Raw genomic sequence first — 144,179 nt, 5'->3', positions numbered from 1 at the left:
ACAGAACACAAAGAAGTTTCTCAGAAAGCTTCTTTCTCTTTGTTATCGGAGGATATTTCCTTTGGCCCTATCGTCTTCAATCGGATCCGAAATATCTGTTCTTAGACTCCACAGAAATAAGGCTAGCAAAGAGATCCACGAAATGCAGATGTAACTCTGTGAGATGAATTCACAGAACACTAAGCAGTTTCTCAGAAAGCTTCTTTCCAGGTTTCATCTGAGGATATTTCCTTTTTCACCATAGCCCTCCATGGGCTTACAAATATCACTTTGCCAATTCCACAAGAACTGTCTTAGTGAAAGGCTTCTTGAGAGGAAAGCTGTAACTCTGTGAGATTATTTCACAGAACACAAAGAAGTTTCTCAGAAAGCTGCTTTCTCTTTGTTATCGGAGGATATTTCCTTTGGACCTATCGTCTTCAAAGGGATCCGAAATATCTGTTCTCAGGTTCCACAGAAATAAGGCTAGCAAAGAGATCCACGAAATACAGATGTAACTCTGTGAGATGAATTAACAGAACACTAAGCAGTTTCTCAGAAAGCTTCTTTCCAGATTTCATCTGAGAATATTTCCTTTTTCACCATAGCCCTCTATGGGCTTCCAGATATCACTTTGCCAATTCCACAAGAACTGTCTCAGCGAAAGGCTTCTTGAGGGGAAAGCTGTAACTCTGTGAGATGATTTCACAGAACACAAAGAAGTTTCTCAGAAAGCTTCTTTCTCTTTGTTATCGGAGGATATTTCCTTTGGCCCTATAGTCTTCAAAGTGATCCGAAATATCTGTTCTCAGATTCCACAGAAATAAGGCTAGCAAAGAGATCCACGAAATACAGATGTAACACCGTGATATCAATTAACAGAACACTAAGAAGTTTCTCAGAAAGCTTCTTCACAGATTTCATCTGGCGATATTTCCTTTTTCACCGTAGCCCTCTATGGGCTTCTAAATATCACTTTGCCAATTCCACAAGAACTGTCTTAGCGAAAGGCTTCTTGAGGGGAAAGCTGTAACTCTGTGAGATGATTTCACAGAACACAAAGAAGTTTCTCAGAAAGCTTCTTTCTCTTTGTTATCGGAGGATATTTCCTTTGGCCCTATAGTCTTCCAAGGGATCCGAAATATCTGTTCTCAGATTCCACAGAAATAAGGCTAGCAAAGAGATCCACGAAATACAGATGTAACTCTGTGAGATGAATTAACAGAACAATAAGCAGTTTCTCAGAAAGCTTCTTTACAGATTTCTTCTGACGATATTTCCATTTTCACCATAGCCCTCTATGGGCTTCCAAATATCACTTTGCCAATTCCACAAGAACTGCCTTAGCGAAAGGTTTCCTGTGGGGAAAGCTGTAACTCTGTGAGATGATTTCACAGAACACAAAGAAGTTTCTCAGAAAGCTTCTTTCTCTTTGTTATCGTAGGATATTTCCTTTGGTCCTGTTGTCTTCAAAGGGATCCGAAATATGTGTCTCAGATTCCACAGAAATAAGGCTAGCAAAGAGATCCACGAAATACAGATGTAACTCTCTGAGATGAATTAACAGAACACTAGGCTGTTTCTCACAAAGCTTCTTTCCAGATTTCATCTGAGGATATTTCCTTTTTCAACATAGCCCTCTATGGGCTTCCAAATATCACTTTGCCAATTCCATAAGAACTGTCTTAGAGAAAGGCTTCCTGAGGGGAAAGCTGTAACTCTGTGAGATGATTTCACAGAACACAAAGAAGTTTCTCAGAAAGCTTCTTTCTCTTTGTTATCGGAGGATATTTCCTTTGGCCCTATAGTCTTCAAAGGGAACAGAAATATCTGTTCTCAGATTCCACAGAAATTATGCTAGCGAAGAGATCCACGAAATACAGATGTAACTCTGTGAGATGAATTAACAGAAAACTAAGCACTTTCTCAGAAAGCTTCTTTACAGATTTCTTCTGACGATATTTCCTTTTTCACCATAGCCCTCTATGGGCTTCAAATATCACTTTGCCAATTCCACAAGAACTGTCTTAGCGAAAGGCTTCTTGAGGGGAAAGCTGTAACTCTTGAGATGATTTCACAGAACACAAAGAAGTTTCTCAGAAAGCTTCTTTCTCTTTGTTATCGTAGGATATTTCCTTTGGTCCTGTTGTCTTCAAAGGGATCCGAAATATGTGTCTCAGATTCCACAGAAATAAGGCTAGCAAAGAGATCCACGAAATACAGATGTAACTCTCTGAGATGAATTAACAGAACACTAGGCAGTTTCTCACAAAGCTTCTTTACAGATTTCATTTGAGGATATTTCCTTTTTCACCATAGCCCTCTATGGGCTTCCAATATCACTTTGCCAATTCCACAAGAACTGTCTTAGCGAAAGGCTTCCTGAGGGGAAAGCTGTAACTCTGTGAGATGATTTCACAGAACACAAAGAAGTTTCTCAGAAAGCTTCTTTCTCTTTGTTATCGGAGGATATTTCCTTTGGCCCTATAGTCTTCAAAGTTATCCGATATATCTGTTCTCAGATTCCACAGAAATTATGTTAGCAAAGAGATCCACGAAATACAGATGTAACTCTGTGAGATGAATTAACAGAAAACTAAGCACTTTCTCAGAAGGCTTCTTTACAGATTTCTTCTGACGATATTTCCTTTTTCACCATAGCCCTCTATGGGCTTCCAAATATCACTTTGCCAATTCCACAAGAACTGTCTTAGCGAAAGGATTCTGGAGGGGAAAGCTGTAACTCTGAGAGATGATTTCACAGAACACAAAGAAGTTTCTCAGAAAGCTTCTTTCTCTTTGTTATCGGAGGTTATTTCCGTTGGCCCTATAGTCTTCAAAGGGATCCGAAATATCTCTTCTCAGATTCCACAGAAATAAGGCTACCAAAGAGATCCAAGAAATACAGATGTAACTCTGTGAGATGAATTAACACAACACTAAGCGCTTTCTCAGAAAGCTTCTTTACAGATTTCTTCTGACGATATTTCCTTTTTCACCATAGCCCTCTGTGGGCTTCCAAATATCACTTTGCCAATTCCACAAGAACTGTCTTAGCGAAAGGATTCTGGAGGGGAAAGCTGTAACTCTGTGAGATGATTTCACAGAACACAAAGAAGTTCCTCAGAAAGCTTCTTTCTCTTTGTTATCGCAGGATATTTCCTTTGGCCCTACAGTCTTCAAAGGGATCCGAAATATCTGTTCTCAACTTCCACAGAAATAAGGCTAGCAAAGAGATTCACGAAATGCAGATGTAACTCTTTGAGATGAATTCACAGAACACTAAGCACTTTCTCAGAAAGCTTCTTTCCAGATTTCATCTGAGGATATTTCCTTTTTCACAGTAGCCCTCTGTGGGCTTCCAAATATCACTTTGCCAATTCCACAAGAACTGTCTTAGCGAAAGGTTTCTTGAGGGGAAAGCTGTAACTCTGTGAGATGATTTCACAGAACACAAAGAAGTTTCTCAGAAAGCTTCTTTCTCTTTGTTATCGGAAGATATTTCCTTTGGCCCCATCGTCTTCAAAGGGATCCGAAATATCTGTTCTTAGATTCCACAGAAATAAGGCTAGCAAAGAGATCCACGAAATGCAGATGTAACTCTGTGAGATGAATTAACAGAACACTAAGCAGTTTCTCAGAAAGCTTCTTTCCAGGTTTCATCTGAGGATATTTCCTTTTTCACCATAGCCCTCTATGGGCTTCCAAATATCACTTTGCCAATTCCACAAGAACTGTCTTAGTGAAAGGCTTCTTGAGGGGAAAGCTGTAACTCTGTGAGATGATTTCAGAGAACACAAAGAAGTTTCTCAGAAAGCTTCTTTGTCTTTGTTATCGGAAGATATTTCCTTTGTCCCTATAGTCTTCAAAGGGATCCGAAATATCTGTTCTCAGATTCCATAGAAATAAGGCTAGCAAAGAGATCCACGAAATACTGATGTAACTCTGTGAGATGAAATAACAGAACACTAAGCAGTTTCTCAGAAAGCTTCTTTCCAGATTTCATCTCAGGATATTTCCTTTTTCACCATAGCCCTCTATGGGCTTCCAAATATCACTTTGCCAATTCCACAAGAACTGTCTTAGCGAAAAGCTTCTTGAGGGGAAAGCTGTAACTCTGTGAGATGATTTCACAGAACACAAAGAAGTTTCTCAGAAAGCTGCTTTCTCTTTGTTATCGGAGGATATTTCCTTTGGACCTATCGTCTTCAAAGGGATCCGAAATATCTGCTCTCAGGTTCCACAGAAATAAGGCTAGCAAAGAGATCCACGAATTGCAGATGTAACTCTGTGAGATGAATTAACAGAACACTAAGCAGTTTCTCAGAAAGCTTCTTTCCAGGTTTCATCTGAGGATATTTCCTTTTTCACCATAGCCCTCTATGGGCTTCCAAATATCACTTTGCCAATTCCACAAGAACTGTCTTAGTGAAAGGCTTCTTGAGGGGAAAGCTGTAACTCTGTGAGATGATTTCAGAGAACACAAAGAAGTTTCTCAGAAAGCTTCTTTGTCTTTGTTATCGGAAGATATTTCCTTTGTCCCTATAGTCTTCAAAGGGATCCGAAATATCTGTTCTCAGATTCCATAGAAATAAGGCTAGCAAAGAGATCCACGAAATACTGATGTAACTCTGTGAGATGAAATAACAGAACACTAAGCAGTTTCTCAGAAAGCTTCTTTCCAGATTTCATCTCAGGATATTTCCTTTTTCACCATAGCCCTCTATGGGCTTCCAAATATCACTTTGCCAATTCCACAAGAACTGTCTTAGCGAAAAGCTTCTTGAGGGGAAAGCTGTAACTCTGTGAGATTATTTCACAGAACACAAAGAAGTTTCTCAGAAAGCTGCTTTCTCTTTGTTATCGGAGGATATTTCCTTTGGACCTATCGTCTTCAAAGGGATCCGAAATATCTGTTCTCAGTTTCCACAGAAATAAGGCTAGCAAAGAGATCCACGAAATACAGATGTAACTCTGTGAGATGAATTAACAGAACACTAAGCAGTTTCTCAGAAAGCTTCTTTCCAGATTTCATCTGAGAATATTTCCTTTTTCACCATAGCCCTCTATGGGCTTCCAAATATCACTTTGCCAATTCCACAAGAACTGTCTCAGCGAAAGGCTTCTTGAGGGGAAAGCTGTAACTCTGTGAGATGATTTCACAGAACACAAAGAAGTTTCTCAGAAAGCTTCTTTCTCTTTGTTATCGGAGGATATTTCCTTTGGCCCTATAGTCTTCAAAGGGATCTGAAATATCTGTTCTCAGATTCCACAGAAATTATGCTAGCAAAGAGATCCACGAAATACAGATGTAACTCTGTGAGATGAATTAACAGAAAACTAAGCACTTTCTCAGAAAGCTTCTTTACAGATTTCTTCTGACGATATTTCCATTTCACCATAGCCCTCTATTGGCTTCCAAATATCACTTTACCAATTCCACAAGAACTGTCTTAGCGAAAGGATTCTGGAGGGGAAAGCTGTAACTCTGTGAGATGATTTCACAGAACACAAAGAAGTTTCTCAGAAAGCTTCTTTCTCTTTGTTATCGGAGGATATTTCCGTTGGCCCTATAGTCTTCAAAGGGATCCGAAATATCTCTTCTCAGATTCCACAGAAATAAGGCTACCAAAGAGATCCAAGAAATACAGATGTAACTCTGTGAGATGAATTAACAGAACACTAAGCACTTTCTCAGAAAGCTTCTTTACAGATTTCTTCTGACGATATTTCCTTTTTCACCATAGCCCTCAGTGGGCTTCCAAATATCACTTTGCCAATTCCACAAGAACTGTCTTAGCGAAAGGCTTCTTGAGGGGAAAGCTGTAAGTCTGTGAGATGATTTCACAGAACACAAAGAAGTTTCTCAGAAAGCTTCTTTCTCTTTGTTATCGGAGGATAGTTCCTTTGGCCCTATAGTCTTCAAAGGGATCCGAAATATATATTCTGAGATTCCACAGCAAAAAGGCTAGCAAAGAGATCCACGAAAACAGATGTAACTCTGTGAGATGAGTTAGTAGAACACTAAGCAGTTTCTCAGAAAGCTTCTTTCCAGATTTCATCTGAGGATATTTCCTTTTTCACCATAGCCCTCTATGGGCTTCAAATATCACTTTGCCAATTCCACAAGAACTGTCTTAGCGAAAGGCTTCTTGAGGGGAAAGCTGTAACTCTTGAGATGATTTCCCAGAACACAAAGAAGTTTCTCAGAAAGCTTCTTTCTCTTTGTTATCGTAGGATATTTCCTTTGGTCCTGTTGTCTTCAAAGGGATCCGAAATATGTGTCTCAGATTCCACAGAAATAAGGCTAGCAAAGAGATCCACGAAATACAGATGTAACTCTCTGAGATGAATTAACAGAACACTAGGCAGTTTCTCACAAAGCTTCTTTCCAGATTTCATCTGAGGATATTTCCTTTTTCACCATAGCCCTCTATGGGCTTCAAAATATCACTTTGCCAATTCCACAAGAACTGTCTTAGCGAAAGGATTCTTTAGGGGAAAGCTGTAACTCTGTGAGATGATTTCACAGAACACAAAGAAGTTTCTCAGAAAGCTTCTTACTCTTTGTTATCGGAGGATATTTCCGTTGGCCCTATAGTCTTCAAAGGGATCCGAAATATCTCTTCTCAGATTCCACAGAAATAAGGCTACCAAAGAGATCCAAGAAATACAGATGTAACTCTGTGAGATGAATTAACAGAACACTAAGCACTTTCTCAGAAAGCTTCTTTACAGATTTCTTCTGACGATATTTCCTTTTTCACCATAGCCCTCTGTGGGCTTCCAAATATCACTTTGCCAATTCCACAAGAACTGTCTTAGCGAAAGGCTTCTTGAGGGGAAAGCTGTAACTCTGTGAGATGATTTCACAGAACACAAAGAAGTTTCTCGGAAAACTTCTTTCTCTTTGTTATCGGAGGATAGTTCCTTTGGCCCTATAGTCTTCAAAGGGATCCGAAATATATGTTCTGAGATTCCACAGCAAAAAGGCTAGCAAAGAGATCCACGAAAACAGATGTAACTCTGTGAGATGAATTAGTAGAACACTAAGCACTTTCTCAGAAAGCTTCTTTCCAGATTTCATCTGAGGATATTTCCTTTTTCACCATAGCCCTCTATGGGCTTCAAATATCACTTTGCCAATTCCACAAGAACTGTCTTAGCGAAAGGCGTGTTGAGGGGAAAGCTGTAACTCTTGAGATGATTTCCTAGAACACAAAGAAGTTTCTCAGAAAGCTTCTTTCTCTTTGTTATCGTAGGATATTTCCTTTGGTCCTGTTGTCTTCAAAGGGATCCGAAATATGTGTCTCAGATTCCACAGAAATAAGGCTAGCAAAGAGATCCACGAAATACAGACGTAACTCTCTGAGATGAATTAACAGAACACTAGGCAGTTTCTCACAAAGCTTCTTTCCAGATTTCATCTGAGGATATTTCCTTTTTCACCATAGCCCTCTATGGGCTTCCAAATATCACTTTGCCAATTCCACAAGAACTGTCTTAGCGAAAGGCTTCCTGAGGGGAAAGCTGTAACTCTGTGAGATGATTTCACAGAACACAAAGAAGTTTCTCAGAAAGCTTCTTTCTCTTTGTTATCGGAGGATATTTCCTTTGGCCCTATAGTCTTCAAAGTTATCCGAAATATCTGTTCTCAGATTCCACAGAAATTATGCTAGCAAAGAGATCCACGAAATACAGATGTAACTCTGTGAGATGAATTAACAGAAAACTAAGCACTTTCTCAGAAGTCTTCTTTACAGATTTCTTCTGACGATATTTCCTTTTTCACCATAGCCCTCTATGGGCTTCCAAATATCACTTTGCCAATTCCACAAGAACTGTCTTAGCGAAAGGATTCTGGAGGGGAAAGCTGTAACTCTGAGAGATGATTTCACAGAACACAAAGAAGTTTCTCAGAAAGCTTCTTTCTCTTTGTTATCGGAGGATATTTCCGTTGGCCCTATAGTCTTCAAAGGGATCCGAAATATCTCTTCTCAGATTCCACAGAAATAAGGCTACCAAAGAGATCCAAGAAATACAGATGTAACTCTGTGAGATGAAATAACAGAACACTAAGCCCTTTCTCAGAAAGCTTCTTTACAGATTTCTTCTGACGATATTTCCTTTTTCACCATAGCCCTCTGTGGGCTTCCAAATATCACTTTGCCAATTTCACAAGAACTGTCTTAGCGAAAGGATTCTGGAGGGGAAAGCTGTAACTCTGTGAGATGATTTCACAGAACACAAAGAAGTTCCTCAGAAAGCTTCTTTCTCTTTGTTATCGCAGAATATTTCCTTTGGCCCTACAGTCTTCAAAGGGATCCGAAATATCTGTTCTCAAATTCCACAGAAATAAGGCTAGCAAAGAGATCCACGAAATGCAGATGTAACTCTGTGAGATGAATTCACAGAACACTAAGCACTTTCTCAGAAAGCTTCTTTCCAGATTTCATCTGAGGATATTTCCTTTTTCACAGTAGCCCTCTGTGGGCTTCCAAATATCACTTTGCCAATTCCACAAGAACTGTCTTAGCGAAAGGTTTCTTGAGGGGAAATCTGTAACTCTGTGAGATGATTTCACAGAACACAAAGAAGTTTCTCAGAAAGCTTCTTTCTCTTTGTTATCGGAGGATATTTCCTTTGGCCCTATAATCTTCAAAGGGATCCGTAATATCTGTTCTCAGATTCCACAGAAATTATGCTAGCAAAGAGATACACGAAATACAGATGTAACTCTGTGAGATGAATTAACAGAAAACTAAGCACTTTCTCAGAAAGCTTCTTTACAGATTTCTTCTGACGATATTTCCATTTCACCACAGCCCTCTTTGGGCTTACAAATATCACTTTGCCAATTCCACAAGAACTGTCTTAGCGAAAGGATTCTGGAGGGGAAAGCTGTAACTCTGTGAGATGATTTCACAGAACACAAAGAAGTTTCTCAGAAAGCTTCTTTCTCTTTGTTATCGGAGGATATTTCCGTTGGCCCTATAGTCTTCAAAGGGATCCGAAATATCTCTTCTCAGATTCCACAGAAATAAGGCTACCAAAGAGATCCAAGAAATACAGATGTAACTCTGTGAGATGAATTAACAGAACACTAAGCGCTTTCTCAGAAAGCTTCTTTACAGATTTCTTCTGACGATATTTCCTTTTTCACCATAGCCCTCTGTGGGCTTCCAAATATCACTTTGCCAATTCCACAAGAACTGTCTTAGTGAAAGGATTCTGGAGGGGAAAGCTGTAACTCTGTGAGATGATTTCACAGAACACAAAGAAGTTCCTCAGAAAGCTTCTTTCTCTTTGTTATCGCAGGATATTTCCTTTGGCCCTACAGTCTTCAAAGGGATCCGAAATATCTGTTCTCAAATTCCACAGAAATAAGGCTAGCAAAGAGATCCACGAAATGCAGATGTAACTCTGTGAGATGAATTCACAGAACACTAAGCAGTTTCTCAGAAAGCTTCTTTCCAGGTTTCATCTGAGGATATTTCCTTTTTCACCATAGCCCTCTATGGGCTTACAAATATCACTTTGCCAATTCCACAAGAACTGTCTTAGTGAAAGGCTTCTTGAGGGGAAAGCTGTAACTCTGTGAGATGATTTCAGAGAACACAAAGAAGTTTCTCAGAAAGCTTCTTTGTCTTTGTTATCGGAAGATATTTCCTTTGGCCCTATAGTCTTCAAAGGGATCCGAAATATCTGTTCTCAGATTCCATAGAAATAAGGCTAGCAAAGAGATCCACGAAATACTGATGTAACTCTGTGAGATGAATTAACAGAACACTAAGCACTTTCTCAGAAAGCTTATTTCCAGATTTCATATCAGGATATTTCCTTTTTCACCATAGCCCTCTAAGGGCTTCCAAATATCACTTTGCCAATTCCACAAGAACTGTCTTAGCGAAAAGCTTCTTGAGGGGAAAGCTGTAACTCTGTGAGATTATTTCACAGAACACAAAGAAGTTTCTCAGAAAGCTTCTTTCTCTTTGTTATCGGAGGATATTTCCTTTGGCCCTATAGTCTTCAAAGGGATCCGAAATATCTGTTCTCAGATTCCACAAAAATAAGGCTAGCAAAGAGATCCACGAAATACAGATGCAACTCTGTGAGATGAATTAACAGAACACTAAGCAGTTTCTCAGAAAGCTTCTTTCCAGATTTCATCTGAGGATATTTCCTTTTTCACCATAGCCCTTTATGGGCGTCCAAATATCACTGTGCCAATTCCACAAGAACTGTCTTAGTGAAAGGCTTCTTGAGGGGAAAGCTGTAACTCAGTGAGATGATTTCACAGAACACAAAGAAGTTTCTCAGAAAGCTTCTTTCTCTTTGTTATCGGAGGATATTTCCTTTGGCCCTATCGTCTTCAAAGGGATCCGAAATATCTGTTCTCAGATTCCACAGAAATAAGGCTAGCAAAGAGATCCACGAAATACAGATGTAACTCTGTGATATCAATTAACAGAACACTAAGAAGTTTCTCAGAAAGCTTCTTTACAGATTTCATCTGGCGATATTTCCTTTTTCACCGTAGCCCTCTATGGGCTTCCAAATATCACTTTGCCAATTCCACAAGAACTGTCTTAGCGAAAGGCTTCTTGAGGGGAAAGCTGTAACTCTGTGAGATGATTTCACAGAACACAAAGAAGTTTCTCAGAAAGCTTCTTTCTCTTTGTTATCGGAGGATATTTCCTTTGGCCCTATAGTCTTCCAAGGGATCCGAAATATCTGTTCTCAGATTCCACAGAAATAAGGCTAGCAAAGAGATCCACGAAATACAGATGTAACTCTGTGAGATGAATTAACAGAACAATAAGCAGTTTCTCAGAAAGCTTCTTTACAGATTTCTTCTGACGATATTTCCATTTTCACCATAGCCCTCTATGGGCTTCCAAATATCACTTTGCCAATTCCACAAGAACTGTCTTAGCGAAAGGCTTCTTGAGGGGAAAGCTGTAACTCTGTGAGATGATTTCACAGAACTCAAAGAAGTTTCTCAGAATGCTTCTTTCTCTTTTTTATCGGAGGATAGTTCCTTTGGCCCTATAGTCTTCAATGGGGTCCGAAATATCTGTTCTCAGATTCCACAGCAATAAGGCTAGCAAAGAGATCCACGAAATACAGATGTAACTCTGTGAGATATATTAATAGAACACTAAGCAGTTTCTCAGAAAGCTTCTTTACAGATTTCATCTGAGGATATTTCTTTTTTCACGGTAGCCCTCTACGGGCTTCCAAATATCACTTTGCCAATTCCACAAGAACTGTCTTAGCGAAAGGTTTCTTGTGGGGAAAGCTGTAACTCTGTGAGATGATTTCCCAGAACACAAAGAAGTTTCTCAGAAAGCTTCTTTCTCTTTGTTATCGTAGGATATTTCCTTTGGTCCTGTTGTCTTCAAAGGGATCCGAAATATGTGTCTCAGATTCCACAGAAATAAGGCTAGCAAAGAGATCCACGAAATACAGATGTAACTCTCTGAGATGAATTAACAGAACACTAGGCAGTTTCTCACAAAGCTTCTTTCCAGATTTCATCTGAGGATATTTCCTTTTTCACCATAGCCCTCTATGGGCTTCCAAATATCACTTTGCCAATTCCATAAGAACTGTCTTAGCGAAAGGCTTCCTGAGGGGAAAGCTGTAACTCTGTGAAATGATTTCACAGAACACAAAGAAGTTTCTCAGAAAGCTTCTTTCTCTTTGTTATCGGAGGATATTTCCTTTGGCCCTATAGTCTTCAAAGGGAACCGAAATATCTGTTCTCAGATTCTACAGAAATTATGCTAGCAAGGAGATCCACGAAATACAGATGTAACTCTGTGAGATGAATTAACAGAAAACTAAGCACTTTCTCAGAAAGCTTCTTTACAGATTTCTTCTGACGATATTTCCTTTTTCACCATAGCCCTCTAAGGGCTTCCAAATATCACTTTGCCAATTCCACAAGAACTGTCTTAGCGAAAGGCTTCTTGAGGGGAAAGCTGTAACTCTGTGAGATGATTTCACAGAACACAAAGAAGTTTCTCAGAAAGCTTCTTTCTCTTTGTTATCGGAGGATAGTTCCTTTGGCCCTATAGTCTTCAAAGGGATCCGAAATATATGTTCTGAGATTCCACAGCAAAAAGGCTAATAAAGAGATCCACGAAAACAGATGTAACTCTGTGAGATGAATTAGTAGAACACTAAGCACTTTCTCAGAAAGCTTCTTTCCAGATTTCATCTGAGGATATTTCCTTTTTCACCATAGCCCTCTATGGGCTTCAAATATCACTTTGCCAATTCCACAAGAACTGTCTTAGCGAAAGGCGTGTTGAGGGGAAAGCTGTAACTCTTGAGATGATTTCCCAGAACACAAAGAAGTTTCTCAGAAAGCTTCTTTCTCTTTGATATCGTAGGATATTTCCTTTGGTCCTGTTGTCTTCAAAGGGATCCGAAATATGTGTCTCAGATTCCACAGAAATAAGGCTAGCAAAGAGATCCACGAAATACAGATGTAACTCTGTGAGATGAATTAACAGAAAACTAAGCACTTTCTCAGAAGGCTTCTTTACAGAATTCTTCTGACGATATTTCCTTTTTCACCACAGCCCTCTATGGGCTTCCAAATATCACTTTGCCAATTCCACAAGAACTGTCTTAGCGAAAGGATTCTGGAGGGGAAAGCTGTAACTCTGAGGGATGATTTCACAGAACACAAAGAAGTTTCTCAGAAAGCTTCTTTCTCTTTGTTATCGGAGGATATTTCCGTTGGCCCTATAGTCTTCAAAGGGATCCGAAATATCTCTTCTCAGATTCCACAGAAATAAGGCTACCAAAGAGATCCAAGAAATACAGATGTAACTCTGTGAGATGAATTAACAGAACACTAAGCGCTTTCTCAGAAAGCTTCTTTACAGATTTCTTCTGACGATATTTCCTTTTTCACCATAGCCCTCTGTGGGCTTCCAAATATCACTTTGCCAATTCCACAAGAACTGTCTTAGCGAAAGGATTCTGGAGGGGAAAGCTGTAACTCTGTGAGATGATTTCACAGAACACAAAGAAGTTCCTCAGAAAGCTTCTTTCTCTTTGTTATCGCAGGATATTTCCTTTGGCCCTACAGTCTTCAAAGGGATCCGAAATATCTGTTCTCAAATTCCACAGAAATAAGGCTAGCAAAGAGATCCACGAAAAGCAGATGTAACTCTGTGAGATGAATTCACAGAACACTAAGCAGTTTCTCAGAAAGCTTCTTTCCAGGTTTCATCTGAGGATATTTCCTTTTTCACCATAGCCCTCTATGGGCTTACAAATATCACTTTGCCAATTCCACAAGAACTGTCTTAGTGAAAGGCTTCTTGAGGGGAAAGCTGTAACTCTGTGAGATGATTTCACAGAACACAAAGAAGTTTCTCAGAAAGCTTCTTTGTCTTTGTTATCGGAAGATATTTCCTTTGTCCCTATAGTCTTCAAAGGGATCCGAAATATCTGTTCTCAGATTCCATAGAAATAAGGCTAGCAAAGAGATCCACGAAATACTGATGTAACTCTGTGAGATGAATTAACAGAACACTAAGCAGTTTCTCAGAAAGCTTCTTTCCAGATTTCATCTCAGGATACTTCCTTTTTCACCATAGCCCTCTATGGGCTTCCAAATATCACTTTGCCAATTCCACAAGAACTGTCTTAGCGAAAAGCTTCTTGAGGGGAAAGCTGTAACTCTGTGAGATTATTTCACAGAACACAAAGAAGTTTCTCAGAAAGCTGCTTTGTCTTTGTTATCGGAGGATATTTCCTTTGGACCTATCGTCTTCAAAGGGATCCGAAATATCTGTTCTCTGGTTCCACAGAAATAAGGCTAGCAAAGAGATCCACGAAATACAGATGTAACTCTGTGAGATGAATTAACAGAACACTAAGCAGTTTCTCAGAAAGCTTCTTTCCAGATTTCATCTGAGAATATTTCCTTTTTCACCATAGCCCTCTATGGGCTTCCAAATATCACTTTGCCAATTCCACAAGAACTGTCTCAGCGAAAGGCTTCTTGAGGGGAAAGCTGTAACTCTGTGAGATGATTTCACAGAACACAAAGAAGTTTCTCAGAAAGCTTCTTTCTCTTTGTTATCGGAGGATATTTCCTTTGGCCCTATAGTCTTCAAAGGGATCCGAAATATCTGTTCTCAGATTCCACAGAAATAAGGCTAGCAAAGAGATCCACGAAATACAGATGCAACTCTGTGAGATGAATTAACAGAACACTAAGCAGTTTCTCAGAAAGCTTCTTTCCAGATTTCATCTGAGGATATTTCCTTTTTCACCATAGCCCTTTATGGGCGTCCAAATATCACTGTGCCAATTCCACAAGAACTGTCTTAGTGAAAGGCTTCTTGAGGGGAAAGCTGTAACTCAGTGAGATGATTTCACAGAACACAAAGAAGTTTCTCAGAAAGCTTCTTTCTCTTTGTTATCGGAGGATATTTCCTTTGGCCCTATCGTCTTCAAAGGGATCCGAAATATCTGTTCTCAGATTCCACAGAAATAAGGCTAGCAAAGAGATCCACGAAATACAGATGTAACTCTGTGATATCAATTAACAGAACACTAAGAAGTTTCTCAGAAAGCTTCTTTACACATTTCATCTGGCGATATTTCCTTTTTCACCGGAGCCCTCTATGGGCTTCCAAATATCACTTTGCCAATTCCACAAGAACTGTCTTAGCGAAAGGCTTCTTGAGGGGAAAGCTGTAACTCTGTGAGATGATTTCACAGAACACAAAGAAGTTTCTCAGAAAGCTTCTTTCTCTTTGTTATCGGAGGATATTTCCTTTGGCCCTATAGTCTTCCAAGGGATCCGAAATATCTGTTCTCAGATTCCACAGAAGTAAGGCTAGCAAAGAGATCCACGAAATACAGATGTAACTCTGTGAGATGAATTAACAGAACACTAAGCAGTTTCTCAGAAAGCTTCTTTACAGATTTCTTCTGACGATATTTCCATTTTCACCTTAGCCCTCTATGGGCTTCAAAATATCACTTTGCAAATTCCACAAGAACTGTCTTAGCGAAAGGCTTCTTGAGGGGAAAGCTGTAACTCTGTGAGATGATTTCACAGAACACAAAGAAGTTTCTCAGAATGCTTCTTTCTCTTTTTTATCGGAGGATAGTTCCTTTGGCCCTATAGTCTTCAATGGGGTCCGAAATATCTGTTCTCAGATTCCACAGCAATAAGGCTAGCAAAGAGATCCACGAAATACAGATGTAACTCTGTGAGATATATTAATAGAACACTAAGCAGTTTCTCAGAAAGCTTCTTTGCAGATTTCATCTGAGGATATTTCTTTTTTCACGGTAGCCCTCTATGGGCTTCCAAATATCACTTTGCCAATTCCACAAGAACTGTCTTAGCGAAAGGTTTCTTGTGGGGAAAGCTGTAACTCTGTGAGATGATTTCACAGAACACAAAGAAGTTTCTCAGAAAGCTTCTTTCTCTTTGTTATCGTAGGATATTTCCTTTGGTCCTGCTGTCTTCAAAGGGATCCGAAATATGTGTCTCAGATTCCACAGAAATAAGGCTAGCAAAGAGATCCACGAAATACAGATGTAACTCTCTGAGATGAATTAACAGAACACTAGGCAGTTTCTCACAAAGCTTCTTTCCAGATTTCATCTGAGGATATTTCCTTTTTCAACATAGCCCTCTATGGGCTTCCAAATATCACTTTGCCAATTCCATAAGAACTGTCTTAGCGAAAGGCTTCCTGAGGGGAAAGCTGTAACTCTGTGAGATGATTTCACAGAACACAAAGAAGTTTCTCAGAAAGCTTCTTTCTCTTTGTTATCGGAGGATATTTCCTTTGGCCCTATAGTCTTCAAAGGGAACCGAAATATCTGTTCTCAGATTCCACAGAAATTATGCTAGCAAGGAGATCCACGAAATACAGATGTAACTCTGTGAGATGAATTAACAGAAAACTAAAAACTTTCTCAGAAAGCTTCTTTACAGATTTCTTCTGACGATATTTCCTTTTTCACCATAGCCCTCTAAGGGCTTCAAAATATCACTTTGCCAATTCCACAAGAACTGTCTTAGCGAAAGGCTTCTTGAGGGGAAAGCTGTAACTCTGTGAGATGATTTCACAGAACACAAAGAAGTTTCTCAGAAAGCTTCTTTCTCTTTGTTATCGGAGGATAGTTCCTTTGACCCTATCGTCACAAAGGGATCCGAAATATATGTTCTGAGATTCCACAGCAAAAAGGCTAGCAAAGAGATCCACGAAATACAGATGTAACTCTGTGAGATGAATTAGGAGAACACTAAGCACTTTCTCAGAAAGCGTCTTTCCAGATTTCATCTGAGGATTTTTCCTTTTTCACCATAGCCCTCTATGGGCTTCAAATATCACTTTGCCAATTGCACAAGAACTGTCTTAGCGAAAGGCTTCTTGAGGGGAAAGCTGTAACTCTTGAGATGATTTCCCAAAACACAAAGAAGTTTCTCAGAAAGCTTCTTTCTCTTTGTTATCGTAGGATATTTCCTTTGGTCCTGTTGTCTTCAAAGGGATCCGAAATATGTGTCTCAGATTCCACAGAAATAAGGCTAGCAAAGAGATCCACGAAATACAGATGTAACTCTCTGAGATGAATTAACAGAACACTAGGCAGTTTCTCACAAAGCTTCTTTCCAGATTTCATCTGAGGATATTTCCTTTTTCACCATAGCCCTCTATGGGCTTCCAAATATCACTTTGCCAATTCCACAAGAACTGTCTTAGCGAAAGGCTTCCTGAGGGGAAAGCTGTAACTCTGTGAGATGATTTCACAGAACACAAAGAAGTTTCTCAGAAAGCTTCTTTCTCTTTGTTATCGGAGGATATTTCCTTTGGCCCTATAGTCTTCAAAGGGATCCGAATTATCTGTTCTCAGATTCCACAGAAATTATGCTAGCAAAGAGATCCACGAAATACAGATGTAACTCTGTGAGATGAATTAACAGAAAACTAAGCACTTTCTCAGAAAACTTCTTTACAGATTTCTTCTGACGATATTTCCATTTCACCATAGCCCTCTATGGGTTTCCAAATATCACTTTACCAATTCCACAAGAACTGTCTTAGCGAAAGGATTCTGGAGGGGAAAGCTGTAACTCTGTGAGATGATTTCACAGAACAGAAAGAATTTCTCAGAAAGCTTCTTTCTCTATGTTATCGGAGGGTATTTCCGTTGGCCCTATAGTCTTCAAAGGGATCCGAAATATCTCTTCTCAGATTCCACAGAAATAAGGCTACCAAAGAGATCCAAGAAATACAGATGTAACTCTGTGAGATGAATTAACAGAACACTAAGCACTTTCTCAGAAAGCTTCTTTACAGATTTCTTCTGACGATATTTCCTTTTTCACCATAGCCCTCTATGGGCTTCCAAATATCACTTTGCCAATTCCACAAGAACTGTCTTAGCGAAAGGCTTCTTGAGGGGAAAGCTGTAACTCTGTGAGATGATTTCACAGAACACAAAGAAGTTTCTCAGAAAGCTTCTTTCTCTTTGTTTTCGGAGGATAGTTCCTTTGGCCCTATCGTCATCAAAGGGATCCGAAATATATGTTCTGAGATTCCACAGCAAAAAGGCTAGCAAAGAGATCCACGAAATACAGATGTAACTCTGTGAGATGAATTAACAGAAAACTAAGCACTTTCTCAGAAGGCTTCTTTACAGATTTCTTCTGACGATATTTCCTTTTTCACCATAGCCCTCTATGGGCTTCGAAATATCACTTTGCCAATTCCACAAGAACTGTCTTAGCGAAAGGCTTCCTGAGGGGAAAGCTGTAACTCTGTGAGATGATTTCACAGAACACAAAGAAGTTTCTCAGAAAGCTTCTTTCTCTTTGTTATCGGAGGATATTTCCGTTGGCCCTATAGTCTTCAAAGGGATCCGAAATATCTCTTCTCAGATTCCACAGAAATAAGGCTAGCAAAGAGATCCAAGAAATACAGATATAACTCTGTGAGATGAATTAACAGAACACTAAGCGCTTTCTCAGAAAGCTTCTTTACAGATTTCTTCTGACGATATTTCCTTTTTCACCATAGCCCTCTGTGGGCTTCCAAATATCACTTTACCAATTCTACAAGAACTGTCTTAGCGAAAGGATTCTGGAGGGGAAAGCTGTAACTCTGTGAGATGATTTCACAGAACACAAAGAAGTTCCCCAGAAAGCTTCTTTCTCTTTGTTATCGCAGGATATTTCCTTTGGCCCTACAGTCTTCAAAGGGATCCGAAATATCTGTTCTCAAATTCCACAGAAATAAGGCTAGCAAAGAGATCCACGAAATGCAGATGTAACTCTGTGAGATGAATTCACAGAACACTAAGCAGTTTCTCAGAAAGCTTCTTTACAGATTTCATCTGGCGATATTTCCTTTTTCACCGTAGCCCTCTATGGGCTTCCAAATATCACTTTGCCAATTCCACAAGAACTGTCTTAGCGAAAGGCTTCTTGAGGGGAAAGCTGTAACTCTGTGAGATGATTTCACAGAACACAGAGAAGTTTCTCAGAAAGCTTCTTTCTCTTTGTTATCGGAGGATATTTCCTTTGGCCCTATAGTCTTCCAAGGGATCCGAAATATCTGTTCTCAGATTCCACAGAAATAAGGCTAGCAAAGAGATCCACGAAATACAGATGTAACTCTGTGAGATGAATTAACAGAACAATAAGCAGTTTCTCAGAAAGCTTCTTTACAGATTTCTTCTGACGATATTTCCATTTTCACCATAGCCCTCTATGGGCTTCCAAATATCACTTTGCAAATTCCACAAGAACTGTCTTAGCGAAAGGCTTCTTGAGGGGAAAGCTGTAACTCTGTGAGATGATTTCACAGAACACAAAGAAGTTTCTCAGAATGCTTCTTTCTCTTTTTTATCGGAGGATAGTTCCTTTGGCCCTATAGTCTTCAAAGGGGTCCGAAATATCTGTTCTCAGATTCCACAGCAATAAGGCTAGCAAAGAGATCCACGAAATACAGATGTAACTCTGTGAGATATATTAATAGAACACTAAGCAGTTTCTCAGAAAGCTTCTTTACAGATTTCATCTGAGGATATTTCTTTTTTCACGGTAGCCCTCTATGGGCTTCCAAATATCACTTTGTCAATTCCACAAGAACTGTCTTAGCGAAAGGTTTCTTGTGGGGAAAGCTGTAACTCTGTGAGATGATTTCACAGAACACAAAGAAGTTTCTCAGAAAGCTTCTTTCTCTTTGTTATCGTAGGATATTTCCTTTGGTCCTGTTGTCTTCAAAGGGATCCGAAATACGTGTCTCAGATTCCACAGAAATAAGGCTAGCTAAGAGATCCACGAAATACAGATGTAACTCTCTGAGATGAATTAACAGAACACTAGGCAGTTTCTCACAAAGCTTCTTTCCAGATTTCATCTGAGGATATTTCCTTTTTCAACATAGCCCTCTATGGGCTTCCAAATATCACTTTGCCAATTCCATAAGAACTGTCTTAGCGAAAGGCTTCCTGAGGGGAAAGCTGTAACTCTGTGAGATGATTTCACAGAACACAAAGAAGTTTCTCAGAAAGCTTCTTTCTCTTTGTTATCGGAGGATATATCCTTTGGCCCTATAGTCTTCAAAGGGAACCGAAATATCTGTTCTCAGATTCCACAGAAATTATGCTAGCAAGGAGATCCACGAAATACAGATTTAACTCTGTGAGATGAATTAACAGAAAACTAAGCACTTTCTCAGAAAGCTTCTTTACAGATTTCTTCTGACGATATTTCCTTTTTCACCATAGCCCTCTAAGGGCTTCCAAATATCACTTTGCCAATTCCACAAGAACTGTCTTAGCGAAAGGCTTCTTGAGGGGAAAGCTGTAACTCTGTGAGATGATTTCACAGAACACAAAGAAGTTTCTCAGAAAGCTTCTTTCTCTTTGTTATCGGAGGATAGTTCCTTTGACCCTATCGTCATCAAAGGGATCCGAAATATATGTTCTGAGATTCCACAGCAAAAAGGCTAGCAAAGAGATCCACGAAATACAGATGTAACTCTGTGAGATGAATTAGGAGAACACTAAGCACTTTCTCAGAAAGCTTCTTTCCAGATTTCATCTGAGGATATTTCCTTTTTCACCATAGCCCTCTAAGGGCTTCAAATATCACTTTGCCAATTGCACAAGAACTGTCTTAGCGAAAGGCTTCTTGAGGGGAAAGCTGTAACTCTTGAGATGATTTCCCAGAACACAAAGAAGTTTCTCAGAAAGCTTCTTTCTCTTTGTTATCGTAGGATATTTCCTTTGGTCCTGTTGTCTTCAAAGGGATCCGAAATTTGTGTCTCAGATTCCACAGAAATAAGGCTAGCAAAGAGATCCACGAAATACAGATGTAACTCTCTGAGATGAATTAACAGAACACTAGGCAGTTTCTCACAAAGCTTCTTTCCAGATTTCATCTGAGGATATTTCCTTTTTCACCATAGCCCTCTATGGGCTTCCAAATATCACTTTGCCAATTCCACAAGAACTGTCTTAGAGAAAGGCTTCCTGAGGGGAAAGCTGTAACTCTGTGAGATGATTTCACAGAACACAAAGAAGTTTCTCAGAAAGCTTCTTTCTCTTTGTTATCGGAGGATATTTCCTTTGGCCCTATAGTCTTCAAAGGGATCCGAAATATCTGTTCTCAGATTCCACAGAAATTATGCTAGCAAAGAGATCCACGAAATACAGATGTAACTCTGTGAGATGAATTAACAGAAAACTAAGCACTTTCTCAGAAAGCTTCTTTACAGATTTCTTCTGACGATATTTCCATTTCACCATAGCCCTCTATGGGTTTCCAAATATCACTTTACCAATTCCACAAGAACTGTCTTAGCGAAAGGATTCTGGAGGGGAAAGCTGTAACTCTGTGAGATGATTTCGCAGAACACAAAGAATTTCTCAGAAAGCTTCTTTCTCTTTGTTATCGGAGGATATTTCCGTTGGCCCTATAGTCTTCAAAGGGATCCGAAATATCTCTTCTCAGATTCCACAGAAATAAGGCTACCAAAGAGATCCAAGAAATACAGATGTAACTCTGTGAGATGAATTAACAGAACACTAAGCACTTTCTCAGAAAGCTTCTTTACAGATTTCTTCTGACGATATTTCCTTTTTCACCATAGCCCTCTATGGGCTTCCAAATATCACTTTGCCAATTCCATAAGAACTGTCTTAGCGAAAGGCTTCTTGAGGGGAAAGCTGTAACTCTGTGAGATGATTTCACAGAACACAAAGAAGTTTCTCAGAAAGCTTCTTTCTCTTTGTTATCGGAGGATAGTTCCTTTGACCCTATCGTCATCAAAGGGATCCGAAATATATGTTCTGAGATTCCACAGCAAAAAGGCTAGCAAAGAGATCCACGAAATACAGATGTAACTCTGTGAGATGAATTAGGAGAACACTAAGCACTTTCTCAGAAAGCGTCTTTCCAGATTTCATCTGAGGATTTTTCCTTTTTCACCATAGCCCTCTATGGGCTTCAAATATCACTTTGCCAATTGCACAAGAACTGTCGTAGCGAAAGGCTTCTTGAGGGGAAAGCTGTAACTCTTGAGATGATTTCCCAGAACACAAAGAAGTTTCTCAGAAAGCTTCTTTCTCTTTGTTATCGTAGGATATTTCCTTTGGTCCTGTTGTCTTCAAAGGGATCCGAAATATGTGTCTCAGATTCCACAGAAATAAGGCTAGCAAAGAGATCCACGAAATACAGATGTAACTCTCTGAGATGAATTAACAGAACACTAGGCAGTTTCTCACAAAGCTTCTTTCCAGATTTCATCTGAGGATATTTCCTTTTTCACCATAGCCCTCTATGGGCTTCCAAATATCACTTTGCCAATTCCACAAGAACTGTCTTAGCGAAAGGCTTCCTGAGGGGAAAGCTGTAACTCTGTGAGATGATTTCACAGAACACAAAGAAGTTTCTCAGAAAGCTTCTTTCTCTTTGTTATCGGAGGGTATTTCCTTTGGCCCTATAGTCTTCAAAGGGATCCGAAATATCTGTTCTCAGATTCCACAGAAATTATGCTAGCAAAGAGATCCACGAAATACAGATGTAACTCTGTGAGATGAATTAACAGAAAACTAAGCACTTTCTCAGAAAACTTCTTTACAGATTTCTTCTGACGATATTTCCATTTCACCATAGCCCTCTGTGGGCTTCCAAATATCACTTTACCAATTCCACAAGAATTGTCTTAGCGAAAGGATTCTGGAGGGGAAAGCTGTAACTCTGTGAGATGATTTCACAGAACACAAAGAAGTTTCTCAGAAAGCTGCTTTCTCTTTGTTATCGGAGGATATTTCCTTTGGACCTATCGTCTTCAAAGGGATCCGAAATATCCGTTCTCAGGTTCCACAGAAATAAGGCTAGCAAAGAGATCCACGAAATACAGATGTAACACTGTGAGATGAATTAACAGAACACTAAGCAGTTTCTCAGAAAGCTTCTTTCCAGATTTCATCTGAGAATATTTCCTTTTTCACCATAGCCCTCTATGGGCTTCCAAATATCACTTTGACAATTCCACAAGAACTGTCTCAGCGAAAGGCTTCTTGAGGGGAAAGCTGGAACTCTGTGAGATGATTTCACAGAACACAAAGAAGTTTCTCAGAAAGCTTCTTTCTCTTTGTTATCGGAGGATAATTCCTTTGGCCCTATACTCTTCAAAGGGATCCGAAATATCTGTTCTCAGATTCCACAGAAATAAGGCTAGCAAAGAGACCCACGAAATACAGATGCAACTCTGTGAGATGAATTAACAGAACACTAAGCAGTTTCTCAGAAAGCTTCTTTCCAGATTTCATCTGAGGATATTTCCTTTTTCACCATAGCCCTCTATGGGCGTCCAAATATCACTTTGCCAATTCCATAAGAACTGTCTTAGTGAAAGGCTTCTTGAGGGGAAAGCTGTAACTCAGTGAGATGATTTCACAGAACACAAAGAAGTTTCTCAGAAAGCTTCTTTCTCTTTGTTATCGGAGGATATTTCCTTTGGCCCTATCGTCTTCAAAGGGATCCGAAATATCTGTTCTCAGATTCCACAGAAATAAGGCTAGCAAAGAGATCCACGAAATACAGATGTAACTCTGTGAGATGAATTCACAGAACACTAAGCAGTTTCTCAGAAAGCTTCTTTCCAGATTTCATCTCAGGATATTTCCTTTTTCACCATAGCCCTCTAGGGGCTTCCAAATATCACTCTGCCAATTCCACAAGAACTGTCTTAGCGAAAGGATTCTGGAGGGGAAAGCTGTAACTCTGTGAGATGATTTCACAGAACACAAAGAAGTTCCTCAGAAAGCTTCTTTCTCTTTGTTATCGCAGGATATTTCCTTTGGCCCTACAGTCTTCAAAGGGATCCGAAATATCTGTTCTCAAATTCCACAGAAATAAGGCTAGCAAAGAGATCCACGAAATGCAAATGTAACTCTGTGAGATGAATTCACAGAACACTAAGCACTTTCTCAGAAAGCTTCTTTCCAGATTTCATCTGAGGATATTTCCTTTTTCACCATAGCCCTCTATGGGCTTCAAATATCACTTTGCCAATACCACAAGAACTGTCTTAGCGAAAAGCTTCTTGAGCGGAAATCTGTAACTCTGTGAGATGATTTCACAGAATACAAAGAAGTTTCTCAGAAAGCTTCTTTCTCTTTGTTATCGGAGGATATTTCCTTTGGTCCTATAGTCTTCAAAGGGATCCGAAATATCTGTCTCAGATTCCACAGAAATAAGGCTAGCAAAGAGATCCACGAAATACAGATGTAACTCTGTCAGATGAATTAACAGAAAACTAAGCAGTTTCTCAGAAACCTTCTTTCCAGATTTCATCTGACGATATTTCCTTTTTCACCATAGCCCTCTATGGGCTTCCAAATATCACTTTGCCAATTCCACGAGAACTGTCTTAGCGAAAGGCTTCTTGAGGGGAAAGCTGTAACTCTGTGAGATGATTTCACAGAACACAAAGAAGTTTCTCAGAAAGCTTCTTTCTCTTTGTTATCCGAGGATAGTTCCTTTGGCCCTATCGTCTTCAAAGGGATTCGAAATATATGTTCTGATATTCCACAGCAAAAAGGCTAGCAAAGAGATCCACGAAATACAGATGTAACTCTGTGAGATGAATTAGTAGAACACTAAGCACTTTCTCAGAAAGCTTCTTTCCAGATTTCATCTGAGGATATTTCCTTTTTCACCATAGCCTTCTATGGGCTTCAAATATCACTTTGCCAATTGCACAAGAACTGTCTTAGCGAAAGGCTTCTTGAGGGGAAAGCTGTAACTCTTGAGATGATTTCCCAGAACACAAAGAAGTTTCTCAGAAAGCTTCTTTCTCTTTGTTATCGTAGGATATTTCCTTTGGTCCTGTTGTCTTCAAAGGGATCCGAAATATGTGTCTCAGATTCCACAGAAATAAGGCTAGCAAAGAGATCCACGAAATACAGATGTAACTCTGTCAGATGAATTAACAGAACAATAAGCAGTTTCTCAGAAAGCTTCTTTCCAGATTTCATCTGACGATATTTCCTTTTTCACCATAGCCCTCTATGGGCTTCCAAATATCACTTTGCCAATTCCACGAGAACTGTCTTAGCGAAAGGCTTCTTGAGGGGAAAGCTGTAACTCTGTGAGATGATTTCACAGAACACGAAGAAGTTTCTCAGAAAGCTTCTTTCTCTTTGTTATCGGAGGATATTTCCTTTGGCCCTATAGTCTTCAAAGGGATCGGAAATACCTGTTCTCAGATTCCACAGAAATAAGGCTAGCAAAGAGATCCACGAAATACAGATGTAACTCTGTGAGATGAATTAACAGAACACTAAGCACTTTCTCAGAAAGCTTCTTTACAGATTTCTTCTGACGATATTTCCATTTTCACCATATCCCTCTCTGGGCTTCCAAATATCACTTTGCCAATTCCACAAGAACTGTCTTAGCGAAAGGATTGTGCAGGGGAAAGCTGTAACTCTGTGAGATGATTTCACAGAACACAAAGAAGTTTCTCAGAAAGCTTCTTTCTCTTTGTTATCGTAGGATATTTCCTTTGGTGCTACAGTCTTCAAAGGGATCCGAAATATCTGTCTCAGATTCCACAGAAATAAGGCTAGCAAAGAGATCCACGAAATACAGATGTAACTCTGTGAGATGAATTAACAGAACACTAAGCACTTTCTCAGAAACTTCTTTCCAGATTTCATCTGACGATATTTCCTTTTTCACCACAGCCCTCTATGGGCTTCCAAATATCACTTTGCCAATTCCACAAGAACTGTCTTAGCAAAAGGCTTCCTGAGGGGAAAGCTGTTACTCTGTGTGATGATTTCACAGAACACAAAGAAGTTTCTCAGAAAGCTTCTTTCTCTTTGTTATCGGAGGATATTTCCTTGGGCCCTATAGTCTTCAAAGGGATCCGAAATATCTCTTCTCAGATTCCACAGAAATAAGGCTAGCAAAGAGATCCACGAAATACAGAGGTAACTCTGTGAGATGAATTAACAGAACACTAAGCAGTTTCTCAGAAAGCTTCTTTCCAGATTTCATCTGAGGATATTTCCTTTTTCACCATAGCCCTCTATGGGCTTCAAATATCACTTTGCCAATTCCACAAGAACTGTCTTAGCGAAAGACTTCTTGAGGGGAAAGCTGTAACTCTTGAGATGATTTCCCAGAACACAAAGAAGTTTCTCAGAAAGCTTCTTTCTCTTTGTTATCGTAGGATATTTCCTTTGGTCCTGTTGTCTTCAAAGGGATCCGAAATATGTGTCTCAGATTCCACAGAAATAAGGCTAGCAAAGAGATCCACGAAATACAGATGTAACTCTCTGAGAAGAATTAACAGAACACTAGGCAGTTTCTCACAATGCTTCTTTCCAGATTTCATCTGAGGATATTTCCTTTTTCACCATAGCCCTCTATGGGCTTCCAAATATCACTTTGCCAATTCCACAAGAACTGTCTTAGCGAAAGGCTTCCTGAGGGGAAAGCTGTAACTCTGTGAGATGATTTCACAGAAAACAAAGAAGTTTCTCAGAAAGCTTCTTTCTCTTTGTTATCGGAGGATATTTCCTTTGGCCCTATACTCTTCAAAGTTATCCGAAATATCTGTTCTCAGTTTCCACAGAAATAAGGCTAGCAAAGAGATCCACGAAATACAGATGTAACTCTGTGAGATGAATTAACAGAAAACTAAGCACTTTCTCAGAAGGCTTCTTTACAGATTTCTTCCGACGATATTTCCTTTTTCACCATAGCCCTCTATGGGCTTCCAAATATCACTTTGCCAATTCCACAAGAACTGTCTTAGCGAAAGGATTCTGGAGGGGAAAGCTGTAAATCTGAGAGATGATTTCACAGAACACAAAGAAGTTTCTCAGAAAGCTTCTTTCTCTTTGTTATCGGAGGATATTTCCGTTGGCCCTATAGTCTTCAAAGGGATCCGAAATATCTCTTCTCAGATTCCACAGAAATAAGGCTACCAAAGAGATCCAAGAAATACAGATGTAACTCTGTGAGATGAATTAACAGAACACTAAGCACTTTCTCAGAAAGCTTCTTTACAGATTTCTTTTGACGATATTTCCTTTTTCACCATAGCCCTCTGTGGGCTTCCAAATATCACTTTGCCAATTCCACAAGAACTGTCTTAGCGAAAGGATTCTGGAGGGGAAAGCTGTAACTCTGTGAGATGATTTCACAGAACACAAAGAAGTTCCTCAGAAAGCTTCTTTCTCTTTGTTATCGCAGGATATTTCCTTTGGCCCTACAGTCTTCAAAGGGATCCGAAATATCTGTTCTCAAATTCCACAGAAATAAGGCTAGCAAAGAGATCCACGAAATGCAGATGTAACTCTGTGAGATGAATTCACAGAACACTAAGCACTTTCTCAGAAAGCTTCTTTCCAGATTTCATCTGAGGATATTTCCTTTTTCACCATAGCCCTCTATGGGCTTCAAATATCACTTTGCCAATACCACAAGAACTGTCTTAGCGAACAGCTTCTTGAGGGGAAAGCTGTAACTCTGTGAGATGATTTCACAGAACACAAAGAAGTTTCTCAGAAAGCTTCTTTCTCTTTGTTATCGGAGGATATTTCCTTTGGTCCTATAGTCTTCAAAGGGATCCGAAATATCTGTCTCAGATTCCACAGAAATAAGGCTAGCAAAGAGATCCACGAAATACAGATGTAACTCTGTCAGATGAATTAACAGAACACTAAGCACTTTCTCAGAAAGCTTCTTTCCAGATTTCTTCTGAGGATATTTCCATTTTCACCGTATCCCTCTCTGGGCTTCCAAATATCACTTTGCCAATTCCACAAGAACTGTCTTAGCGAAAGGATTGTGCATGGGAAAGCTGTAACTCTGTGAGATGATTTCACAGAACACAAAGAAGTTTCTCAGAAAGCTTCTTTCTCTTTGTTATCGTAGGATGTTTCCTTTGGTCCTACAGTCTTCAAAGGGATCCGAAATATCTGTCTCAGATTCCACAGAAATAAGGCTAGCAAAGAGATCCAGGAAATACAGATGTAACTCTGTGAGATGAATTAACAGAACACTAAGCACTTTCTCAGAAACTTCTTTCCAGATTTCATCTGACGATATTTCCTTTTTCACCATAGCCCTCTATGGGCTTCCAAATATCACTTTGCCAATTCCACAAGAACTGTCTTAGCAAAAGGCTTCCTGAGGGGAAAGCTGTTACTCTGTGTGATGATTTCACAGAACACAAAGAAGTTTCTCAGAAAGCTTCTTTCTCTTTGTTATCGGAGGATATTTCCTTTGGCCCTATAGTCTTCAAAGGGATCCGAAATATCTGTTCTCAGATTCCACAGAAATAAGGCTAGCAAAGAGATCCACGAAATACAGAGGTAACTCTGTGAGATGAATTAACAGAACACTAAGCAGTTTCTCAGAAAGCTTCTTTCCAGATTTCATCAGAGGATATTTCCTTTTTCACCATAGCCCTCTATGGGCTTCCAAATATCTCTTTTCAAATTCCACAAGAACTGTCTTAGCGAAAGGATTCTGGAGGGGAAAGCTGTAACTCTGTGAGATGATTTCACAGAACACAAAGAAGTTCCTCAGAAAGCTTCTTTCTCTTTGTTATCGGAGGATATTTCCTTTGGTCCTATAGTCTTCAAAGGGATCCGAAATATCTGTCTCAGATTCCACAGAAATAAGGCTAGCAAAGAGATCCACGAAATACAGATGTAACTCTGTGAGATGAATTAACAGAACACTAAGCAGTTTCTCAGAAACTTCTTTCCAGATTTCATCTGACGATATTTCCTTTTTCACCATAGCCCTCTATGGGCTTCCAAATTTCACTTTGCCAATTCCACAAGAACTGTCTTAGCGAAAGTTTTCTTGAGGTGAAAGCTGTAACTCTGTGTGATGATTTCACAGAATACAAAGAAGTTTCTCAGAAAGCTTCTTTCTCTTTGTTATCGGAGGTTATTTTCTTTGGCCCTATAATCTTCAAAGGGATCCGAAATATCTGTTCTCAGTTTCCACAGAAATAAGGCTAGCAAAGAGATCCACGAAATACAGATGTAACTCTGTGAGATGAATTAACAGAACACTAAGCAGTTTCTCAGAAAGCTTCTTTCCAGATTTCATCTGAGGATATTTCCTTTTTCACCATAGCCCTCTACGGACTTCCAAATATCACTTTGCCAATTCCACAAGAACTGTCTTAGCGAAAGGCTTCTTGAGGGGAAAGCTGTAACTCTGTGAGATGATTTCACAGAACAGAAAGAAGTTTCTCAGATTCTTCTTTCTCTTTGTTATCGGAGGATATTTCCTTTGGCCCTATAGTCTTCAAAGAGATCCGAAATATCTGTTCCCAGATTCCACAGAAATAAGGCTAGCCAAGAGATCCACGAAATACAGTTGTAAATCTCTGAGATGAATTAATAGAACACTAAGCATTTTCTCAGAAAGCTTCTTTCCAGATTTCATCTGAGGATATTTCCTTTTTCACTGTAGCCCTCTAAGGGCTTCCAAATATCACTTTGCCAATTCCACAAGAACTGTCTTAGCGAAAGTCTTCTTGAGGGGAAAGCTGGAACTCTGTGAGATGATTTCACAGAACACAAAGAAGTTTCTCAGAAAGCTTCTTTCTCTTTTTTATCGGAGGATATTTCCTTTGGCCCTGTAGTCTTCAAACGGATCCGAAATATCTGTTCTCAGATTCCACAGAAATAAGGCTAGCAAACAGATCCACGAAATACAGATGTAACTCTGTGAGATGAATTCACAGAACACTAAGCACTTTCTCAGAAAGCTTCTTTCCTGATTTCATCTGAGGATATTTCCTTTTTCACCATAGCTCTCTATGGGCTTCCAAATATCACTTTGCCAATTCCACAAGAACTGTCTTAGCGAAAGGCTTCTTGAGGGGAAAGCTGTAACTCTGTGAGATGATTTCACAGAACACAAAGAAGTTTCTCAGAAAGCTTCTTTCTCTTTGTTATCCGAGGATAGTTCCTTTGGCCCTATCGTCTTCAAAGGGATTCGAAATATATGTTCTGAGATTCCACAGCAAAAAGGCTAGCAAAGAGATCCACGAAATACAGATGTAACTCTGTGAGATGAATTAGTAGAACACTAAGCACTTTCTCAGAAAGCTTCTTTCCAGATTTCATCTGAGGATATTTCCTTTTTCACCATAGCCTTCTATGGGCTTCAAATATCACTTTGCCAATTGCACAAGAACTGTCTTAGCGAAAGTCTTCTTGAGGGGAAAGCTGTAACTCTTGAGATGATTTCCCAGAACACAAAGAAGTTTCTCAGAAAGCTTCTTTCTCTTTGTTATCGTAGGATATTTCCTTTGGTCCTGTTGTCTTCAAAGGGATCCGAAACATGTGTCTCAGATTCCACAGAAATAAGGCTAGCAAAGAGATCCACGAAATACAGATGTAACTCTCTGAGATGAATTAACAGAACACTAGGCAGTTTCTCAGAAAGCTTCTTTCCAGATTTCATCTGAGGATATTTCCTTTTTCACCATAGCCCTCTATGGGCTTCCAAATATCACTTTGCCAATTCCACAAGAACTGTCTTAGCGAAAGGCTTCCTGAGGGGAAAGCTGTTACTCTGTGTGATGATTTCACAGAACACAAAGAAGTTTCTCAGAAAGCTTCTTTCTCTTTGTTATCGGAGGATATTTCCTTTGGCCCTATAGTCTTCAAAGGGATCCGAAATATCTGTTCTCAGATTCCACAGAAATAAGGCTAGCAAAGAGATCCACGAAATACAGAGGTAACTCTGTGAGATGAATTAACAGAACACTAAGCAGTTTCTCAGAAAGCTTCTTTCCAGATTTCATCAGAGGATATTTCCTTTTTCACCATAGCCCTCTATGGGCTTCCAAATATCTCTTTTCAAATTCCACAAGAACTGTCTTAGCGAAAGGATTCTGGAGGGGAAAGCTGTAACTCTGTGAGATGATTTCACAGAACACAAAGAAGTTCCTCAGAAAGCTTCTTTCTCTTTGTTATCGGAGGATATTTCCTTTGGTCCTATAGTCTTCAAAGGGATCCGAAATATCTGTCTCAGATTCCACAGAAATAAGGCTAGCAAAGAGATCCACGAAATACAGATGTAACTCTGTGAGATGAATTAACAGAACACTAAGCAGTTTCTCAGAAACTTCTTTCCAGATTTCATCTGACGATATTTCCTTTTTCACCATAGCCCTCTATGGGCTTCCAAATTTCACTTTGCCAATTCCACAAGAACTGTCTTAGCGAAAGTTTTCTTGAGGTGAAAGCTGTAACTCTGTGTGATGATTTCACAGAATACAAAGAAGTTTCTCAGAAAGCTTCTTTCTCTTTGTTATCGGAGGTTATTTTCTTTGGCCCTATAATCTTCAAAGGGATCCGAAATATCTGTTCTCAGTTTCCACAGAAATAAGGCTAGCAAAGAGATCCACGAAATACAGATGTAACTCTGTGAGATGAATTAACAGAACACTAAGCAGTTTCTCAGAAAGCTTCTTTCCAGATTTCATCTGAGGATATTTCCTTTTTCACCATAGCCCTCTACGGACTTCCAAATATCACTTTGCCAATTCCAAAAGAACTGTCTTAGCGAAAGGCTTCTTGAGGGGAAAGCTGTAACTCTGTGAGATGATTTCACAGAACAGAAAGAAGTTTCTCATATTCTTCTTTCTCTTTGTTATCGGAGGATATTTCCTTTGGCCCTATAGTCTTCAAAGAGATCCGAAATATCTGTTCCCAGATTCCACAGAAATAAGGCTAGCCAAGAGATCCACGAAATACAGTTGTAAATCTCTGAGATGAATTAATAGAACACTAAGCATTTTCTCAGAAAGCTTCTTTCCAGATTTCATCTGAGGATATTTCCTTTTTCACTGTAGCCCTCTAAGGGCTTCCAAATATCACTTTGCCAATTCCACAAGAACTGTCTTAGCGAAAGTCTTCTTGAGGGGAAAGCTGGAACTCTGTGAGATGATTTCACAGAACACAAAGAAGTTTCTCAGAAAGCTTCTTTCTCTTTTTTATCGGAGGATATTTCCTTTGGCCCTGTAGTCTTCAAACGGATCCGAAATATCTGTTCTCAGATTCCACAGAAATAAGGCTAGCAAACAGATCCACGAAATACAGATGTAACTCTGTGAGATGAATTCACAGAACACTAAGCACTTTCTCAGAAAGCTTCTTTCCTGATTTCATCTGAGGATATTTCCTTTTTCACCATAGCTCTCTATGGGCTTCCAAATATCACTTTGCCAATTCCACAAGAACTGTCTTAGCGAAAGGCTTCTTGAGGGGAAAGCTGTAACTCTGTGAGATGATTTCACAGAACACAAAGAAGTTTCTCAGAAAGCTTCTTTCTCTTTGTTATCCGAGGATAGTTCCTTTGGCCCTATCGTCTTCAAAGGGATTCGAAATATATGTTCTGAGATTCCACAGCAAAAAGGCTAGCAAAGAGATCCACGAAATACAGATGTAACTCTGTGAGATGAATTAGTAGAACACTAAGCACTTTCTCAGAAAGCTTCTTTCCAGATTTCATCTGAGGATATTTCCTTTTTCACCATAGCCTTCTATGGGCTTCAAATATCACTTTGCCAATTGCACAAGAACTGTCTTAGCGAAAGTCTTCTTGAGGGGAAAGCTGTAACTCTTGAGATGATTTCCCAGAACACAAAGAAGTTTCTCAGAAAGCTTCTTTCTCTTTGTTATCGTAGGATATTTCCTTTGGTCCTGTTGTCTTCAAAGGGATCCGAAACATGTGTCTCAGATTCCACAGAAATAAGGCTAGCAAAGAGATCCACGAAATACAGATGTAACTCTCTGAGATGAATTAACAGAACACTAGGCAGTTTCTCAGAAAGCTTCTTTCCAGATTTCATCTGAGGATATTTCCTTTTTCACCATAGCCCTCTATGGGCTTCCAAATATCACTTTGCCAATTCCACAAGAACTGTCTTAGCGAAAGGCTTCCTGAGGGGAAAGCTGTAACTCTGTGAGATGATTTCACAGAACACAAAGAAGTTTCTCAGAAAGCTTCTTTCTCTTTGTTATCGGAGGATATTTCCTTTGGCCCTCTAGTCTTCAAAGGGATCCGAAATATCTGTTCTCAGATTCCACAGAAATTATGCTAGCAAAGAGATCCACGAAACACAGATGTAACTCTGTGAGATGAATTAACAGAAAACTAAGCACTTTCTCAGAAAGCTTCTTTACAGATTTCTTCTGACGATATTTCCTTTTTCACCATAGCCCTCTATGGGCTTCCAAATATCACTTTGCCAATTCCACAAGAACTGTCTTAGCGAAAGGCTTCTTGAGGGGAAAGCTGTAACTCTGTGAGATGATTTCCCAGAACACAAAGAAGTTTCTCAGAAAGCTTCTTTCTCTTTGTTATCGGAGGATATTTCCGTTGGCCCTATTGTCTTCAAAGGGATCCGAAATATCTCTTCTCAGATTCCACGGAAATAAGGCTACCAAAGAGATCCAAGAAATACAGATGTAACTCTGTGAGATGAATTAACAGAACACTAAGCACTTTCTCAGAAAGCTTCTTTACAGATTTCTTCTGACGATATTTCCTTTTTCACCATAGCCCTCTGTGGGCTTCCAAATATCACTTTGCCAATTCCACAAGAACTGTCTTAGCGAAAAGCTTCTTGAGGGGAAAGCTGTAACTCTGTGAGATGATTTCACAGAACACAAAGAAGTTTCTCAGAAAGCTTCTTTCTCTTTGTTATCGGAGGATAGTTCCTTTGGCCCTGTAGTATTCAAAGGGATCCGAAATATATGTTCTGAGATTCCACAGCAAAAAGGCTAGCAAAGAGATCCACGAAATACAGATGTAACTCTGTGAGATGAATTAGTAGAACACTAAGCACTTTCTCAGAAAGCTTCTTTCCAGATTTCATCTGAGGATATTTCCTTTTTCACCATAGCCCTCTATGGGCTTCAAATATCACTTTGCCAATTCCACAAGAACTGTCTTAGCGAAAGGCTTCTTGAGGGGAAAGCTGTAACTCTGTGAGATGATTTCACAGAACACAAAGAAGTTTCTCAGAAAGCTTCTTTCTCTTTGTTATCGGAGGATATTTCCGTTGGCCCTATAGTCTTCAAAGGGATCCGAAATATCTCTTCTCAGATTCCACAGAAATAAGGCTACCAAAGAGATCCAAGAAATACAGATGTAACTCTGTTAGATGAATTAACAGAACACTAAGCACTTTCTCAGAAAGCTTCTTTACAGATTTCTTCTGACGATATTTCCTTTTTCACCATAGCCCTCTGTGGGCTTCCAAATATCACTTTGCCAATTCCACAAGAACTGTCTTAGCGAAAGGCTTCTTGAGGGGAAAGCTGTAACTCTGTGAGATGATTTCACAGAACACAAAGAAGTTTCTCAGAAAGCTTCTTTCTCTTTGTTATCGGAGGATAGTTCCTTTGGCCCTGTAGTCTTCAAAGGGATCCGAAATATATGTTCTGAGATTCCACAGCAAAAATGCTAGCAAAGAGATCCACGAAATACAGATGTAACTCTGTGAGATGAATTAGTAGAACACTAAGCACTTTCTCAGAAAGCTTCTTTCCAGATTTCATCTGAGGATATTTCCTTTTTCACCATAGCCCTCTATGGGCTTCAAATATCACTTTGCCAATTCCACAAGAACTGTCTTAGCGAAAGGCTTCTTGATGGGAAAGCTGTAACTCTTGAGATGATTTCCCAGAACACAAAGAAGTTTCTCAGAAAGCTTCTTTCTCTTTGTTATCGTAGGATATTTCCTTTGGTCCTGTTGTCTTCAAAGGGATCCGAAATATGTGTCTCAGATTCCATAGAAATAAGGCTAGCAAAGAGATCCACGAAATACAGATGTAACTCCCTGAGATGAATTAACAGAACACTAGGCAGTTTCTCACAAAGCTTCTTTCCAGATTTCATCTGAGGATATTTCCTTTTTCACCATAGCCCTCTATGGGCTTCCAAATATCACTTTGCCAATTCCACAAGAACTGTCTTAGCGAAAGGCTTCCTGAGGGGAAAGCTGTAACTCTGTGAGATGATTTCACAGAACACAAAGAAGTTTCTCAGAAAGCTTCTTTCTCTTTGTTATCGGAGGATATTTCCTTTGGCCCTATAGTCTTCAAAGTTATCCGAAATATCTGTTCTCAGTTTCCACAGAAATAAGGCTAGCAAAGAGATCCACGAAATACAGATGTAACTCTGTGAGATGAATTAACAGAAAACTAAGCACTTTCTCAGAAGGCTTCTTTACAGATTTCTTCCGACGATATTTCCTTTTTCACCATAGCCCTCTATGGGCTTACAAATATCACTTTGCCAATTCCACAAGAACTGTCTTAGCGAAAGGCTTCTTGAGGGGAAAGCTGTAACTCTGTGAGATGATTTCACAGAACACAAAGAAGTTTCTCAGAAAGCTTCTTTCTCTTTGTTATCGGAGGATATTTCCGTTGGCCCTATAGTCTTCAAAGGGATCCGAAATATCTCTTCTCAGATTCCACAGAAATAAGGCTACCAAAGAGATCCAAGAAATACAGATGTAACTCTGTGAGATGAATTAACAGAACACTAAGCACTTTCTCAGAAAGCTTCTTTACAGATTTCTTTTGACGATATTTCCTTTTTCACCATAGCCCTCTGAGGGCTTCCAAATATCACTTTGCCAATTCCACAAGAACTGTCTTAGCGAAAGGATTCTGGAGGGGAAAGCTGTAACTCTGTGAGATGATTTCACAGAACACAAAGAAGTTCCTCAGAAAGCTTCTTTCTCTTTGTTATCGCAGGATATTTCCTTTGGCCCTACAGTCTTCAAAGGGATCCGAAATATCTGTTCTCAAATTCCACAGAAATAAGGCTAGCAAAGAGATCCACGAAATGCAGATGTAACTCTGTGAGATGAATTCACAGAACACTAAGCACTTTCTCAGAAAGCTTCTTTCCAGATTTCATCTGAGGATATTTCCTTTTTCACCATAGCCCTCTATGGGCTTCAAATATCACTTTGCCAATACCACAAGAACTGTCTTAGCGAACAGCTTCTTGAGGTGAAAGCTGTAACTCTGTGAGATGATTTCACAGAACACAAAGAAGTTTCTCAGAAAGCTTCTTTCTCTTTGTTATCGGAGGATATTTCCTTTGGTCCTATAGTCTTCAAAGGGATCCGAAATATCTGTCTCAGATTCCACAGAAATAAGGCTAGCAAAGAGATCCACGAAATACAGATGTAACTCTGTCAGATGAATTAACAGAACACTAAGCAGTTTCTCAGAAAGCTTCTTTCCAGATTTCATCTGACGATATTTCCTTTTTCACCATAGCCCTCTATGGGCTTCCAAATATCACTTTGCCAATTCCACGAGAACTGTCTTAGCGAAAGGCTTCTTGAGGGGAAAGCTGTAACTCTGTGAGATGATTTCACAGAACACAAAGAAGTTTCTCAGAAAGCTTCTTTCTCTTTGTTATCGGAGGATATTTCCTTTGGCCCTATAGTCTTCAAAGGGATCGGAAATACCTGTTCTCAGATTCCACAGAAATAAGGCTAGCAAAGAGATCCACGAAATACAGATGTAACTCTGTGAGATGAATTAACAGAACACTAAGCACTTTCTCAGAAAGCTTCTTTACAGATTTCTTCTGACGATATTTCCATTTTCACCATATCCCTCTCTGGGCTTCCAAATATCACTTTGCCAATTCCACAAGAACTGTCTTAGCGAAAGGATTGTGCAGGGGAAAGCTGTAACTCTGTGAGATGATTTCACAGAACACAAAGAAGTTTCTCAGAAAGCTTCTTTCTCTTTGTTATCGTAGGATATTTCCTTTGGTCCTACAGTCTTCAAAGGGATCCGAAATATCTGTCTCAGATTCCACAGAAATAAGGCTAGCAAAGAGATCCACGAAATACAGATGTAACTCTGTGAGATGAATTAACAGAACACTAAGCAATTTCTCAGAAACTTCTTTCCAGATTTCATCTGACGATATTTCCTTTTTCACCATAGCCCTCTATGGGCTTCCAAATATCTCTTTTCCAATTCCACAAGAACTGTCTTAGCGAAAGGATTCTGGAGGGGAAAGCTGTAACTCTGTGAGATGATTTCACAGAACACAAAGAAGTTTCTCAGAAAGCTTCTTTCTCTTTGTTATCGGAGGATATTTCCTTTGGCCCTATAGTCTTCAAAGTTATCCGAAATATCTGTCCTCAGTTTCCACAGAAATAAGGCTAGCAAAGAGATCCACGAAATACAGATGTAACTCTGTGAGATGAATTAACAGAAAACTAAGCACTTTCTCAGAAGGCTTCTTTACAGATTTCTTCTGACGATATTTCCATTTTCACCATAGCCCTCTCTGGGCTTCCAAATATCACTTTGCCAATTCCACAAGAACTGTCTTAGCGAAAGGATTCTGCAGGGGAAAGCTGTAACTCTGTGAGATGATTTCACAGAACACAAAGAAGTTCGTCAGAAAGCTTCTTTCTCTTTGTTATCGGAGGATATTTCCTTTGGTCCTATAGTCTTCAAAGGGATCCGAAATATCTGTCTCAGATTCCACAGAAATAAGGCTAACAAAGAGATCCACGAAATACAGATGTAACTCTGTGAGATGAATTAACAGAACACTAAGCAGTTTCTCAGAAACTTCTTTCCAGATTTCATCTGACGATATTTCCTTTTTCACCATAGCCCTCTATGGGCTTCCAAATATCACTTTGCCAATTCCACAAGAACTGTCTTAGCGAAAGTTTTCTTGAGGTGAAAGCTGTAACTCTGTGTGATGATTTCACAGAATACAAAGAAGTTTCTCCGAAAGCTTCTTTCTCTTTGTTATCGGAGGTTATTTTCTTTGGCCCTATAATCTTCAAAGGGATCCGAAATATCTGTTCTCAGTTTCCACAGAAATAAGGCTAGCAAAGAGATCCACGAAATACCGATGTAACTCTGTGAGATGAATTAACAGAACACTAAGCAGTTTCTCAGAAATCTTCTTTCCAGATTTCATCTCAGGATATTTCCTTTTTCACCATAGCCCTCTATGGACTTCCAAATATCACTTTGCCAATTCCACAAGAACTGTCTTAGCGAAAGGCTTCTTGAGGGGAAAGCTGTAACTCTGTGAGATGATTTCACAGAACAGAAAGAAGTTTCTCAGAATCTTCTTTCTCTTTGTTATCGGAGGATATTTCCTTTGGCCCTATAGTCTTCAAAGGGATCCGAAATATCTGTTCCCAGATTCCACAGAAATAAGGCTAGCCAAGAGATCCACGAAATACAGTTGTAAATCTCTGAGATGAATTAATAGAACACTAAGCATTTTCTCAGAAAGCTTCTTTCCAGATTTCATCTGAGGATATTTCCTTTTTCACTGTAGCCCTCTAAGGGCTTCCAAATATCACTTTGCCAATTCCACAAGAACTGTCTTAGCGAAAGGCTTCTTGAGGGGAAAGCTGGAACTCTGTGAGATGATTTCACAGAACACAAAGAAGTTTCTCAGAAAGCTTCTTTCTCTTTTTTATCGGAGGATATTTCCTTTGGCCCTGTAGTCTTCAAACGGATCCGAAATATCTGTTCTCAGATTCCACAGAAATAAGGCGAGCAAAGAGATCCACGAAATACAAATGTAACTGTCTGAGATGAATTAATAGAACACTAAGAGGTTTCTCAGAAAGCTTCTTTCAAGATTTCATTTGAGGATATTTCCTTTTTCACCGTAGCCTTCTATGGGCTTCCAAATATCACTTTGCCAATTCCACAAGAACTGTCTTAGCGAAAGGCTTCTTGAGGGGAAAGCTGTAACACTGTGAGATGATTTCACAGAACACAAAGAAGTTTCTCAGAAAGCTTCTTTCTCTTTGTTATCGGAGGATATTTCTTTTGGCCTTATAGGCTTCCAAGGGATCCGAAATATCTCTTTTCAGATTCCACAGATACAAGGCTAGCAAAGAGATCCACGAAAAGCAGTTTTAACTCTCTGAGATGAATTAACAGAACACTAAGCAGTTTCTCAGAAAGCTTCTTTCCAGATTTCATCTGAGGATATTTCCTTTTTCACCATAGCCCTCTATGGGCTTCCAAATATCACTTTGCCAATTCCACAAGAACTGTCTTAGCGAAAGGCTTATTGAGGGGCAAGGTGTAACTCTGTGAGATGATTTCACAGAACAGAAAGAAGTTTCTCAGAAAGCTTCTTTCTCTTTGTTATCGGAGGATAGTTCCTTTGGCTCTATAGTCTTCAAAGCGATCGGAAATATCTGTCTCAGATTCCACAGAAATAAGGCTAGCAAAGAGATCCACGAAATACAGATGTAACTCTGTGAGATGAATTAGGAGAACACTAAGCACTTTCTCAGAAAGCGTCTTTCCAGATTTCATCTGAGGATATTTCATTTTTCACCATAGCCCTCTATGGGCTTCCAAATATCACTTTGCCAATTCCACAAGAACTGTCTTAGCGAAAGGCTTCTTGAGGGGAAAGCTGTAACTCTGTGAGATGATTTCACAGAACACAAAGAAGTTTCTCAGAAAGCTTCTTTCTCTTTGTTATCGGAGGATATTTCCTTTGGTCCTGTAGTCTTCAAAGGGATCCGAAATATCTGTTCTCAGATTCCACAGAAATAAGGCTAGCAAAGAGATACACGAAATACAGATGTAACTCTGTGAGATGAATTAACAGAACACTAAGCACTTTCTCAGAAAGCTTCTTTACAGATTTCTTCTGACGATATTTCCATTTTCACCATAGCCCTCTCTGGGCTTCCAAATATCACTTTGCCAATTCCACAAGAACTGTCTTAGCGAAAGGCTTCTTGAGGGGAAAGCTGTAACTCTGTGAGATGATTTCACAGAACACAAAGAAGTTTCTCAGAAAGCTTCTTACTCTTTGTTATCGGAGGATATTTCCTTTGGCCCTACAGTCTTCAAAGGGATCCGAAATCTCTCTTCTCAGATTCCACAGAAATAAGGCTAGCGAAGAGATCCACGAAATACAGATGTAACTCTGTGAGATGAATTCACAGAACACTAAGCACTTTCTCAGAAAGCTTCTTTCCAGATTTCATCTGAGGATATTTCCTTTTTCACCATAGCCCTTTATGGGCTTCAAATATCACTTTGCCAATTCCACAAGAACTGTCTTAGCGAAATGCTTATTGAGGGGAAAGCTGTAACTCTGTGAGATGATTTCCCAGAACACAAAGAAGTTTCTCAGAAAGCTTCTTTCTCTTTGTTATCGGAGGATATTTCCTTTGGTCCTATAGTCTTCAAAGGGATCCGAAATATCTGTCTCAGATTCCACAGAAATAAGGCTAGCAAAGAGATCCACGATATACAGATGTAACTCTGTGAGATGAATTTACAGAACACTAAGCAGTTTCTCAGAAAGCTTCTTTCCAGATTTCATCTGAGGATATTTCCTTTTCCACCATAGCCCTCTATGGGCTTCCAAATATCACTTTGCCAATTCCACAAGAACTGTCTTAGCGAAAGGCTTCTTGAGGTGAAAGCTGTAACTCTGTGAGATGATTTCACAGAAAACAAAGAAGTTTCTCAGAAAGCTTCTTTCTCTTTGTTATCGGGGGATATTTCCTTCTGCCCTATAATCTTCAAAGGGATCCGAAATATCTGTTCTCAGATTCCACAGAAATAAGGATAGCAAAGAGATCCACGAAATACAGATGTAACTCTGTGAGATGAATTAACAGAACACTAAGCAGTTTCTCAGAAATCTACTTTCCAGATTTCATCTGAGGATATTTCCTATTTCACCATAGCCCTCTATGGGCTTCCAAATATCACTTTGCCAATTCCACAAGAACTGCCTTAGCGAAAGGCTTCTAGAGGGGAAAGCTGTAACTCTGTGAGATGATATCACAGAACACAAAGAAGTTTCTCAGAAAGCTTCTTTCTCTTTGTTATCGGAGGATATTTCCTTTGGCCCTGTAGTCTTCAAAGGGATCGGAAATATCTGTTCTCAGATTCCACAGAAATAAGGCTAGCAAAGAGATCCACGAAATACAGATGTAACTCTGTAAGATCAATTCACAGAACACTAAGCACTTTCTCAGAAAGCTTCTTTCCAGATTTCATCTGAGGATATTTCCTTTTTCACCATAGCTCTCTATGGGCTTCAAATATCACTTTGCCAATTCCACAAGAACTGTCTTAGCGAAAGGCTTCTTCAGGGGAAAGCTGTAACTCTGTGAGATGATTTCCCAGAACACAGAGAAGTTTCTCAGAAAGCTTCTTTCTCTTTGTTATCGTAGGATATTTCCTTTAGTCCTATAGTCTTCAAAGGGATCCGAAATATCTGTCTCAGATTCCACAGAAATAAGGCTAGCAAAGAGATCCACGAAATACAGATGTAACTCTGTGAGATGAATTAACAGAACACTAAGCAGTTTCTCAGAAACTTCTTTCCAGATTTCATCTGACGATATTTCCTTTTTCACCATAGCACTCTATGGGCTTCCAAATATCACTTTGCCAATTCCACAAGAACTGTCTTAGCGAAAGGCTTCCTGAGGGGAAAGCTGTAACTCTGTGAGATGATTTCACAGAACACAAAGAAGTTTCTCAGAAAGCTTCTTTCTCTTTGTTATCGGAGGATATTTCCTTTGGCCCTATACTCTTCCAAGGGATCCGAAATATCTGTTCTCAGATTCCACAGAAATAAGGCTAGCAAAGAGATCCACGAAATACAGATGTAACTCTGTGAGATGACTTAACAGAACACTAAGCACTTTCTCAGAAAGCTTCTTTCCAGATTTCTTCTGACGATATTTCCTTTTTCACCATAGCCCTCTATGGGCTTCCAAATATCACATTGCCAATCCAGAAGAACTGTCTTAGCGAAAAGCTTCTTGACCTGAAAGCTGTAACTCTGTGAGATGATTTCACAGAATACAAAGAAGTTTCTCAGAAAGCTTCTTTCTCTTTGTTATCGGAGGATATTTTCTTTGGCCCTATAATCTTCAAAGGGATCCGAAATATCTGTTCTCAGTTTCCACAGAAATAAGGCTAGCAAAGAGATCCACGAAATACAGATGTAACTCTGTGAGATGAATTAACAGAACACTAAGCAGTTTCTCAGAAATCTTCTTTCCAGATTTCAACTGAGGATATTTCCTTTTTCACCATAGCCCTCTATGGACTTCCAAATATCACTTTGCCAATTCCACAAGAAGTGTCTTAGCGAAAGGCTTATTGAGGGGCAAGCTGTAACTCTGTGAGATGATTTCACAGAACACAAAGAAGTTTCTCAGAAAGCTTCTTTCTCTTTGTTATCGGAGGATATTTCCTTTGGCCATATAGTCTTCAAAGGGATCCGAAATATCTGTTCCCAGATTCCACAGAAATAAGGCTAGCAAAGAGATCCACGAAATACAGATGTAACTCTCTGAGATGAATTAATAGAACACTAAGCATTTTCTCAGAAAGCTTCTTTCCAGATTTCGTCTGAGGATATTTCCTTTTTCACCATAGCCCTCTATGGGGTTACAAATATCACTTTGCCAATTCCACAAGAACTGTCTTAGCGAAAGGCTTCTTGAGGGGAAAGCTGTAACTCTGTGAGATGATTTCAAAGAACACAAAGAAGTTTCTCAGAAAGCTTCTTTCCCTTTGTTATCGGAGGATATTTTCTTTGGCCCTATATTCTTCAAAGGGATCCGAAATATCTGTCTCAGATTCCACAGAAATAAGGCTAGCAAAGAGATCCACGAAATACAGATGTAACTCTGTGAGATGAATTAACAGAACACTAAGCAGTTTCTCAGAAACTTCTTTCCAGATTTCATCTGACGATATTTCCTTTTTCACCATAGCACTCTATGGGCTTCCAAATATCACTTTGCCAATTCCACAAGAACTGTCTTAGCGAAAGGCTTCCTGAGGGGAAAGCTGTAACTCTGTGAGATGATATCACAGAACACAAAGAAGATTCTCAGAAAGCTTCTTTCTCTTTGTTATCGGAGGATATTTCCTTTGGCCCTGTAGTCTTCAAAGGGATCGGAAATATCTGTTCTCAGATTCCACAGAAATAAGGCTAGCAAAGAGATCCACGAAATACAGATGTAACTCTGTAAGATCAATTCACAGAACACTAAGCACTTTCTCAGAAAGCTTCTTTCCAGATTTCATCTGAGGATATTTCCTTTTTCACCATAGCTCTCTATGGGCTTCAAATATCACTTTGCCAATTTCACAAGAACTGTCTTAGCGAAAGGCATCTTCAGGGGAAAGCTGTAACTCTGTGAGATGATTTCCCAGAACACAGAGAAGTTTCTCAGAAAGCTTCTTTCTCTTTGTTATCGTAGGATATTTCCTTTGGTCCTATAGTCTTCAAAGGGATCCGAAATATCTGTCTCAGATTCCACAGAAATAAGGCTAGCAAAGAGATCCACGAAATACAGATGTAACTCTGTGAGATGAATTAACAGAACACTAAGCAGTTTCTCAGAAACTTCTTTCCAGATTTCATCTGAGGATATTTCCTTTTTCACCATAGCACTCTATGGGCTTCCAAATATCACTTTGCCAATTCCACAAGAACTGTCTTAGCGAAAGACTTCCTGAGGGGAAAGCTGTAACTCTGTTAGATGATTTCACAGAACACAAAGAAGTTTCTCAGAAAGCTTCTTTCTCTTTGTTATCGGAGGATATTTCCTTTGGCCCTATAGTCTTCCAAGGGATCCGAAATATCTGTTCTCAGATTCCACAGAAATAAGGCTAGCAAAGAGATCCACGAAATACAGAGGTAACTCTGTGAGATGAATTAACAGAACACTAAGCAGTTTCTCAGAAAGCTTCTTTCCAGATTTCTTCTGACGATATTTCCTTTTTCACCATAGCCCTCTATGGGCTTCCAAATATCACATTGCCATTTCCACAAGAACTGTCTTAGCAAAAGGCTTCTTGAGGGGAAAGCTGTAACTCTGTGAGATGATTTAACAGAATACAAAGAAGTTTCTCAGAAAGCTCCTTTCTCTTTGTTATCGGAGGATATTTTCTTTGGCCCTATAATCTTCAAAGGGATCGGAAATATCTGTTGTCAGTTTCCACAGAAATAAGGCTAGCAAAGAGATCCACGAAATACAGATGTAACTCTGTGAGATGAATTAACAGAACACTAAGCAGTTTCTCAGAAAGCTTTTTTCCAGATTTCATCTGACGATATTTCCTTTTTCACCATAGCCCTCTATGGACTTCCAAATATAACTTTGCCAATTCCACAAGAACTGTCTTAGCGAAAGGCTTCTTGAGGGGAAAGCTGTAACTCTCTGAGATGATTTCACAGAACACAAAGAAGTTTCTCAGAAAGCTTCTTTCTCTTTGTTATCGGAGAATATTTCCTTTGGCCCTATAGTCTTCAAAGGGATCCGAAATATCTGTTCTCAGATTCCACAGAAATAAGGCTAGCAAAGAGATCCACGAAATACAGATGTAACTCTCTGAGATGAATTAATAGAACACTAAGCAGTTTCTCAGAAAGCTTCTTTCCAGATTTCATCTGAGGATATTTCCTTTTTCACCGTAGCCCTCTATGGGCTTCCAAATATCACTTTGCCAATTTCACAAGAACTGTCTTAGCGAAAGACTTCTTGAGGGGAAAGCTGTAACACTGTGAGATGATTTCACAGAACACAAAGAAGTTTCTCAGAAAGCTTCTTTCTCTTTGTTATCGGAGGATATTTCCTTTGGCCTTATAGTCTTCCAAGGGATCCGAAATATCTGTTCTCAGATTCCACAGAAATAAGGCTAGCAAAGAGATCCACGAAATGCAGTTTTAACTCTCTGAGATGAATTAACAGAACACTAAGCAGTTTCTCAGAAAGCTTCTTTCCAGATTTCATCTGAGGATATTTCCTTTTTCACCATAGCCCTCTATGGGCTTCCAAATATCTCTTTGCCAATTCCACAACAACTGTCTTAGCGAAAGGATTCTGGAGGGGAAAGCTGTAACACTGTGAGATGATTTCACAGAACACAAAGAAGTTTCTCAGAAAGCTTCTTTCTCTTTGTTATCGGAGGATATTTCCTTTGGCCCTGTAGTCTTCAAACGGATCCGAAATATCTGTTCTCAGATTCCACAGAAATAAGGCTAGCAAGCAGATCCACGAAATACAGATGTAACTCTGTGAGACGAATTAACAGAACACTAAGCACTTTCTGAGAAAGCTTCTTTACAGATTTCTTCTGACGATATTTCCTTTTTCACCATAGCCCTCTATGGGCTTCCAAGTATCACTTTGCCAATTCCACAAGAACTGTCTTAGCGAAAGGCTTCCTGAGGGGAAAGCTGTAACTCTGTGAGATGATTTCACAGAACACAAAGAAGTTTCTCAGAAAGCTTCTTTCTCTTTGTTATCGGAGGATATTTCATTTGGCCCTATAGTATTCAAAGGGATCGGAAATATCTGTTCTCAGATTCCACAGAAATAAGGCTAGCAAAGGGATCCACGAAATACAGATGTAACTCTGTGAGATGAATTCAAAGAACACTAAGCACTTTCTCAGAAAGCTTCTTTCCAGATTTCATCTGAGGATATTTCATTTTTCACCATAGCTCTCTATGGGCTTCAAATATCACTTTGCCAATTCCACAAGAACTGTCTTAGCGAAAGGCTTCTTCAGGGGAAAGCTGTAACTCTGTGAGACGATTTCCCAGAACACAGAGAAGTTTCTCAGAAAGCTTCTTTCTCTTTGTTGTCGTAGGATATTTCCTTTGGTCCTATAGTCTTCAAAGGGATCGGAAATATCTGTCTCAGATTCCACAGAAATAAGGCTAGCAAAGAGATCCACGAAATACAGATGTAACTCTGTGAGATGAATTAACAGAACACTAAGCAGTTTCTCAGAAACTTCTTTCCAGATTTCATCTGACGATATTTCCTTTTTCACCATAGCACTCTATGGGCTTCCAAATATCACTTTGCCAATTCCACAAGAACTGTCTTAGCGAAAGGCTTCCTGAGGGGAAAGCTGTAACTCTGTGAGATGATTTCACAGAACACAAAGAAGTTTCTCAGAAAGCTTCTTTCTCTTTGTTATCGGAGGATATTTCCTTTGGCCCTATAGTCTTCCAAGGGATCCGAAATATCTGTTCTCAGATTCCACAGAAATAAGGCTAGCAAAGAGATCCACGAAATACAGAGGTAACTCTGTGAGATGATTTCACAGAACACAAAGAATTTTCTCAGAAAGCTTCTTTCTCTTTTTTATCGGAGGATATTTCCTTTGGCCCTGTAGTCTTCAAACGGTTCCGAAATATCTGTTCTCAGATTCCACAGAAATAAGGCTAGCAAAGAGATCCACGAAATACAGATGTAACTCTGTGAGATGAATTAACAGAACACTAAGCACTTTCTCAGAAAGCTTCTTTACAGATTTCTTCTGACGATATTTCCATTTTCACCATAGCCCTCTCTGGGCTTCCAAATATCACTTTGCCAATTCCACAAGAACTGTCTTAGCGAAAGGATTCTGCAGGGGAAAGCTGTAACTCTGTGAGATGATTTCACAGAACACAAAGAAGTTCCTCAGAAAGCTTCTTTCTCTTTGTTATCGGAGCATATTTCCTTTGGCCCTACAGTCTTCAAAGGGATCCGAAATCTCTCTTCTCAGATTCCACAGAAATAAGGCTAGCGAAGAGATCCACGAAATACAGATGTAACTCTGTGAGATGAATTCACAGAACACTAAGCACTTTCTCAGAAAGCTTCTTTCCAGATTTCATCTGAGGATATTTCCTTTTTCACCATAGCCCTTTATGGGCTTCAAATATCACTTTGCCAATTCCACAAGAACTGTCTTAGCGAAATGCTTCTTGAGGGGAAAGCTGTAACTCTGTGAGATGATTTCCCAGAACACAAAGAAGTTTCTCAGAAAGCTTCTTTCTCTTTGTTATCGGAGGATATTTCCTTTGGTCCTATAGTCTTCAAAGGGATCCGAAATATCTGTCTCAGATTCCACAGAAATAAGGCTAGCAAAGAGATCCACGATATACAGATGTAACTCTGTGAGATGAATTAACAGAACACTAAGCAGTTTCTCAGAAAGCTTCTTTCCAGATTTCATCTGAGGATATTTCCTTTTCCACCATAGCCCTCTACGGGCTTCCAAATATCACTTTGCCAATTCCACAAGAACAGTCTTAGCGAAAGGCTTCTTGAGGTGAAAGCTGTAACTCTGTGAGATGATTTCACAGAATACAAAGAAGTTTCTCAGAAAGCTTCTTTCTCTTTGTTATCGTAGGATATTTCCTTTGGTCCTATAGTCTTCAAAGGGATCCGAAATATCTGTCTCAGATTCCACAGAAATAAGGCTAGCAAAGAGATCCACGAAATACAGATGTAACTCTGTGAGATGAATTAAGAGAACACTAAGCAGTTTCTCAGAAACTTCTTTCCAGATTTCATCTGACGATATTTCCTTTTTCACCATAGCACTCTATGGGCTTCCAAATATCACTTTGCCAATTCCACAAGAACTGTCTTAGCGAAAGGCTTCCTGAGGGGAAAGCTGTAACTCTGTGAGATGATTTCACAGAACACAAAGAAGTTTCTCAGAAAGCTTCTTTCTCTTTGTTATCGGAGGATATTTCCTTTGGCCCTATATTCTTCCAAGGGATCCGAAATATCTGTTCTCAGATTCCACAGAAATAAGGCTAGCAAAGAGATCCACGAAATACAGAGGTAACTCTGTGAGATGAATTAACAGAACACTAAGCACTTTCTCAGAAAGCTTCTTTCCAGATTTCTTCTGACGATATTTCCTTTTTCACCATAGACCTCTATGGGCTTCCAAATATCACATTGCCAATTCCAGAAGAACTGTCTTAGCGAAAGGCTTCTTGAGGTGAAAGCTGTAACTCTGTGAGATGATTTCACAGAATACAAAGAAGTTTCTCAGAAAGCTTCTTTCTCTTTGTTATCGGAGAATATTTTCTTTGGCCCTATAATCTTCAAAGGGATCCGAAATATCTGTTCTCAGTTTCCACAGAAATAAGGCTAGCAAAGAGATCCACGAAATACAGATGTAACTCTGTGAGATGAATTAACAGAACACTAAGCAGTTTCTCAGAAATCTTCTTTCCAGATTTCAACTGAGGATATTTCCTTTTTCTCCATAGCCCTCTATGGACTTCCAAATATCACTTTGCCAAATCCACAAGAAGTGTCTTAGCGAAAGGCTTATTGAGTGGCAAGCTGTAACTCTGTGAGATGATTTCACAGAACACAAAGAAGTTTCTCAGAAAGCTTCTTTCTCTTTGTTATCGGAGGATATTTCCTTTGGCCATATAGTCTTCAAAGGGATCCGAAATATCTGTTCTCAGATTCCACAGAAATAAGGCTAGCAAAGAGATCCACGAAATACAGATGTAACTCTCTGAGATGAATTAATAGAACACTAAGCATTTTCTCAGAAAGCTTCTTTCCAGATTTCATCTGAGGATATTTCCTTTTTCACCATAGCCCTCTATGGGCTTACAAATATCACTTTGCCAATTCCACAAGAACTGTCTTAGCGAAAGGCTTCTTGAGGGGAAAGCTGTAACTCTATGAGATGATTTCAAAGAACACAAAGAAGTTTCTCAGAAAGCTTCTTTCTCTTTGTTATCGGAGGATATTTTCTTTGGCCCTATAATCTTCAAAGGGATCCGAAATATCTGTCTCAGATTCCACAGAAATAAGGCTAGCAAAGAGATCCACGAAATACAGATGTAACTCTGTGAGATGAATTAACAGAACACTAAGCAGTTTCTCAGAAATCTTCTTTCCAGATTTCATCTGAGGATATTTCCTATTTCACCATAGCCCTCTATGGGCTTCCAAATATCACTTTGCCAAATCCACAAGAACTACCTTAGCGAAAGGCTTCTAGAGGGGAAAGCTGTAACTCTGTGAGATGATATCACAGAACACAAAGAAGTTTCTCACAAAGCTTCTTTCTCTTTGTTATCGGAGGATATTTCCTTTGGCCCTGTAGTCTTCAAAGGGATCGGAAATATCTGTTCTCAGATTCCACAGAAATAAGGCTAGCAAAGAGATCCACGAAATACAGATGTAACTCTGTAAGATCAATTCACAGAACACTAAGCACTTTCTCAGAAAGCTTCTTTCCAGATTTCATCTGAGGATATTTCCTTTTTCACCATAGCCCTCTATGGGCTTCCAAATATCACTTTGCCAATTCCACAAGAACTGTCTTAGCGAAAGACTTCTTGAGGGGAAAGCTGTAACACTGTGAGATGATTTCACAGAACACAAAGAAGTTTCTCAGAAAGCTTCTTTCTCTTTGTTATCGGAGGATATTTCCTTTGGCCCTATAGTCTTCCAAGGGATCCGAAATATCTGTTCTCAGATTCCACAGAAATAAGGCTAGCAAAGAGATCCACGAAATGCAGTTTTAACTCTCTGAGATGAATTAACAGAACACTAAGCAGTTTCTCAGAAAGCTTCTTTCCAGATTTCATCTGACGATATTTCCTTTTTCACCATAGCCCTCTATGGGCTTCCAAATATCACTTTGCCAATTCCACAAGAACTGTCTCAGCGAACGGCTTCTTGAGGGGAAAGCTGTAACTCTGTGAGATGATTTCACATAACACAAAGAAGTTTCTCAGAAAGCTTCTTATTCTTTGTTATCGGAGGATATTTCCTTTGGCCTATAGTCTTCAAAGAGATCCGAAATATCTGTTCTCAGATTCCACAGAAATAAGGCTAGCAAAGAGATCCACGAAATACAGATACAACTCTGTGAGATGAATTAACAGAACACTAAGCAGTTTCTCAGAAAGCTTCCTTCCAGATTTTATCTGAGGATATTTCCTTTTTCACCATAGCCCTCTATGGGCTTCCAAATATCACTTTGCCAATTCCACAAGAACTGTCTCAGCGAAAGGCTTCTTGAGGGGAAAGCTGTAACTCTGTGAGATGATTTCACAGAACACAAAGAAGTTTCTCAGAAAGCTTATTATTCTTTGTTATCGGAGGATATTTCCTTTGGCCTATAGTCTTCAAAGAGATCCGAAATATCTGTTCTCAGATTCAACAGAAATAAGGCTAGCAAAGAGATCCACGAAATACAGATGCAACTCTGTGAGATGAAATAACAGAACACAAACAGTTTCTCAGAAAGCTTCCTTCCAGATTTTATCTGAGGATATTTCCTTTTTCACCAAGCCCTCTATGGGCTTCCAAATATCACTTTGCCAATTCCACAAGAACTGTCTTAGCGAAAGTCTTCTTGAGGGGAAACCTGTATCTCTGTGAGATGATTTCACAGAACACAAAGAAGTTTCTCAGTAAGCTTCTTTCTCTTTGTTATCGGAGGATATTTCCTTTGGCCCTATAGTCTTCCAAGGGATCCAAAATATCTGTCCTGAGATTCCACAGAAATAAGGCTAGCAAAGAGATCCACGAAATATAGATGTAACTCTGTGAGATGAATTAACAGAACACTAAGCAGTTTCTCAGAAAGCTTCTTTCCAGATTTCATCTGACGATATTTCCTTTTTCACCATAGCCCTCTATGGGCTTCCAAATATCACTTTGCCAATTCCACAAGAACTGTCTTAGCGAAAGGCTTCTTGAGGGGAAAGCTGTAACTCTGTGAGATGATTTCACAGAATAAAAGTAGTTTCTCAGAAAGCTTCTTTCTCTTTTTTATAGGAGGATATTTCCCTTGGCCCTATACTCTTCAAAGGGATCCGAAATATCTGTTCTCAGATTCCACAGAAATAAGGCTAGCAAAGAGATCCACGAAGTACAGATGTAACTCTCTGAGATGAATTAACAGAACACTAAGCAGTTTCTCACAAAGCTTCTTTCCAGATTTCATCTGAGGATATTTCCTTTTTCACCGTAGCCCTCTAGGGGTTCCAAATATCACTATGCCAATTGCACAAGAACTGTCTTAGCGAAAGGCTTCTTGAGGGGAAAGCTGTAACTCTGTGAGATGATTTCACAGAACACAAAGAAGTTTCTCAGAAAGCTTCTTTCTCTTTGTTATCGGAGGATATTTCCTTTGGCCCTGTAGTCTTCAAAGAGATCCGACATATCTGTTCTCAGATTCCACAGAAATAAGGCTAGCAAAGAGATCCACGAAATACAGATGTAACTCTGTGAGATGAATTAACAGAACACTAAGCAGTTTCTCAGAAAGCTTCTTTCCAGATTTCATCTGACGATATTTCCTTTTTCACCATAGCACTCTATGGGCTTCCAAATATCACTTTGCCAATTCCACAAGAACTGTCTTAGCGAAAGGCTTCCTGAGGGGAAAGCTGTAACTGTGAGATGATTTCACAGAACACAAAGAAGTTTCTCAGAAAGCTTCTTTCTCTTTGTTATCGAAGGATATTTCCTTTGGCCCTATACTCTTCCAAGGGATCCGAAATATCTGTTCTCAGATTCCACAGAAATAAGGCTAGCAAAGAGATCCACGAAATACAGAGGTAACTCTGTGAGATGAATTAACAGAACACTAAGCACTTTCTCAGAAAGCTTCTTTCCAGATTTCTTCTGACGATATTTCCTTTTTCACCATAGACCTCTATGGGCTTCCAAATATCACATTGCCAATTCCAGAAGAACTGTCTTAGCGAAAGGCTTCTTGAGGTGAAAGCTGTAACTCTGTGAGATGATTTCACAGAATACAAAGAAGTTTCTCAGAAAGCTTCTTTCTCTTTGTTATCGGAGAATATTTTCTTTGGCCCTATAATCTTCAAAGGGATCCGAAATATCTGTTCTCAGTTTCCACAGAAATAAGGCTAGCAAAGAGATCCACGAAATACAGATGTAACTCTCTGAGATGAATTAACAGAACACTAAGCAGTTTCTCAGAAATCTTCTTTCCAGATTTCAACTGAGGATATTTCCTTTTTCTCCATAGCCCTCTATGGACTTCCAAATATCACTTTGCCAAATCCACAAGAAGTGTCTTAGCGAAAGGCTTATTGAGTGGCAAGCTGTAACTCTGTGAGATGATTTCACAGAACACAAAGAAGTTTCTCAGAAAGCTTCTTTCTCTTTGTTATCGGAGGATATTTCCTTTGGCCATATAGTCTTCAAAGGGATCCGAAATATCTGTTCTCAGATTACACAGAAATAAGGCTAGCAAAGAGATCCACGAAATACAGATGTAACTCTCTGAGATGAATTAATAGAACACTAAGCATTTTCTCAGAAAGCTTCTTTCCAGATTTCATCTGAGGATATTTCCTTTTTCACCATAGCCCTCTATGGGCTTACAAATATCACTTTGCCAATTCCACAAGAACTGTCTTAGCGAAAGGCTTCTTGAGGTGAAAGCTGTAACTCTATGAGATGATTTCAAAGAACACAAAGAAGTTTCTCAGAAAGCTTCTTTCTCTTTGTTATCGGAGGATATTTTCTTTGGCCCTATAATCTTCAAAGGGATCCGAAATATCTGTCTCAGATTCCACAGAAATAAGGCTAGCAAAGAGATCCACGAAATACAGATGTAACTCTGTGAGATGAATTAACAGAACACTAAGCAGTTTCTCAGAAATCTTCTTTCCAGATTTCATCTGAGGATATTTCCTATTTCACCATAGCCCTCTATGGGCTTCCAAATATCACTTTGCCAAATCCACAAGAACTGCCTTAGCGAAAGGCTTCTAGAGGGGAAAGCTGTAACTCTGTGAGATGATATCACAGAACACAAAGAAGTTTCTCAGAAAGCTTCTTTCTCTTTGTTATCGGAGGATATTTCCTTTGGCCCTGTAGTCTTCAAAGGGATCGGAAATATCTGTTCTCAGATTCCACAGAAATAAGGCTAGCAAAGAGATCCACGAAATACAGATGTAACTCTGTAAGATCAATTCACAGAACACTAAGCACTTTCTCAGAAAGCTTCTTTCCAGATTTCATCTGAGGATATTTCCTTTTTCACCATAGCCCTCTATGGGCTTCCAAATATCACTTTGCCAATTCCACAAGAACTGTCTTAGCGAAAGACTTCTTGAGGGGAAAGCTGTAACACTGTGAGATGATTTCACAGAACACAAAGAAGTTTCTCAGAAAGCTTCTTTCTCTTTGTTATCGGAGGATATTTCCTTTGGCCCTATAGTCTTCCAAGGGATCCGAAATATCTGTTCTCAGATTCCACAGAAATAAGGCTAGCAAAGAGATCCACGAAATGCAGTTTTAACTCTCTGAGATGAATTAACAGAACACTAAGCAGTTTCTCAGAAAGCTTCTTTCCAGATTTCATCTGACGATATTTCCTTTTTCACCATAGCCCTCTATGGGCTTCCAAATATCACTTTGCCAATTCCACAAGAACTGTCTCAGCGAACGGCTTCTTGAGGGGAAAGCTGTAACTCTGTGAGATGATTTCACATAACACAAAGAAGTTTCTCAGAAAGCTTCTTATTCTTTGTTATCGGAGGATATTTCCTTTGGCCTATAGTCTTCAAAGAGATCCGAAATATCTGTTCTCAGATTCCACAGAAATAAGGCTAGCAAAGAGATCCACGAAATACAGATACAACTCTGTGAGATGAATTAACAGAACACTAAGCAGTTTCTCAGAAAGCTTCCTTCCAGATTTTATCTGAGGATATTTCCTTTTTCACCATAGCCCTCTATGGGCTTCCAAATATCACTTTGCCAATTCCACAAGAACTGTCTCAGCGAAAGGCTTCTTGAGGGGAAAGCTGTAACTCTGTGAGATGATTTCACAGAACACAAAGAAGTTTCTCAGAAAGCTTATTATTCTTTGTTATCGGAGGATATTTCCTTTGGCCTATAGTCTTCAAAGAGATCCGAAATATCTGTTCTCAGATTCAACAGAAATAAGGCTAGCAAAGAGATCCACGAAATACAGATGCAACTCTGTGAGATGAAATAACAGAACACAAACACTTTCTCAGAAAGCTTCCTTCCAGATTTTATCTGAGGATATTTCCTTTTTCACCAAGCCCTCTATGGGCTTCCAAATATCACTTTGCCAATTCCACAAGAACTGTCTTAGCGAAAGTCTTCTTGAGGGGAAACCTGTATCTCTGTGAGATGATTTCACAGAACACAAAGAAGTTTCTCAGTAAGCTTCTTTCTCTTTGTTATCGGAGGATATTTCCTTTGGCCCTATAGTCTTCCAAGGGATCCAAAATATCTGTCCTGAGATTCCACAGAAATAAGGCTAGCAAAGAGATCCACGAAATATAGATGTAACTCTGTGAGATGAATTAACAGAACACTAAGCAGTTTCTCAGAAAGCTTCTTTCCAGATTTCATCTGACGATATTTCCTTTTTCACCATAGCCCTCTATGGGCTTCCAAATATCACTTTGCCAATTCCACAAGAACTGTCTTAGCGAAAGGCTTCTTGAGGGGAAAGCTGTAACTCTGTGAGATGATTTCACAGAATAAAAGTAGTTTCTCAGAAAGCTTCTTTCTCTTTTTTATAGGAGGATATTTCCCTTGGCCCTATACTCTTCAAAGGGATCCGAAATATCTGTTCTCAGATTCCACAGAAATAAGGCTAGCAAAGAGATCCACGAAGTACAGATGTAACTCTCTGAGATGAATTAACAGAACACTAAGCAGTTTCTCACAAAGCTTCTTTCCAGATTTCATCTGAGGATATTTCCTTTTTCACCGTAGCCCTCTAGGGGTTCCAAATATCACTATGCCAATTGCACAAGAACTGTCTTAGCGAAAGGCTTCTTGAGGGGAAAGCTGTAACTCTGTGAGATGATTTCACAGAACACAAAGAAGTTTCTCAGAAAGCTTCTTTCTCTTTGTTATCGGAGGATATTTCCTTTGGCCCTGTAGTCTTCAAAGAGATCCGACATATCTGTTCTCAGATTCCACAGAAATAAGGCTAGCAAAGAGATCCACGAAATACAGATGTAACTCTGTGAGATGAATTAACAGAACACTAAGCAGTTTCTCAGAAAGCTTCTTTCCAGATTTCATCTGACGATATTTCCTTTTTCACCATAGCCCTCTATGGGCTTCCAAATATCACTTTGCCAATTCCACAAGAACTGTCTCAGCGAACGGCTTCTTGAGGGGAAAGCTGTAACTCTGTGAGATGATATCACAGAACACAAAGAAGTTTCTCAGAAAGCTTCTTATTCTTTGTTATCGGAGGATATTTCCTTTGGCCTATAGTCTTCAAAGAGATCCGAAATATCTGTTCTCAGATTCCACAGAAATAAGGCTAGCAAAGAGATCCACGAAATACAGATGCAACTCTGTGAGATGAATTAACAGAACACTAACTGTTTCTCAGAAAGCTTCCTTCCAGATTTTATCTGAGGATATTTCCTTTTTCACCATAGCCCTCTATGGGCTTCCAAATATCACTTTGTCAATTCCACAAGAACTGTCTTAGCGAAAGGCTTCTTGAGGGGAAACCTGTAACTCTGTGAGATGATTTCACAGAACACAAAGAAGATTCTCAGAAAGCTTCTTTCTCTTTGTTATCGGAGGATATTTCCTTTGGCCCTATAGTCTTCCACGGGATTCAAAATATCTGTCCTGAGATTCCACAGAAATAAGGCTAGCAAAGAGATCCACGAAATACAGATGTAACTCTGTGAGATGAATTCACAGAACACTAAGCACTTTCTCAGAAAGCTTCTTTCCAGATTTCATCTGACGATATTTCCTTTTTCACCATAGCCCTCTATGGGCTTCCAAATATCACTTTGCCAATTCCACAAGAACTGTCTTAGCCAAAGGCTTCTTGAGGGGAAAGCTGTAACTCTGTGAGATGATTTCACAGAACACAAAGAAGTTTCTCAGGAAGCTTCTTTCTCTTTTTTATCGGAGGATATTTCCCTTGGCCCTATACTCTTCAAAGGCATCCGAAATATCTGTTCTCAGATTCCACAGAAATAAGGCTAGCAAAGAGATCCACGAAGTACAGATGTAACTCTCTGAGATGAATTAACAGAACACTAAGCAGTTTGTCACAAAGCTTCTTTCCAGATTTCATCTGAGGATATTTCCTTTTTCACCATAGCCCTCTAGGGGTTCCAAATATCACTATGCCAATTGCACAAGAACTGTCTTAGCGAAAGGCTTCTTGAGGAGAAAGCTGTAACTCTTTGAGATGATTTCACAGAACACAAAGAAGTTTCTCAGAAAGCTTCTTTCTCTTTGTTATCGGAGGATATTTCCTTTGGCCCTATAGTCTTCAAAGAGATCCGAAATATCTGTTCTCAGATTCCACAGAAATAAGGCTAGCAAAGAGATCCACGAAATACAGATGTAACTCTGTGAGATGAATTAACAGAACACTAAGCAGTTTCTCAGAAAGCTTCTTTCCAGATTTCATCTGAGGATATTTCCTTTTTCAACATAGCCCTCTATGGGCTTCCAAATATCACTTTGCCAATTCCACAAGAACTGTCTCAGCGAACGGCTTCTTGAGGGGAAAGCTGTAACTCTGTGAGATGATTTCACATAACACAAAGAAGTTTCTCAGAAAGCTTCTTATTCTTTGTTATCGGAGGATATTTCCTTTGGCCTATAGTCTTCAAAGAGATCCGAAATATCTGTTCTCAGATTCCACAGAAATAAGGCTAGCAAAGAGATCCACGAAATACAGATACAACTCTATGAGATGAATTAACAGAACACTAAGCAGTTTCTCAGAAAGCTTCCTTCCAGATTTTATCTGAGGATATTTCCTTTTTCACCATAGCCCTCTATGGACTTCCAAATATCACTTTGCCAATTCCACAAGAACTGTCTTTGCGCAAGGCTTCTTGAGGGGAAACCTGTAACTCTGTGAGATGATTTCACAGAACACAAAGAAGTTTCTCAGAAAGCTTCTTTCTCTTTGTTATCGGAGGATATTTCCTTTGGCCCTATAGTCTTCAAAGAGATCCGACATATCTGTTCTCAGATTTCACAGAAATAAGGCTAGCAAAGAGATCCACGAAATACAGATGTAACTCTGTGAGATGAATTAACAGAACACTAAGCACTTTCTCAGAAAGCTTCTTTCCAGATTTCATCTGAGGATATTTCCATTTTCAACATAGCCCTCTTTGGCTTCCAAATATCACTTTGCCATTTCCACAAGAACTGTCTTAGCGAAAGGCTTCTTGAGGGGAAAGCTGTAACTCTGTGAGATGATTTCACAGAACACAAAGAAGTCTCTCAGAAATCTTCTTTCTCTTTGTTATCGGAGGATATTTCCTTTTGCCCTATAGTCTACAAAAGGATCCGAAATATTTGTTCTCAGATTCCACAGAAATAAGGCTAGCAAAACATCCACAAAATAGAGATGTAACTCTGTGAGTGGAAGTCACATATCACAAAGCACTTTCTCATAATGCTTCTTTCCAGATTTCATCTGAGGATATTTCCTTTTTCAGCATAGCCCTCTATGGGCTTCCAAATATCACTTTGCCAATTCCACAAGAACTGTCTCAGCAAAAGGCTTCTTGAGGGGAAAGCTGTAACTCTGTGACATGATTTCACAGAACACAAAGAAGTTTCTCAGAAAGCCTCTTTCTCTTTGTTATCGGAGGATATTTCCTTGGGCCCTATTGTCTTCCAAGGGATCCGAAATATCTGTTCTCAGATTCCACAGAAATAAGGCTAGCAAAGAGATCCACGAAATACAGATGTAACTATGTGAGATGAATTAAAAGATCACTAACCACTTTCTCAGAAAGCTTCTTTCCAGATTTCATCAGAGAATATTTCCATTTTCATCATAGCCCTCTATGGCTTCCAAATATCACTTTGCCATTTCCACAAGAACTGTCTTAGCGACAGGTTTCTTGAGGGGAAAGCTGTAACTCTGTGAGATGATTTCACAAAACACAAAGAAGTCTCTCAGAAAGCTTCTTTCTCTTTGTTATCGGAGGATATTTCCTTTGGTCCTATAGTCTACAAAAGGATCCGAAATATTTGTTCTCAGATTCCACAGAAATAAGGCTAGCAAAAGATCCACGAAATACAGATGTAACTCTGTGAGTGGAAGTCACATATCACACAGCAGTTTCTCATAATGCTTCTTTCCAGATTTCATCTGAGGATATTTCCTTTTTCACCATAGCCCTATATGGGCTTCCAAATATCACTTTGCCAATTCCACAAGAACTGTCTTAGGGAAAGGCTTCTTGAGGGGAAAGCTGTATCTCTGTGAGATGATTTCACAGAACACAAAGAAGTTTCTCAGAAAGCTTCTTTCTCTTTGTTATCGGAGGATATTTCCTTTGGCCCTATAGTCTTCCAAGGGATCCGAAATATCTGTTCTCAGATTCCACAGAAATAAGGCTAGCAAAGAGATCCACGAAATACAGATGTAACTCTGTGAGATGAATTAACAGAACACTAAGCACTTTCTCAGAAAGCTTCTTTCCAGATTTCATCTGAGGATATTTCCATTTTCACCATAACCGTCTATGGCTTCCAAATATCACTTTGCCATTTCCACAAGAAATGTCTTAGCGAAAGGCTTCTTGAGGGGAAAGCTGTAACTCTGTGAGATGATTTCACAGAACACAAAGAAGTTTCTCAGAAAGCTTCTTTCTATTTATTATCGGAGGATATTTCCTTTGGCCCTATAGTCTGCAAAAGGATCCGAAATATCTGTTCTCAGATTCCACAGAAATAAGGCTAGCCAAAGGTCCACGATATACAGATGTAACTCTGTGAGTGGAAGTCACATATCACACAGCACTTTCTCATAATGCTTCTTTCAGATTTCATCTGAGGATATTTCCTTTTTCAGCATAGCCCTCTATGGGCTTCCAAATATCACTTTGCCAATTCCACAAGAACTGTCTCAGCAAAAGGCTTCTTGAGGGGAAAGCTGTAACTCTGTGAGATGATTTCACAGAACACAAAGAAGTTTCTCAGAAAGCTTCTTTCTCTTTGTTATCGGAGGATATTTCCTTTGGCCCTATTGTCTTCCAAGGGATCCGAAATATCTGTTCTCAGATTCCACAGAAATAAGGCTAGCAAAGAGATCCACGAAATACAGATGTAACTATGTGAGATGAATTAAAAGATCACTAAGCACTTTCTCAGAAAGCTTCTTTCCAGATTTCATCAGAGAATATTTCCATTTTCATCATAGCCCTCTATGGCTTCCAAATATCACTTTGCCATTTCCACAAGAACTGTCTTAGCGACAGGTTTCTTGAGGGGAAAGCTGTAACTCTGTGAGATGATTTCACAAAACACAAAGAAGTCTCTCAGAAAGCTTCTTTCTCTTTGTTATCGGAGGATATTTCCTTTGGTCCTACAGTCTACAAAAGGTTCCGAAATATTTGTTCTCAGATTCCACAGAAATAAGGCTAGCAAAAGATCCACGAAATACAGATGTAACTCTGTGAGTGGAAGTCACATATCACACAGCAGTTTCTCATAATGCTTCTTTCCAGATTTCATCTGAGGATATTTCCTTTTTCACCATAGCCCTATATGGGCTTCCAAATATCACTTTGCCAATTCCACAAGAACTGTCTTAGGGAAAGGCTTCTTGAGGGGAAAGCTGTATCTCTGTGAGATGATTTCACAGAACACAAAGAAGTTTCTTAGAAAGCTTCTTTCTCTTTGTTATCGGAGGATATTTCCTTTGGCCCTATAGTCTTCCAAGGGATCTGAAATATCTGTTCTCAGATTCCACAGAAATAAGGCTAGCAAAGAGATCCACGAAATACAGATGTAACTCTGTGAGATGAATTAACAGAACACTAAGCAGTTTCTCAGAAAGCTTCTTTCCAGATTTCATCTGAGGATATTTCCATTTTCACCATAACCGTCTATGGCTTCCAAATATCACTTTGCCATTTCCACAAGAAATGTCTTAGCGAAAGGCTTCTTGAGGGGAAAGCTGTAACTCTGTGAGATGATTTCACAGAACACAAAGAAGTTTCTCAGAAAGCTTCTTTCTATTTATTATCGGAGGATATTTCCTTTGGCCCTATAGTCTGCAAAAGGATCCGAAATATCTGTTCTCAGATTCCACAGAAATAAGGCTAGCCAAAGGTCCACGATATACAGATGTAACTCTGTGAGTGAAAGTCACATATCACAGAGCAGTTTCTCATAATGCTTCTTTCCAGATTTCATCTCAGGATATTTCCTTTTTCAGCATAGCCCTCTATGGGCTTCCAAATATCACTTTGCCAATTCCACAAGAACTGTCTTAGCGAAAGGCTTCTTGAGGCGAAAGCTGTAACTCTGTGAGATGATTTCACAGAACACAAAGAAGTTTCTCAGAAAGCTTCTTTCTCTTTGTTATCGGAGGATATTTCCTTTGGCCCTATAGTCTTCCAAGGGATCCGAAATATCTGTTCTCAGATTCCACAGAAATAAGGCTAGCAAAGAGATCCACGAAATACAGATGTAACTCTGTGAGATGAATTAACAGAACACTAAGCACTTTCTCAGAAAGCTTCTTTCCAGATTCCATCTGAGGATATTTCCTTTTGCACCATTGCCCTCTATGGGCTTCGAAATATCACTTTGCCAATTCCACAAGAACTGTCTTAGCGAAAGGCTTCTTGAGGGGAAAGCTGTAACTCTGTGAGATGATTTCACAGAACACAAAGAAGTTTCTCAGAAAGCTTCTTTCTCTTTGTTATCGGAGGATATTTCCTTTGGCCCTATAGTCTTCCAAGGGATCCGAAATATCTGTTCTCAGATTCCACAGAAATAAGGCTAGCAAAGAGATCCACGAAATACAGATGTGACTCTGTGAGATGAATTAACAGAACACTAAGCAGTTTCTCAGAAAGCTTCTTTCCAGATTTCATCTGACGATATTTCCTTTTTCACCATAGCCCTCTATGGGCTTCCAAATATCACTTTGCCAATTCCACAAGAACTGTCTCAGTGAAAGGCTTCTTGAGGGGAAAGCTGTAACTCTGTGAGATGATTTCACAGAACACAAAGAAGATTCTCAGAAAGCTTATTATTCTTTGTTATCGGAGGATATTTCCTTTGGCCTATAGTCTTCAAAGAGATCCGAAATATCTGTTCTCAGATTCCACAGAAATAAGGCTAGCAAAGAGATCCACGAAATACAGATGTAACTCTGTGAGATGAAATAACAGAACACAAAGTTTCTTAGAAAGCTTCCTTCCAGATTTTATCTGAGGATATTTCCTTTTTCACCAAGCCCTCTATGGGCTTCCAAATATCACTTTGCCAATTCCACAAGAACTGTCTTAGCGAAAGTCTTCTTGAGGGGAAACCTGTAACTCTTTGAGATGATTTCACAGAACACAAAGAAGTTTCTCAGAAAGCTTCTTTCTCTTTGTTATCGGAGGATATTTCCTTTGGCCCTATAGTCTTCCAAGGGATCCAAAATATCTGTCCTGAGATTCCACAGAAATAAGGCTAGCAAAGAGATCCACGAAATACAGATGTAACTCTGTGAGATGAATTAACAGAACACTAAGCAGTTTCTGAGAAAGCTTCTTTCCAGATTTCATCTGACGATATTTCCTTTTTCACCATAGCCCTCTATGGGCTTCCAAATATCACTTTGCCAATTCCACAAGAACTGTCTTAGCGAAAGGCTTCTTGAGGGGAAAGCTGTAACTCTGTGAGATGATTTCACAGAATAAAAGTAGTTTCTCAGAAAGCTTCTTTCTCTTTTTTATAGGAGGATATTTCCCTTGGCCCTATACTCTTCAAAGGGATCCGAAATATCTGTTCTCAGATTCCACAGAAATAAGGCTAGCAAAGAGATCCACGAAGTACAGATGTAACTCTCTGAGATGAATTAACAGAACACTAAGCAGTTTCTCGGAAAGCTTCTTTCCAGATTTCATCTGAGGATATTTCCTTTTTCACCATAGCCCTCTATGGGCTTCCAAATATCACTTTGCCAATTCCACAAGAACTGTCTTAGCGCAAGGCTTCTTGAGGGGAAACCTGTAACTCTGTGAGATGATTTCACAGAACACAAAGAAGTTTCTCAGAAAGCTTCTTTCTCTTTGTTATCGGAGGATATTTCCTTTGGCCCAATAGTCTTCAAAGAGATCCGACATATCTGTTCTCAGATTCCACAGAAATAAGGCTAGCAAAGAGATCCACGAAATACAGATGTAACTCTGTGAGATGAATTAACAGAACACTAAGCAGTTTCTCAGAAAGCTTCTTTCCAGATTTCATCTGAGGATATTTCCATTTTCAACATAGCCCTCTTTGGCTTCCAAATATCACTTTGCCATTTCCACAAGAACTGTCTTAGCGAAAGGCTTCTTGAGGGGAAAGCTGTAACTCTGTGCGATGATTTCACAGAACACAAAGAAGTCCCTCAGAAAGCTTCTTTCTCTTTGTTATCGGAGGATATTTCCTTTGGCCCTATAGTCTACAAAAGGATCCGAAATATTTGTTCTCAGATTCCACAGAAATAAGGCTAGCAAAGAGATCCACGAAATACAGATGTAACTCTGTGAGATGAATTAACAGAACGCTAAGCAGTTTCTCGGAAAGCTTCTTTCCAGATTTCTTCTGACGATATTTCCTTTTTCACCATAGCCCTCTATGGGCTTCCAAATATCACTTTGCCAATTACATAAGAACTGTCTTAGCGAAAGGCTTCTTGAGGGGAAAGCTGTAACTCTGTGAGATAATTTCACAAAATACAAAGAAGTTTCTCAGAAAACTTCTTTCTCGTTGTTAACGAAGGATATTTCCTTTGGCCCTATAGTCTTCAAAGGGATCCGAAATATCTGTTCTCAGATTCCACAGCAATAAGGCTAGCAAAGAGATCCACGAAATACAGATGTAACCCTCTGAGATGAATTAACAGAACACTTAACAGTTTCTCAGAAAGCTTCTTTCCAGATTTCATCTGAGGATATTTCCTTTTTCACCATAGCCCTCTATGGGCTTCCAAATATCACTTTGCCAATTCCAGAAGAACTGTTAGGGAAAGGCTTCTTGAGGGGAAAGCTGTAACTCTGTGAGATGATTTCACAGAACACAAAGAAGTTTCTCAGAAAGCTTCTTTCTCTTTGTTATCGGAGGATATTTCCTTTGGTCCTATAGACTTCAAAGGGATCAGAAATATCTGTTCTCAGACTCCACAAAAATAAGGCTAGCAAAGAGATCCACGAAATACAGATGTAACTCTGTGAGATGAATTAACAGAACACTAAGCAGTTTCTCAGAAATATTCTTTCCAGATTTCATCTGAGGATATATCCTTTGTCACCATAGATCTCTACGGGCTTCCCAATATCACTTTGCGAATTCCACAAGAACTGTCTTAGCGAAAGGCTTCTTGAGGGGAAAGCTGTAACTCTGTGAGATAATTGCAGAGAACACAAAGAAGTTTCACAGAAAGCTTCTTTCTCTTTGTTATCGGAGTATATTCCCTTTGGCCCTATAGTCTTCCAAGGGATACGAAATATCTATTCTCAGATTCCACAGAAATAAGGCTAGCAAAGAGATCCACGAAATACAGATGTAACTCTGTGAGTCGAAACCACATATCACAGAGCAGTTTCTCAGAAAGCTTCTTTCCAGATTTCATCCAAGGATATTTCCTTTTTCACCATAGCCCTATATTGGCTTCCAAATATCACTTTACCAATTCCACAAGAACTGTCTTAGGGAAAGGCTTCTTGAGGGGAAAGCTGTATCTCTGTGAGATGATTTCACAGAACACAAAGAAGTTTCTCAGAAAGCTTCTTTCTCTTTTTTATCGGAGAATATTTCCTTTGGCCCTTTAGTCTTCAAAGGGATCCGAAATATCTGTTCTCAGATTCCACAGAAATAAGGCTAGCAAAGAGATCCACGAAGTAGAGATGTAACTCTCTGAGATGAATTAACAGAACACTAAGCAGTTTCTCACAAAGCTTCTTTCCAGATTTCATCTGAGGATATTTCCTTTTTCACCATAGCCCTCTAGGGGTTCCAAATATCACTATGCCAATTGCACAAGAACTGTCTTAGCGAAAGGCTTCTTGAGGAGAAAGCTGTAACTCTTTGAGATGATTTCACAGAACACAAAGAAGTTTCTCAGAAAGCTTCTTTCTCTTTGTTATCGGAGGATATTTCCTTTGGCCCTATAGTCTTCAAAGAGATCCGACATATCTGTTCTCAGATTCCACAGAAATAAGGCTAGCAAAGAGATCCAAGAAATACAGATGTAACTCTGTGAGATGAATTAACAGAACACTAAGCAGTTTCTCAGAAAGCTTCTTTCCAGATTTCATCTGACGATATTTCCTTTTTCACCATAGCCCTCTATGGGCTTCCAAATATCACTTTGCCAATTCCACAAGAACTGTCTCAGCGAACGGGTTCTTGAGGGGAAAGCTGTAACTCTGTGAGATGATTTCACAAAACACAAAGAAGTCTCTCAGAAATCTTCTTTCTCTTTGTTATCGGTGGATATTTCCTTTGGCCCTATAGTCTACAAAAGGATCCGAAATATTTGTTCTCAGATTCCACAGAAATAAGGCTAGCAAAACATCCACAAAATACAGATGTAACTCTGTGAGTGGAAGTCACATATCACACAGCAGTTTCTCATAATGCTTCTTTCCAGATTTCATCTGAGGATATTTCCTTTTTCAGCATAGCCCTCTATGGGCTTCCAAATATCACTTTGCCAATTCCACAAGAACTGTCTCAGCGAAAGGCTTCTTGAGGGGAAAGCTGTAACTCTGTGAGATGATTTCACAGAACACAAAGAAGTTTCTCAGAAAGCTTCTTTCTATTTGTTACCGGAGGATATTTCCTTTGGCCCTATTGTCTTCCAAGGGATCCGAAATATCTGTTCTCAGATTCCACAGAAATAAGGCTAGCAAAGAGATCCACGAAATACAGATGTAACTATGTGAGATGAATTAAAAGATCACTAAGCACTTTCTCAGAAAGCTTCTTTCCAGATTTCATCAGAGAATATTTCCATTTTCATCATAGCCCTCTATGGCTTCCAAATATCACTTTGCCATTTCCACAAGAACTGTCTTAGCGAAAGGCTTCTTGAGGGGAAAGCTGTAACTCTGTGAGATGATTTCACAAAACACAAAGAAGTCTCTCAGAAAGCTTCTTTCTCTTTGTTATCGGAGGATATTTCCTTTGGTCCTATAGTCTACAAAAGGATCCGAAATATTTGTTCTCAGATTCCACAGAAATAAGGCTAGCAAAAGATCCACGAAATACAGATGTAACTCTGTGAGTGGAAGTCACATATCACACAGCACTTTCTCATAATGCTTCTTTCCAGATTTTATCTGAGGATATTTCCTTTTTCACCATAGCCCTCTATGGGCTTCCAAATATCACTTTGCCAATTCCACAAGAACTGTCTTAGGGAAAGGCTTCTTGAGGGGAAAGCTGTATCTCTGTGAGATGATTTCACAGAACACAAAGAAGTTTCTCAGAAAGCTTCTTTCTCTTTGTTATCGGAGGATATTTCCTTTGGCCGTTTAGTCTTAAAAGGGATCAGAAATATCTGTTCTCAGATTCCACAGAAATAAGGCTAGCAAAGAGATCCACGAAATACAGATGTAACTCTGTGAGATGAATTAACAGAACACTAAGCACTTTCTCAGAAAGCTTCTTTCCAGATTTCATCTGAGGATATTTCCATTTTCACCGTAACCGTCTATGGCTTCCAAATATCACTTTGCCATTTCCACAAGAAATGTCTTAGCGAAAGGCTTCTTGAGGGGAAAGCTGTAACTCTGTGAGATGATTTCACAGAACACAAAGAAGTTTCTCAGAAAGCTTCTTTCGCTTTATTATGGGAGGATATTTCCTTTGGCCCTATAGTCTGCAAAGGGATCCGAAATATCTGTTCTCTGATTCCACAGAAATAAGGCTAGCAAAACATCCACAAAATATAGATGTAACTCTGTGAGTGGAAGTCACATATCACACAGCAGTTTCTCATAATGCTTCTTTCCAGATTTCATCTGAGGATATTTCCTTTTTCAGCATAGCCCTCTATGGGCTTCCAAATATCACTTTGCCAATTCCACAAGAACTGTCTCAGCGAAAGGCTTCTTGAGGGGAAAGCTGTAACTCTGTGAGATGATTTCACAGAACACAAAGAAGTTTCTCAGAAAGCTTCTTTCTCTTTGTTATCGGAGGATATTTCCTTTGGCCCTATTGTCTTCCAAGGGATCCGAAATATCTGTTCTCAGATTCCACAGAAATAAGGCTAGCAAAGAGATCCACGAAATACAGATGTAACTATGTGAGATGAATTAAAAGATCACTAAGCACTTTCTCAGAAAGCTTCTTTCCAGATTTCATCAGAGGATATTTCCATTTTCATCATAGCCCTCTATGGCTTCCAAATATCACTTTGCCATTTCCACAAGAACTGTCTTAGCGAAAGGCTTCTTGAGGGGAAAGCTGTAACTCTGTGAGATGATTTCACAAAACACAAAGAAGTCTCTCAGAAAGCTTCTTTCTCTTTGTTATCGGAGGATATTTCCTTTGGTCCTATAGTCTACAAAAGGATCCGAAATATTTGTTCTCAGATTCCACAGAAATAAGGCTAGCAAAAGATCCACGAAATACAGATGTAACTCTGTGACTGGAAGTCACATATCACACAGCAGTTTCTCATAATGCTTCTTTCCAGATTTCATCTGAGGATATTTCCTTTTTCACCATAGCCCTATATGGGCTTCCAAATATCACTTTGCCAATTCCACAAGAACTGTCTTAGGGAAAGGCTTCTTGAGGGGAAAGCTGTATCTCTGTGAGATGATTTCACAGAACACAAAGAAGTTTCTCAGAAAGCTTCTTTCTCTTTGTTATCGGAGGATATTTCCTTGGCCCTATAGTCTTCCAAGGGATCCGAAATATCTGTTCTCAGATTCCACAGAAATAAGGCTAGCAAAGAGATCCACGAAATACAGATGTAACTCTGTGAGATGAATTAACAGAACACTAAGCACTTTCTCAGAAAGCTTCTTTCCAGATTTCATCTGAGGATATTTCCATTTTCACCATAACCGTCTATGGCTTCCAAATATCACTTTGCCATTTCCACAAGAAATGTCTTAGCGAAAGGCTTCTTGAGGGGAAAGCTGTAACTCTGTGAGATGATTTCACAGAACACAAAGAAGTTTCTCAGAAAGCTTCTTTCGCTTTATTATGGGAGGATATTTCCTTTGGCCCTATAGTCTGCAAAAGGATCCGAAATATCTGTTCTCAGATTCCACAGAAATAAGGCTAGCAAAAGATCCACGATATACAGATGTAACTCTGTGAGTGAAAGTCACATATCACAGAGCAGTTTCTCATAATGCTTCTTTCCAGATTTCATCTCAGGATATTTCCTTTTTCAGCATAGCCCTCTATGGGCTTCCAAATATCACTTTGCCAATTCCACAAGAACTGTCTTAGCGAAAGTCTTCTTGAGGGGAAATCTGTAACTCTTTGAGATGATTTCACAGAACACAAAGAAGTTTCTCAGAAAGCTTCTTTCTCTTTGTTATCGGAGGATATTTCCTTTGGCCCTATAGTCTTCCAAGGGATCCAAAATATCTGTCCTGAGATTCCACAGAAATAAGGCTAGCAAAGAGATCCACGAAATACAGATGTAACTCTGTGAGATGAATTAACAGAACACTAAGCAGTTTCTCAGAAAGCTTCTTTCCAGATTTCATCTGACGATATTTCCTTTTTCACCATAGCCCTCTATGGGCTTCCAAATATCACTTTGCCAATTCCACAAGAACTGTCTTAGCGAAAGGCTTCTTGAGGGGAAAGCTGTAACTCTGTGAGATGATTTCACAGAATAAAAGTAGTTTCTCAGAAAGCTTCTTTCTCTTTTTTATAGGAGGATATTTCCCTTGGCCCTATACTCTTCAAAGGGATCCGAAATATCTGTTCTCAGATTCCACAGAAATGAGGCTAGCAAAGAGATCCACGAAGTACAGATGTAACTCTCTGAGATGAATTAACAGAACACTAAGCAGTTTCTCACAAAGCTTCTTTCCAGATTTCATCTGAGGATATTTCCTTTTTCACCATAGCCCTCTAGGGGTTCCAAATATCACTATGCCAATTGCACAAGAACTGTCTTAGGGAAAGGCTTCTTGAGGGGAAAGCTGTAACTCTTTGAGATGATTTCACAGAACACAAAGAAGTTTCTCAGAAAGCTTCTTTCTCTTTGTTATCGGAGGATATTTCCTTTGGCCCAATAGTCTTCAAAGAGATCCGACATATCTGTTCTCAGATTCCACAGAAATAAGGCTAGCAAAGAGATCCACGAAATACAGATGTAACTCTGTGAGATGAATTAACAGAACACTAAGCACTTTCTCAGAAAGCTTCTTTCCAGATTTCATCTGAGGATATTTCCATTTTCAACATAGCCCTCTTTGGCTTCCAAATATCACTTTGCCATTTCCACAAGAACTGTCTTAGCGAAAGGCTTCTTGAGGGGAAAGCTGTAACTCTGTGAGATGATTTCACAGAACACAAAGAAGTCTCTCAGAAAGCTTCTTTCTCTTTGTTATCGGAGGATATTTCCTTTGGCCCTATAGTCTACAAAAGGATCCGAAATATTTGTTCTCAGATTCCACAGAAATAAAGCTAGCAAAACATCCACAAAATACAGATGTAACTCTGTGAGTGGAAGTCACATATCACACAGCAGTTTCTCATAATGCTTCTTTCCAGATTTCATCTGAGGATATTTCTTTTTTCACCATAGCTCTCTATGGGCTTCCAAATATCACTTTGCCAATTCCACAAGAACTCTTTTAGCGAAAGGCTTCTTGAGGGGAAAGCTGTAACTCTGTGAGATGATTTCTCAGGACACAAAGAAGTTTCTCAGAAAGCTTCTTTCTCTTTGTTATCTGAGGATATTTCCTTTGGCCCTATAGTCTACAAAAGGATCAGAAATATCTGTTCTCAGATTCCACAGAAATAAGGCTATCAAAGAGATCCACGAAATACAGATGTAACTCTGTGAGATGAATTAACAGAATACTAAGCACTTTCTCAGAAAGCTTCTTTCCAGATTTCATCTGAGGATATTTCCATTTTCAACATAGCCCTCTTTGGCTTCCAAATATCACTTTGCCATTTCCACAAGAACTGTCTTAGCGAAAGGCTTCTTGAGGGGAAAGCTGTAACTCTGTGAGATGATTTCACAGAACACAAAGAAGTCTCTCAGAAAGCTTCTTTCTCTTTGTTATCGGAGGATATTTCCTTTGGCCCTATAGTCTATAAAAGGATCCGAAATATTTGTTCTCAGATTCCACAGAAATAAGGCTAGCAAACGATCCATGAAATACAGATGTAACTCTGTGAGTGGAAGTCACATATCACACAGCAGTTTCTCATAATGCTTCTTTCCATATTTAATCTGAGGATATTTCCTTTTTCACCGTAGCCCTCTATGGAATTCCAAATATCACTTTGCCAATTCCACAAGAACTGTATTAGCGAAAGGCTTCTAGAGGCGAAAGCTGTAACTCTGTGAGATGATTTCACAGAACACAAGGTAGTTTCTCAGAAAGCTTCTTTATCTTCGTTATCGGAGAATATTTCCTTTGGCCCTATAGTCTTCAAAGGGATCAGAAATATCTGTTCTCAGATTCCACAGAAATAAGGCTAGCAAAGAGATCCACGAAATACAGATGTAACTTTGTGAGATGAATTAACAGAACACTAAGCACTTTCTCGCAAAGCTTCTTTCCAGATTTCATCTGAGGATATTTCCTTTTTCAACATAGCCCTCTATGGGCTTCCAAATATCAATTTGCCAATTCCACAAGAACTGTCTTAGCGAAAGGCTTCTTGAGGGGAAAGCTGTAACTCTGTGAGATGATTTCACAGAACACAAAGAAGTTTCTCAGAAAGCTTCTTTCTCTTTGTTATCGGAGGATATTTCCTTTGGCCCTATAGTCTTCCAAGGGATCCAAAATATCTGTTCTCAGATTCCACAGAAATAAGGCCAGCAAAGAGATCCACGAAATACAGATGTAACTCTGTGAGGTGAATTTACAGAACACGATGCAGTTTCTCAGAAAGCTCCTTTCCAGATTTCATCTGAGGATATTTCCATTTTCACCATAGCCCTCCATGGGCTTCCAAATATCACTTTGCCAATTCCACAAGAACTGTATTAGTGAAAGGCTTCTTGAGGGGAAAGCTGTAACTCTGTGAGATGATTTCACAGAACACAAAGAAGTTTCTCAGAAAGCTTCTTTCTCTTTGTTATCGGAGGATAGTTCCTTTGGCCCTATAGTCTTCAAAGGGATCCGAAATATCTGTTCTCACATTCCACAGAAATAAGGCTAGCAAAGAGATCCACGAAATACAGATGTAACTCTGTGAGATGAATTAACAGAACGCTAAGCAGTTTCTCAGAAAGCTTCTTTCCAGATTTCATCTGACGATATTTCCTTTTTCACCATAGCCCTCTATGGGCTTCCAAATATCACTTTGCCAATTACATAAGAACTGTCTTAGCGAAAGGCTTCTTGAGGGGAAAGCTGTAACTCTGTGAGATAATTTCACAAAATACAAAGAAGTTTCTCAGAAAACTTCTTTCTCTTTGTTAACGAAGGATATTTCCTTTGGCCCTATAGTCTTCAAAGGGATCCGAAATATCTGTTCTCAGATTCCACAGCAATAAGACTAGCAAAGAGATCCACGAAATACAGATGTAACCCTCTGAGATGAATTAACAGAACACTTAACAGTTTCTCAGAAAGCTTCTTTCCAGATTTCATCTGAGGATATTTCCTTCTTCACCATAGCCCTCTATGGGCTTCCAAATATCACTTTGCCAATTCCAGAAGAACTGTTAGGGAAAGGCTTCTTGAGGGGAAAGCTGTAACTCTGTGAGATGATTTCACAGAACACAAAGAAGTTTCTCAGAAAGCTTCTTTCTCTTTGTTATCGGAGGATATTTCCTTTGGCCCTATAGACTTCAAAGGGATCAGAAATATCTGTTCTCAGACTCCACAAAAATAAGGCTAGCAAAGAGATCCACGAAATACAGATGTAACTCTGTGAGATGAATTAACAGAACACTAAGCAGTTTCTCAGAAAGCTTCTTTCCAGATTTCATCTGAGGATATATCCTTTGTCACCATAGATCTCTACGGGCTTCCCAATATCACTTTGCGAATTCCACAAGAACTGTCTTAGCGAAAGGCTTCTTGAGGGGAAAGCTGTAACTCTGTCAGATAATTGCAGAGAACACAAAGAAGTTTCACAGAAAGCTTCTTTCTCTTTGTTATGGGAGTATATTCCCTTTGGCCCTGTAGTCTTCCAAGGGATACGAAATATCTATTCTCAGATTCCACAGAAATAAGGCTAGCAAAGAGATCCACGAAATACAGATGTAACTCTGTGAGTCGAAACCACATATCACAGAGCAGTTTCTCAGAAAGCTTCTTTCCAGATTTCATCCAAGGATATTTCCTTTTTCACCATAGCCCTATATTGGCTTCCAAATATCACTTTGCCAGTTCCACAAGAACTGTCTTAGGGAAAGACTTCTTGAGGGGAAAGCTGTATCTCTGTGAGATGATTTCACAGAACACAAAGAAGTTTCTCAGAAAGCTTCTTTCTCTTTTTTATCGGAGAATATTTCCTTTGGCCCTATAGTCTTCAAAGGGATCCGAAATATCTGTTCTCAGATTCCACAGAAATAAGGCTAGCAAAGAGATGCACGAAATACAGATGTAACTCTGTGAGATGAATTAACAGAACACTAAGCAGTTTCTCAGAAAGCTTCTTTCCAGATTCCATCTGAGGATATTTCATTTTTAACTGTAGCCCTCTAAGGGCTTCCAAATATCACTTTGCCAATTCCACAAGAACTGTCTTAGCGAAAGGCTTCTTGAGGGGAAAGCTGCAACTCTGTGAGATGATTTCACAGAACACAAAGAAGTTTCTCAGAAAGCTTCTTTCTCTTTGTTATCGGAGGATATTTCCTTTGGCCATATAGTCTTCCATGGGATCCGAAATATCTGTTCTCAGATTCCACAGAAATAAGGCTAGCAAAGAGATCCACGAAATACAGATGCAACTCTGTGAGATGAATTAACAGAACACTAACAGTTTCTTAGAAAGCTTCTTTCCAGATTTTATCTGAGGATATTTCCTTTTTCACCATAGCCCTCTATGGGCTTCCAAATATCACTTTGCCAATTCCACAAGAACTGTCTTAGCGCAAGGCTTCTTGAGGGGAAAGCTGTAACTCTGTGAGATGATTTCACAGAACACAAAGAAGTTTCTCAGAAAGCTTCTTTTCTTTGTTATCGGAGGATATTTCCTTTGGCCCTATAGTCTTCAAAGGGATCCGAAATATCTGTTCTCAGATTCCACAGAAATAAGGCTAGGAAAGAGATTCACGAAATACATATGTAACTTTGTGAGATGAATTAACAGAACCCTAAGCGTTTTCTCAGAAATTTATTTCCAGATTTCATCTGAGGATATTTCCTTTTTCACCATAGCCCTCTATGGGCTTCCAAATATCACTTTGCCAATTCCACAAGAAATGTCTTAGAGAAAGCCTTCTTTAGGGAAAAAGCTGTAAATCTGTGAGATGATTTCACAGAACACGAAGAAGTTTCTCAGAAAGCTTCTTTCTCTTTGTTATCGGAGGATATTTCCTTTGGCCCTATAGTCTTCAAAGGGATCCGAAATATCTGTTCTCAGATTCCACAGCAATAAGGCTAGCAAAGAGATCCACGAATTACAGATGTAACTCTGTGAGATGAATTAACAGAACACTTAGCAGTTTCTCAGAAAGCTTCTTCTCAGATTTCATCTGAGGATATTTCCATTTTCACCAAAGCCCTCCATGGCTTCCAAATATCACTTTGCCATTTCCACAAGAACTGTCTTAGCGAAAGGCTTCTTGAGGGGAAAGCTGTAACTCTGTGAGATGATTTCACAGAACACAAAGAAGTTTCTCAGAAAGCTTCTTTCTCTTTGTTATCGGAGGATATTTCCTTTGGCCCTATAGTCTACAAAAGGATCCGAAATATTTGTTCTCAGATTCCACAGAAATAAGGCTAGCAAAAGATCCACGAAATACAGATGTAACTCTGTGAGTGGAAGTCACATATCACACAGGAGTTTCTCATAATGCTTCTTTCCATATTTCATCTGAGGATATTTCCTTTTTCACCATAGCCTTCTATGGGCTTCCAAATATCACTTTGCCAATTCCACAAGAACTGTATTAGCGAAAGGCTTCTTTAGGCGAAAGCTGTAACTCTGTGAGATGATTTCACAGAACACAAAGAAGTTTCTCAGAAAGCTTCTTTCTCTTTGTTATCAGAGGATATTTCCCTTGGCCCTATAGTCTTCAAAGGGATCAGAAATATCTGTTTTAAGATTCCACAGAAATAAGGCTAACAAAGAGATCCACGAAATACAGATGTAACTCTGTGAGATGAATTAACAGAACACTAAGCAGTTTCTCAGAGAGCTTTTTTCCAGATTCCATCTGAGGATATTTCCTTTTTTACCATAGCCCTCTATGGGCTTCCAAATATGACTTTGCCAATTCCACAAGAACTGTCTTAGCGAAAGGCTTCTTGAGGGGAAAGCTGTAACTCTGTGAGATGATTTCACAGAACACAAAGAAGTTTCTCAGAAAGCTTCTATCTCTTTGTTATCGGAGGATATTTCCTTTGGCCCTATAGTCTTCAAAGGGATCCGAAATATCTGTTCTCAGATACCACAGAAATAAGGCTAGCAAAGAGATCCACGAAATACAGATGTAACTCTGTGAGATGACTTAACAGAACACTAAGCAGTATCTCAGAAAACTTCTTTACAGATTTCATCTGAGAATAGTTCCTTTTTCACCATAGCCCTCTACGGGCTTCCAAATATCACTTTGCCAATTCCACAAGTACTGTCTTAGCGAAAGGCTTCTGGAAGGGAAAGCTGTAACTATGTGAGATGATTTTACAGAACACAAAAAGTTTCTAGAATGCTTCTTTCTCTTTGTTATTGGAGGATATTTCCTTCGTCCCTATAGTCTTCAAAGGGATCCGAAATATCTGTTCTCAGATTCCACAGAAATAAGGCTAGCAAAGAGATCCAGGAAATACAGATGTAACTCTGTGAGATGAATTAACAGAACACTAAGCACTTTCTCACAAAGCTTCTTTCCAGATTTCATCTGAGGATATTTCCTTTTTCACCATAGCCCTCTAAGGGCTGCCAAATATCACTTTGCCAATTCCACAAGAACTGTCTTAGGGAAAGGCTTCTTGAGGCGAAAGCTGTAACTCTGTGAGATTATTTCACAGAACACAAAGAAGTTTCTCAGAAAGCTTCTTTCACTTTGTTATCGGAGGATATTTCCTTTGTCCCTATAGTCTTCAAAGGGATCCGAAATATCTGTTCTCAGATGCCACAGAAATAAGGCAGGCAAAGAGATCCACGAAACACAGATCTAACTCTGTGAGATGAATTAACAGAACACTAAGCAGTTTCTCAGAAAGCTTCCTTCCAGATTTCATCTGACGATATTTCCTTTTTCACCATAGCCCTCTATGGGCTTCCAACTATCACTTTGCCAATTCCAGAAGAACTGTCTCAGCGAAAGGCTTCTTGAGGGGAAAGCTGTAACTCTGTGAGATGATTTCACAGAAAACAAAGAAGTTTCTCAGAAAGCTTCTTTCTCTTTGTTATCGGAGGATATTTCCTTTGGCCTATAGTCTTCAAAGAGATCCGAAATATCTGTTCTCAGATTCCACAGAAATAAGGCTACCAAAGAGATCCACGAAATACAGATGCAACTCTGTGAGATGAATTAACAGAACATTAAGCAGTTTCTCAGAAAGCTTCTTTCCAGATTTTATCTGAGGATATTTCCTTTTCCACCATAGCCCTCTATGGGCTTCCAAATATCACTTTGCCAATTCCACAAGAACTGTCTTAGCGAAAGGCTTCTTGAGGGGAAAGCTGTACCTCTGTGAGATGATTTCACAGAACACAAAGAAGTTTCTCAGAAAGCTTCTTTCTCTTTGTTATCGGAGGATAGTTCCTTTGGCCCTATAGTCTTCCAAGGGATCCGAAATATCTGTTCTCAGATTCCACAGCAATAAGACTAGCAAAGAGATCCACGAAATACAGATGTAACTCTGTGAGATGAATTAATAGAACACTAAGCAGTTTCTCAGAAAGCTTCTTTCCAGATTTCATCTGAGGATATTTCCTTTTTCACCGTAGCCCTCTATGGGCTTTCAAGTATCACTTTGCCAATTCCACAAGAACTGTCTTAGCAAAAGGCTTCTATAGGGGAAAGCTGTAACTCTGTGAGATGATTTCAAAGAACACCAAGAAGTTTCTCAGAAAGCTTCTTTCTGTTTCTTCTCGGAGGATATTTCCTTTGGCCCTATAGTCTGCAAAGGGATCCGAAATATCTGTTCTCAGATTCCACAGAAATAGGCTAGCAAAGAGATCCACGAAATACAGATGTAAATCTGTGAGATGAATTAACAGAACGCTAAGCAGTTTCTCAGAAAGCTTCTTTCTAGATTTCTTCTGACGATATTTCCTTTTTCACCATAGCCCTCTATGGGCTTCCAAATATCACTTTGCCAATTATGTAAGAACTGTCTTAGCGAAAGGCTTCTAGAGGGGAAACTGTAACTCTGTGAGATAATTTCACAAAATACAAAGAAGTTTCTCAGAAAACTTCTTTTTTTTTGTTATCGAAGGATATTTCCTTTGGCCCTATACTCTTCAAAGGGATCCGAAATATCTGTTCTCAGATTCCACAGCAATAAGGCTAGCAAAGAGGTCCACGAAATACAGATGTAACCCTCTGAGGTGAATTAACAGAACACTTAGCAGTTTCTCAGAAAGCTTCTTTCCAGATTTCATCTGAGGATATTTCCTTTTTCACCATAGCCCTCTAAGGGCTTTCAAATATCACTTTGCCAATTCCAGAAGAACTGTTAGGGAAAGGCTTCTTGAGGGGAAAGCTGTAACTCTGTGAGATGATTTCACAGAACACAAAGAAGTTTCTCAGAAAGCTTCTTTCTCTTTTTTATCGGAGGATATTCCCTTTGGCCCTATAGTCTTCCAAGGGATACGAAATATCTGTTCTCAGATTCCACAGAAATAAGGCTAGCAAAGAGATCCACGAAATACAGATGTAACTCTGTGAGTCGAAACCACATATCACAGAGCAGTTTCGCAGAAAGCTTCTTTCCAGATTTCATCCAAGGATATTTCCTTTTTTACCATAGCCCTATATGGGCTTCCAAATATCACTTTGCCAGTTCCACAAGAACTGTCTTAGGGAAAGGCTTCTTGAGGGGAAAGCTGTATCTCTGTGAGATGATTTCACAGAACACAAAGAAGTTTCTCAGAAAGCTTCTTTCTCTTTTTTATCGGAGGATATTTCCTTTGGCCCTATAGTCTTCAAAGGGATCCGAAATATCTGTACTCAGATTTCGCAGAAATAAGGCTAGCAAAGAGATCCACGAAATACAGATGTAACTCTGTGAGATGAATTAACAGAACACTAAGCAGTTTCTCGGAAAACTTCTTTACAGATTTCATCTGAGGATAGTTCCTTTTTCACCATAGCCCTCTATGGGCTTCCAAATATCACTTTGCCAATTCCACAAGAACTGTCTTAGCGAAAGGCTTCTTGAGGGGAAAGCTGTAACTCTGTGAGATGATTTCACAGAACACAAAAATTTTCTAGAAAGCTTCTTTCTCTTTGTTATCGGAGGATATTTCCTTTGGCCATATAGTCTTCCAAGGGATCCGAAATATCTGTTCTCAGATTCCACAGAAATAAGGCTAGCAAAGAGATCCACGAAATACAGATGTAACTCTGTGAGTGGAAGTCGCATATCACAGTGCAGTTTCTCAGAAAGCTTCTTTCCAGATTTCATCTGAGGATATTTCCTTTTTCACCCTAGCCCTATATGGGCTTCCCAATAACACTTTGGCAATTCCACAAGAACTGTCTTAGTGAAAGGCTTCTTGAGGGGAAAGCTCTATCTCTGAGAGATGATTTCACAGAACACAAAGAAGTTTCTCAGAAAGTTTCTTTCCCTTTGTTATCGGAAGTTATTTACGTTGGTCCTATAGTCTTCAAAGGGATCTGATATATCTGTTCTGAGATTCCACAGAAATAAGGCTAGCAAAGAGATCCACGAAATACAGATGTAACTCTGTGAGATGAATTAACAGAACACTAAGCAGTTTCTCAGAAAGCTTCTTTCCAGATTTCATCTGAGGATATTTCCTTTTTCACCATAGCCCTCTATGGGCTTCCAAATATCACTTTGCCAATTCCACAAGAATTGTCTTAGCGAAAGGCTTCTTGAGGCGAAAGCTGTAACTCTGTGAGTTGATTTCACAGAACACAAAGAAGTGTCTCAGAAAGCTTCTTTCTCTTTGTTATCGGAGGATATTTCCTTTGACCCTATAGTCTTCCAAGGGATCCGAAATATCTGTTCTCAGATTCCACAGAAATAAGGCTAGCAAAGAGATCCACGAAATACAGATGTAACTCTGTGAGATGAATTAACAGAACACTGAGCAGTTTCTCAGAAAGCTTCTTTCCAGATTTCATCGGAGGATATTTCCTTTTTCACCATAGCCCTCTATGGGCTTCCAAATATCACTTTGCCAATTCCACAAGAACGGTCTTAGCGAAAGACTTCTTGAGGGGAAAGCTGTAACTCTGTGAGATGATTTCACAGAACACAAAAAAGTTTGTCAGAAAGCTTCTTTCTCTTTGTTATCAGAGTATATTTCCTTTGGCCCTATAGTCTCCAAAGGGATCCGAAACATCTGTTCTCAGAATCCACAGAAATGAGGCTAGCAGAGAGATCCAAGAAATACAGATGTAACTCTGTGAGATGAATTAACAGAACACTAAGCAGTTTCTCAGAAAACTTCTTTCCAGATTTCATCTGAGGATATTTCCTTTTTCACCATAGCCCTCTATGGGCTTCCAAATATCACTTTGCCAATTCCACAAGAACAGTTTTAGAGAAAGGCTTCTTGAGGGGAATGCTGTAACTCTACGAGATGATTTCACAGAACACAAAGAAGTTTCTCAGAAAGCTTCTTTCTCTTTGTTATCGGAGGATATTTCCTTTGGCCCTATAGTCTTCCAAGGGATCCGAAATATCTGTTCTCAGATTCCACAGAAATAAGGCTAGCAAAGAGATCCACGAAATACAGATGTAACTCTGTGAGATGAATTAACAGAACACTAAGCAGTTTCTCAGAAAGCTTCTTTCCAGATTTCACCTGAGGATATTTCCTTTTTCACCACAGCCCTCTATGGGCTTCCAAATATCACTTTGCCAATTCCACAAGAACGGTCTTATCGAAAGAGTTCTTGAGGGGAAAGCTGTAACTCTGTGAGATGATTTCACAGAACACAAAAAAGTTTGTCAGAAAGCTTCTTTCTCTTTGTTATCAGAGTATATTTCCTTTGGCCCTATAGTCTCCAAAGGGATCCGAAATATCTGTTCTCAGATTCCACAGAAATGAGGCTAGCAGAGAGATCCACGAAATACAGATGTAACTCTGTGAGATGAATTAACAGAACACTAAGCAGTCTCTCAGAAAGCTTCTTTCCAGATTTCATCTCAGGATATTTCCTTTTTCACCATAGCCCTCTATGGACTTCTAAATATCACTTTGCCATTTCCACAAGAACTGTCTAAGCGAAAGGCTTCTTGAGGGGAAAGCTGTAACTCTGTGAGATGATTTCACAGAACACAAAGAAGTTTCTCAGAAAGCTTCTTTCTCTTTGTTATCGGAAGTTATTTACTTTGGCCCTATAGTCTTCAAAGGGATCCGATATATCTGTTCTCAGATTCCACAGAAATAAGGCTAGCAAAGAGATCCACGAAATACAGATGTAACTCTGTGAGATGAATTAACAGAACACTAAGCAGTTTCTCAGAAATCTTCTTTCCAGATTTCTTCTGAGGATATTTCCTTTTTCACCATAGCCCTCTATGGACTTCTAAATATCACTTTGCCATTTCCACAAGAACTCCTTTCGCGAAAGGCTTCTTGAGGGGAAAGCTGTAACTCTGTGAGATGGTTTAAAAGAACACAAAGAAGTTTCTCAGAAAGCTTCTTTCTCTTTGTTATCGGAGGATATTTCCTTTGGCCCTATAGTCTTCAAAGGGATCCGAAATATCTGTTCTCAGATTCCACAGTAATAAGGCTTGCAAAGAGATCCACGAAATACAGATGTAACTCTGTGAGATGAATTAACAGAACACTAAGCAGTTTCTCAGAAAACTTCTTTCCAGATTTCATCAGAGGATATTTCCTTTTTCACCATAGCCCTCTATGGGCTTCCAAATATCACTTTGCCAATCCACAAGAACTGTTTTAGAGAAAGGCTTTTTGAGGGGAATGCTGTAACTCTGCGAGATGATTTCACAGAACACAAAGAAGTTTCTCAGAAAGCTTCTTTCTCTTTGTTATCGGAGGATATTTCCTTTGGCCCTAGAGTCTTCAAAGGGATCCGAAATATCTGTCCTCAGATTCCACAGAAATAAGGCTAGCAAAGAGATCCACGAAATACAGATGTAACTCTGTGAGATGAATTAACAGAACACTAAGCAGTTTCTCAGAAAGCTTCTTTCCAGATTTCATCTGAGGATATTTCCTTTTTCACCAGAGCCCTCTATGGGCTTCAAAATATCGCTTTGCCAATTCCACAAGAACTGTCTTAGCGAAAGGCTCCTTGAGGGGAAAGCTGTAACTCTGTGAGATGATTTCACAGAAAACAAGGAAGTTTCTCAGAAAGCTTCTTTCTCTTTGTAATCGGAGGATATTTCCTTTGGCCCTATTGTCTTCCAAGGTATCCGAAATATCTGTACTCAGATTCCACAGAAATAAGGCTAGCATAGAGATCCACGAAATACTGATGTAACTCTGTGAGATGAATTAACAGAACACTAAGCAGTTTCTCAGAAAGCTTCTTTCCAGATTTCATATGAGAATATTTCCTTTTTCACCATAGCCCTCTATGGGCTTCCAAATATCACTTTGCCAATTCCACAAGAACTGTCTTAGCGAAAGACTTCTTGAGGGGAAAGCTGTAACTCTGTGAGATTATTTCACAGAACACAAAGAAGTTTCTCAGACAGGTTCTTTCTCTTTGTTATCGGAGGATATTTCCTTTGGCCCTATAGTCTTCAAAGGGATCCGAAATATCTGTCCTCAGATTCCACAGAAATAAGGCAAGCAAAGAGATCCACGAAATACAGATGTAACTCTGTGAGATGAATTAACAGAACACAAAGCAGTTTCTCAGAAAGCTTCTTTCCAGATTTCATCTGAGGATATTTCCTTTTTCACCATAGCCAACTATGGGCTTCCAAATGTCACTTTGCCAATTCCACAAGAAATGTCTTAGAGAAAGGCTTCTTGAGGGGAAAGCTGTAGCTCTGTGAGATGATTTAACAGAACACAAAGACGTTTCTCAGAAAGCTTCTTTCTCTTTGTTATCGGAGGATATTTCCTTTGGCCCTATAGTCTTCAAAGGGATCAGAAATATCTGTTCTCAGATTCCACAGAAATAAGGCTAGCAAGGAGATGCACGAAATACAGACGTAACTCTGTGAGATGAATTATCAGAACACTAAGCAGTTTCTCAGAAAGCTTCTTTCCAGATTTCATCTCAGGATACTTCCTTTTTCACCATAGCCCTCTGTGGACTTCCAAATATCACTTTGCCATTTCCACAAGAACTGTCTTAGCGAAAGGCTTCTTGAGGGGAAAGCTGTAACTCTGTGAATTGATTTCACAGGACCCAAAGAAGTTTCTCAGAAAGCTTCTTTCTGTTTTTTATCGGAAGTGATTTCCTTTGGTCTTATACTCTTCAAAGGGATCCGATATATCTGTTCTCAGATGGCACAGAAATAAGGCTAGCAAAGAGATCCACGAAATACAGATGTAACTATGTGAGTTGAACTCACATATCACAGAGCAGTTTCTGAGAAAGCTTCTTTCCAGATTTCGTCTGAGGATATTTCCTTTTTCACCATAGCCTTCTATGGGCTTCCAAATATCACTTTGCCAATTCCACAAGAACTGTCTTAGCGAAGGGCTTCTTGAGGCGAAACCTGTAACTCTGTGAGATGATTTCACAGAACAGAAAGAAGTTTCTCAGAAAGCTTCTTTCTCTTTGTTATCGGAGGATATTTCCTTTGGCCCTAGAGCCTTCAAAGGGATCCGAAATATCTGTCCTCAGATTCCACAGAAATGAGGCTAGCAAAGAGATCCACGAAATACAGATGTAACTCTTTGAGATGAATTAACAGAACACTAAGCAGTTTCTCAGAAAGCTTCTTTCGAGATTTCATCTGAGGATATTTCCTTTTTCACCATAGCCCTCTATGGGCTTCCAAATATCACTTTGCCAATTCCACAAGAACGGTCTTAGCGAAAGACTTCTTGAGGGGAAAGCTGTAACTCTGTGAGATGATTTCACAGAAAACAAAGAAGTTTCTCATAAAGCTTCTTTCTCTTTGTTATCGGAGGATATTTCCTTTGGCCGTATAGTCTCCAAAGGGATCCGAAATATCTGTTCTCAGATTCCACAGAAATGAGGCTAGCAGAGAGATCCACGAAATACAGATGTAACTCTGTGAGATCAATTAACAGAACACTAAGCAGTTTCTCAGAAAGCTTCTTTCCAGATTTCATCTCAGGATATTTCCTTTTTCACCCTAGCCCTCTATGGACTTCCAAATATCACTTTGCCATTTCCACAAGAACTGTCTTAGCGAAAGGCTTCTTGAGGGGAAAGCTGTAACTCGCTGAGATGATTTCAAAGAACACAAAGAAGTTTCTCAGAAAGCTTCTTTCTCTTGGTTATCGGAAGTTATTTCCTTTGGCCCTATAGTCTTCCAAGGCATCCGATATATCTGTTCTCAGATTCCACAGAAATGAGGCTAGCAAAGAGATCCACGAAATACAGATGCAACTCTGTGAGTGGAAGTCACATATCACAGAGCATTTTCTCAGAAAGCTTCTTTCCATATTTCATCTGAGGATATTTCCTTTTTCACCATAGCCTCCTATCGGCTTCCAAATATCACTTTGCCAATTCCACTAGAACTGTCTTAGCGAAGGGCTTCTTGAGGCGAAACCTGTAACTCTGTGAGATGATTTCACAGAACACAAAGAAGTTTCTCAGAAAGCTTCTTTCTCTTTGTTATCGGAGGATATTTCCTTTGGCTGTATAGTCTTCAAAGGGATCCGAAATATCTCTTCTCAGATTCCACAGAAATAAGGCTAGCAAAGAGATCCACGAAATACAGATATACCTCTGTGAGATGAAAAAGAGAACACTTAGCAGTTTTTCAGAAAGCTTCCTTCCAGATTTCATCTGAGGATATTTCCATTTTCACCATAGCCCTCTATGGGCTTCCAAATATCACTTTGCCAATTCCACAACAACCGTCTTAGAGAAAGGCTTCTTGACCGGAAGCTGTAACTCTGTGAGATGATTTCATAGAACACAAAGAAGTTTCTCAGAAAGCTTCTTTCTCTTTGTTATCGGAGAATATTTCCTTTGGCACTATAGTCTTCCAAGGGATCCGAAATATCTGTTCTCAGATTCCACAGAAATGAGGCTAGCAAAGAGATCCACGAAATACAGATGTAACTCTGTGAGATGAATTAACAGAACACTAAGCAGTTTCTCAGAAAGCTTCTTTCCAGATTTCATCTGAGGATATTTCCTTTTTCACCATAGCCCTCTACGGGCTTCCAAATATCACTTTGCCAATTCCACAAGAACGGTCTTAGCGAAAGACTTCTTGAGGGGAAAGCTGTAACTCTGTGAGATGATTTCACAGAAAACAAAGAAGTTTCTCAGAAAGCTTCTTTCTCTTTGTTATCGGAGGATATTTCCTTTGGCCGTATAGTCTCCAAAGGGATCCGAAATATCTGTTCTCAGATTCCACAGAAATGAGGCTAGCAGAGAGATCCACGAAATACAGATGTAACTCTGTGAGATGAATTAACAGAACACTAAGCAGTTTCTCAGAAAGCTTCTTTCCAGATTTCACCTGAGGATATTTCCTTTTTCACCACAGCCCTCTATGGGCTTCCAAATATCACTTTGCCAATTCCACAAGAACGGTCTTAGCGAAAGACTTCTTGAGGGGAAAGCTGTAACTCTGTGAGATGATTTCACAGAACACAAAGAAGTTGCTCAGAAAACTTCTTTCTCTTTGTTATCGGAGGATATTTCCTTTGGCCCTATAGTCTTGTAAGGGATCCGAAATATCTGTTCTCAGATTCCACAGAAATAAGGCTAGCAAAGAGATCCACGAAATACAGATGTAACTCTGTGAGATGAATTAACAGAACACTAAGCAGGTTCTCAGAAAGCTTCTTTCCAGATTTCATCTGATGATATTTCCTTTTTCACCATAGTCCTCTATGGGCTTCCAAATATCACTTTGCCAATTCCACAAGAACTGTCTTAGCGAAACGCTTCTTGAGACGAAAGCTGTAACTCCGTGTGTTGATTTCACAGAACACAAAGAAGTGTCTCAGAAAGCTTCTTTCTCTTTGTTATCGGAGGATATTTCCTTTGGCCCTATAGTCTTCCAAGGGATCCGAAATATCTGTTCTCAGATTCCACAGAAATAAGGCTAGCAAAGAGATCCACGAAATGCAGATGTAACTCTGTGAGATGAATTAACAGAACACTAAGCAGTTTCTCAGAAAGCTTCTTTCCAGATTTCATCTGAGGATATTTCCTTTTTCACCATAGCCCTCTATGGGCTTCTAAATATCACTTTGCCAATTCCACAAGAACGGTCTTAGCGAAAGACTTCTTGAGGGGAAAGCAGTAACTCTGTGAGATGACTTCACAGAACACAAAGAAGTTTGTCAGAAAGCTTCTTTATCTTTGTTATCAGAGTATATTTCCTTTGGCCCTATAGTCTCCAAAGGGATCCGAAATATCTGTTCTCAGATTGCACAGAAATGAGGCTAGCAGAGAGATCCACGAAATACAGATGTAACTCTGTGAGATGAATTAACAGAACACTAAGCAGTTTCTCAGAAAACTTCTTTCCAGATTTCATCTGAGGATATTTCCTTTTTCACCATAGCCCTCTATGGGCTTCAAAATATCGCTTTGCCAATTCCACAAGAACTGTCTTAGCGAAAGGCTCCTTGAGGGGAAAGCTGTAACTCTGTGAGATGATTTCACAGAAAACAAGGAAGTTTCTCAGAAAGCTTCTTTCTCTTTTTAATCGGAGGATATTTCCTTTGGCTCTATTGTCTTCCAAGGTATCCGAAATATCTGTACTCAGATTCCACAGAAATAAGGCTAGCATAGAGATCCACGAAATACTGATGTAACTCTGTGAGATGAATTAACAGAACACTAAGCAGTTTCTCAGAAAGCTTCTTTCCAGATTTCATCTGAGGATATTTCCTTTTTCACCATAGCCCTCTAAGGGCTTCCAAATATCACTTTGCCAATTCCACAAGAACTGTCTTAGCGAAAGACTTCTTGAGGGGAAAGCTGTAACTCTGTGAGATTATTTCACAGAACACAAAGAAGTTTCTCAGACAGCTTCTTTCTCTTTGTTATCGGAGGATATTTCCTTTGGCCCTATAGTCTTCCAAGGGATCCGAAATATCTGTCCTCAGATTCCACAGAAATAAGGCTAGCAAAGAGATCCACGAAATACAGATGTAACTCTGTGAGATGAATTAACAGAACACTAAGCAGTTTCTCAGAAAGCTTCTTTCCAGATTTCATCTGAGGATATTTCCTTTTTCACCATAGCCAACTATGGGCTTCCAAATGTCACTTTGCCAATTCCACCAGAACTGTCTTAGCGAAAGGCTTCTTGAGGGGAAAGCTGTAGCTCTGTGAGATGATTTCACAGAACACAAAGAAGTTTCTCAGAAAGCTTCTTTCTCTTTGTTATCGGAGGATATTTCCTTTGGCCCTATAGTCTTCAAAGGGATCAGAAATATCTGTTCTCAGATTCCACAGAAATAAGGCTAGCAAGGAGATGCACGAAATACAGACGTAACTCTGTGAGATGAATTATCAGAACAATAAGCAGTTTCTCAGAAAGCTTCTTTCCAGATTTCATCTGAGGATATTTCCTTGCTCAACATAGCCCTCTATGGGCTTCCAAATATCACTTTGCCAATTCCACAAGAACTGTCTCAGCGAAAGGCTTCTTGAGGGGAAAGCTGTTACTCTGTGAGATGATTTCACAGAACACAAAGAAGTTTCTCAGAAAGCTTCTTTCTCTTTGTTATCGGAGGATATTTCCTTTAGCCCTATAGTCTTCAAAGGGATCCGAAATATCTGTACTCAGATTCCACAGAAATAAGGCTAGCAAAGCGATCCACGAAAATATAGATGTAACCCTGTGAGATGAATTAACAGAACACTAAGCAGTTTCTCAGAAAGCTTCTTTCCAGATTTCATCTCAGGATACTTCCTTTTTCACCATAGCCCTCTGTGGACTTCCAAATATCACTTTGCCATTTCCACAAGAACTGTCTTAGCGAAAGGCTTCTTGAGGGGAAAGCTGTAACTCTGTGAATTGATTTCACAGGACCCAAAGAAGTTTCTCAGAAAGCTTCTTTCTCTTTTTCATCGGAAGTTATTTCCTTTGGTCTTATAGTCTTCAAAGGGATCCGATATATCTGTTCTCAGATGGCACAGAAATAAGGCTAGCAAAGAGATCCACGAAATACAGATGTAACTATGTGAGTTGAACTCACATATCACAGAGCAGTTTCTGAGAAAGCTTCTTTCCAGATTTCATCTGAGGATATTTCCTTTTTCACCATAGCCTTCTATGGGCTTCCAAATATCACTTTGCCAATTCCACAAGAACTGTCTTAGCGAAGGGCTTCTTGAGGCGAAACCTGTAACTCTGTGAGATGATTTCACAGAACAGAAAGAAGTTTCTCAGAAAGCTTCTTTCTCTTTGTTATCGGAGGATATTTCCTTTGGCCCTAGAGTCTTCAAAGGGATGCGAAATATCTGTCCTCAGATTCCACAGAAATGAGGCTAGCAAAGAGATCCACGAAATACAGATGTAACTCTGTGAGATGAATTAACAGAACACTAAGCAGTTTCTCAGAAAGCTTCTTTCGAGATTTCATCTGAGGATATTTCCTTTTTCACCATAGCCCTCTATGGGCTTCCAAATATCACTTTGCCAATTCCACAAGAACGGTCTTAGCGAAAGACTTCTTGAGGGGAAAGCTGTAACTCTGTGAGATGATTTCACAGAAAACAAAGAAGTTTCTCAGAAAGCTTCTTTCTCTTTGTTATCGGAGGATATTTCCTTTGGCCGTATAGTCTCCAAAGGGATCCGAAATATCTGTTCTCAGATTCCACAGAAATGAGGCGAGCAGAGAGATCCACGAAATACAGATGTAACTCTGTGAGATGAATTAACAGAACACTAAGCAGTTTCTCAGAAAGCTTCTTTCCAGATTTCATCTCAGGATATTTCCTTTTTCACCCTAGCCCTCTATGGACTTCCAAATATCACTTTGCCATTTCCACAAGAACTGTCTTAGCGAAAGGCTTCTTGAGGGGAAAGCTGTAACTCGGTGAGATGATTTCAAAGAACACAAAGAAGTTTCTCAGAAAGCTTCTTTCTCTTTGTTATCGGAAGTTATTTCCTTTGGCCCTATAGTCTTCCAAGGCATCCGATATATCTGTTCTCAGATTCCACAGAAATGAGGCTAACAAAGAGATCCACGAAATACAGATGCAACTCTGTGAGTGGAAGTCACATATCACAGAGCATTTTCTCAGAAAGCTTCTTTCCATATTTCATCTGAGGATATTTCCTTTTTCACCATAGTCCTCTATGGGCTTCCAAATATCACTTTGCCAATTCCACAAGAACTGTCGTAGCGAAAGGCTTCTTGAGGGGAAAGCTGTAACTCTGTGAGATGATTTCACAGAACACAAAGAAGTTTCTCAGAAAGGTTCGTTCTCTTTGTTATCGGAGGATATATCCTTTGGCCCTATAGTCTTCCAAGGGATCCGAAATATCTGTTCTCAGATTCCACAGAAATAAGGCTAGCAAAGATCCACGAAATACAGATGTAACTCTGTGAGATGAATTAACAGAACACTAAGCAGTTTCTCAGAAATCTCCTTTCCAGATTTCATCTGAGAATATTTCCTTTTTCACAATAGCCCTCTATGGACTTCCAAATATCACTTTGCCATTTCCACAAGAACTCTCTTAGCGAAAGGCTTCTTGAGGGGAAAGCTGTAACTCTGTGAGATGATTTCACAGAACACAAAGAAGTTTTTCAGAAAGCTTATTTCTCGTTGTTATCGGAAGTTATTTCCTTTGGCCCTATAGTCTTCCAAGGTATCCGATATATCTGTTCTCAGATTCCACAGAAATGAGGCTAGCAAAGAGATCCACGAAATACAGATGCAACTCTGTGAGTGGAAGTCACATATCACAGAGCATTTTCTCAGAAAGCTTCTTTCCATATTTCATCTGAGGATATTTCTTTTTTCACCATAGCCCTCTATGGGCTTCCAAATATCATTTTGCCAATTCCACAAGAAATGTCTTAGCGAAAGGCTTCTTCAGGGAAAAGCTGTAACTCTGTGAGATGATTTCACAGAACACAAAGAAGTTTCTCAGAAAGCTTCTTTCTCTTTGTTATCGGAGGATATTTCCTATGGCTCTATATTCTTCAAAGGGATCCGAAATATCTGTTCTCAGATTCCACAGAAATAAGGCTAGCAAAGAGATCCACGAAATACAGATGTAACTCTGTGAGATGAATGAACAGAACACTTAGCAGTTTTTCAGAAAGCTTCCTTCCAGATTTCATCTGAGGATATTTCCATTTTCACCTTAGCCCTCTATGGGCTTACAAATATCACTTTTCCAATTCCACAACAACCGTCTTAGCGAAAGGCCTCTTGAGGGGAAAGCTTTAACTCTGTGAGATGATTTCATAGAACACAAAGAAGTTTCTCAGAAGCTTCTTTCTCTTTGTTATCGGAGGATATTTCCTTTGGCCCTATTGTCTTCCAAGGGATCCGAAATATCTGTTCTCAGATTCCACAGAAATAAGGCTAGCAAAGAGATCCACGAAATACAGATGTAACTCTGTGAGATGAATTAACAGAACAATAAGAAGTTTCTCAGAAAGCTTCTTTCCAGATTTCATCTGAAGATATTTCCTTTTTCACCATAGCCCTCTATTGGCTTCCAAATATCACATTGCTAATTCAACAAGAACTACCTTAGCGAAAGGCTTCTTGAGGGGAAAGCTGTAACTCTGTGAGATGATTTCACAGAACACAAAGTAGTTTCTCAGAAAGCTTCTTTCCCTTTGTTATCGGAGGATATTTCCATTGGCCCTATATTCTTCCATGGGATCCGAAATATGTGTTCTCTGATTCCACAGAAATAAGGCTAGCAAAGAGATCCACGAAATACAGATGTAACTCTGTGAGATGAATTAACAGAACACTAAGCAGTTTCTCAGAAAGCTTCTTTCCAGATTTCATGGGGATATTTCCTTTTTCACCATAGCCCTCTAAGGGATTCCAAATATCACTTTGCCAATTCCACAATAACTGTCTTAGCGAAAGGCTTCTTGAGGGGAAAGCTGTAACTCTGTGAGATGATTTCACAGAACACAAAGAAGTTTCACAGAAAGCTTCTTTCTCTATGTTATCGGAGGACATTTCCTTTGGCCCTATAGTCTTCAAAGGGATCCGAAATATCTGTTCTCAGATTCCACAGAAATAAGGCTAGCAAAGAGATCCACGAAATACAGATGTAACTCTGTGACATGAATTAACAGAACACTAAGCAGTTTCTCAGAAAGCTTCTTTCCAGATTTCATCTGAGGATATTTCCTTTTTCACCATAGCCCTCAATGGGCTTCCATATATCACTTTGCCAATTCCAGAAGAACTGTCTTAGCGAAAGTCTTCTTGAGGAGAAAGCTGTAACTCTGTGAGATGATTTCACAGAACACAAAGGAGTTCCTCAGAAATCTTCTCTCTGTTTGTTATCGGAGGATATTTCCTTTGGCCCTATAGTCTTCAAATGGATCCGAAATATCTGTTCTCAGATTCCACAGAAATAAGGCTAGCAAAGAGATCCACGAAATACAGATGTAACTCTGTGAGATGAATTAACAGAACACTAAGCAGTTTCTCAGAAAGCTTCTTTCCAGATTTCATCTGAGAATATTTCCTTTTTCACTATAGCCCTCAATGAGCTTCCAAATATCAGTTTGCCAATTCCAGAAGAACTGTCTTAGCGAAAGGCTTCTTGAGGGGAAAGCTGTAACTCTGTGAGATGATTTCACAGAAAACAAAGAAGTTCCTCAGAAAGCTTCTTTCTCTTTGTTATCGGAGGATATTTCCTTTGGCCCTATAGTCTTCCAAGGGATCCGAAATATCTGTTCTCAGATTCCACAGAAATAAGGCTAGCAAGGAGATCCACGAAATACAGATGTAACTCTGTGAGATGAATTAACAGAACACTAAGCAGTTTCTCAGAAAGCTTCTCTCCCGATTTCATCTGAGGATATTTCCTTTTTCACCATAGCCCTCAATGGGCTTCCAAATATCACTTTGCGAATTCCAGAAGAACTGTCTTAGCGAAAGGCTTCTTGAGGGGAAAGCTGTAACTCTGTGAGATGATTTCACACAACACTAAGAAGTTCCTCAGAAAGCTTCTTTCTCTTTATTATCGGAGGACATTTCCTTTGGCCCTATAGTCTTCCAAGGGATCCGAAATATCTGTTCTCAGATTCCACAGAAATAAGGCTCGAAAAGAGATCCACGAAATACAGATGTAACTCTGTGAGATGAATTAAGAGAACAGTAAGCAGTTTCTCAGAAAGCTTCTTTCCAGATTTCATTTGAGGATATTTCCTTTTTCACCATAGCCATCTATGGGCTTCCAAATATCACTTTGCCAATTCCACAAGAACTGTCTTAGCGAAAGGCTTCTTGAGGGGAAAGCTGTAACTCTGTGAGATGATTTTACAGAACACAAAGAAGTTTCTCAGAAAGCTTCTTTCTCTTGTTATCGGAGGATATTTCCTTTGGCCCTATAGTCTTCCAAGGGATCTGAAATATCTATTCTCAGATTCCACAGAAATAAGGCTAGCAAAGAGATCCACGAAATACAGATGGAACTCTGTGAGATGTATTAACAGAACACTAAGCATTTTCTCAGAAAGCTTCCTTCCAGATTTCATGTGAGGATATTTCCTTTTTCACCATAGCCCTCTATGGGCTTCCAAATATCACTTTGCCAATTCCACAAGAACTGTCTTAGCGAAAGGCTTCTTGAGGGGAAAGCTGTAACTCTGTGAGATGATTTCACATATCACAAAGATGTTCCTCAGAAAGCTTCTTTCTCTTTGTTATCGGAGGATCTTTCCTTTGGCCCTATAATCTTCAAAGGGATCCGAAATATCTGTTCTCAGATTCCACAGAAAAAAGGCTAGCAAAGAGATCCACGAAATACAGATGTAACTCTGTGAGATGAATTAACAGAACACTAAGCAGTTTCTCAGAAAGCTTCTTTCCAGATTTCATCTGAGGATATTTCCATTTTCTCCATAGCCCTCTAAGGGCTTCAAATATCACTTTGCCAATTCCACAGGAACTATCTTAGTGAAAGGCTTCTTGAGGGGAAAGCTGCAACTCTGTGAGATGATTTCACAGAACACAAAGAAGTTTCTCAGAAAGCTTTTTTCTCTTTGTTATCGGAGGATATTTCCTTTGGCCCTATAATCTTCCAAGGGATCCGAAATATCTGTTCTCAGATTCCACAGAAATAAGGCTAGCAAAGAGATCCACGAAATACCGATGTAACCCTGTGAGATGAATTAACAGAACACTAAGCAGTTTCTCAGAAAGCTTCTTCCCAGATTTCATCTGAGGATATTTCCTTTTTCACCTTAGCCCACAATGGGCTTCCAAATATCACTTTGCCAATTCCAGAAGAACTGTCTTAGCGAAAGTCTTCTTGAGGAGAAAGCTGTAAGTCTGTGAGATGATTTCACAGAACACAAAGGAGTTCCTCAGAAAGCTTCTTTCTGTTTGTTATCGGTGGATATTTCCTTTGGCCCTATAGTCTTCAAAGGGATCCGAAATATCTGTTCTCAGATTCCACAGAAATAAGGCTAGCAAAGATATCCACGATATACAGATGTAACTCTGTGAGATGAATTAACAGAACACTAAGCAGTTTCTCAGAAAGCTTCTTTCCAGATTTCGTCTGAGGATATTTCCTTTTTCACCATAGCCCTCTATGAGCTTCCAAATATCACTATGCCAATTCCACAAGAATTGTCTTAGCGAAAGGCTTCTTGAGGGGAAAGCTGTTACTCTGTGAAATGATTTCACAGAACACAAAGAAGTTTCTCTGAAAGTTTCTTTCTCTTTGTTATCGGAAGTTATTTCCTTTGGTCCTATAGTCTTCAAGGGGATCCGATATATCTATTCTCAGATTGCAGAGAAATAAGGTTAGCAAAGAGATCCACGAAATACAGATGTAACTATGTGAGTTGAAGTCACACATCACAGAGCAGTTTTTCAGAAAGCTTCTTTCCATATTTCATCTGAGGATATTTCCTTTTTCAACATAGCACTCTATGGGCTTCCAAATATCTCTTTGCCAATTCCACAAGAACTGACTTAGCGAAAGGCTTCTTGAGGGGAAAGCTATAACTCTGTGAGACGATTTCACAGAATACAAAGAAGTTTCTCAGAAAGCTTCTTTCTCTTTTTTATCGGAGGATATTTCCCTTGGCCCTATAGTCTTCCAAGGGTTCCGAAATATCTGTTCTCATTTTCCACAGAAATAAGGCTAGCAAAGAGATCCACGAAATACAGATGTAACTCTGTGAGATGAATTAACAGAACACTAAGCAGATTCTCAGTAAGCTTCTTTCCATATTTCATCTGAGGACATTTCCTTCTTCACCATAGCCCTCTATGGGCTTCCAAATATCACTTTGCCAATTCCACAAGAACTGTCTTAGCGAAAGGCTTCTTGAGGGGAAAGCTGTAACTCTGTGAGATGATTTCACAGAACACAAAGAAGTTTCTCAGAAAGCTTCTTTCTTTCTGTTTTCGGAGGATATTTCCTTAGGCCCTATAGTCTTCAAAGGGATCCGAAATATCTGTTCTCAGATTCCACAGAAATAAGGCTAGCAAAGAGATCCACGAAAATCAGATGTAACTCTGTGAGATGAATTAACAGAACACTAAGCAGTTTCTCAGAAAGCTTCTTTCCAGATTTCATCTCAGGATATTTCCTTTTTCACCATAGCCCTCTATAGGCTGCCAAATATCACTTTGCCAATTCGACAAGAACTGTCTTAGCGAAAGGCTTCTTGAGGGGAAAGCTGTAACTCTGTGAAATGATTTCACAGAACAAAAAGAAGTTTCTCAGAAAGCTTCTTTCTCTTTGTTATCGGAGGATATTTCCTTTGGCCCTATAGTCTTCCAAGGGATCCGAAATATCTGTTCTCAGATTCCACAGAAATAAGGCTAGCAAGGAGATCTACGAAATACCGATGTAACTCTGTGAGGTGAATTAACAGAACACCAAGCAGTTTCTCGGAGAGCTTCTTTCCAGATTTCATCTGAGGATATTTCCTTTTTCACCGTAGCCCTCTATGGGCTTCCAAATATCACTTTGCCAATTCCACAAGAACTGTCTTAGCGAAAGTCTTCTTGAGGGGAAAGCTGTAACTCTGTGAGATGATTTCACAGAACACAAAGAAGTTTCTCAGAAAGCTTCTTTCTCTTTGTTATCGGAGGATATTTCCTTTGGCCCTATAATCTTCAAAGGGATCCGAAATATCTGTTCTCAGATATCACAGAAATAATGCTAGCAAAGAGATTCTCGAAATACAGATGTAACTCTGTGAGATGAATTAACAGAACACTAAGCAGATTCTCAGAAAGCTTCTTTCCAGATTTCATCTGAGGATATTTCCTTTTTCACCATAGCCATCTATGGGCTTCCAAATATCACTTTGCCAATTCCACAAGGACTGTCTTAGGGAAAGGCTTCTTGAGGGAAAAGCTGTAACTCTGTGAGATGATTTCACAGAACACAAAGAAGTTCCTCAGAAAGCTTCCTTCTCTTTGTTATCGGAGGATATTTCCTTTGGCCCTATAGTCTTCCCCGTTATCCGAAATATCTGTTTTCAGATTCCACAGAAATAAGGCTAGCAAAGAGATCCACGAAATACAGATGTAACTCTGTGAGATGAATTAACAGAACACTAAGCAGTTTCTCAGAAAGCTTCTTTCCAGATTTCATCTGAGATTATTTCCTTTTTCAAAATACCCCTCTAAGGGCTTCCAAATATCACTTTGCCAATTCCACAAGAACTGTCTTAGCGAAAGGCTTCTTGAGGGGAAAGCTGTAACTCTGTGAGATGATTTCACAGAACACAAAGAAGTTTCTCAGAAAGCTTCTTTCTCTTTGTTATCGGAGGATATTTCCTTTGGCCCTATAGTCTTCCAAGGGATCTGAAATATCTGTTCTCAGATTCCACAGAAATAAGGCTAGCAAAGAGATCCACGAAATACAGATGTAACTCTGTGAGATGAATTAACAGAACACTAAGCAGTTTCTCAGAAAGCTTCTTTCCAGATTTCATCTGAGGATATTTCCTTTTTCACCATAGCCCTCTAAGGGCTTCCAAATATCACTTTGCCAATTCCAGAAGAAATGTCTTAGCGAAAGTCTTCTTGAGGAGAAAGCTGTAACTCTGTGAGATTATTTCACAGAACACAAAGGAGTTACTCAGAAAGCTTCTTTCTGTTTGTTTTCGGAGGATATTTCCTTTGGCCCTATAGTCTTCAAAGGGATCCGAAATATCTGCTCTCAGATTCCACAGAAATAAGGCTAGCAAAGAGATCCACGAAATACAGATGTAACTCTGTGAGATGAATTAACAGAACACTAAGCAGTTTCTCAGAAAGCTTCTCTCCAGATTTCATCTGAGGATATTTCCTTTTTCACAATAGCCCTCAATGAGCTTCCAAATATCAGTTTGCCAATTCCACAAGAACTGTCTTAGCGAAAGGCTTCTTGAGGGGATAGCTGTAACTCTGTGAAATGATTTCACAGAACACAAAGAAGTTCCTCAGAAAGCTTCTTTCTCTTTGTTATCGGAGGATATTTCCTTTGGCCCTATAGTCTTCCAAGGGATCCGAAGTATCTGTTCTCAGATTCCACAGAAAGAAGGCTAGCAAAGAGATCCACGAAATACAGATGTAACTCTGTGAGATGAATTAACAGAACACTAAGCAGTTTCTAAGAAAGCTTCTCTCCCGATTTCATCTGAGGATATTTCCTTTTTCACCATAGCCCTCTATGGGCTTCCAAATTTCACTTTGCCAATTCCTCAAGAACCGTCTGAGCGAAAGGCTTCTTGAGGGGAAAGCTGTAACTCTGTGAGATGATTTCACAAAACACAAAGAAGTTTCTCAGAAAGCGTCTTTGTCTTTGTTATCGGAGGATATTTCCTTTGTCCCTATAGTCTTCAAAGGGATCCGAAATATCTGTTCTCAGATTCCACAGAAATAAGGCTAGCAAAGAGATCCACGAAATACAGATGTAACTCTGTGAGATGAATTAACAGAACACTAAGCAGTTTCTCGGAGAGCTTCTTTCCAGATTTCATCTGAGGATATTTCCTTTTTCACCATAGCCCTCTAAGGGCTTCCAAATATCACTTTGCCAATTCCACAAGAACTGTCTTAGCGAAAGGCTTCTTGAGGGCAAAGCTGTAACTCTGTTAGATGAGTTCACAGAACAGAAAGAAGTTTCTCAGAAAGCTTCTTTCTCTTTGTTATCGGAGGACATTTCCTTTGGCCCTATAGTCTTCCAAGGGATCCGAAATATCTGCTCTCAGATTCCACAGAAATAAGGCTAGCAAAGAGATCCACGAAATACAGATGTAACTCTGTGACATGAATTAAGAGAACACTAAGCAGTTTCTCAGAAAGCTTCTTTCCAGATTTCATCTGAGGATATTTCCTTTTTCACCATAGCCATCTATGGGCTTCCAAATATCACTTTGCCAATTCCATAAGAACTGTCTTAGCGAAAGGCTTCTTTAGGGGAAAGCTGTAACTCTGTGAGATGATTTCACCGAAAACAAAGGAGTTCCTCAGAAATCTTCTTTCTCTTTGTTATCGGAGGATATTTCCTTTGGCCCTATAGTCTTCAAAGGGAACCCGAAATATCTGTTCTCAGATTCCACAGAAATAAGGCTAGCAAAGAGATCCACGAAATACAGATGTAACTCTGTGAGATGAATTAACAGAACACTAAGCAGTTTCTCAGAAAGCTTCTTTCCAGATTTCATCTAGGATATTTCCATTTTCAACATAGCCCTCTGTGGGCTTCCAAATATCTCTTTGCCAATTCCACAAGAACTGTCTTAGCGAAAGGCTTCTTGAGGGGAAAGCTGTAACTCTGTGAGATGATTTCACAGAACACAAAGAAGTTTCTCAGAAAGCTTCTATCTCTTTGTTATCGGAGGACATTTCCTTTGGCCCTATAGTCTTCCAAGTTATCCGAAATATCTGTTCTCAGATTCCACAGAAATAAGGCTAGCAAAGAGATCCACGAAATACAGATGTAACTCTGTGACATGAATTAACAGAACACTAAGCAGTTTCTCAGAAAGCTTCTTTCCAGATTTCATCTGAGGATATTTCCTTTTTCACAATACCCCTCTATGGGCTTCCTAATATCACTTTGCCAATTCCACAAGAACTGTCTTAGCGAAAGGCTTCTTGAGGGGAAAGCTGTAACTCTGTGAGATGATTTCACAGAACACAAAGAAGTTTCTCAGAAAGCTTCTTTCTCTTTGTTATCGGAGGATATTTCCTTTGGCCCTATAGTCTTCAAAAGGATCCGAAATATCTGGTCTCAGATTCCACAGAAATAAGGCTAGCAAAGATATCCACGTAATACAGATGTAACTCTGTGACATGAATTAACAGAACACTAAGCAGTTTCTCAGAAAGCTTCTTTCCAGATTTCATGTGAGGATATTTCCTTTTTCACCATAGCCCTCTATGGGCTTCCAAATATCACTTTGCCAATTCCACAAGAACTGTCTTAGCGAAAGGCTTCCTGAGGGGAAAGCTGTAACTCTGTGAGATGATTTCACGGAACACAAAGAAGTTTCTCAGAAAGCTTCTTTCTCTTTGTTATCGGAGGACATTTCCTTTGGCCCTATAGTCTTCCAAGGGATCCGAAATATCTGTTCTCAGATTCCACAGAAATAAGGCTAGCAAAGAGATCCACGAAATACAGATGTAACTCTGTGAGATGAATTAACAGAACACTAAGCAGTTTCTCAGAAAGCTTTTTTCCAGATTTCATCTGAGGATATTTCCTTTTTCACCATAGCCATCTATGGGCTTCCAAATATCACTTTGCCAATTCCACAAGAACTGTCTTAGCGAAAGGCTTCTTGAGGGGAAAGCTGTAACTCTGTGAGATGATTTCACAGAACACAAAGAAGTTCCTCACAAAGCTTCTTTCTCTTTGTTATCGGAGGATATTTCCTTTGGCCCTATAGTCTTCAAAGGGATCCGAAATATCTGTTCTCAGATTCCACAGAAATAAGGCTAGCAAAGATATCCACGAAATACCGATGTAACTCTGTGAGATGAATTAACAGAACACTAAGCAGTTTCTCAGAAAGCTTCTTTCCAGATTTCGTCTGAGGATATTTCCTTTTTCACCATAGCCCTCTATGGGCTTCCAAATATCACTATGCCAATTCCACAAGAATTGTCTTAGCGAAAGGCTTCTTGAGGGGAAAGCTGTTACTCTGTGAAATGATTTCACAGAACACAAAGAAGTTTCTCTGAAAGTTTCTTTCTCTTTGTTATCGGAAGTTATTTCCTTTGGTCCTATAGTCTTCAAGGAGATCCGATATATCTATTCTCAGATTGCAGAGAAATAAGGCTAGCAAAGAGATTCACGAAATACAGAAGTAACTATGTGAGTTGAGGTCACACATCACAGAGCAGTTTTTCAGAAAGCTTCTTTTCATATTTCATCTGAGGATATTTCCTTTTTCAACTTAGCACTCTATGGGCTTCCAAATATCTCTTTGCCAATTCCACAAGAACTGACTTAGCGAAAGGCTTCTTGAGGGGAAAGCTGTAACTCTGTGAGATGATTTCACAGAACACAAAGAAGTTTCTAAGAAAGCTTCTTTCTCTTTGTTATCGGAGAATATTTCCTTTGGCCCTATACTCTTCAAAGGGATCCGAAATATCTGTTGTCAGATTCCACAGAAATAAGGCTAGCAAGAGATCCACGAAATACAGATCTATCTCTGTGACATAAATTAACAGAACACTAAGCAGTTTCTCAGAACGCTTTTTTCCAGATTTCATCTGAGGATATTTCCTTTTTTCACCATATAACTCTATGGGCTTCCAAATATCACTTTGCCAATTCCACAAGAACTGTCTGAGCGAAAGGTTTCTTGAGGGGAAAGCTATAACTCTGTGAGACGATTTCACAGAATACAAAGAAGTTTCTCAGAAAGCTTCTTTCTCTTTTTTATCGGAGGATATTTCCCTTGGCCCTATAGTCTTCCAAGGGTTCCGAAATATCTGTTCTCATTTTCCACAGAAATAAGGCTAGCAAAGAGATCCACGAAATACAGATGTAACTCTGTGTGATGAATTAACAGAACACTAAGCAGATTCTCAGTAAGCTTCTTTCCATATTTCATCTGAGGACATTTCCTTCTTCACCATAGCCCTCTATGGGCTTCCAAATATCACTTTGCCAATTCCACAAGAACTGTCTTAGCGAAAGGCTTCTTGAGGGGAAAGCTGTAACTCTGTGAGATGATTTCACAGAACACAAAGAAGTTTCTCAGAAAGCTTCTTTCTCTCTCTTTTCGGAGGATATTTCCTTAGGCCCTATAGTCTTCAAAGGGATCCGAAATATCTGTTCTCAGATTCCACAGAAATAAGGCTAGCAAAGAGATCCACGTAATACAGATGTAACTCTGTGAGATGAATTAACAGAACACTAAGCAGTTTCTCAGAAAGCTTCTTTCCAGATTTCATCTCAGGATATTTCCTTTTTCACCATAGCCCTCTATAGGCTGCCAAATATCACTTTGCCAATTCGACAAGAACTGTCTTAGCGAAAGGCTTCTTGAGGGGAAAGCTGTAACTCTGTGAAATGATTTCACAGAACAAAAAGAAGTTTCTCAGAAAGCTTCTTTCTCTTTGTTATCGGAGGATATTTCCTTTGGCCCTATAGTCTTCCAAGGGATCCGAAATATCTGTTCTCAGATTCCACAGAAATAAGGCTAGCAAGGAGATCTACGAAATACCGATGTAACTCTGTGAGGTGAATTAACAGAACACTAAGCAGTTTCTCGGAGAGCTTCTTTCCAGATTTCACCTGAGGATATTTCCATTTTCACCGTAGCCCTCTATGGTCTTCCAAATATCACTTTGCCAATTCCACAAGAACTGTCTTAGCGAAAGGCTTCTTGAGGGGAAAGCTGTAACTCTGTGAGATGATTTCCCAGAACACAAAGAAGTTTCTCAGAAAGCTTCTTTCTCTTTGTTTTCGGAGGATATTTCCTTTGGCCCTATAGTCTTCCAAGGGATCTGAAATATCTGTTCTCAGATTCCACAGAAATAAGGCTAGCAAAGAGATCCACGAAATACAGATGTAACTCTGTGAGATGAATTAACAGAACACTAAGCAGTTTCTCAGAAAGCTTCTTTCCATATTTCATCTGAGGATATTTCCTTTTTCACCATAGCCCTCTAAGGGCTTCCAAATATCACTTTGCCAATTCCAGAAGAAATGTCTTAGCGAAAGTCTTCTTGAGGAGAAAGCTGTAACTCTGTGAGATTATTTCACAGAACACAAAGGAGTTACTCAGAAAGCTTCTTTCTGTTTGTTTTCGGAGGATATTTCCTTTGGCCCTATAGTCTTCAAAGGGATCCGAAATATCTGTTCTCAGATTCCACAGAAATAAGGGTAGCAAAGAGATCCACGAAATACAGATGTAACTCTGTGAGATGAATTAACAGAACACTAAGCAGGTTCTCAGAAAGCTTCTTTCCAGATTTCATCTGAGGATATTTCCTTTTTCACCATAGCCCTCTATGGGCTTCCAAATATCACTTTGCCAATTGCACAAGAACTGTCTTAGCGAAACGCTTCTTGAGACGAAAGCTGTAACTCCGTGTGTTGATTTCACAGAACACAAAGAAGTGTCTCAGAAAGCTTCTTTCTCTTTGTTATCGGAGGATATTTCCTTTGGCCCTATAGTCTTCCAAGGGATCCGAAATATCTGTTCTCAGATTCCACAGAAATAAGGCTAGCAAAGAGATCCACGAAATGCAGATGTAACTCTGTGAGATGAATTAACAGAACACTAAGCAGTTTCTCAGAAAGCTTCTTTCCAGATTTCATCTGAGGATATTTCCTTTTTCACCATAGCCCTCTATGGGCTTCTAAATATCACTTTGCCAATTCCACAAGAACGGTCTTAGCGAAAGACTTCTTGAGGGGAAAGCAGTAACTCTGTGAGATGATTTCACAGAACACAAAGAAGTTTGTCAGAGAGCTTCTTTATCTTTGTTATCAGAGTATATTTCCTTTGGCCCTATAGTCTCCAAAGGGATCCGAAATATCTGTTCTCAGATTCCACAGAAATGAGGCTAGCAGAGAGATCCACGAAATACAGATGTAACTCTGTGAGATGAATTAACAGAACACTAAGCAGTTTCTCAGAAAACTTCTTTCCAGATTTCATCTGAGGATATTTCCTTTTTCACCATAGCCCTCTATGGGCTGCCAAATATCGCTTTGCCAATTCCACAAGAACTGTCTTAGCGAAAGGCTCCTTGAGGGGAAAGCTGTAACTCTGTGAGATGATTTCACAGAAAACAAGGAAGTTTCTCAGAAAGCTTCTTTCTCTTTTTAATCGGAGGATATTTCCTTTGGCTCTATTGTCTTCCAAGGTATCCGAAATATCTGTAATCAGATTCCACAGAAATAAGGCTAGCATAGAGATCCACGAAATACTGATGTAACTCTGTGAGATGAATTAACAGAACACTAAGCAGTTTCTCAGAAAGCTTCTTTCCAGATTTCATCTGAGGATATTTCCTTTTTTCACCATATAACTCTATGGGCTTCCAAATATCACTTTGCCAATTCCACAAGAACTGTCTGAGCGAAAGGTTTCTTGAGGGGAAAGCTATAACTCTGTGAGACGATTTCACAGAATACAAAGAAGTTTCTCAGAAAGCTTCTTTCTCTTTTTTATCGGAGGATATTTCCCTTGGCCCTATAGTCTTCCAAGGGTTCCGAAATATCTGTTCTCATTTTCCACAGAAATAAGGCTAGCAAAGAGATCCACGAAATACAGATGTAACTCTGTGTGATGAATTAACAGAACACTAAGCAGATTCTCAGTAAGCTTCTTTCCATATTTCATCTGAGGACATTTCCTTCTTCACCATAGCCCTCTATGGGCTTCCAAATATCACTTTGCCAATTCCACAAGAACTGTCTTAGCGAAAGGCTTCTTGAGGGGAAAGCTGTAACTCTGTGAGATGATTTCACAGAACACAAAGAAGTTTCTCAGAAAGCTTCTTTCTCTCTCTTTTCGGAGGATATTTCCTTAGGCCCTATAGTCTTCAAAGGGATCCGAAATATCTGTTCTCAGATTCCACAGAAATAAGGCTAGCAAAGAGATCCACGAAAATCAGATGTAACTCTGTGAGATGAATTAACAGAACACTAAGCAGTTTCTCAGAAAGCTTCTTTCCAGATTTCATCTCAGGATATTTCCTTTTTCACCATAGCCCTCTATAGGCTGCCAAATTTCACTTTGCCAATTCGACAAGAACTGTCTTAGCGAAAGGCTTCTTGAGGGGAAAGCTGTAACTCTGTGAAATGATTTCACAGAACAAAAAGAAGTTTCTCAGAAAGCTTCTTTCTCTTTGTTATCGGAGGATATTTCCTTTGGCCCTATAGTCTTCCAAGGGATCCGAAATATCTGTTCTCAGATTCCACAGAAATAAGGCTAGCAAGGAAATCTACGAAATACCGATGTAACTCTGTGAGGTGAATTAACAGAACACTAAGCAGTTTCTCGGAGAGCTTCTTTCCAGATTTCATCTGAGGATATTTCCATTTTCACCGTAGCCCTCTATGGGCTTCCAAATATCACTTTGCCAAATCCACAAGAACTGTCTTAGCGAAAGGCTTCTTGAGGGGAAAGCTGTAACTCTGTGAGATGATTTCACAGAACACAAAGAAGTTTCTCAGAAAGCTTCTTTCTCTTTGTTATCGGAGGATATTTCCTTTGGCCCTATAGTCTTCCAAGGGATCTGAAATATCTGTTCTCAGATTCCACAGAAATAAGGCTAGCAAAGAGATCCACGAAATACAGATGTAACTCTGTGAGATGAATTAACAGAACACTAAGCAGTTTCTCAGAAAGCTTCTTTCCATATTTCATCTGAGGATATTTCCTTTTTCACCATAGCCCTCTAAGGGCTTCCAAATATCACTTTGCCAATTCCAGAAGAAATGTCTTAGCGAAAGTCTTCTTGAGGAGAAAGCTGTAACTCTGTGAGATTATTTCACAGAACACAAAGGAGTTACTCAGAAAGCTTCTTTCTGTTTGTTTTCGGAGGATATTTCCTTTGGCCCTATAGTCTTCAAAGGGATCCGAAATATCTGTTCTCAGATTCCACAGAAATGAGGCTAGCAGAGAGATCCACGAAATACAGATGTAACTCTGTGAGATGAATTAACAGAACACTAAGCAGTTTCTCAGAAAGCTTCTTTCCAGATTTCATCTGAGGATATTTCCTTTTTCACCATAGCCCTCTATGGGCTTCAAAATATTGCTTTGCCAATTCCACAAGAACTGTCTTAGCGAAAGGCTCCTTGAGGGGAAAGCTGTAACTCTGTGAGATGATTTCACAGAAAACAAGGAAGTTTCTCAGAAAGCTTCTTTCTCTTTTTAATCGGAGGATATTTCCTTTGGCCCTATTGTCTTCCAAGGTATCCGAAATATCTGTTCTCAGATTCCACAGAAATAAGGCTAGCATAGAGATCCACGAAATACTGATGTAACTCTGTGAGATGAATTATCAGAACACTAAGCAGTTTCTCAGAAAGCTTCTTTCCAGATTTCATCTGAGGATATTTCCTTTCTCAACATAGCCCTCTATGGGCTTCGAAATATCACTTTGCCAATTCCACAAGAACTGTCTCAGCGAAAGGCTTCTTGAGGGGAAAACTGTAACTCTGTGAGATGATTTCACAGAACACAAAGAAGTTTCTCAGAAAGCTTCTTTCTCTTTGTTATCGGAGGATATTTCCTTTAGCCCTATAGTCTTCAAAGGGATCCGAAATATCTGTACTCAGATTCCACAGAAATAAGGCTAGCAAAGCGATCCACGAAAATACAGATGTAACCCTGTGAGACGAATTAACAGAACACTAAGCAGTTTCTCAGAAAGCTTCTTTCCAGATTTCATCTCAGGATACTTCCTTTTTCACCATAGCCCTCTGTGGACTTCCAAATATCACTTTGCCATTTCCACAAGAATTGTCTTAGCGAAAGGCTTCTTGAGGGGAAATCTGTAACTCTGTGAATTGATTTCACAGGACCCAAAGAAGTTTCTCAGAAAGCTTCTTTCTCTTTTTTATCGGAAGTTATTTCCTTTGGTCTTATAGTCTTCAAAGGGATCCGATATATCTGTTCTCAGATGGCACAGAAATAAGGCTAGCAAAGAGATCCACGAAATACTGATGTAACTATGTGAGTTGAACTCACATATCACAGAGCAGTTTCTGAGAAAGCTTCTTTCCAGATTTCATCTGAGGATATTTCCTTTTTCACCATAGCCTTCTATGGGCTTCCAAATATCACTTTGCCAATTCCACAAGAACTGTCTTAGCGAAGGGCTTCTTGAGGCGAAACCTGTAACTCTGTGAGATGATTTCACAGAACAGAAAGAAGTTTCTCAGAAAGCTTCTTTCTCTTTGTTATCGGAGGATATTTCCTTTGGCCCTAGAGTCTTCAAAGGGATGCGAAATATCTGTCCTCAGATTCCACAGAAATGAGGCTAGCAAAGAGATCCACGAAATACAGATGTAACTCTGTGAGATGAATTAACAGAACACTAAGCAGTTTCTCAGAAAGCTTCTTTCGAGATTTCATCTGAGGATATTTCCTTTTTCACCATAGCCCTCTATGGGCTTCCAAATATCACTTTGCCAATTCCACAAGAACGGTCTTAGCGAAAGACTTCTTGAGGGGAAAGCTGTAACTCTGTGAGATGATTTCACAGAAAACAAAGAAGTTTCTCAGAAAGCTTCTTTCTCTTTGTTATCGGAGGATATTTCCTTTGGCCGTATAGTCTCCAAAGGGATCCGAAATATCTGTTCTCAGATTCCACAGAAATGAGGCTAGCAGAGAGATCTACGAAATACAGATGTAACTCTGTGAGATCAATTAACAGAACACTAAGCAGTTTCTCAGAAAGCTTCTTTCCAGATTTCATCTCAGGATATTTCCTTTTTCACCCTAGCCCTCTATGGACTTCCAAATATCACTTTGCCATTTCCACAAGAACTGTCTTAGCGAAAGGCTTCTTGAGGGGAAAGCTGTAACTCGGTGAGATGATTTCAAAGAACACAAAGAAGTTTCTCAGAAAGCTTCTTTCTCTTTGTTATCGGAAGTTATTTCCTTTGGCCCTATAGTCTTCCAAGGCATCCGATATATCTGTTCTCAGATTCCACAGAAATGAGGCTAGCAAAGAGATCCACGAAATACAGATGCAACTCTGTGAGTGGAAGTCACATATCACAGAGCATTTTCTCAGAAAGCTTCTTTCCATATTTCATCTGAGGATATTTCCTTTTTCACCATAGCCCCCTATCGGCTTCCAAATATCACTTTGCCAATTCCACAAGAACTGTCTTAGCGAAAGGCTTCTTGAGGGGAAAGCTGTAACTCTGTGAGATGATTTCACAGAACACAAAGAAGTTTCTCAGAAAGCTTCTTTCTCTTTGTTATCGGAGGATATTTCCTTTAGCCCTATAGTCTTCAAAGGGATCCGAAATATCTGTACTCAGATTCCACAGAAATAAGGCTAGCAAAGCGATCCACGAAAATACAGATGTAACCCTGTGAGATGAATTAACAGAACACTAAGCAGTTTCTCAGAAAGCTTCTTTCCAGATTTCATCTCAGGATACTTCCTTTTTCACCATAGCCCTCTGTGGACTTCCAAATATCACTTTGCCATTTCCACAAGAACTGTCTTAGCGAAAGGCTTCTTGAGGGGAAAGCTGTAACTCTGTGAATTGATTTCACAGGACCCAAAGAAGTTTCTCAGAAAGCTTCTTTCTCTTTTTTATCGGAAGTTATTTCCTTTGGTCTTATAGTCTTCAAAGGGATCCGATATATCTGTTCTCAGATGCCACAGAAATAAGGCTAGCAAAGAGATCCACGAAATACAGATGTAACTATGTGAGTTGAACTCACATATCACAGAGCAGTTTCTGAGAAAGCTTCTTTCCAGATTTCATCTGAGGATATTTCCTTTTTCACCATAGCCTTCTATGGGCTTCCAAATATCACTTTGCCAATTCCACAAGAACTGTCTTAGCGAAGGGCTTCTTGAGGCGAAACCTGTAACTCTGTGAGATGATTTCACAGAACAGAAAGAAGTTTCTCAGAAAGCTTCTTTCTCTTTGTTATCGGAGGATATTTCCTTTGGCCCTAGAGTCTTCAAAGGGATGCGAAATATCTGTCCTCAGATTCCACAGAAATGAGGCTAGCAAAGAGATCCACGAAATACAGATGTAACTCTGTGAGATGAATTAACAGAACACTAAGCAGTTTCTCAGAAAGCTTCTTTCGAGATTTCATCTGAGGATATTTCCTTTTTCACCATAGCCCTCTATGGGCTTCCAAATATCACTTTGCCAATTCCACAAGAACGGTCTTAGCGAAAGACTTCTTGAGGGGAAAGCTGTAACTCTGTGAGATGATTTCACAGAAAACAAAGAAGTTTCTCAGAAAGCTTCTTTCTCTTTGTTATCGGAGGATATTTCCTTTGGCCGTATAGTCTCCAAAGGGATCCGAAATATCTGTTCTCAGATTCCACAGAAATGAGGCTAGCAGAGAGATCTACGAAATACAGATGTAACTCTGTGAGATGAATTAACAGATCACTAAGCAGTTTCTCAGAAAGCTTCTTTCCAGATTTCATCTGAGGATATTTCCTTTTTCACCATAGCCCTCTATGGGCTTCCAAATATCGCTTTGCCAATTCCACAAGAACTGTTTTAGAGAAAGGCTTCTTGAGGGGAAAGCTGTAACTCTGTGAGATGATTTCACAGAACACAAAGAAGTTTCTCAGAAAGCTTCTTTCTCTTTGTTATCGGAGGATATTTCCTTTGGCCCTATAGACTTCAAAGGGATCCGAAATATCTGTTCTCAGATTCCACAGAAATAAGGCTAGCAAAGATAACCACGAAATACAGATGTAACTCTGTGAGATCAATTAACAGAACAGTAAGCAGTTTCTCAGAAAGCTTCTTTCCAGATTTCATCTCAGGATATTTCCTTTTTCACCCTAGCCCTCTATGGACTTCCAAATATCACTTTGCCATTTCCACAAGAACTGTCTTAGCGAAAGGCTTCTTGAGGGGAAAGCTGTAACTCGGTGAGATGATTTCAAAGAACACAAAGAAGTTTCTCAGAAAGCTTCTTTCTCTTTGTTATCGGAAGTTATTTCCTTTGGCCCTATAGTCTTCCAAGGGATCAGATATATCTGTTCTCAGATTCCACAGAAATGAGGCTAGCAAAGAGATCCACGAAATACAGATGCAACTCTGTGAGTGGAAGTCACATATCACAGAGCATTTTCTCAGAAAGCTTCTTTCCATATTTCATCTGAGGATATTTCCTTTTTCACCATAGCCCCCTATCGGCTTCCAAATATCACTTTGCCAATTCCAAAAGAACTGTCTTAGCGAAAGGCTTCTTGAGGGGAAAGCTGTAACTCTGTGAGATGATTTCACAGAACACAAAGAAGTTTCTCAGAAAGCTTCTTTCTCTTTGTTATCGGAGGATATTTCCTTTGGCTCTATATTCTTCAAAGGGATCCGAAATATCTGTTCTCAGATTCCACAGAAATAAGGCTAGCAAAGAGATCCATGAAATACAGATGTAACTCTGTGAGATGAATGAACAGAACACTTAGCAGTTTTTCAGAAAGCTTCCTTCCAGATTTCATCTGAGGATATTTCCATTTTCACCTTAGCCCTCTATGGGCTTCAAAATATCGCTTTGCCAATTCCACAAGAACTGTCTTAGCGAAAGGCTCCTTGAGGGGAAAGCTGTAACTCTGTGAGATGATTTCACAGAAAACAAGGAAGTTTCTCAGAAAGCTTCTTTCTCTTTTTAATCGGAGGATATTTCCTTTGGCCCTATTGTCTTCCAAGGTATCCGAAATATCTGTACTCAGATTCCACAGAAATAAGGCTAGCATAGAGATCCACGAAATACTGATGTTACTCTGTGAGATGAATTAACAGAACACTAAGCAGTTTCTCAGAAAGCTTCTTTCCAGATTTCATCTGAGGATATTTCCTTTTTCACCATAGCCCACTATGGGCTTCCAAATATCACTTTGCCAATTCCACAAGAACTGTCTTAGCGAAAGACTTCTTGAGGGGAAAGATGTAACTCTGTGAGATGATTTAACAGAACACAAAGAAGTTTCTCAGAAAGCTTCTTTCTCTTTGTTCTCGTAGGATATTTCCTTTGGCCCTATAGTCTTCAAAGGGATCAGAAATATCTGTTCTCAGATTCCACAGAAATAAGGCTAGCAAGGAGATGCACGAAATACAGACGTAACTCTGTGAGATGAATTATCAGAACACTAAGCAGTTTCTCAGAAAGCTTCTTTCCAGATTTCATCTGAGGATATTTCCTTTCTCAACATAGCCCTCTATGGGCTTCCAAATATCACTTTGCCAATTCCACAAGAACTGTCTCAGCGAAAGGCTTCTTGAGGGGAAAGCTGTAACTCTGTGAGATGATTTCACAGAACACAAAGAAGTTTCTCAGAAAGCTTCTTTCTCTTTGTTATCGGAGGATATTTCCTTTAGCCCTATAGTCTTCAAAGGGATCCGAAATATCTGTACTCAGATTCCACAGAAATAAGGCTAGCAAAGTGATCCACGAAAATACAGATGTAACCCTGTGAGATGAATTAACAGAACACTAAGCAGTTTCTCAGAAAGCTTCTTTCCAGATTTCATCTCAGGATACTTCCTTTTTCACCATAGCCCTCTGTGGACTTCCAAATATCACTTTGCCATTTCAACAAGAACTGTCTTAGCGAAAGGCTTCTTGAGGGGAAAGCTGTAACTCTGTGAATTGATTTCACAGGACCCAAAGAAGTTTCTCAGAAAGCTTCTTTCTCTTTTTTATCGGAAGTTATTTCCTTTGGTCTTATAGTCTTCAAAGGGATCCGATATATCTGTTCTCAGATGGCACAGAAATAAGGCTAGCAAAGAGATCCACGAAACACAGATGTAACTATGTGAGTTGAACTCACATATCACAGAGCAGTTTCTGAGAAAGCTTCTTTCCAGATTTCATCTGAGGATATTTCCTTTTTCACCATAGCCTTCTATGGGCTTCCAAATATCACTTTGCCAATTCCACAAGAACTGTCTTAGCGAAGGGCTTCTTGAGGCGAAACCTGTAACTCTGTGAGATGATTTCACAGAACAGAAAGAAGTTTCTCAGAAAGCTTCTTTCTCTTTGTTATCGGAGGATATTTCCTTTGGCCCTAGAGTCTTCAAAGGGATGCGAAATATCTGTCCTCAGATTCCACAGAAATGAGGCTAGCAAAGAGATCCACGAAATACAGATGTAACTCTGTGAGATGAATTAACAGAACACTAAGAAGTTTCTCAGAAAGCTTCTTTCGAGATTTCATCTGAGGATATTTCCTTTTTCACCATAGCCCTCTATGGGCTTCCAAATATCACTTTGCCAATTCCACAAGAACGGTCTTAGCGAAAGACTTCTTGAGGGGAAAGCTGTAACTCTGTGAGATGATTTCACAGAAAAGAAAGAAGTTTCTCAGAAAGCTTCTTTCTCTTTGTTATCGGAGGATATTTCCTTTGGCCGTATAGTCTCCAAAGGGATCCGAAATATCTGTTCTCAGATTCCACAGAAATGAGGCTAGCAGAGAGATCCACGAAATACAGATGTAACTCTGTGAGATGAATTAACAGAACACTAAGCAGTTTCTCAGAAAGCTTCTTTCCAGATTTCATCTGAGGATATTTCCTTTTTCACCATAGCCCTCTATGGGCTTCCAAATATCGCTTTGCCAATTCCACAAGAACTGTTTTAGAGAAAGGCTTCTTGAGGGGAAAGCTGTAACTCTGTGAGATGATTTCACAGAACACAAAGAAGTTTCTCAGAAAGCTTCTTTCTCTTTGTTTTCGGAGGATATTTCCTTTGGCCCTATAGACTTCAAAGGGATCCCAAATATCTGTTCTCAGATTCCACAGAAATAAGGCTAGCAAAGATAACCACGAAATACAGATGTAACTCTGTGAGATCAATTAGAGAACAGTAAGCAGTTTCTCAGAAAGCTTCTTTCCAGATTTCATCTCAGGATATTTCCTTTTTCACCCTAGCCCTCTATGGACTTCCAAATATCACTTTGCCATTTCCACAAGAACTGTCTTAGCGAAAGGCTTCTTGAGGGGAAAGCTGTAACTCGGTGAGATGATTTCAAAGAATACAAAGAAGTTTCTCAGAAAGCTTCTTTCTCTTTGTTATCGGAAGTTATTTCCTTTGGCCCTATAGTCTTCCAAGGCATCCGATATATCTGTTCTCAGATTCCACAGAAATGAGGCTAGCAAAGAGATCCACGAAATACAGATGCAACTCTGTGAGTGGAAGTCACATATCACAGAGCATTTTCTCAGAAAGCTTCTTTCCATATTTCATCTGAGGATATTTCCTTTTTCACCATAGCCCCCTATCGGCTTCAAAATATCACTTTGCCAATTCCACAAGAACTGTCTTAGCGAAAGTCTTCTTGAGGGGAAAGCTGTAACTCTGTGAGATGATTTCACAGAACACAAAGAAGTTTCTCAGAAAGGTTCGTTCTCTTTGTTATCGGAGGATATATCCTTTGGCCCTATAGTCTTCCAAGGGATCCGAAATATCTGTTCTCAGATTCCACAGAAATAAGGCTAGCAAACATCCACGAAATACAGATGTAACTCTGTGAGATGAATTAACAGAACACTAAGCAGTTTCTCAGAAATCTCCTTTCCAGATTTCATCTGAGGATATTTCCTTTTTCACAATAGCCCTCTATGGACTTCCAAATATCACTTTGCCATTTCCACAAGAACTCTCTTAGCGAAAGGCTTCTTGAGGGGAAAGCTGTAACTCTGTGAGATGATTTCACAGAACACAAAGAAGTTTTTCAGAAAGCTTATTTCTCGTTGTTATCGGAAGTTATTTCCTTTGGCCCTATAGTCTTCCAAGGTATCCGATATATCTGTTCTCAGATTCCACAGAAATGAGGCTAGCAAAGAGATCCACGAAATACAGATGCAACTCTGTGAGTGGAAGTCACATATCACAGAGCATTTTCTCAGAAAGCTTCTTTCCATATATCATCTGAGGATATTTCCTTTTTCACCACAGCCCTCTAAGGGCTTCCAAATATCATTTTGCCAATTCCACAAGAAATGTCTTAGCGAAAGGCTTCTTCAGGGAAAAGCTGTAACTCTGTGAGATGATTTCACAGAACACAAAGAAGTTTCTCAGAAAGCTTCTTTCTCTTTGTTATCGGAGGATATTTCCTTTGGCTCTATATTCTTCAAAGGGATCCGAAATATCTGTTCTCAGATTCCACAGAAATAAGGCTAGCAAAGAGATCCACGAAATACAGATGTAACTCTGTGAGATGAATTAACAGAACACTTAGCAGTTTTTCAGAAAGCTTCCTTCCAGATTTCATCTGAGGATATTTCCATTTTCACCTTAGCCCTCTATGGGCTTCCAAATGTCACTTTTCCAATTCCACAACAACCGTCTTAGCGAAAGGCCTCTTGAGGGGAAAGCTGTAACTCTGTGAGATGATTTCATAGAACACAAAGAAGTTTCTCAGAAAGCTTCTTTCTCTTTGTTATCGGAGGATATTTCCTTTGGCCCTATTGTCTTCCAAGGGATCCGAAATATCTGTTCTCAGATTCCACAGAAATAAGGCTAGCAAAGAGATCCACGAAATACAGATGTAACTCTGTGAGATGAATTAACAGAACACTAAGCAGTTTCTCAGAAAGCTTCTTTCCAATTTCAACTGAGGATATTTCCTTTTTCACCATAGCCCTCTATGGACTTCCAAATATCACTTTGCCTTTTCCACAAGAACTCTCTTAGCGAAAGGCTTCTTGAGGGGAAAGCTGTATCTCTGTGAGATGGTTTAACAGAACACAAAGAAGTTTCTCAGAAAGCTTCTTTCTCGTTGTTATCGGAGGATATGTCCTTTGGCCCTATAGTCTTCAAAGGGATCCGAAATATCTGTTCTCAGATTCCACAGAAATAAGGCTTGCAAAGAGATTCACGAAATACAGATGTAACTCTGTGAGATGAATTAACAGAACATTAAGCAGTTTCTCAGAAAGCTTCTTTCCAGTTTTCATCTGAGAATATTTCCTTTTTCACCATAGCCCTCTATGGGCTTCCAAATATCACTTTACCAATTCCAGAAGAACTGTCTTAGCGAAAGGCTTCTTGAGGGGAAAGCTGTAACTCTGTGAGATGATTTCACAGAACACGAAGAAGTTGCTCAGAAAACTTCTTTCTATTTGTTATCGGAGGATATTTCCTTTGGCCCTATAGTCTTGTAAGGGATCCGAAATATCTGTTCTCAGATTCCACAGAAATAAGGCTAGCAAAGAGATCCACGAAATACAGATGTAACTCTGTGAGATGAATTAACAGAACACTAAGCAGTTTCTCAGAAAGCTTCTTTCCAGATTTCATCTCAGGATATTTCCTTTTTCACCATAGCCCTCTATGGACTTCCAAATATCACTTTGCCATTTCCACAAGAACTGTCTTAGCGAAAGGCATCTTGAGGTGAACGCTGTAACTCTGTGAGATGATTTCACAGAACACATAGAAGTTTCTCAGAAAGCTTCTTTCTCTTTGTTATCGGAAGTTATTTACGTTGGCCCTATAGTCTTCAAAGGGATCCGAAATATCTGTTCTCAGATTCCACAGAAATAAGGCTAGCAAAGAGATCCACGAAATACAGATGTAACTCTGTGAGATGAATTAACAGAACACTAAGCAGTTTCTCAGAAAGCTTCTTTCCAGATTTCATCTGAGGATATTTCCTTTTTCACCATAGCCATCTATGGGCTTCCCAATATCACTTTGCCAATTCCACAAGAACGGTCTTAGCGAAAGACTTCTTGAGGGGAAAGCTGTAACTCTGTGAGATGATTTCACAGAACACAAAAAAGTTTGTCAGAAAGCTTCTTTCTCTTTGTTATCAGAGTATATTTCCTTTGGCCCTATAGTCTCCAAAGGGATCCTAAATATCTGTTCTCAGATTCCACAGAAATGAGGCTAACAGAGAGATCCACGAAATACAGATGTACCTCTGTGAGATGAATTAAATGAACACTAAGCAGTTTCTCAGAAAACTTCTTTCCAGATTTCATCTGAGGATATTTCCTTTTTCACCTTAGCCCTCTATGGGCTTCCAAATATCACTTTGCCAATTCCACAAGAACTGTTTTAGAGAAAGGCTTCTTGAGGGGAATGCTGTAACTCTGCGAGATGATTTCACAGAACACAAAGAAGTTTCTCAGAAAGCTTCCTTCTCTTTGTTATCGGAGGATATTTCCTTTGGCCCTATAGTCTTCCAAGGGATCCGAAATATCTGTTCGCAGATTCCACAGAAATAAGGCTAGCAAAGAGATCCACGAAATACAGATGTAACTCTGTGAGATGAATTAACAGAACACTAAGCAGTTTCTCTGAAAGCTTCTTTCCAGATTTCATCTGAGGATATTTCCTTTTTCACCATAGCCCTCTATGGGCTTCCAAATATCACTTTGCCAATTCCACAAGAACTCTCTTAGCGAAAGGCTTCTTGAGGGGAAAGCTATAACTCTGTGAGATCATTTCACAGAACACAAAGAAGTTTCTCCGAAAGCTTCTTTCTCTTTGTTATCGGAGGATATTTCCTTTGGCCCTATAGTCTTCCAGGGGATCCGAAATATCTGTTCTCAGATTCCACAGAAATAAGGCTAGCACAGAGATCCACGAAATACAGATGTACCTCTGTGAGGTGAATTAACAGAACAGTAAGCAGTTTCTCAGAAAGATTCTTTCCAGATTTCATCTGAGGATATTTCCTTTTTCAACGTTGCCCTTCAAACGCTTCCAAATATCACTTTGCCAACTACACAAGAACTGTCTTAGCGAAAGGCTTCTTGAGGGGAAAGCTGTAACTCTGTGAGATGATTTCACAGAACACAAGGAAGTTCCTCAGAAAGCTTCTTTCTCTTTGTTATCGGAGGATATTTCCTTTGGCCCTGTAGTCTTCAAAGGGATCCGAAATATCTGTTCTCATATTCCACAGAAATAAGGCTAGCAAAGACATCCACGAAATACAGATGTAACTCTGTGAGATGAATTAACAGAACACTAAGCAGTTTCTCAGAAAGCTTCTTTGCAGATTTTATCTGAGGATATTTCCTTTTTCACCATACCCCTCTATGGGCTTCCAAATATCACTTTGCCAATTCCTCAAGAACTGTCGTAGCAAAAGTCTTCTTGAGGGGAAAGCTGTAACTCTGTGAGATGATTTCACAGAACACAAAGAAGTTCCTCAGAAAGCTTCTTTCTCTTTGTTATCGGAGGATATTTCCTTTGGCCCTATAGTCTTCCAAGGGATCTGAAATATCTGTTCTCAGATTCCACAGAAATAAGGCTAGCAAAGAGATCCACGAAATACCGATTTAACTCTGTGAGATGAATTAACAGAACACTAAGCAGTTTCTCAGAAAGCTTCTTTCCAGATTTCATCTGAGGATATTTCCTTTTTCACCATAGCCCACAATGGGCTTCCAAATATCACTTTGCAAATTCCAGGAGAACTGTCTTAGCGAAAGTCTTCTTGAGGAGAAAGCTGTAACTCTGTGAGACGATTTCACAGAACACAAAGAAGTTCCTCAGAAAGCTTCTTTCTGTTCGTTATCGGAGGATATTTCCTTTGACCCTATAGTCTTCAAAGGGATCCGAAATATCTGTTCTCAGATTCCACAGAAATAAGGCTAGCAAAGAGATCCACGAAATACAGATGTAACTCTGTGAGATGAATTAACAGAACACTAAGAAGTTTCTCAGAAAGCTTCTTTCCAGATTTCATCTGAAGATATTTCCTTTTTCACCATAGCCCTCTATTGGCTTCCAAATATCACATTGCTAATTCAACAAGAACTACCTTAGCGAAAGGCTTCTTAAGGGGAAAGCTGTAACTCTGTGAGATGATTTCACAGAACACAAAGTAGTTTCTCAGAAAGCTTCTTTCCCTTTGTTATCGGAGGATATTTCCATTGGCCCTATATTCTTCCATGTGATCCGAAATATGTGTTCTCTGATTCCACAGAAATAAGGCTAGCAAAGAGATCCACGAAATACAGATGTAACTCTGTGAGATGAATTAACAGAACACTAAGCAGTTTCTCAGAAAGCTTCTTTCCAGATTTCATGGGGATATTTCCTTTTTCACCATAGCCCTCTAAGGGATTCCAAATATCACTTTGCCAATTCCACAATAACTGTCTTAGCGAAAGGCTTCTTGAGGGGAAAGCTGTAACTCTGTGAGATTATTTCACAGAACACAAAGAAGTTTCACAGAAAGCTTCTTTCTCTATGTTATCGGAGGACATATCCTTTGGCCCTATACTCTTCAAAGGGATCCGAAATATCTGTTCTCAGATTCCACAGAAATAAGGCTAGCAAAGAGATCCACGAAATACAGATGTAACTCTGTGACATGAATTAACAGAACACTAAGCAGTTTCTCAGAAAGCTTCTTTCCAGATTTCATCTGAGGATATTTCCTTTTTCACCATAGCCCTCAATGGACTTCCATATATCACTTTGCCAATTCCAGAAGAACTGTCTTAGCGAAAGTCTTCTTGAGGAGAAAGCTGTAACTCTGTGAGATGATTTCACAGAACACAAAGGAGTTCCTCAGAAATCTTCTTTCTGTTTGTTATCGGAGGATATTTCCTTTGGCCCTATAGTCTTCAAATGGATCCGAAATATCTGTTCTCAGATTCCACAGAAATAAGGCTAGCAAGGAGATCCACGAAATACAGATGTAACTCTGTGAGATGAATTAACAGAACACTAAGCAGTTTCTCAGAAAGCTTCTTTCCAGATTTCATCTGAGAATATTTCCTTTTTCACTATAGCCCTCAATGAGCTTCCAAATATCAGTTTGCCAATTCCAGAAGAACTGTCTTAGCGAAAGGCTTCTTGAGGGGAAAGCTGTAACTCTGTGAGATGATTTCACAGAAAACAAAGAAGTTCCTCAGAAAGCTTCTTTCTCTTTGTTATCGGAGGATATTTCCTTTGGCCCTATAGTCTTCCAAGGGATCCGAAATATCTGTTCTCAGATTCCACAGAAATAAGGCTAGCAAGGAGATCCACGAAATACAGATGTAACTCTGTGAGATGAATTAACAGAACACTAAGCAGTTTCTCAGAAAGCTTCTTTCCAGATTTCATGTGAGGATATTTCCTTTTTCACCATAGCCCTCAATGCGCTTCCAAATATCACTTTGCGAATTCCAGAAGAACTGTCTTAGCGAAAGGCTTCTTGAGGGGAAAGCTGTAACTCTGTGAGATGATTTCACACAACACTAAGAAGTTCCTCAGAAAGCTTCTTTCTCTTTGTTATCGGAGGACATTTCCTTTGGCCCTATAGTCTTCCAAGGGATCCGAAATATCTGTTCTCAGATTCCACAGAAATAAGGCTCGCAAAGAGATCCACGAAATACAGATGTAACTCTGTGAGATGAATTAACAGAACACTAAGCAGTTTCTCAGAAAGCTTCTTTCCAGATTTCATTTGAGGATATTTCCTTTTTCACCATAGCCCTCTATGGGCTTCCAAATATCACTTTGCCAATTCAACAAGAACTGTCTTAGCGAAAAGCTTCTTGAGGGGAAAGCTGTAACTCTGTGAGATGATTTCACAGAACACAAAGAAGTTTCTCAGAAAGCTTCTTTCTCTTGTTACCGGAGGATATTTCCTTTGGCCCTATAGTCTTCCAAGGGATCTGAAATATCTATTCTCAGATTCCACAGAAATAAGGCTAGCAAAGAGATCCACGAAATACAGATGGAACTCTGTGAGATGTATTAACAGAACACTAAGCATTTTCTCAGAAAGCTTCCTTCCAGATTTCATGTGAGGATATTTCCTTTTTCATCAAAGCCCTCTATGGGCTTCCAAATATCACTTTGCCAATTCCACAAGAACTGTCTTAGCGAAAGGCTTCTTGAGGGGAAAGCTGTAACTCTGTGAGATGATTTCACATATCACAAAGATGTTCCTCAGAAAGCTTCTTTCTCTTTGTTATCGGAGGATCTTTCCTTTGGCCCTATAATCTTCAAAGGGATCCGAAATATCTGTTCTCAGATTCCACAGAAATAAGGCTAGCAAAGAGATCCACGAAATACAGATGTAACTCTGTGAGATGAATTAACAGAACACTAAGCAGTTTCTCAGAAAGCTTCTTTCCAGATTTCATGAGGATATTTCCTTTTTCACCAAAGCCCTCTATGGGCTTCCAAATATCACTTTGCCAATTCCACAAGAACTGTGTTAACGAAAGGCTTCTTGAGGGGAAAGCTGTAACTCTGTGAGATGATTTCACAGAACACACAGAAGTTTCTCAGAAAGCTTCTTTCTCTTTGTTATCGGAGGATATTTCCTTTGACCCTATAGTCTTCAAAGGGATCCGAAATATCTGATATCAGATTCCACAGAAATAAGGCTAGCAAGGAGATCCACGAAATACAGATGTAACTCTGTGAGATGAATTAACAGAACACTAAGCAGTTTCTCAGAAAGCTTCTTTCCAGATTTCATCTGAGGATATTTCCATTTTCTCCATAGCCCTCTAAGGGCTTCAAATATCACTTTGCCAATTCCACAGGAACTATCTTAGTGAAAGGCTTCTTGAGGGGAAAGCTGTAACTCTGTGAGATGATTTCACAGAACACAAAGAAGTTTCTCAGAAAGCTTCTTTCTCTTTGTTATCGGAGGATATTTCCTTTGGCCCTATAATCTTCCAAGGGATCCGAAATATCTGTTCTCAGATTCCACAGAAATAAGGCTAGCAAAGAGATCCACGAAATACCGATGTAACTCTGTGAGATGAATTAACAGAACACTAAGCAGTTTCTCAGAAAGCTTCTTCCCAGATTTCATCTGAGGATATTTCCTTTTTCACCTTAGCCCACAATGGGCTTCCAAATATCACTTTGCCAATTCCAGAAGAACTGTCTTAGCGAAAGTCTTCTTGAGGAGAAAGCTGTAAGTCTGTGAGATGATTTCACAGAACACAAAGGAGTTCCTCAGAAAGCTTCTTTCTGTTTGTTATCGGTGGATATTTCCTTTGGCCCTATAGTCTTCAAAGGGATCCGAAATATCTGTTCTCAGATTCCACAGAAATAAGGCTAGCAAAGATATCCACGATATACAGATGTAACTCTGTGAGATGAATTAACAGAACACTAAGCAGTTTCTCAGAAAGCTTCTTTCCAGATTTCGTCTGAGGATATTTCCTTTTTCACCATAGCCCTCTATGAGCTTCCAAATATCACTATGCCAATTCCACAAGAATTGTCTTAGCGAAAGGCTTCTTGAGGGGAAAGCTGTTACTCTGTGAAATGATTTCACAGAACACAAAAAAGTTTCTCTGAAAGTTTCTTTCTCTTTGTTATCGGAGGTTATTTCCTTTGGTCCTATAGTCTTCAAGGGGATCCGATATATCTATTCTCAGATTGCAGAGAAATAAGGTTAGCAAAGAGATCCACGAAATACAGATGTAACTATGTGAGTTGAAGTCACACATCACAGAGCAGTTTTTCAGAAAGCTTCTTTCCATATTTCATCTGAGGATATTTCCTTTTTCAACATAGCACTCTATGGGCTTCCAAATATCTCTTTGCCAATTCCACAAGAACTGACTTAGCGAAAGGCTTCTTGAGGGGAAAGCTATAACTCTGTGAGACGATTTCACAGAATACAAAGAAGTTTCTCAGAAAGCTTCTTTCTCTTTTTTATCGGAGGATATTTCCCTTGGCCCTATAGTCTCCCAAGGGTTCCGAAATATCTGTTCTCATTTTCCACAGAAATAAGGCTAGCAAAGAGATCCACGAAATACAGATGTAACTCTGTGAGATGAATTAACAGAACACTAAGCAGATTCTCAGTAAGCTTCTTTACATATTTCATCTGAGGACATTTCCTTCTTCACCATAGCCCTCTATGGGCTTCCAAATATCACTTTGCCAATTCCACAAGAACTGTCTTAGTGAAAGGCTTCTTGAGGGGAAAGCTGTAACTCTGTGAGATGATTTCACAGAACACAAAGAAGTTTCTCAGAAAGCTTCTTTCTCTTTGTTATCGGAGGATATTTCCTTTGGCCCTATAGTCTTCCAAGGGATCTGAAATATCTGTTCTCAGATTCCACAGAAATAAGGCTAGCAAAGAGATCCACGAAATACAGATGTAACTCTGTGAGATGAATTAACAGAACACTAAGCAGTTTCTCAGAAAGCTTCTTTCCAGATTTCATCTGAGGATATTTCCTTTTTCACCATAGCCCTCTAAGGGCTTCCAAATATCACTTTGCCAATTCCAGAAGAAATGTCTTAGCGAAAGTCTTCTTGAGGAGAAAGCTGTAACTCTGTGAGATTATTTCACAGAACACAAAGGAGTTACTCAGAAAGCTTCTTTCTGTTTGTTTTCGGAGGATATTTCCTTTGGCCCTATAGTCTTCAAAGGGATCCGAAATACCTGCTCTCAGATTCCACAGAAATAAGGCTAGCAAAGAGATCCACGAAATACAGATGTAACTCTGTGAGATGAATTAACAGAACACTAAGCAGTTTCTCAGAAAGCTTCTCTCCCGATTTCATCTGAGGATATTTCCTTTTTCAACATAGCCCTCTATGGGCTTCCAAATTTCACTTTGCCAATTCCTCAAGAACCGTCTGAGCGAAAGGCTTCTTGAGGGGAAAGCTGTAACTCTGTGAGATGATTTCACAAAACACAAAGAAGTTTCTCAGAAAGCGTCTTTGTCTTTGTTATCGGAGGACATTTCCTTTGTCCCTATAGTCTTCAAAGGGATCCGAAATATCTGTTCTCAGATTCCACAGAAATAAGGCTAGCAAAGAGATCCACGAAATACAGATGTAACTCTGTGAGATGAATTAACAGAACACTAAGCAGTTTCTCGGAGAGCTTCTTTCCAGATTTCATCTGAGGATATTTCCTGTTTCACCATAGCACTCTATGGGCTTCCAAATATCACTTTGCCAATTCCACAAGAACTGTCTTAGCGAAAGGCTTCCTCAGGGCAAAGCTGTAACTCTGTTAGATGAGTTCACAGAACACAAAGAAGTTTCTCAGAAAGCTTCTTTCTCTTTGTTATCGGAGGACATTTCCTTTGGCCCTATAGTCTTCCAAGGGATCCGAAATATCTGTTCTCAGATTCCACAGAAATAAGGCTAGCAAAGAGATCCACGAAATACAGATGTAACTCTGTGACATGAATTAACAGAACACTAAGCAGTTTCTCAGAAAGCTTCTTTCCAGATTTCATCTGAGGATATTTCCTTTTTCACCATAGCCATCTATGGGCTTCCAAATATCACTTTGCCAATTCCACAAGAACTGTCTTAGCGAAAGGCTTCTTTAGGGGAAAGCTGTAACTCTGTGAGATGATTTCACCGAACACAAAGGAGTTCCTCAGAAATCTTCTTTCTCTTTGTTATCGGAGGATATTTCCTTTGGCCCTATAGTCTTCAAAGGGAACCCGAAATATCTGTTCTCAGATTCCACAGAAAGAAGGCTAGCAAAGAGATCCACGAAATACAGATGTAACTCTGTGAGATGAATTAACAGAACACTAAGCAGTTTCTCAGAAAGCTTCTTTCCAGATTTCATCTGAGGATATTTGCGTTTTCAACATAGCCCTCTATGGGCTTCCAAATTTCACTTTGCCAATTCCTCAAGAACCGTCTGAGCGAAAGGCTTCTTGAGGGGAAAGCTGTAACTCTGTGAGATGATTTCACAAAACACAAAGAAGTTTCTCAGAAAGCGTCTTTGTCTTTGTTATCGGAGGATATTTCCTTTGTCCCTATAGTCTTCAAAGGGATCCGAAATATCTGTTCTCAGATTCCACAGAAATAAGGCTAGCAAAGAGATCCACGAAATACAGATGTAACTCTGTGAGATGAATTAACAGAACACTAAGCAGTTTCTCGGAGAGCTTCTTTCCAGATTTCATCTGAGGATATTTCCTGTTTCACCATAGCCCTCTATGGGCTTCCAAATATCAGTTTGCCAATTCCACAAGAACTGTCTTAGCGAAAGGCTTCTTGTGGGCAAAGCTGTAACTCTCTTAGATGAGTTCACAGAACACAAAGAAGTTTCTCAGAAAGCTTCTTTCTCTTTGTTATCGGAGGACATTTCCTTTGGCCCTATAGTCTTCCAAGGGATCCGAAATATCTGTTCTCAGATTCCACAGAAATAAGGCTAGCAAAGAGATCCACGAAATACAGATGTAACTCTGTGACATGAATTAACAGAACACTAAGCAGTTTCTCAGAAAGCTTCTTTCCAGATTTCATCTGAGGATATTTCCTTTTTCACCATACCCATCTATGGGCTTCCAAATATCACTTTGCCAATTCCACAAGAACTGTCTTAGCGAAAGGGTTCTTTAGGGGAAAGCTGTAACTCTGTGAGATGATTTCACCGAACACAAAGGAGTTCCTCAGAAATCTTCTTTCTCTTTGTTATCGGAGGATATTTCCTTTGGCCCTATAGTCTTCAAAGGGAACCCGAAATATCTGTTCTCAGATTCCACAGAAAGAAGGCTAGCAAAGAGATCCACGAAATACAGATGTAACTCTGTGAGATGAATTAACAGAACACTAAGCAGTTTCTCAGAAAGCTTCTTTCCAGATTTCATCTGAGGATATTTGCATTTTCAACATAGCCCTCTATGGGCTTCCAAATATCTCTTTGCCAATTCCACAAGAACTGTCTTAGCGAAAGGCTTCTTGAGGGGAAAGCTGTAACTCTGTGAGATGATTTCACAGAACACAAAGAAGTTTCTCAGAAAGCTTCTATCTCTTTGTTATCGCAGGACATTTCCTTTGGACCTATAGTCTTCCAAGTTATCCGAAATATCTGTTCTCAAATTCCACAGAAATAAGGCTAGCAAAGAGATCCACGAAATACAGATGTAACTCTGTGAGATGAATTAACAGAACACTAAGCAGTTTCTCAGAAAGCTTCTTTCCAGATTTCATCTGAGGATATTTCCTTTTTCACAATACCCCTCTATGGGCTTCCTAATATCACTTTGCCAATTCCACAAGAACTGTGTTAGCGAAAGGCTTCTTGTGGGGAAAGCTGTAACTCTGTGAGATGATTTCACAGAACACAAAGAAGTTTCTCAGAAAGCTTCTTTCTCTTTGTTATCGGAGGATATTTCCTTTGGCCCTATAGTCTTCAAAAGGATCCGAAATATCTGGTCTCAGATTCCACAGAAATAAGGCTAGCAAAGATATCCACGAAATACAGATGTAACTCTGTGACATGAATTAACAGAACACTAAGCAGTTTCTCAGAAAGCTTCTTTCCAGATTTCATGTGAGGATATTTCCTTTTTCACCATAGCCCTCTATGGGCTTCCAAATATCACTTTGCCAATTCCACAAGAACTGTCTTAGCGAAAGGCTTCCTGAGGGGAAAGCTGTAACTCTGTGAGATGATTTCACAGAACACAAAGAAGTTTCTCAGAAAGCTTCTTTCTCTTTGTTATCGGAGGACATTTCCTTTGGCCCTATAGTCTTCCAAGGGATCCGAAATATCTGTTCTCATATTCCACAGAAATAAGGCTAGCAAAGAGATCCACGAAATACAGATGTAACTCTGTGAGATGAATTAACAGAACACTAAGCAGTTTCTCAGAAAGCTTCTTTCCAGATTTCATCTGAGGATATTTCCTTTTTCACCATAGCCATCTATGGGCTTCCAAATATCACTTTGCCAATTCCACAAGGACTGTCTTAGGGAAAGGCTTCTTGACGGGAAAGCTGTAACTCTGTGAGATGATTTCACAGAACACAAAGAAGTTCCTCAGAAAGCTTCTTTCTCTATGTTATCGGAGGATATTTCCTTTGGCCCTGTAGTCTTCCAAGCTATCCGAAATATCTGTTTTCAGATTCCACAGAAATAAGGCTAGCAAAGAGATCCACGAAATACAGATGTAACTCTGTGAGATGAATTAACAGAACACTAAGCAGTTTCTCAGAAAGCTTCTTTCCAGATTTCATCTGAGATTATTTCCTTTTTCACAATACCCCTCTAAGGGCTTCCAAATATCACTTTGCCAATTCCACAAGAACTGTCTTAGCGAAAGGCTTCTTGAGGGGAAAGCTGTAACTCTGTGAGATGATTTCACAGAACACAAAGAAGTTTCTCAGAAAGCTTCTTTCTCTTTGTTATCGGAGGATATTTCCTTTGGCCCTATAGTCTTCCAAGGGATCTGAAATAAATTTTCTCAGATTCCACAGAAATAAGGCTAGCAAAGAGATCCACGAAATACAGATGTAACTCTGTGAGAGGAATTAACAGAACACTAAGCAGTTTCTCAGAAAGCTTCTTTCCAGATTTCATCTGAGGATATTTCCTTTTTCACCGTAGCCCTCTAAGGGCTTCCAAATATCACTTTGCCAATTCCAGAAGAAATGTCTTAGCGAAAGTCTTCTTGAGGAGAAAGCTGTAACTCTGTGAGATTATTTCACAGAACACGAAGGAGTTACTCAGAAAGCTTCTTTCTGTTTGTTTTCGGAGGATATTTCCTTAGGCCCTATAGTCTTCAAAGGGATCCGAAATATCTGCTCTCAGATTCCACAGAAATAAGGCTAGCAAAGAGATCCACGAAATACAGATGTAACTCTGTGAGATGAATTAACAGAACCCTAAGCAGTTTCTCAGAAAGCTTCTCTCCAGATTTCATCTGAGGATATTTCCTTTTTCACAATAGCCCTCAATGAGCTTCCAAATATCAGTTTGCCAATTCCACAAGAACTGTCTTAGCGAAAGGCTTCTTGAGGGCAAAGCTGTAACTCTGTTAGATGAGTTCACACAACAGAAAGAAGTTTCTCAGAAAGCTTCTTTCTCTTTGTTATCGGAGGACATTTCCTTTGGCCCTATAGTCTTCCAAGGGATCCGAAATATCTGCTCTCAGATTCCACAGGAATAAGGCTAGCAAAGAGATCCACGAAATACAGATGTAACTCTGTGACATGAATTAACAGAACACTAAGCAGTTTCTCAGAAAGCTTCTTTCCAGATTTCATCTGAGGATATTTCCTTTTTCACCGTAGCCATCTATGGGCTTCCAAATATCACTTTGCCAATTCCATAAGAACTGTCTTAGCGAAAGGCTTCTTTAGGGGAAAGCTGTAACTCTGTGAGATGATTTCACCGAACACAAAGGAGTTCCTCAGAAATCTTCTTTCTCTTTGTTATCGGAGGATATTTCCTTTGGCCCTATAGTCTTCCAAGGGAACCCGAAATATCTGTTCTCAGATTCCACAGAAATAAGGCTACCAAAGAGATCCACGAAATACAGATGTAACTCTGTGAGATGAATTAACAGAACACTAAGCAGTTTCTCAGAAAGCTTCTTTCCAGATTTCATCTGAGGATATTTCCATTTTCAACATAGCCCTCTGTGGGCTTCCAAATATCTCTTTGCCAATTCCACAAGAACTGTCTTAGCGAAAGGCTTCTTGAGGGGAAAGCTGTAACTCTGTGAGATGATTTCACAGAACACAAAGAAGTTTCTCAGAAAGCTTCTATCTCTTTGTTATCGGAGGACATTTCCTTTGGCCCTATAGTCTTCCAAGTTATCCGAAATATCTGTTCTGAGATTTCACAGAAATAAGGCTAGCAAAGAGATCCACGAAATACAGATGTAACTCTGTGACATGAATTAACAGAACACTAACCAGTTTCTCAGAAAGCTTCTTTCCAGATTTCATCTGAGGATATTTCCTTTTTCACAATACCCCTCTATGGGCTTCCTAATATCACTTTGCCAATTCCACAAGAACTGTCTTAGCGAAAGGCTTCTTGAGGGGAAAGCTGTAACTCTGTGAGATGATTTCACAGAACACAAAGAAGTTTCTCAGAAAGCTTCTTTCTCTTTGTTATCGGAGGATATTTCCTTTGGCCCTATAGTCTTCTAAAGGATCCGAAATATCTAGTCTCAGATTCAACAGAAATAAGGCTAGCAAAGATATCCACGAAATACAGATGTAACTCTGTGACATGAATTAACAGAACACTAAGCAGTTTCTCAGAAAGCTTCTTTCCAGATTTCATGTGAGGATATTTCCTTTTTCACCATAGCCCTCTATGGGCTTCCAAATATCACTTTGCCAATTCCACAAGAACTGTCTTAGCGAAAGGCTTCCTGAGGGGAAAGCTGTAACTCTGTGAGATGATTTCACAGAACACAAAGAAGTTTCTCAGAAAGCTTCTTTCTCTTTGTTATCGGAGGACATTTCCTTTGGCCCTATAGTCTTCCAAGGGATCCGAAATATCTGTTCTCAGATTCCACAGAAATAAGGCTAGCAAAGAGATCCACGAAATACAGATGTAACTCTGTGAGATGAATTAACAGAACACTAAGCAGTTTCTCAGAAAGCTTTTTTCCAGATTTCATTTGAGGATATTTCCTTTTTCACCATAGCCATCTATGGGCTTCCAAATATCACTTTGCCAATTCCACAAGAACTGTCTTAGCGAAAGGCTTCTTGAGGGGAAAGCTGTAACTCTGTGAGATGATTTCACAGAACACAAAGAAGTTCCTCACAAAGCTTCTTTCTCTTTGTTATCGGAGGATATTTCCTTTGGCCCTCTAGTCTTCAAAGGGATCCGAAATATCTGTTCTCAGATTCCACAGAAATAAGGCTAGCAAAGAGATCCACGAAATACCGATGTAACTCTGTGAGATGAATTAACAGAACACAAAGCAGTTTCTCAGAAAGCTTCTTCCCAGATTTCATCTGAGGATATTTCCTTTTTCACCTTAGCCCACAATGGGCTTCCAAATATCACTTTACCAATTCCAGAAGAACTGTCTTAGCGAAAGTCTTCTTGAGGAGAAAGCTGTAACTCTGTGAGATGATTTCACAGAACACAAAGGAGTTCCTCAGAAAGCTTCTTTCTGTTTGTTATCGGTGGATATTTCCTTTGGCCCTATAGTCTTCAAAGGGATCCGAAATATCTGTTCTCAGATTCCACAGAAATAAGGCTAGCAAAGATATCCACGATATACAGATGTAACTCTGTGAGATGAATTAACAGAACACTAAGCAGTTTCTCAGAAAGCTTCTTTCCAGATTTCGTCTGAGGATATTTCCTTTTTCACCATAGCCCTCTATGAGCTTCCAAATATCACTATGCCAATTCCACAAGAATTGTCTTAGCGAAAGGCTTCTTGAGGGGAAAGCTGTTACTCTGTGAAATGATTTCACAGAACACAAAGAAGTTTCTCTGAAAGTTTCTTTCTCTTTGTTATCGGAACTTATTTCCTTTGGTCCTATAGTCTTCAAGGAGATCCGATATATCTATTCTCAGATTGCAGAGAAATAAGGCTAGCAAAGAGATTCACGAAATACAGATGTAACTATGTGAGTTGAGGTCACACATCACAGAGCAGTTTTTCAGAAAGCTTCTTTCCATATTTCATCAGAGGATATTTCCTTTTTCAACTTAGCACTCTATGGGCTTCCAAATATCTCTTTGCCAATTCCACAAGAACTGACTTAGCGAAAGGATTCTTGAGGGGAAAGCTGTAACTCTGTGAGATGATTTCACAGAACACAAAGAAGTTTCTAAGAAAGCTTCTTTCTCTTTGTTATCGGAGAATATTTCCTTTGGCCCTATACTCTTCAAAGGGATCCGAAATATCTGTTGTCAGATTCCACAGAAATAAGGCTAGCAAGAGATCCACGAAATACAGATCTATCTCTGTGACATAAATTAACAGAACACTAAGCAGTTTCTCAGAACGCTTTTTTCCAGATTTCATCTGAGGATATTTCCTTTTTTCACCATATAACTCTATGGGCTTCCAAATATCACTTTGCCAATTCCACAAGAACTGTCTGAGCGAAAGGTTTCTTGAGGGGAAAGCTATAACTCTGTGAGACGATTTCACAGAATACAAAGAAGTTTCTCAGAAAGCTTCTTTCTCTTTTTTATCGGAGGATATTTCCCTTGGCCCTATAGTCTTCCAAGGGTTCCGAAATATCTGTTCTCATTTTCCACAGAAATAAGGCTAGCAAAGAGATCCACGAAATACAGATGTAACTCTGTGAGATGAATTAACAGAACACTAAGCAGATTCTCAGTAAGCTTCTTTCCATATTTCATCTGAGGACATTTCCTTCTTCACCATAGCCCTCTATGGGCTTCCAAATATCAGTTTGCCAATTCCAGAAGAACTGTCTTAGCGAAAGGCTTCTTGAGGGGATAGCTGTAACTCTGTGAGATGATTTCACAGAACACAAAGAAGTTTCTCAGAAAGCTTCTTTCTCTCTGTTTTCGGAGGATATTTCCTTAGGCCCTATAGTCTTCAAAGGGATCCGAAATATCTGTTCTCAGATTCCACAGAAATAAGGCTAGCAAAGAGATCCACGAAAACCACATGTAACTCTGTGAGATGAATTAACAGAACACTAAGCAGTTTCTCAGAAAGCTTCTTTCCAGATTTCATCTCAGGATATTTCCTTTTTCACCATAGCCCTCTATAGGCTTCCAAATATCACTTTGCCAATTCGACAAGAACTGTCTTAGCGAAAGGCTTCTTGAGGGGAAAGCTGTAACTCTGTGAAATGATTTCACAGAACAAAAAGAAGTTTCTCAGAAAGCTTCTTTCTCTTTGTTATCGGAGGATATTTCCTTTGGCCCTATAGTCTTCCAAGGGATCCGAAATATCTGTTCTCAGATTCCACAGAAATAAGGCTAGCAAGGAGATCTACGAAATACCGATGTAACTCTGTGAGGTGAATTAACAGAACACTAAGCAGTTTCTCGGAGAGCTTCTTTCCAGATTTCATCTGAGGATATTTCCATTTTCACCGTAGCCCTCTATGGGCTTCCAAATATCACTTTGCCAATTCCACAAGAACTGTCTTAGTGAAAGGCTTCTTGAGGGGAAAGCTGTAACTCTGTGAGATGATTTCACAGAACACAAAGAAGTTTCTCAGAAAGCTTCTTTCTCTTTGTTATCGGAGGATATTTCCTTTGGCCCTATAGTCTTCAAAGGGATCCGAAATATCTGTTCTCAGATTCCACAGAAATAAGGCTAGCAAAGAGATCCACGAAATACAGATGTAACTCTGTGAGATGAATTAACAGAACACTAAGCAGTTTCTCGGAGAGCTTCTTTCCAGATTTCATCTGAGGATATTTCCTTTTTCACCATAGCCCTCTATGGGCTTCCAAATATCACTTTGCCAATTCCACAACAACTGTCTTAGCGAAAGGCTTCTTTAGGGGAAAGCTGTAACTCTGTGAGATGATTTCACCGAACACAAAGGAGTTCCTCAGAAATCTTTCTCTTTGTTATCGGAGGATATTTCCTTTGGCCCTATAGTCTTCAAAGGGAACCCGAAATATCTGTTCTCAGATTACACAGAAAGAAGGCTAGCAAAGAGATCCACGAAATACAGATGTAACTCTGTGAGATGAATTAACAGAACATTAAGCAGTTTCTCAGAAAGCTTCTTTCCAGATTTCATCTGAGGATATTTGCATTTTCATCATAGCCCTCTATGGGCTTCCAAATATCACTTTGCCAATTCCACAAGAACTGTCTTAGCGAAAGGCTTCTTGAGGGGAAAGCTGTAACTCTGTGAGATGATTTCACAGAACACAAAGAAGTTTCTCAGAAAGCTTCTATCTCTTTGTTATCGGAGGACATTTCCTTTGGCCCTATAGTCTTCCAAGTTATCCGAAATATCTGTTCTCAAATTCCACAGAAATAAGGCTAGCAAAGAGATCCACGAAATACAGATGTAACTCTGTGAGATGAATTAACAGAACACTAAGCAGTTTCTCAGAAAGCTTCTTTCCAGATTTCATCTGAGGATATTTCCTTTTTCACAATACCCCTTTATGGGCTTCCTAATATCACTTTGCCAATTCCACAAGAACTGTCTTAGCGAAAGGCTTCTTGTGGGGAAAGCTGTAACTCTGTGAGATGATTTCACAGAACACAAAGAAGTTTCTCAGAAAGCTTCTTTCTCTTTGTTATCGGAGGATATTTCCTTTGGCCCTATAGTCTTCAAAAGGATCCGAAATATCTGCTCTCAGATTCCACAGAAATAAGGCTAGCAAAGAGATCCACGAAATACAGATGTAACTCTGTGAGATGAATTAACAGAACACTAAGCAGTTTCTCAGAAAGCTTCTCTCCAGATTTCATCTGAGGATATTTCCTTTTTCACAATAGCCCTCAATGAGCTTCCAAATATCAGTTTGCCAATTCCACAAGAACTGTCTTAGCGAAAGGCTTCTTGAGGGGATAGCTGTAACTCTGTGAAATGATTTCACAGAACACAAAGAAGTTCCTCAGAAAGCTTCTTTCTCTTTGTTATCGGAGGATATTTCCTTTGGCCCTATAGTCTTCCAAGGGATCCGAAATATCTGTTCTCAGATTCCACAGAAAGAAGGCTAGCAAAGAGATCCACGAAATACAGATGTAACTCTGTGAGATGAATTAACAGAACACTAAGCAGTTTCTAAGAAAGCTTCTCTCCCGATTTCATCTGAGGATATTTCCTTTTTCACCATAGCCCTCTATGGGCTTCCAAATTTCACTTTGCCAATTCCTCAAGAACCGTCTGAGCGAAAGGCTTCTTGAGGGGAAAGCTGTAACTCTGTGAGATAATTTCACAAAACACAAAGAAGTTTCTCAGAAAGCGTCTTTGTCTTTGTTATCGGAGGATATTTCCTATGTCCCTATAGTCTTCAAAGGGATCCGAAATATCTGTTCTCAGATTCCACAGAAATAAGGCTACTAAAGAGATCCACGAAATACAGATGTAACTCTGTGAGATGAATTAACAGAACACTAAGCAGTTTCTCGGAGAGCTTCTTTCCAGATTTCATCTGAGGATATTTCCTTTTTCACCATAGCCCTCTATGGGCTTCCAAATATCACTTTGCCAATTCCACAAGAACTGTCTTAGCGAAAGGCTTCTTGAGGGCAAAGCTGTTACTCTGTTAGATGAGTTCACAGAACACAAAGAAGTTTCTCAGAAAGCTTCTTTCTCTTTGTTATCGGAGGACATTTCCTTTGGCCCTATAGTCTTCCAAGGGATCCGAAATATCTGCTCTCAGATTCCACAGAAATAAGGCTAGCAAAGAGATCCACGAAATACAGATGTAACTCTGTGACATGAATTAACAGAACACTAAGCAGTTTCTCAGAAAGCTTCTTTCCAGATTTCATCTGAGGATATTTCCTTTTTCACCATAGCCATCTATGGGCTTCCAAATATCACTTTGCCAATTCCACAAGAACTGTCTTAGCGAAAGGCTTCTTTAGGTGAAAGCTGTAACTCTGTGAGATGATTTCACCGAACACAAAGGAGTTCCTCAGAAATCTTCTTTCTCTTTGTTATCGGAGGATATTTCCTTTGGCCCTATAGTCTTCAAAGGGAACCCGAAATATCTGTTCTCAGATTCCACAGAAATAAGGCTAGCAAAGATATCCACGAAATACAGATGTAACTCTGTGAGATGAATTAACAGAACACTAAGCAGTTTCTCAGAAAGCTTCTTTCCAGATTTCATCTGAGGATATTTCCATTTTCAACATAGCCCTCTATGGGCTTCCAAATATCTCTTTGCCAATTCCACAAGAACTGTCTTAGCGAAAGGCTTCTTGAGGGGAAAGCTGTAACTCTGTGAGATGATTTCACAGAACACAAAGAAGTTTCTCAGAAAGCTTCTATCTCTTTGTTATCGGAGGACATTTCCTTTGGCCCTATAGTCTTCCAAGTTATCCGAAATATCTGTTCTCAGATTCCACAGAAATAAGGCTAGCAAAGAGATCCACGAAATACAGATGTAACTCTGTGACATGAATTAACAGAACACTAAGCAGTTTCTCAGAAAGCTTCTTTCCAGATTTCATCTGAGGATATTTCCTTTTTCACAATACCCCTCTATGGGCTTCCTAATATCACTTTGCCAATTCCACAAGAACTGTTTTAGCGAAAGGCTTCTTGAGGGGAAAGCTGTAACTCTGTGAGAGGATTTCATAGAACACAAAGAAGTTTATCAGAAAGCTTCTTTCTCTTTGTTATCGGAGGATATTTCCTTTGGCCCTATAGTCTTCAAAAGGATCCGAAATATCTGGTCTCAGATTCCCCAGAAATAAGGCTAGCAAAGATATCCACGAAATACAGATGTAACTCTGTGACATGAATTAACAGAACACTAAGCAGTTTCTCAGAAAGCTTCTTTCCAGATTTCATATGAGGATATTTCCTTTTTCACCATAGCCCTCTAAGGGCTTCCAAATATCACTTTGCCAATTCCACAAGAACTGTCTTAGCGAAAGGCTTCCTGAGGGGAAAGCTGTAACTCTGTGAATTGATTTCACAGAACACAAAGAAGTTTCTCAGAAAGCTTCTTTCTCTTTGTTATCGGAGGACATTTCCTTTGGCCCTATAGTCTTCCAAGGGATCCGAAATATCTGTTCTCAGATTCCACAGAAATAAGGCTAGCAAAGAGATCCACGAAATACAGATGTAACTCTGTGAGATGAATTAACAGAACACTAAGCAGTTTCTCAGAAAGCTTTTTTCCAGATTTCATTTGAGGATATTTCCTTTTTCACCATAGCCATCTATGGAATTCCAAATATCACTTTGCCAATTCCACAAGAACTGTCTTAGCGAAAGGCTTCTTGAGGGGAAAGCTGTAACTCTGTGAGATGATTTCACAGAACACAAAGAAGTTCCTCACAAAGCTTCTTTCTCTTTGTTATCGGAGGATATTTCCTTTGGCCCTATAGTCTTCAAAGGGATCCGAAATATCTGTTCTCAGATTCCACAGAAATAAGGCTAGCAAAGAGATCCACGAAATACAGCTGTAATTCCGTGAGATGAGTTAACAGAACACTAAGCAGTTTCTCAGAAAGCTTCTTTCCAGATTTCATGTGAGTATATTTCCTTTTTCACCATAGCCCTCTATGGGCTTCCAAATATCACTTTGCCAATTCCACAAGAACTGTCTTAGCGAAAGGCTTCTTGAGGGGAAAGCTGTAACTCTGTGAAATGAGTTCACAGAACAGAAAGAAGTATCTCAGAAAGGTTCTTTCTCTTGTTATGGGAGGATATTTCCTTTGGCCCTATAGTCTTCCAAGGGACGCGAAACATCTGTTCTCAGATTCCAGAGAAATAAGGCTAGCAAAGAGATCCACGAAATAACGATGTAACTCTGTGAGATGAATTAACAGAACACTAAGCAGTTTCTCAGAAAGCTTCTTTCCAGATTTCATCTGAGGATATTTCCTTTTTCCCCATAGCCCTCAATGGGCTTGCAAATATAACTTTGCCAATTCCACAAGATCTGTCTTAGCGAAAGGCTTCTTGAGGGGAAAGCTGTAACTCTGTGAGATGATTTCACTAAACACAAAGAAGTTTCTCAGAAAGCTTCTTTCTCTTTGTTATCGGAGGATATTTCCTTTGTCCCTATAGTCTTCCAAGGGATCCGAAATATCTGTTCTCAGATTCCACAGAAATAAGGCTAGTAAAGAGATCCACGAAATACAGCTGTAACTCTCTGAGATGAATTAACAGAACACTAAGCAGTTTCTCGGAGAGCTTCTTTACAGATTTCATCTGACGATATTTCCATTTTCACCATAGCCCTCTATGGGCTTCCAAATATCACTTTTCAAATTCCAGAGGAACTGCCTTAGCGAAAGGCTTCTTGAGGGGAAAGCTGTAACTCTGTGAGATGATTTCACAGAATACAAAGAAGTTTCTCAGAAAGCTTCTTTCTCTTTGTTATCAGAGGATATTTCCTTTGGCCCTATAGTCTTCCAAGGGATCCTAAAAATCTGTTCTCAGATTCCACAGAAATAAGGCTAGCAAAGAGATCCACGAAATACAGATGTAACTCTGTGAGATGAATTAACAGAACACTAAGCAGTTTCTCAGAAAACTTCTTTCCAGATTTCATCTGTGGATATTTCCTTTTTCACCATAGCCCTCTAAGGGCTTCCAAATTTCACTTTGCCAATTCCTCACGAACCGTCTGAGCGAAAGGCTTCTTGAGGGGAAATCTGTAACTCTGTGAGATGATTTCACAAAACACAAAGAAGTTTCTCAGAAAGCGTCTTTCTCTTTGTTATCGGAGGATATTTCCTTTGTCCCTATAGTCTTCAAAGGGATCCGAAATATCTGTTCTCAGATTCCACAGAAATAAGGCTAGCAAAGATTTCTATGAAATACCGATGTAACTCTGTGAGATGAATTAAAAGAACACTAAGCAGTTTCTCGGAGAGCTTCTTTCCAGATTTCATCTGAGGATATTTCCTTTTTCACCATAGCCCTCTATGGGCTTCCAAATATCACATTGCCAATTCCACAAGAACTGTCTTAGCGAAAGGCTTCTTGAGTGGAAAGCTGTAACTCTCTGAGATGATTTCACAGAACACAAAGAAGTTCCTCAGAAAGCCTCTCTCCCTTTGTTATCGGAGGATATTTCCTTTGGCCCTATAGTCTTCAAAGGGATCCGAAATATCTGTTCTCAGATTCCACAGAAATAAGGCTAGCAAAGAGATCCACGAAATACAGATGTAACTCTGTGAGATGAATTAACAGAACACTAAGCAGTTTCTCAGAAAGCTTCTTTCCAGATTTCATCTGAGGATATTTCCTTTTTCACCATAGCCCTCAATGGGCTTCCAAATATCACTTTGCAAATTCCAGAAGAACTGTCTCAGCGAAAGGCTTCTTAACGGGAAGGCTGTAACTCTGTGAGATGATTTCACAGAACAAAAGGAGTTCCTCAGAAAGCTTCTTTCTTTTTGTTATCGGAGGATATTTCCTTTGGCCCTATAGTCTTCAAAGGGATCCGAAATATCAGTTCTCAGATTCCACAGAAATAAGGCCAGCAAAGAGATCCACCAAATACAGATGTAACTCTGTGAGATGAATTAACAGAACACTATGCAGTTTCTCCGAAAGCTTCTTTCCAGATTTCATGAGGATATTTCCTTTTTCACCATAGCCCTCTATGGGCTTCCAAATATCACTTTGCCAATTCCACAGAACTGTCTTAGCGAAAGGTTTCTTGAGTGGAAAGCTGTAACTCTCTGAGAGGATTTCACAGAACACAAAGTAGTTCCTCAGAAAGACTCTCTCCTTTCGTATCGGAGGATATTTCCTTTGGCCCTATAGTCTTCAAAGGGATCCGAAATATCTGTTCTCAGATTCCACAGAAATAAGGCTAGCAAAGAGATCCACGAAATACAGATGTAACTCTGTGAGATGAATTAACAGAACACTAAGCAGTTTCTCAGAAAGCTTCTTTCCAGATTTCATCTGAGGATATTTCCTTTTTCACCATAGCCCTCTATGGGCTTCCAAATATCACTTTGCCAATTCCACAAGAACTCTGTTAGCGAAAGGCTTCTTGAGGGGAAAGCTGTAACTCTGTGAGATGATTTCACAGAACACAAAGAAGTTTCTCAGAAAGCTTCTATCTCTTTGTTATCGGAGGACATTTCCTTTGGCCCTATAGTCTTCCAAGTTATCCAAAATATCTGTTCTCAGATTCCACAGAAATAAGGCTAGCAAAGAGATCCACGAAATAACGATGTAACTCTGTGAGATGAATTAACAGAACACTAAGCAGATTCTCAGAAAGCTTCTTTCCAGATTTCATCCGAGGATATTTCCTTTTTCACCATAGCCCTCATTGGGCTTCCAAATATCACTTTGCCAATTCCAGAAGAACTGTCTCAGCGAAAGGCTGCTTAACGGGAAAGCTGTAACTCTGTGAGATGATTTCACAGAACACAAAGGAGTTCCTCAGAAAGCTTCTTTGTGTTTGTTATCGGAGGATATTTCCTTTGGCCCTATAGTCTTCAAAGGGATCCGAAATATCAGTTCTCAGATTCCACAGAAATAGGGCCAGCAAAGAGATCCACCAAATACAGATGTAACTCTGTGAGATGAATTAACAGAACACTAAGCAGATTCTCAGAAAGCTTCTTTCCAGATTTCATGAGGATATTTCCTTTTTCACCATAGCCCTCTATGGGCTTCCAAATATCACTTTGCCAATTCCACAAGAACTGTCTTAGCGAAATGCTTCTTGAGTGGAAAGCTGTACCTCTCTGAGATGATTTCACAGAACACAAAGAAGTTCCTCAGAAAGCCTCTCTCCTTTGGTATCGGAGGATATTTCCTTTGTCCCAATAGTCTTCAAAGGAATCCGAAATATCTGTTCTCATATTCCACAGAAATAAGGCTAGCAAAGAGATCCACGAAATACAGATGTAACTCTGTGAGATGAATTAACAGAACACTAAGCAGTTTCTCAGAAAGCTTCTTTCCAGGTTTCATCTGAGGATATTTCCTTTTTCACCATAGCCCTCTATGGGCTTCCAAATATCACTTTGCCAATTCCAAAAGAACTGTCTTAGCGAAAGGCTTCTTGAGGGGAAAGCTGTAACTCTGTGAGATGATTTCACAGAACACAAAGAAGTTTCTCAGAAAGCTTCTTTCTCTTTGTTATCGGAGGATATTTCCTTTGGCCCTATAGTCTTCAAAGGGATCCGAAATATCGGTTCTCAGATTCCACAGAAATAAGGCTAGCAAAGAGATCCACGAAATACAGCTGTAACTCTCTGAGATGAATTAACAGAACAATAAGCAGTTTCTCAGAAAGCTTCTTTCCAGATTTCATGAGGATATTTCCTTTTTCACCGTAGCCCTCTATGGGCTTCCAAATATCACTTTGCCAATTCCAGAAGAACTGTGTTAGCGAAAGGCTTCTTGAGGGGAAAGCTGTAACTCTGTGAGATGATTTCACAGAACACAAAGAAGTTTCTCAGAAAGCTTCTTTCTCTTTGTTATCGGAGGATATTTCCTTTGGCCCTATAGTCTTCAAAGGGATCCGAAATATCTGTTCTCAGATTCCACAGAAATAAGGCTAGCAAAGAGATCCACGAAATACAGATGTAATTCTCTGAGATGAATTAAAAGAACACTAAGCAGTTTCTCAGAAAGCTTCTTTCCAAATTTCATCTGAGGATATTTCCTTTTTCACCATAGCCCTCTATGGGCTTCCAAATATCACATTGCCAATTCCACAAGAACTGATTAGCGAAAGGCTTCTTGAGTGGAAAGCTGTAACTGTGTGGGATGATTTCACAGAACACAAAGAAGTTTCTCAGAAAGCTTCTATCTCTTTGTTATCGGAGGACATTTCCTTTGGCCCTATAGTCTTCCAATTTATCCAAAATATCTGTTCTCAGATTCCACAGAAATAAGGCTAGCAAAGAGATCCACGAAATAACGATGTAACTCTGTGAGATGAATTAACAGAACACTAAGCAGTTTCTCAGAAAGCTTCTTCCAGATTTCATCTGAGGATATTTCCTTTTTCACCATAGCCCTCAATGGGCTCCCAAATATCACTTTGCAAATTCCAGAAGAACTGTCTCAGCGAAAGGCTTCTTAACGGGAAAGCTGTAACTCTGTGAGATGATTTCACAGAACAAAAGGAGTTCCTCAGAAAGCTTCTTTCTGTTTGTTATCGGAGGATATTTCCTTTGGCCCTATAGTCTTCGAAGGGATCCGAAATATCAGTTCTCAGATTCCACAGAAATAAGGCCAGCAAAGAGATCCACCAAATACAGATGTAACTCTGTGAGATGAATTAACAGAACACTAAGCAGTTTCTCAGAAAGCTTCTTTCCAGATATCATGAGGATATTTCCTTTTTCACCATAGCCCTCTATGGGCTTCCAAATATCACTTTGCCAATTCCACAAGAACTGTCTTAGCGAAAGGCTTCTTGAGTGGAAAGCTGTAACTCTCTGAGATGATTTCACAGAACACAAAGAAGTTCCTCAGAAAGCCTCTCTCCTTTGGTATCGGAGGATATTTCCTTTGGCCCTATAGTCTTCAAAGGGATCCGAAATATCTGTTCTCAGATTCCACAGAAATAAGGCTAGGAAAGAGATCCACGAAATACAGATGTAACTCTGTGAGATGAATTAACAGAACACTAAGCAGTTTCTCAGAAAGCTTCTTTCCAGATTTCATCTGAGGATATTTCCTTTTTCACCATAGCCCTCTATGGGCTTCCAAATATCACTTTGCCAATTCCACAAGAACTCTGTTAGCGAAAGGCTTCTTGAGGGGAAAGCTGTAACTCTGTGAGATGATTTCACAGAACACAAAGAAGTTTCTCAGAAAGCTTCTATCTCTTTGTTATCGGAGGACATTTCCTTTGGCCCTATAGTCTTCCAAGTTATCCAAAATATCTGTTCTCAGATTCCACAGAAATAAGGCTAGCAAAGAGATCCACGAAATAACGATGTAACTCTGTGAGATGAATTAACAGAACACTAAGCAGTTTCTCAGAAAGCTTCTTTCCAGATTTCATCTGAGGATATTTCCTTTTTCACCATAGCCCTCAATGGGCTTCCAAATATCACTTTGCCAATTCCAGAAGAACTGTCTCAGCGAAAGGCTTCTTAACGGGAAAGCTGTAACTCTGTGAGATGATTTCACAAAACACAAAGGAGTTCCTCAGAAAGCTTCTTTGTGTTTGTTATCGGAGGATATTTCCTTTGGCCCTGTAGTCTTCAAAGGGATCCGAAATATCAGTTCTCAGATTCCACAGAAATAAGGCCAGCAAAGAGATCCACCAAATACAGATGTAACTCTGTGAGATGAATTAACAGAACACTAAGCAGATTCTCAGAAAGCTTCTTTCCAGATTTCATGAGGATATTTCCTTTTTCACCATAGCCCTCTAGGGGCTTCCAAATATCACTTTGCCAATTCCACAAGAACTGTCTTAGCGAAATGCTTCTTGAGTGGAAAGCTGTAACTCTCTGAGATGATTTCACAGAACACAAAGAAGTTCCTCAGAAAGTCTCTCTCCTTTGGTATCGGAGGATATTTCCTTTGGCCCAATAGTCTTCAAAGGGATCCGAAATATCTGTTCTCAGATTCCACAGAAATAAGGCTAGCAAAGAGATCCACGAAATACAGATGTAACTCTGTGAGATGAATTAACAGAACACTAAGCAGTTTCTCAGACAGCTTCTTTCCAGATTTCATCTGAGGATATTTCCTTTTTCACCATAGCCCTCTATGGGCTTGCAAATATCACTTTGCCAATTCCACAAGAACTGTCTTAGCGAAAGGCTTCTTGAGGGGAAAGCTGGAACTCTGTGAGATGATTTCACAGAACACAAAGAAGTTTCTCAGAAAGCTTCTTTCTCTTTGTTATCGGAGGATATTTCCTTTGGCCCTATAGTCTTCAAAGGGATCCGAAATATCTGTTCTCAGATTCCACAGAAATAAGGCTAGCAAAGAGATCCACGAAATACAGCTGTAACTCTCTGAGATGAATTAACAGAACAATAAGCAGTTTCTCAGAAAGCTTCTTTCCAGATTTCATGAGGATATTTCCTTTTTCATCGTAGCCCTCTATGGGCTTCCAAATATCACTTTGCCAATTCCAGAAGAACTGTGTTAGCGAAAGGCTTCTTGAGGGGAAAGCTGTAACTCTGTGAGATGATTTCACAGAACACAAAGAAGTTTCTCAGAAAGCTTCTTTCTCTTTGTTATCGGAGGATATTTCCTTTGGCCCTATAGTCTTCAAAGGGATCCGTAATATCTGTTCTCAGATTCCACAGAAATAAGGCTACCAAAGAGATCCACGAAATACAGATGTAACTCTGTGAGATGAATTAACAGAACACTAAGCAGTTTCTCAGAAAGCTTCTTTCCAAATTTCATCTGAGGATATTTCCTTTTTCACCATAGCCCTCTATGGGCTTCCAAATATCACTTTGCCAATTCCACAAGAACTGTCTTAGCGAAAGGCTTCTTGAGGGGAAGGCTGTAACTCTGTGCGATGATTTCACAGAACACAAAGAAGTTTCTCAGAAAGCTTCTTTCTGTTTGTTATCGGAGGATATTTCCTTTGGCCCTATCGTCTTCAAAGGGATCCGAAATATCTGTTCTCAGATTCCACAGAAATAAGGCTAGCAAAGAGATCCAGGAAATACAGATGTAACTCTGTGAGATGAACTAACAGAACACTAAGCAGTTTCTCAGAAAGCTTCTTTCCAGATTTCATGTGAGGATATTTCCTTTTTCACCATAGCCCTCTATGGGCTTCCAAATATCACTTTGCCAATTCCAGAAGAACTGCCTTAGCGAAAGGCTTCTTGAGGGGAAAGCTGTAACTCTGTGAGATGATTTCACAGAACACAAAGAAGTTTCTCAGAAAGCTTCTTTCTCTTTGTTATCGGAGGATATTTCCTTTGGCCCTATAGTCTTCAAGGGGATCCGAAATATCTGTTCTCAGATTCCACAGAAATAAGGCTAGCAAAGAGATCCAAGAAATACATATGTAACTCTGTGAGATGAATTAACAGAACACTAAGCAGTTTCTCAGAAAGCTTCTTTCCAGATTTCATCTGAGGATATTTCCATTTTCACCATAGCCCTCTATGGGTTTCCAAATATCACTTTGCCAATTCCACAAGAACTGTCTTAGTGAAAGGCTTCTTGAGAGGAAAGCTGTAACTCTGTGAGTTGATTTCACAGAACACAAAGAAGTTTCTCAGAAAGCTTCTTTCTGTTTTTTATCGGAGGATATTTCCTTTGGCCCTATAGTCTTCAAAGGGATCCGAAATATCTGTTGTCAGATTCCACAGAAATAAGGCTAGCAAAGAGATCCACGAAAAACAGATGTAACTCTGTGAGATGAATTAACGGAACACTAAGAAGTTTCTCAGAAAGCTTCTTTCCAGATTTCATCTGAGGATATTTCCTTTTTCACCATAGCCTTCCATGGGCTTCCAAATATCACGTGCCAATTACAGAAGAACTGTCTTAGCGAAAGACTTCTCGAGGGGAAAGCTGCAACTCTGTGAGATGATTTCACAGAACACAAAGAAGTTTCTTAGAAAGCTCCTTTCTCTTTGGTATCAGAGGATATTTCCTTTGTCCCTATAGTCTTCCAAGGGATCCGAAATATCTGTTGTCAGATTCCACAGAAATAAGGCTAGCAAAGAGATCCACGAAATACAGATGTAACTCTGTGAGATGAATTAACAGAACACTAAGCAGTTTCTCAGAAAGCTTCTTTCCAGATTTCATCTGAGGATATTTCCTTTTTCACCATAGCCCTCTATGGGCTTCCAAATATCACGTGCCAATTACAGAAGAACTGTCTTAGCGAAAGGCTTCTTGAGGGGAAAGCTGCAACTCTGTGAGATGATTTCACAGAACATAAAGAAGTTTCTCAGAAAGCTTCTTTCTCTTTGTTATCGGAGGATATTTCCTTTGGCCCTATAGTCTTCCAAGGGATCCGATATATCTGTTCTCAGATTCCAGAGAAATAAGGCTAGCAAAGAGATCCACGAAATAACGATGTAACTCTGTGAGATGAATTAACAGAACACGAAGCAGTTTCTCAGAAAGCTTCTTTCCAGATTTCATCTGAGGATATTTCCTTTTTCCCCATAGCCCTCAATGGGCTTGCAAATATGACTTTGCCAATTCCACAAGATCTGTCTTAGCGAAAGGCTTCTTGAGGGGAAAGCTGTAACTCTGTGAGATGATTTCACAGAATACAAAGAAGTTTCTCTGAAAGCTTCTTTCTCTTTGTTATCGGAGGATATTTCCTTTGGCTCTATAGTCTTCCAAGGGATCCGAAATATCTGTTCTCAGATTCCACAGAAATAAGGCTAGCAAAGAGATCCACGAAATACAGATGTAACTCTGTGAGATGAATTAACAGAACACTAAGCAGTTTCTCAGAAAGCTTCTTTCCAGATTTCATCTGAGGATATTTCCTTTTTCACCATAGCCCTCTATGGGCTTCCAAATTTCACTTTGCCAATTCCTCACGAACCGTCTGAGCGAAAGGCTTCTTCAGGGGAAAGCTGTAACTCTGTGAGATGATTTCACAAAACACAAAGAAGTTTCTCAGAAAGCTTCTTTCTCTTTGTTATCGGAGGACATTTCCTTTGGCCCTATAGTCTTCCTAGGGATCCGATATATCTGTTCTCAGATTCCACAGAAATAAGGCTAGCAAAGAGATCCACGAAATACAGATGTAACTCTGTGAGATGAATTCACAGAACACTAAGCAGTTTCTCAGAAAGCTTCTTTCCAGATTTCATGAGGATATTTCCTTTTTCACCATAGCCCTCTATGGGCTTCCAAATATCACATTGCCAATTTCACAAGAACTGATTAGCGAAAGGCTTCTTGAGTGGAAAGCTGTAACTCTGTGAGATGATTTCACAGAACACAAAGAAGTTCCTCAGAAAGCCTCTCTCCCTTTGTTATCGGAGGATATTTCCTTTGGCCCTATAGTCTTCAAAGGGATCCGAAATATCTGTTCTCAGATTCCACAGAAATAAGGCTAGCAAAGAGATCCACGAAATACAGACGTAACTCTGTGAGGTGAATTAACAGAACACTAAGCAGTTTCTCAGAAAGCTTCTTTCCAGATTTCATCTGAGGATATTTCCTTTTTCACCATACCCCTCTATGGGCTTCCAAATATAACTTTGCCAATTCCACAAGAACTGTCTTAGCGAAACGCTTCTTGAGGGGAAAGCTGTAATTCTGTGAGATGATTTCACAGAACACAAAGATGTTTCTCAGAAAGCTTCTTTCTCTTTGTTATCGGAGGATATTTCCTTTGGCCCTATTGTCTTCAAAGGGATCCGAAATATCTGTTCTCAGATTCCACAGAAATAAGGGTAGCAAAGAGATCCACGAAATCCAGATGTAACTCTCTGAGATGAATTAACAGAACACTAAGCATTTTCTCAGAAAGCTTCTTTCCAGATTTCATGAGGATATTTCCTTTTTCACCGTAGGCCTCTATGGGCTTCCAAATATCACTTTGCCAATTCCACAAGAACTGTGTTAGCGAAAGGCTTCTTGAGGGGAAAGCTGTAACTCTGTTCGATGATTTCACAGAACACAAAGAAGTTTCTCAGAAAGCTTCTCTCTCTTTGTTATCAGAGGACATTTCCTTTGGCCCTATAGTCTTCCAAGTTATCCGAAATATCTGTTCTCAGATTCCACAGAAATAAGGCTAGCAAAGAGATCCACGAAATAACGATGTAACTCTGTGAGATGAATTAACAGAACAATAAGCAGTTTCTCAGAAAGCTTCTTTCCAGATTTCATCTGAGGATATTTCCTTTTTCACCATAGCCCTCAATGGGCTTCCAAATATCACTTTGCCAGTTCCAGAAGAACTGTCTCAGCGAAAGGCTTCTTAACGGGAAAGCTGTAACTCTGTGAGATGATTTCACAGAACACAAAGGAGTTCCACAGAAAGCTTCTTTCTGTTTTTTATCGGAGGATATTTCCTTTGGCCCTATAGTCTTCAAAGGGATCCGAAATATCAGTTCTCAGATTCCACAGAAATAAGGCCAGCAAAGAGATCCACCAAATACAGATGTAACTCTGTGAGATGAATTAACAGAACACTAAGCAGTTTCTCAGAAAGCTTCTTTCCAGATTTCATGAGGATATTTCCTTTTTCACCATAGCCCTCTATGGGCTTCCAAATATCACTTTGCCAATTCCACAAGAACTGTCTTAGCGAAAGGCTTCTTCAGTGGAAAGCTGTAACTCTCTGAGATGATTTCACAGAACACAAACAAGTTCCTCAGAAAGCCTCTCTCCTTTGGTATCAGAGGTATTTCCTTTGGCCCTATAGCCTTCAAAGGGATCCGAAATATCTGTTCTCAGATTCCACAGAAATAAGGCTAGCAAAGAGTTCCACGAAATACAGATGTAACTCTGTGAGATGAATTAACAGAACACTAAGCAGTTTCTCATACAGCTTCTTTCCAGATTTCATCTGAGGATATTTCCTTTTTCACCATAGCCCTCTATGGGCTTCCAAATATCACTTTGCCAATTCCACAAGAACTGTGTTAGCGAAAGGCTTCTTGAGGGGAAAGCTGTAACTCTGTGAGATGATTTCACAGAACACAAAGAAGTTTCTCAGAAAGCTTCTTTCTCTTTGTTATCGGAGGATATTTCCCTTGGCCCTATAGTCTTCAAAGGGATCCGAAATATCTGTTCTCAGATTCCACAGAAATAACGCTAGCAAAGAGATCCACGAAATACAGCTGTGACTCTCTGAGATGAATTAACAGAACACTAAGCATTTTCTCAGAAATCTTCTTTCCAGATTTCATGAGGATATTTCCTTTTTCACCGTAGCCCTCTATGGGCTTCCAAATATCACTTTGCCAACTCCAGAAGAACTGTGTTAGCGAAAGGCTTCTTGAGGGGAAAGCTGTAACTCTGTGAGATGATTTCACAGAACACAAAGAAGTTTCTCAGAAAGCTTCTTTCTCTTTGTTATCGGAGGATATTTCCTTTGGCCCTATAGTCTTCAAAGGGATCCGAAATATCTGTTCTCAGATTCCACAGAAATAAGGCTAGCAAAGACATCCACGAAATGCAGATGTAACTCTGTGAGATGAATTAACAGAACACTAAGCAGTTTCTCAGAAAGCTTCTTTCCAAATTTCATCTGAGGATATTTCCTTTTTCACCATAGCCCTCTATGGGCTTCCAAATATCACTTTGCCAATTCCAAAAGAACTGTCTTAGCGAAAGGCTTCTTGAGGGGAAGGCTGTAACTCTGTGCGATGATTTCACAGAATACAAAGAAGTTTCTCAGAAAGCTTCTTTCTGTTTGTTATCGGATGATATTTCCTTTGGCCCTATAGTCTTCAAAGGGATCCGAAATATCTGTTCTCAGATTCCACAGAAATAAGGCTAGCAAAGAGATACAGGAAATACAGATGTAACTCTGTGAGATGAACTAACAGAACACTAAGCAGTTTCTCAGAAAGCTTCTTTCCAGATTTCATGTGAGGATATTTCCTTTTTCACCATAGCCCTCTAGGGGCTTCCAGATATCACTTTGCCAATTCCACAAGAACTGTCTTAGCGAAAGGCTTCTTGAGGGGAAAGCTGTAACTCTGTGAGATGATTTCACAGAACACACAGAAGTTTCTCAGAAAGCTTCTTTCTCTTTGTTATCAGAGGATATTTCCTTTGGCCCTATTGTCTTCCAAGGGATCCGAAATATCTGTTCTCAGATTCCACAGAAACAAGGCTAGCAAAGAGATCCACGAAATACAGATGCAACTCTGTGAGATGAACTAACAAACACTAAGCAGTTTCTCAGAAAGCTTCTCTTCAGATTTCATCTGAGGATATTTCCTTTTTCACCATAGCCCTCTGCGGGCTTCCAAATATCACTTTGCCAATTCCACAAGAAATGCCTTAGCGAAAGGCTTCTTGAGGGGAAAGCTGTAACTCTTTGAGATGATTTCACAGAACACAAAGAAGTTTCTCAGAAAGCTTCTTTCTCTTTGTTATCGGAGGATATTTCCTTTGGCCCTATAGAATTCCAAGGGATCCGAAATATCTGTTCTCAGATTCCACAGAAATAAGGCTAGCAAAGAGATCCCCGAAATACAGATGTAACTCTGTGAGATGAATTAACAGAACACTAAGCAGTTTCTCAGAGAGCTTCCCTCCAGATTTCATGTGAGGATATTTCCTTTTTCACCATAGCCCTCTATGGGCTTCCAAATATCACATTGCCAATTCCACAAGAAGTGCCATAGCGAAAGGCTTCTTGAGGGGAAAGCTGTAACTCTGTGAGATGATTTCACAGAACACAAAGAAGTTTCTCATAAAGCTTCTTTCTGTTTGTTATCGGAGGATATTTCCTTTGGCCCTATAGTCTTCCAAGGGATCCGAAATATCTGTTCCCTGATTCCACAGAAATAAGGCTAGGAAGGAGATCCACGAAATGCAGATGTAACTCTGTGAGATGAATTAACAGAACACTAAGTCATTTATCAGAAAGCTTCTTTCCAGATTTCATCTGAGGATATTTCCTTTTTCACCATACCCCTCTATGGGCTTCCAAATATCACTTTGCCAATTCCACAAGAACTGTCTTAGCGAAAGGCTTCTTGAGGGGAAAGCTGTAACTCTGTGAGATGATTTCACAGAACACAAAGAAGTTTCTCAGAAAGCTTCTTTCTCTTTGCTATCGGAGGATATTTCCTTTGGCCCTATAGTCTTCAAAGGGATCCGAAATATCTGTTCTCAGATTCCACAGAAATAAGGCTAGCAAAGAGATCCACGAAATACAGATGTAACTCTGTGAGATGAATTCACAGAACACTAAGCAGTTTCTCAGAAAGCTTCTTTCCAAATTTCATCTCAGGATATTTCCTTTTTCACCATAGCCCTCTATGGGCTTCCAAATATCACTTTGCCAATTCCACAAGAACTGTCTTAGCGAAAGGCTTCTTGAGGGGAAGGCTGTAACTCTGTGCGATGATTTCACAGAACACAAAGAAGTTTCTCAGAAAGCTTCTTTCTGTTTGTTATCGGAGGATATTTCCTTTGGCCCTATCGTCTTCCAAGGGATCCGAAATATCTGTTCTCAGATTCCACAGAAATAAGGCTAGCAAAGAGATCGAGGAAATACAGATGTAACTCTGTGAGATGAACTAACAGAACACTAAGCAGTTTCTCAGAAAGCTTCTTTCCAGATTTCATGTGAGGATATTTCCTTTTTCACCATTACCCTCTATGGGCTTCCAAATATCACTTTGCCAATTCCACAAGAACTGTCTTAGCGAAAGGCTTCTTGAGGGGAAAGCTGTAACTCTGTGAGATGATTTCACAGAACACAAAGAAGTTTCTCAGAAAGCTTCTTTCTGTTTGTTATCGGAGGATATTTCCTTTGGCCCTATAGACTTCCAAGGGATCCGAAATATCTGTTCTCAGATTCCACAGAAATAAGGCTAGCAAAGAGATCCCCGAAATACAGATGTAACTCTGTGA

Source organism: Macaca fascicularis, chromosome 13, assembly GCF_037993035.2.
Source record: "Macaca fascicularis isolate 582-1 chromosome 13, T2T-MFA8v1.1".
In the NCBI taxonomy this organism is placed as follows: Eukaryota; Metazoa; Chordata; class Mammalia; order Primates; family Cercopithecidae; genus Macaca; species Macaca fascicularis.
Note: the sequence above shows the minus strand (reverse complement) of the source record.